The 108,804-nt window shown below is 50.3% G+C and overlaps 2 protein-coding genes across 3 annotated transcripts; one reads left to right on the top strand and one right to left on the bottom strand.

Annotated features, from left to right (window-relative positions):
* Nucleotides 1–1,736: 1,736 nt before the first annotated feature.
* LOC116952220 (cathepsin D-like) lies at nt 1,737–22,396 on the bottom strand. The gene is made up of 9 exons (XM_032971377.2): nt 22,253–22,396; nt 19,969–20,101; nt 16,679–16,802; nt 14,990–15,108; nt 9,734–9,933; nt 8,524–8,646; nt 3,691–3,835; nt 3,019–3,117; nt 1,737–2,621 (listed from the first exon to the last, which is right to left on the bottom strand). The coding sequence occupies exons 1-9, from the start codon at nt 22,315–22,317 to the stop codon at nt 2,460–2,462; spliced, it is 1,170 nt and encodes a 389-aa protein (XP_032827268.2). The 5' UTR covers nt 22,318–22,396; the 3' UTR covers nt 1,737–2,459.
* A 6,945-nt stretch (nt 22,397–29,341) lies between these two features.
* LOC116952204 (nucleosome assembly protein 1-like 1) lies at nt 29,342–105,213 on the top strand. 2 transcript variants are annotated; one of them, XM_032971352.2, is made up of 14 exons: nt 29,342–29,682; nt 39,969–40,002; nt 41,899–41,987; nt 42,494–42,605; nt 67,492–67,633; nt 72,592–72,666; nt 76,711–76,860; nt 80,638–80,709; nt 92,680–92,819; nt 97,623–97,768; nt 98,072–98,238; nt 98,618–98,653; nt 101,888–101,935; nt 102,606–105,213. In XM_032971352.2, exons 2-14 carry the CDS (start codon nt 39,986–39,988, stop codon nt 102,612–102,614), a joined length of 1,203 nt encoding a protein of 400 aa, XP_032827243.1. In that variant the 5' UTR covers nt 29,342–29,682; nt 39,969–39,985; the 3' UTR covers nt 102,615–105,213. The 2 variants fall into 2 exon arrangements, with proteins under 2 accessions (XP_032827243.1, XP_075929039.1); XM_076072924.1 differs by lacking the exons at nt 29,342–29,682; nt 39,969–40,002; nt 41,899–41,987; nt 42,494–42,605 and adding an exon at nt 66,004–66,295.
* The last annotated feature ends 3,591 nt before the right edge of the window (nt 105,214–108,804 follow it).

Here is a 108,804-nt window from a genome sequence, read left to right as displayed (position 1 = left end):
ACTGGATCCACTGATGCATTGTATTTAGATTTAAAGCTTTCGTGAATGCAGGGATTCATATTCTTGGTTCTTTCGGTAAAGTCACGTAGAAGGGAAATAATAAAATAATAAAATAAAAACACAGCAAGAAAGTTTTGCTGCGGTTTTTCACACCTGATGATGATTGCTTGTGTTACAATCGAAACATCGTGAGAATTTGGTTTTATTATTTCATTATTATTTCCTTTCTACGTGACTTTACCTAAAGCACCAAGAATACAATGGATTGTATTGAACGGTTACGTTTCATTCCTAACGCTGCGCCATTGTAGCATAGCAGTCGATTAATCGCAAGCATTTCTCAATTGATTGCAGAATTTTAATATACTGTTGTACGTCGATTTATCGATTAACGTCTGGATCGGTGCAGCACACGTAACCGATGAATGAAATACCGTATGAATCAATAACGTCTCATTGCTTAAGTTGTGCTCAGTGCACCACTCCACGGATTCATAGAGTAGGTTAATGATCGATTGCATTTGACAGGATTATCCGTGACCCACATTATCTGTGGATCCCAATATCTGTGGATATGTTGCAGATAAGAAATTATCGCAAATTCACGCGGGTTAGGATTTTTTATATATATATAAAAGCACCGGAGATAGAGTTTCCGTTAAGATGTACACAACTCGAGGGGTTACGAATTGCATCGACAGACGAAACAATGGTGAGAGAACACAAGGTTAATGGCATCATTCAAATTAAGTAAAGTGGGCCTTTGCCAGATCCGCCCATATCTCCGCAAGGAATTATGACCAAGGATTATAAAGGACTGGTCGCCTAGGAATGTAACACGTTTGAGACAATTCCCGCAGTGGAGATGGAGCGATGGAATCCGTTCCTTGTGCGAGGTGGATTACTAACGTCTCAGGATCATGAGAGTTGGCAGTGGTTTGAAGGATTCATCAAGCAGTGGATCGTTATCCATGGTTGAGTCTGGTGGGGAGGGGATACTTCTACTTGCAATTCACTTCCATGATATGCTCGGGAGAGATCACCAAAATCTCAAGCACTACGCATAGTATTCTCAAGCTTTATTATAATCGTGTACGTTTCGTCTGGGGATGTTTTTTTTCTTCCTGAAAACAAGCCCCATTGAGTTAAAGTTACCCCATCAAAAATGGAGGTAAAAAAACTATTTCATGGTGACCTAAGACAATCACAATAGTTCAGGAACTGTTCATAGTCTTTGCATGATGCAAAACAGAACGGGTTTCCAGCCTGTACCGTTTTCTCCTCCCCACCCCCCCCCCCCCCCCCCCCCCCGTTAGGATGGGTTTACCTTGTCAAACATGTTTGATGGGGTGGCCGACTCGGTAAATTGAAGTTGTCAATAGGGCCGTTGCAATCACAAATATGTTAAAATGGTGACCGTTTGTCATACTTTCTCAGTCCAGTATTTTAAATGTCTCAGCCCTCCCATTGCTGAAGGCCTCGGGGATGGCACGTCAGTCAGTCGTTTTGTCAACCATTCTAGTGCGGCACCAACCCTCTTTCCAGGGCCTTATTTCCATTGTAATCCGGTCTTCTTCATTGGTATCTCGTGCAAAACAACCGAAAGCTGCAACCATTTAATTTCGTTTTCTTTGGGTCTTTCGGTAAAGTCATGTAGATAGAACACTATCTACGCGACTTTACCGAAAAAGCCAAAGAATATGAATTCCTGCAGTCACGAAAGCTTTAAGTCATCATTTCATTGAGTAAAGTTTTATTGTCAGTCAAAATACAATCGAAAACATAACCACGACATTAACCTTACTGTGCATAATTTACACGATGTGCTCGCAGATTAAACAAAATCACATTACTTTAAATAACATACATAAATACACATTTACACGTGTGTGTTGAGAATTTGAATGCCGAGGACATATTGGTTATAGGCAAGATGGAAGGCAGCAGGCCAATCGCCTCAATTCACAACCATCATTCTCAACAAGGGGGACATGGAGCCCTTATAATACAAGCACACCTGCTACCAAGGGGTGTGCGTATCCAGCGTCTACTCTACCACCCCCCACCTTCACCCTCATTGCAGTCTCAAAAAAAAAATCACGAAGCAGAATGGCAACCGCCGCCAAATCACCTTCCTCAGACTCCACCATTGCTACCAACCCATCAGCTTAGCTTCAACCATAAGACAAATGGGAAAAACAAATCTCAAGCAATGTTAACAATTGCGTTTTTTGGAGTTTTGTTCATTGTGTGTCTGTGCCACTGCCAACACCGCCCTAAAAAAATAATTCAACATCGCAGAAGCCGGAACGGAGCGGTCAGCTCAGGGCAGGATGCATGCCATCTCGCCACCTCCACAACACCGATACTGAACAAAATCGGCCACTCATTTTCTACAAACATTGTCAGGAGCTGCGACCAGCCATGTACCAAGGGGAGAGAGAGCACGGACCTCTCCTTCACACCGCATGGGCAAACCCCACGCGGTCGTGATCACGGTCGAACTCGGTGTAGAACTTTCCAATGAACACGTCGCCTAGGATCCAGAGCGGTCCTTCGGAGCTGGGCACGTCCATCACCATGAATCCTAGCAGGCAGAGGGTGCCCTGCACCGTCTCGTCCTGTCGGGCAAGAACGGGGAGGAGGGGGGCAGGGAAAGAGGGAGTCATTGGCTTCAGAGTTGCAGTGGTGACAAACAGTTGTGACCCAGCGCAAGTTCGAACCCGTGCGATCTTCGTTTTCATTAACAAGCACTATAAACATTAGGATTTCAGCCACAGCAAACATCGGTGGATAGTGATCAGAACAGGCCCCTTTTCTTCCAACTTCACCAACTCACCAGACCAGCACAGCTAAGAATAGTATTGCAGAGGCCTAACTCCATGAGTGGGCCGAGACTGGCTGGAATACATTTAAAATCCCATGACTATGGATACAATTTTTTTTTATTGGATTTGAAGACTAAAGAACGTTTCATTGTCATAGCGTCATAGATCATTCGTCGAGCGAGCCACCTACCACGATCACGTATTGCTTCCCAGAGAGGTGGAACGGCTTCCCTCCCAGTGTCAGCACGATGTCGGGGAGCGTGGGAATCGCCCGGCAGTCAATAGTATACTGAAGATCACAAACACACATCGTGCTCTTCGCAAAGACTGAAAAGCTCAATTACATTTTTGAGAACACCTTTGTTGAGAGGCCACCAAGGTTTGTGGTGGCCAAGATGAAGCCACGAGTGGAGATGACTCGGTGCAACATCCAAAAAACAGCTCTTGTAAAAAACCACACAAGCTATAGTAGCACATCGGCTGTGCGCTTTAGGAAAACTGCATAATGCCAGCAGAAAGATGCCGTTTATGGGGCAAGAGTGAATGTGGCCGATACGAGGGGGTTGCTTCCAGCTTACGCTCGTGTCACTGTTGAGCCTCAAAAAATATGGTGGCGGTGGCGAGATGTTAACTCCCTCTCGCGGTATGCAGGAGGTTGTTGATTTTTCCGCCCCGTCCTTCGGTCTCCCCCCCTCCACATTTAGAATCAAGATGCGTTTAGAGTATGTGCCTGCTATAAATTCACACACGACGAGTCAATTTGTTGAGCTATCATTTGCGGCGAGGTCGCTTCTGAAAGAGCGCTATATAAAAGTGGGCCTTACCTGGTAAAAAGAGTTTTGTCTGTTTCAAGGTCACTCACCTGTCCCCAGGGCAAGGCTGTGGCCCCTAGGGCCACCTGCAGGATCCGCAGGGGGCCAGAGGGCCCCGCGATGACGGACGTGCCCGTGTCGACGATGGCCGGACACCCACTGATGCACAGAGACGGTCCGCCCACCACGGATATGCTCCACCACCACCACACAAGACAAATTACGAACCTTTAAAAAACACTTGGGACAAATGCTGTTAGATAGCACCTATTAAAAAAAGGTTGTCATGGCAAAGGATTGAGGTTGAGAGTACCGTGGCCAAAACCCCCCCCTCAACCCACCGAGGGGCAACTGCTGCGCCGCTACATTCCACTAGTAACTGTAGCAACAACAACAAAAAAACCCACCACGATTTACACTATAGGAGTACTCACAACCAAGATAATACACCCCAAAGCCATAACTCCATCGCCAGGCATCAAGCAGGCCCCAAACTGCAATCTCCATCAGCAGCCATGACCAATGAAGGCCTCCTCAAGGCACGAGACATCTACCAAGCACCTGCACACGAAACCAATTTCACCTCTCCCATCCCGTTTGTGAAAGTCCTCCCTCCCCGCCTCCTTGGGCAGGTTCTCCCCTTTAGCCGACGATGCCACATTGGTCTCGGCTGCATGCCATCCTTTTTTACATTAAAAAAGTGACGCAGCTTGCACAAGCACACTTAAAACTGAACTATAAAACCCCCCCACAAGTCCAACTCGAGCTTTATTAACCACACAAGGTCTAAAATCGTAAAATTTTATTTCGGACAGAATAGTGCAAGGCAAAGAATACAATGTCTGTTTTTGGCTAGAGTCACGTCAACTCGAGCCACTGGTGGCGAGAACAAAAACACTCGACAGTACTGTATTTACAGTATTGATTTTGCACTAACTTTTTTTATTTAGAGTGCAACGGGACGTCAATTAGCCGCTGATAGAGAGTTTGCACAACCAGAGAACTGCGCCTTTTATTTGTGAAGACAATTATAGCATCTCGTCCTGGGTCAAAATAGTTTTAGGAGGAAAATTAAATTTTACATCTGAAAATATAGGTCTAAGGAAAGCCATTGTGGGCGTCCATACTTTTAGGAGATTCATGTACAAGCACTTAAAATGCATGGCCCTTAGATAATGGCCTCCCAAATACACTCAGGTCATGGGCGTTTAGTGACCATACTTCACCATGCTGGTAAATGCAGAATGTTGAAGGTGGGGGGGGGGGGGGAGCCCAATCAGTATTAATTCCGGCAAAGCTTCAACCATCTGATGTTAGCAGTTGCTGGAACTCCTCGGATAACTGGGTTCACAGCCCGGTTAACATGTACAAAGTGTAGCGACACTGTGGTGCTTGCTAACCATTGTGACACTCCGCTCCCCCCCCCCCCCCCCCGTGTGCTTTGCGATCAATGCATGCAAGTATTTGGTGCATAGCCATTACAACATAGCGGAGACACTACGGCATTGAATGGAGAGATACACGGGACACCAAACTTGGGATTCCCACCTCGCCCCACCTAAGGAACACAGTCAGCTTGGGTTTGACAAAGGTCACCACTACTTTGCTCACGAATCTTTATTTAGGCGAGAGCCCCCGTTGAGGCCTAATTTTTTTGAGACGGATCTGAGTTTGGACAAAAATGGATAAAATAGTGTAACTGCAACAAGGAAACAGAGTGCCGTCGCCGAACTCTGCCCGGCTGCAGCTCCTCTCAGGATGCAGGGGTGGGTGGGCTGCAGAAGCTCTTCTATGGGGTTTGGGGGGGTGGTGTCACCCATTACTATTCACCACCACGGACAATGAACCTGTGTGGGTGGAACGGCCAACAAAAAAAGGGACATTTGGTGGTGCAGGGCCCACATCCCAGCATCACCCCATCTCAGACCTACGTAGGGAGGGAAGTTAGATGGGGGGAGGTCATTTCTTGCACTAGGGTCCATGCCAAACCAGTGCTCGCCAATAAATGAACCACAATCTTGGCAATCTCGTCAAGGAGTATAGCACCATTATGCAAACGCCGGACATCCCCATAGCAGTTTTTGGCCAACCATCGCACAAAGATGGTCAATGCATCATGCACGCTTCTGTGGCTGTTTAGAACGCTCTTCCTTCCGATTAGGAAGCTACTGAGGGGCCGATGCACTTGTAAATCTAAATTAAAAAAAACGTATTCTTGGTTCTTTCGGTAAAGTCACGTAGAAGGGAAACAAAATAATAATATAAAACAAAATTCTCACGACGTTTCGACTGCAGCATAAGCAATCATCATCAGGTGCGAAAACCACAGCAAGAAAATTTGAAAAAAGTGGCGGTTATTTTTAACGTTAGCACCACGGAGAACGATTTGACAGTTTGTTCAGATGGACGAGTCCATCTATATTCGGAAAAGAGGAGGGGGGAGACGAAAATAATGGATGCGGTCTGAAAGCTACCGTAAGTGTGAACAATCAATTAAGACCCGAAATGGTTTATCAAATCCTTCCAATGATTGCCAAGCCAGAATCCATCTTCTCGGTTGAAATTGTCTGTGTGTATGTGGATAGCCTCATGGAAATCGCTCTCCGTGGTGCTAACGGTAAAATATCCGCCACTTTTTTCAAATTTTCTGGCTGTGGTTTTCACACCCGATGATGATTTCTTGTTTTGCAGTCGAAACATCGTGAGAATTTAATGTTTTTATATTTTTATTATTTTATTGTTTCCCTTCTACGTGACTTACCGAAAGAACCAAGAATATGAATCCCTGCAGTCACGAAAGCTTTAAATCAAAAATTAAAAACTTAGTTTAGAACTTATGTTTGTGCTTAGTTTGTCAGCCTTGCCCCACACCTCCGATTAGCACGATTGACTACGTAAAGTCCACTTTCCTGGACGTGAAGAGATGAAACGACAAATAAGTTTAAGGTATGCTGCAAAGGAATTGAGCAAAGTGGACAAATTGCAAAAGCAGAAGCATAACAAAATAGCGTACAAATGTACAACGTGCAATACAACATACCGCAAAATTTCAAAACACAAATTTAACAATTAAGAAATAAGAATAGCAGTCAGCCAATTACAGGGATTTTAAACATTGCTATCCACCACTGGATGAAGGTCTCCATAATCCGTGTCGGTCATGGGGGCTCTTAAAAACACACGTCAGCACACTGGTCAGCGCAGGTTGGTGAAGGAGTGGGAGGGCCACCAAACCGATTTAAATCACTCGCCACTGATGTTAGCCGTGGCTGGCATCGAACTCCAGGGTCGCCTGGTTAATAGCACAGCATACCAAGCACTCTGCAGTGTCAATACCTTAATGTAAATGTTACACCTTTTACAAGTAGTTGCTGCGAAAAGTTGTGCAGCGAGCAGCTTTAAATGTTTATTTACATTCAGCCATTAGGCAATTCGCTCTAAATTAAAGTTTCTCGGGGTGGAGGATTATACGACACATTAACTGGACTGGAAAACCCCACAATGTTATTGCGCAACGGGTGTCGTGGCTGCCTGCAGTGTGGTTCACACGGAGCAATCAAATTACCAGCGTGTGGGGGACATTAAATGCGCCGAGCTGGTACCTAGGTGCCAATGAATGCAGATGCCTGTAGTTCAAATGGATTTAAATAGAAGAGTGTTCAAATCCACTATTTGCCGCACAAAAACCACTACTACATTAAAAAAAATTTGGTTCTGCAATTTAATTTGGAAAACACATTTTTACTCCGATTCTTACATATTGGTTTGACAGTCATGTGATAAACATGACTCCCACCTGGCTCCCCATCTCCAGCAGGGTTAACTTTAAAAAGATGGCCTTGCCTTGCCCCACCCATCCATCTACTTTGGGGTCGTCCATTGCATCCTCCTTCCTCACCCAGGTCACCCTGCACTAGTTCGTGGCAAAACTCTCCACAGCAGCGCAACTCGCAACCTCATCTATCTCTATACCAAGGGCCAAGACCACCACAGCGGGGGCATCGTTACTCCATAGCAGTTCGCCATCTCGCGCGTAGGTCAAGGTCATGTCCGTGAAATATCGTGCGCATTATACCATTGGCATCGTCATTATTACTGCCGTAATGCCAGTGGAAAAAGATGGGAACGTGCTGCCCCCTGCCGTACTAAGGTGGTCCCTTGAAGGAAATTCAGGAGAGGTTCCTGGGGCTTTCATTACAACACGAAGGGTTTGCACAGCCATCCGTTCCACACCCAAATGGATACTTGGTGTCTCATGACACCAAAAGAGAAATTGGGAAACATGTTTTTCTTATTATTTTAAAAGGCGATATACGAGGGCATGGGTCAAAGACTAATTTTAGTCATTACTCGTGGACATGGCAGAGTAACACATGTAGCTCGGGTTAACAGGGCTCATCCGCTCAGCGAGCGAGGGGATGAGCCCACCACTCGCAGAGCACGTGGTAGACCGACGGATGAAATTGATGAACCAGTGCCCCTGAGACATCGGTTCACCACGTGGTGAAGTTATGCTAGTGGCGACCCTTGCGCTCTTTCGTGGACATGTATTTTATTTTAAAAAAGCATACAATTATTCTTTGGTTCTTACAATTATTACCAAGTAATTCTATTTTATGAACATTGTCCTCCAAAAAAATGTCTTTACAGCACCCTAAATAAATCCACTTGCCCGATTGCCTCGAATGCGGAACGCAGCTTTTGCCACACGCACAAAGACAAAAACAAAGATGCCCCGTTGTAGCCTTAGACTGTTGGCGCAAGTGCTGTTAGCGAGACACATTTGACGGCCAGAAGGGAACACGAGGAGGTGGGGCGGCCAGCGCCACGCGGCCTTCGTCTCTCTAGGCGGCGATGTTTACGCACGCACATACGCGACTCACCCATCCATCGTGATCTGCCAGTAGTGCTTTACGGTGAGGGGCAGGTAGTGGAACTCGCCGGTGTAGTAACGAGGGTCGCTTCCTCCGAGCAAGAGCTCCCCACCCGGTTGCGAGTCCTGGTCCCTGCAGAACAGACGTTGGATGCTACCGTTGCAGTCTACGAGCCCAGACGAGAGTCAACTTCACTCGGGTCGGCCGGTATCACCCCGAGGTGGCTTAACCGGTTAACTACGATCTCGTCAAGGAACAAATCAGCACGTGAACGCCGGTCACCCTCACACAGCAGCAGCATTTGGTTAACCGTTGAACAAAGACGGTCACTTCAGATGTGTTTCTAGAGGCCGTCTGGAACGATCTTCCTTCCGATATTCGGAAGCCACTGGAGCTATGCATTTTTAAGTCTAGATTGCAAACGAATTTCTTTACAACTGCTTATGCGTTTAGTTTGTCCTTTCCCCGTGCCTCCGATTGGCATGGTTGCCTGCGTGCAGTGCAAAAGTGCTATACATATACACATCCAACGATTTATATTTGTTCATTGTGGACAATACAGCAGACTTCATGCCTTGCAATAGGTTTAGATTTTGAACATTAATATCAGGTTTAAGTGATCTTTCTCCACGTACGGTTTTTCCCTTCACATTTGAGAAAGATGTGGTTACAGTATTTGGCTGCTATAAATGTCCACATAAGCCACTTTGTTTGACCATTACGTGACCAGGTCGCTTCTGAAAAAAATAGCTATGTCTCGGTGGGCCTTACCCTGGTAAAAAAAGTAAATGGTCAATTGCCAGAAAAGGATAAACCAGATTCCTATTTTTCATCAACAGTGAAGATTAGACTGGGAGAAAGTGTATACACACAGGGTGCTTTAAATGTTTAACACTTATCAAATGGGACAATCCTTTTTAAAATGGAAAAATAAAAAAAACGAATAACACACTAACATAAACAAAAATGTATGTCAACAGCTTAAAAAAGTGAAAGCGTATCAACTTGCTCATCAGTCAAAAACATGCCTGGAATCTTATCCAGGTGGTCACCAGAGCCCCCGGGGGAGGCCACATTTCTCGTGGCATTGTTAACAAACAAAAAAAATCTCTGAAGTGTTAACATTTTTTGAAGCACGGACTATATATATAGAGACGTGGGGGCTGGAACAGACTAAACAAGCGGGGGGGGAGGGGGGTGGTGGTGTTAGACGCGATACCGGTTGAGGTAGAAGGAGAAGGCGTTGCGCGGGAGACGCTTCTGCTGCATGATGGAGTCGAAGAGCGGCGTCGCCCCCGTGACGGCGAGGTTGGGGTAGCCGAGTCCCACGATACCGTCGAACTTCGCCAGGAGGAACGTGAGGCCCGGTTCCAGGACGGCCTCACCAAACACCTGGCCCGGTACGCTCAGCTCTCCCACCTGGAGCGGAGGGAGCGCAATCGTCGTTAGCAGTGATTTATCCACTGCTGGATGAAGGTCTCGACAAAACCTCACGGGGCCTGCAGCGGTTACACCACGGGACTAATGACTTTAAGCAAAGGTGAAGTTTTAATTTGAGGGGGGGGGGGGGGGGCGCAGGGAGGGGTTCGCGTTTTCCCCTCATTAAAATTATGCACCCGCGATTGCTAATGTTAATGGTAAACTACTGAAAATAAATTTAAACGTGTGCAGTTTGGGGGTTCATTGCACCACCCCCCCACAAACTGCGGCCATGCCTTCAAGTCCGGTGCCACCATTACATCATATCCCGGGTATTTAGAAGGCGTATTGGACAGGGGGTGGGTGGGGGAGGTATATATTTATGTGGACGATATTCAAATCGGCCACCAGATGGCGACCCACAGACACCGCCACCATCGTCAACATCAAGTTGGGGTCGACACGCAGGCGGTGGGGGGAGACAAAGCGAGGCCAACAGACGTCAGCCTCGCTTTGTAAAGACAACCGCGTTCAGTTGTGGATTAAGGAGAACCTCTCGAGCAGACACGTTCCACAATATTGATTCTTTAGATAAAGTCACGTAGATAGAAAATATGTTTTGATTTTATTATTTGTATTTTCTATCGACGCGTCTTTACCGAAAGAACCAAGAATATGAAGTCCTGCAGTCACAAAGGTTTTAAATCAAAATTTACGACGATGTTAGCTTAGAGACACACCTTGCGCGTTCACAAATAGGCTACATATAAAGTTGCAGGTTGTTAAATTGAACGTCTTCGTGTTATGAAAAGACATGAAACAAACGTAAGATGAATATGCCCCACGTAGCATTAACAGATGATTTGGGGCAAATGCTGAGTGAGCAGCGTCTATGAAGGCCGGCATGACACACGAGGGGGGGGGGGCCCACACGACGCCCGGCCGCCTTTGTCTTCCTTCCAAGTGCTGATGTTTACAAAGGCAGAGTCAATTTAGGAGAGTCCGAGTTCAGACATTCGTCACAGTTATTTGGTTGTGGGCGTAGCGCAGTGCGCCAACCACTGAACCACCGCTCCCCACTACAGATACGAATTGGTCCAGTCGTGTGCAAACTCATCCACTTTCCGCTCACTTCTGGAACTCGTCCCGGCAAGTAATCGTTTCCAAGGCAAAAACGGGGGTCCAGAACCGGTTCAGACATCACTCGCCACTGATGATCGTGAGACCTGGAACGTCTAAACTCTGGTAGCCGGGGTTCAGAGCAGTACACGAACCACTGCACCACTAATGACTACCCCCCCACGTGAGTACCACAATATCATCTGCACCAAGGGCGAATAAAACTAAAAACGTCAATGGAACTCATCCCATCGATGTATATAAACATCACGAACGTGGAACTTCAGTCACTTGCTCAAGGGCTGACCAGAGTCGAAGGCTGTCCAAATTGCTCGTGGGAACAGCAGGAAGACCCGCCTGGCTCCGAGCCACAAGTCCGCATTTGCATGAACTTCTTTTGCACCATACGTAGCCAACCGTGCTAAATCGGGAGGTGCGAAGGATCAAATTTAAAACCACGCAGAGCAGTGCTAAAGAAATTAGTTGTCAATCTAGATTGAAGCACGTAGCGACAGTGGCTTCTTAATATCGGAAGGAAGAGCGCGTTCCAGACGGCCCCAGAAGCGCACCCGAAAACGCGCGATGCAGCGACCCGTCTGTTTATGACGGAGAGCCAAAAGCCAGCAGCAGCCTCCCAGGAGGAGGATTCCATGGCAAAACTCCCGTGCTCGTTTACACATGGCCCGTCGCAGGAAGGGAGTGGGTGGGGGAACACCCTTAATGCGTGGTCGCTTGACATTTGGGGGTGACAAAATTCTGAGGTCACGACGAGTGCTTCAGGATAAACGTGGGGGGCTGTGGGGGGGCGGGGGGGTACGTCACGTGTCGAGCATCTGGAGTCTTTGGAGGCCCTCGCCCAAGGTTCGTGCCCCAAAACAACTGCTCTATTGGAGGGTGTAATCGCTAAAGATGGAAGAGGCTTCGAGATTCGTTCGAGCAAGGTTGTTATTATAATTATTGATGTTTTTCGTCTGTTTGCTACTGCTGTGCTCACGCAATACCACGGATCAGTGTAAAAAATCGCCAGGCAGCCAGTTAAACGAGATCGAAACAAATCAAGTAAACTGAAAATGCACAAGAACTTAGCAGGCCCCTCCTGTCGAAGAGTTGAGACTCCCAGGCCTCTCTTGGCTTAGCAGAATAAAGGAAAACATTCCAAGAACGTGCAAAGATAAAAACGTTGCTCATCGTGAGAGCAGGTGCATCCTAGGCGATTTGTTCTTGGGAAAAAAACCCACCTTTGCTGTACTGCAATTATTAAAATAGGCTCAACTAGCACACCATATACCCACCCCCGCTTCCTTACGTGGCAATTTTGCGTACCCATTGCGGTCATCGCCAACCTACTTTCTCTACAGTCCCCGATAGGACACTAATTTCACTGCATACACACAAAACACGCAATCCCAGGGTGATCCGCCAACCCCCTTTCTCCAGCGATTGTGTGCACCACCGCCGCCACACGAGGGATTGCGCAACCATCCAAACTCGTTTAACCACAACCGATCAATTAAGTCTTTATTTATATAGCACCATTCCGAGGGCGAGTATAAAGTATGTAGCAATTATATTATTGGTGCCCACCCCTGCAAATGGGAGATTTAAAGTAGTACCCCCCCCCCCACCCCGCCTATTGGAGACACGCCAAGCGAGGGCGATCATCGTGCGAGAGGAGCTCCGTGCGTCGAAGCGAGCCGGCGTGGGAGGCACTACAGGGCCAAGAGGGACGGGGCAAGAGGCGTGGCGAGACCTTCGTCAAGCAGCGAGATGGGCCATTGCGGGTAATCGGGGATTCCGTTTTAGGCAGGGCTGTCTCGTCAGTGACGTGAAAAAATACGCTTGCGCATCCGGCAGCCCCAACATCCAGTATGGCCCTCTCGCTGCGACGCACACTACAGTAGGCCAGCAAAATCAGAAAATTGCAGGGGAAACCCAAATATGCCCCCGTTGACGATTAGCAGGCATGTTTGCCAGTTGATCAGCTTTCAAAAAAATAATGTGGCAAACCAGCAAGAGCTCAAAGCCAAAGTGGTATAGTTCCGTGCTTTTTAAATTTCGCCGAACATTCCAACTGTGCCGTGGGCATCACGTGATGAAAATGTTTGCACTTTTCAGTTCAAACACTTGCAAGTGAGCAGTGCGCACCAGTGTGTCAAGTTAACTCAGAGGGTGACCTCACCAGAACCACTTTTAAAAAACGACCACTTAATGTATGTTGAACTTCTTTCGTACCGTACGTAGCTAACCGTGATAAATCAGAGGTACGGGGGTGGGGGGCAAAAACTAAAAACATAAGTAGGTCGAAATGAATTAGATTTTCAATGTAGATTTAAGAATGCACATGCCTCGTGGCGTCCTAATAATTTGAAACTGCGGCTGTCCCTCACGTTCTAGCTTGCAAAACAAGTGCATCGTGCGCTGCGCTCGTTGTGTGTATGGCACGTGCAATCAGCGGCGATAGTCATTACATCGGTTAAACGCGACAACCTGGTTTAATCATGCGTGTCTTGGGTGGGGGGTGGGGGGTAGATCGGAGGTGCGGGGCACACCTTTCATCTGCCCTGCAAAGAATTTTTCATTACAGGTCAGTCGAACCAAAATAGAATATAACCAAACCAAGGGACGTGAAATTCGAGGCGTCCCACGCAGTGACTGGCGACACAGATGACCCCCATCAACTTGCTACACAGAAGCCTGCCGGGTTTAATTACGGGTGGCCCGAAACGCGACTCAAAACCTAAGGCCTCAGCAGTGCTGGCTCAGCGTACTTGATATCGTCAGCAAGCAGCCAGCAGGGCCACCTCCTCCAGTGCACACTTCATCTCCACTAACGAGTCTACAAACACGTGTTCGAGCTTCTATTGTTATTGGACGCGAGAGAATAGCCGACAGTCGCATTCTCATTTGGAGCCAGAACATCCCCAACCATTGGAATGTGCAAAGGACAAATCACATCTCTTTTGGTCACGCTTAAACCTTTAAGGAAGTGAAGTGTCAATGCTCTCCCACACACACACACAAACGCTTGCAAGCACACAACCTTCCAATTGTCAGTCGAACTAGAACAAAATGGCACTGCCTGGCTGACGTTTATGCACTGTTATAAATTAAGTACAGAAAAAAATATGTTCTCAAATGTGGTGGCGGTTGCTTCTTTTCTCCACTGCTGCACCTGCGTCGCCCCCCCCCCCACACACTGACAATCTGGGACTTCCGTTTCCAAGCCATCCATGCTGTCGAATCCCTGCTTCTAGTCGAAGTCCACGGTGGACGCCACTGTTTACTGTCGTTACCATTTTCCCCTCTGTAAAATAACTAAATATACCTCATCTCCCACCGTTTTGAACGGTCACGAGACGCTGTTGCATTAAAATGCTGCATGCACATTGATTTTTTTTTTTTTTTAAACACAGGGGGGGTGTGGGCGAAACAAATCTTACAATTTGGCACAAACATAAAATCACGTTGATGTTTGGAACCAGAAAAGAAAGTCCTGGGTGCATACGTGCTCAATTACACACCAAAAGTTCGCGCATGCACAGACACGCACCCACACACCAAAAGCCCGAATACAAAAAACACGCACAGACATGCATTCACTCAAGGAGCCACCCAATGAAACTCGCCACCCAATACTACAAGGGCAAATATCACCCGTATAGCCTTACAAGCGTGTTGGGGCAAGTGCTGTTAGCGAGCATCTCTCTACGAAGGCCAGCACGTCACACGAGGGAGTGGGCGACCAGCACGACGCCCGGCCGCCTTCGTCTCCCCAAGGTGGCGATGTTCACACCATCTCACACAGGTACTAATTTGAGGCCGAGTCGACCTAGGGGAGGCCCAGGACCGGTTCAGATAATCGCCACTTGGTGTGAGGAGGGGGGAAAACATTGACCAAACCCGCAGAGAAGCACAATTCGCACGCACACACGTTTACCGTGATGGTGTCGCTGCTGAGGAAGCCGCTGAGGCTGCCCGTGCCGTACTGCAGATGGAAGAGTGTGCCGTTCGGAGCGTAGCTGCTCGAGCGAGAAGCGTCGTACCGCCTGTGGTTCACTTGGAGGGTGGGGGGGGGGGGGAATCGGAGCAGCGGTGGACGGGAAGGCAAGTGAAACATACGAGTGGACTTGCCGATGGACTGGTACCCAGCGGTGACAAGATTGGCCTCTGTGGAGGAGGCTCGTGAAGGACGCTACCGTGCAGTTGTAGGCAGTCGCCTTCCAACAACACGAGGGCCGAGGAGCGACGCTCACAATGAGCGGAGAGCCGGGCGGCTAAAACGCAGCAAAAGTTGGCACAGGTGGTGCATCGGCCAGTCATCTCAGTCGACCCGTGGCACCTGGGTCTGCCCCGTGACCTACCAGCGGGCGTTCGACACACATCGTGGCCTAAACGTGCACATAGCCTGGTACAAGCATCGTGGTGACGTCACCACTACTTAGTGGTGAATGACGGTTGTTGTTGGTGGCACATGTGCTTTGCAATAGTGTTGCTGGTTTTGGTGCTGGCGATTGTACCGACGGCCGTGGTGATGGTGCCCAATTGTGTGGTGCTGCTGCCGGTGGAGGAATTGCAATTGCAATGGCCGTGGGACAACCACCAAAAAGGAATGTGCCACAACGTGGTCCTCATCTTACCGATTGTAGAAGGAGATTCCAGTGGGGGCGGGGGGCGTTGGGGCCGCTGGCATTTTATTTTGCGGCCTTTACAAAAAAAAATCCAGCAATTTGCGACCGCACCATTGACATAGTTTTAAATACCATGGCCCGATTAAAGTACTGTGCCCACTTCTCAAGTCTCCCCAGAAACTTCTGTGGAATTTCTGGACATTACGCCTTCAAAAAAGAATGTTGGCACACTTTCACTCGGCAGAACTAGTGGCTCTATTCTGCACTGACAAACGGCCAATCATCACATAGGAGGGGGACATTTTACCACCGGTCCCATGTCACAATGATAGCCCTGCCCGCCTGGCGACCAATCGGGTTCTTATGCACTCAAAATACAGGATGTGTGGCTCGAAACACAGCAGGTTCAAAATCATGACAGCCAAGAGCTATGCATGCATTTATCTGCAGTTAATTGCCTCATCCATAATTCTATGAAAATAATTTAATCTGCTCAAGCAAGAAACTCCGTGATCATTTTTGTTCCTCACGATTAATGCTACCCACGAACTCTTAAATTATCCACCAACGCGATAAACCTGCAAATAATTTTATGCGGGAATGGAAAAATAAAAACTTGACCCATGAATCCAAATCGCTATGAACTCTGTTATCCATCTGGAACCCCCTTTTAAGCACGTAAGCTTTTTATTAAAGTAATTTCACCTACAAATCCCCGAATCGACAACAATTTTCATTCTCAAATCCTCTCAATTGTTAAAAGCCCCTTTAAGGCAAACCCCCCACCTCTCTCCGTGCATCTAACAATGTCATAGCTACATGTCTGGGGAGCTGCGAGGACCGAACGAGCACACAACAATTATCAAAAGCATTAACGACACCAGAAGCAAACACATGAATGAAGCAACTAATTGGGAGGTGCAAGCCAACAAGTCATCCGCCGTGGTGGTGGTGGAGTTAGGGTGTAGGCGGACGGGGGGGAGGGGGGGGTAACTCACAGCAGGCGTGGTTGGTAGAGGAGCATCGCGCCGAGGGGACCCACGTGTTGGACGAGCCGGTGTCGAACACCACGCCGAACGGTTGCGGCGGCGTCCCAATCCCAACCGTGCCGTAGTACTGAGCCTACGGGCAGACACGCACCCGCAAGGGTTTCCCCTCGCTCTCTCAACGTCTCTTCTCCCTTCCACCTCTCCACCGACTACACAAGCGGATCCCCGCTCCGAGAGGCCGTGCCAAAACCAGCTCGGGGCTTCAAATGGAGGCCAACCACCAATGTTGCTTTTGCACCGTAGAACCAGAGCCGAACTTGCGACGTCGGGCCTCCAACGCATGAGGTGTGACGATGACTCAGCAGGTGCCCGTCCACGATGTCGCACGATGAACATGAGCAATCGTTGCGCGCCCTCTTCCCCCCTCCCTACCTGCAACCCACCGCACCTCCTGGCCCTCACAGTCAGTAGGATAATTTTGGAGAGCAAAGGACGCATTGTGGTCTCGTGGCTCGGTAAAACGACCGTTGGGAAAACCCAGCAGGCACCACGAGGGGCTTCTCACAAAACCTCGGACTGCCACAATTCTGATAATTAACTTTACAAACGCGGTTTTTTTTTTTAAAGCCGCACGCACGTCTTCAGCGACATTAAATACAATTTGATAGTGCCATATAACCACCGTCACAACCTCTGAAAAGCGATTCTAGGCAAAGTAATTTAATTTATGGCAGCCGTGGAGACAACGTTAAACTGGAGTGTTTAATACATTATAGATTTTTGTTTCTCCAAAACAATAAATAACCGACGACAATCACGATCTTGTGCGGGAACAGATCACGCGCCGTATTGCAGATGTGTACGATAGTATCGACATTGGCAACCACTTGTATCAAACGGTTAGAAATGAGAAACAAACACTCCCATCTCCATGAACACGCGGAGAGCACAAGAGGAACTCTGCTTTTCTTAAAATAGAAAACAGCTACATCAACCTCGTAAATTAACCGCTTCACATTGCTCAACCACGACGCTCTATACTTGAGCGACTCGCTCGAATTAGACCCAAATCAACGTGCGCCGTTCAGCGCCCCCCCCCCCCCATAACGCTTTTGGGGAGCGATTACAGCTTCCATTGTTCCTAGTTACAAAAAAAAACTCCGTTTCATCAAAACGCCTTTGTGTTTATCTAATTCGGCCAGGATATAGCCACACCAGAGCCGTAAAACTGCTCGCGTGGATTACAAACTTTTGACTGTAAATATAAATTATTATTTCCGTGCCAGCATTTACGTCTGGCTTTGTGTGCCGGCAGAGACCCCAGGATTGAAGCCGCTTTTTGCTCGGAGAGATCAACAGAGATAACCATCGCGGAGATTAAGTCCCGATAAACGCAGCCGCTGTGCTTTTGGAGCACTGATTGTCTTTCACTCCGCCTGCGTATGAAGTCACGATTACATCACTGGCTGCATTCCCAAAATGCATTTCCCTGCTGTATGCACTTTTGAAATACGGGATGTCTGCCCCTGGACGCTCATATTTGCCTACCTGTGTACACCCCCCCCCCCCCACACCACCGCCCAGGCACGTCATTTAACATCATTTCATCATAAATTTTGATTTTACGCTTTCGTGACTGCAGAGATTCATATTCTTGGTTCTTCGGTAAAGTCACGAAGGAGGGAAACAAGAAAATAATAAAATAGATATAAAACAATAAAATTTATCACGTTTCGACTGCAACACAAGCAATCATCATCAGGTGTGACCGTGTTGCAGTCGAAACGTCGTGAGAATTTTCTTGCTGTGGTTTTCACACCTGATGATGAATGCTTGTGTTGCAGTCGAAACGTCGTGAGAATTTTATTGCTTTATATTTTTTATATTTTATCGTTTCCCCTTCTACGTGACTTTGCCGAAAGAACCAAGAATATCAATTCATCATGTTTGGTAAATGTTGATTAATCAAATTGCATGATGCAGCCATTGCTGCCTGGTTTGCTACGTAATCCCACAATCCCGACAGGGACCTTCCAAAGAAATCCCAGCCTCAACATTATTTTTATTTACCGCTGAATTTTTATTTTTTCCCCCAATTACAAACGCCTTGCTGTTTGGTTCTGCCACGTCTCGATCCACACCAGCTGCGGCACCCCCACGACCCCCCCTCCCGTCTCCAAGCACACGAGTTTGGTTACGCAAGGCGTCAAGCGCAGTGTGCAGCAGATTTGAGCTCGGGAGGTGGCACGTTCATATTGCACTCGACATTGCATTGAATCACCGTCAGGTAATTTCCCACCGAGCTATAAAGCCATTTTTTCAGAAGCGGTCATCACAGGGGGCCCTCTGCCGCCATGCGGGTCCTGCAGATGGCCCCAGGGGCTACAGCCTTGGCCTTGGGAGAGAGAGGTGTGATACAAAAACATTTTACCAGGTAAAGCTTAAAAGAAGTGGTCCGATTATGTGGCAATGTATAGCAGCCCAAATACTCGAAATGCGGAGGGAAACCCAATCTTATCTGGCAGGTAAAAAAAAACAATACTGTACGCGACTATGGCATGCGGGACCTTACATCCAGCAGTGGCTAGCATGATCATTTTACTCCGATATTATTTTCTACATGGACCGGAAATTAGAATTGACACACGATCACAGTGCAGCTTGCAAGCAGCCACAACCCCCATTGCATAATAAAGTACAAAGCTACACGATCCAATTTGTCATCAAGTAATGCATCGCAGTTGGCAGTAGGCAACAGAGAAACGCTAAATTGAATCGAGAATGTTAAAAGGCAGAACAAATGGCTGGGCAAATTATTTAAAAATAAACCACTGTTGATCGGATCAAGCGTCGTATTGGAAGTACATTTCAAATTTCCGTTCCATTATTACCCACCACACGTACCTCGATAGGTATCCATCCTTAATGACTGCGGGGTGGGGTGGGGGGGGTGTCCTTATGGAAGGCACATTGAGACCAGCACGGCGTGGTCAAAACTGAAAAATGCACAATCTATGAAGGCCAGCAAATGTACACGAGGGGGTGGGTGGCCAGCACCATGCCCGGTCGCCTTTTGTCTTCCCAGTTCTGATGTTCACACACCGCAACAGGCACTCGTTTGAGCAAAAATTCGACCTCGAGAAGGCCCGAGACCGAGACCGGTTCAGATATTCATTACCGATGTTGGCCGTGAGCAGCAATCGAACTTAGGTCGCCGGGTTTGTAGCACAGCGTATTCCAACCGCTGCACTACCGCTTCCCAACTCCATAAAGAAAGAACCTGCAACCCCACAACCTACATCGAAGTAGTTCTTGAGAGACTCCACGTAGGTGCCATTCCACGTGTCACGCCCCGCGAGGTCGGAGATCCACTCCAGGTTCTGCACCTCGGCGAGGAGGCGGCGGAGCGGACGCACGCGAGTCAGCGGGATCCTGGCGGGTACGGGGGACACGAGGAGGGCGAGCGGACGTGGCAGGATCATGATAATAATAACAACAACAACACTTTACGAGGTTCGGTATTGGTGTCGTTCTTATAGCGCAGGGCCATCATGAAGGAGGGCGCTGCTTCGTTTCACGGCGATGTTGCCGTGTAATCCCAACAGGAGTATAATTTGTTGCGGGACATTTTTATAATGGCAAAATTTGGTTAACTACGCCGGCAACATCTGCGGCTCAATCGCTTCTAAACGACGTCAGTAGATCACTTTAAAAACCGTCCACTGTTAAGCAGACTGGTTACGAAAAAAAACACCCGCAGTAATAACCAAGGTGGCCCACCGGAATCCAACCTTCGCGCGAACAAGCGGCGGACGCACCACCACCGCTGGCCAACAACACCGCGATCCGGTCAGCGCAGATACAAATCGACGGGTTACCCTCCCAAAGCTGGGGTTAACTTCACCCGAGATAAGGGGGGGGGGGGGGGGGGGGAGGTGGTCGGCAACCTTAAAAATGAGCCATTCTTTTTATAATTCGGTACAAAAATAAATAATAAACCCACCTCTATATTTCAAGAGCTGCAATGCATGCGAAGACATGCATTGACGACGTCCCGAAGCAGCCCCCCGTCGTAAAGGAGCCGCCACATCAGACTTCGGAGCCGCAGGTTTCCACAACCCCTTGCCCTAGAGAAGTCTCCCGAGTCGCTCGTCGACTGGAGCGAGGCACGAGACTCGCATCGTCCACAAGGGGTGATAACCTCTACGGCGAAACGCTCCCTGGGCGGAGGCAAATTACTGCTTTCCGCGATGCTCCCCGTTTGGAACGGCGACTAATGCAATTATTTTCAGTCTTGCACAGACGCAATTATTCCTGTGCCGTGAAATAATAAAAAAAATAGCACCAGCCTTATTTCATTGTATCCCCCCCCCCCCCATTCATGACAAATAAAAAGCAAGCCGCGTCAATATTTGCTCTGGTCCGGAGTAGGCTATAATACTTTTAATAATTGGTTTAATTTAAATGAAACAGATTCCTAAGCGTTGGTTTGATTCCATGTGCACGGGTCCCTTCGTGAATTCACTGTTGAACGATGGCCTCTCCATTACCGTGTCGGTCATGGGGGAAGATGTTCGACCATACTTCACCACGCTGGTCATCGGTGTGGGTTGGAGGGGGGGGGAAGGTGGCGGTGAGATTATAAAGTTGACTGGTTCAAATATCATTCGCCATTGGCGGGAGTCAAACTCGTATGGCCGGGTTCTGAGCGCAGTGTGCCAACCGTTGTGCCACCTTTCCAGAGTATGGCGTGCTTATTTTCGGTAGATTATTAAAATGTTATTTATTACATTAAAAATTAATTCCGCTCATGATTCATGCGTTTAAATCACGCGGATGGAAAAAAACAATTAAGTACGTTTATTTAAAAGCCATGCAAATCAAAACCGATTTAGATTGGAACATTGCATTTAGGTCAGCGATGTGCAAACCTTTAGGAGTTGTACAAAACGAGTCGGAACAAAGCGGCACAAGCAATACCAGAGATAACAAAAACGGAGTCCACAGACGATAATCGATTATTGAAAAGTGCGAGCAAACTTCGAGGTTGCAACAATGTCATCGACATCGGGTTGCAACGCGCATCCTCCAGATTATAAAGACCAACATTTCTCCCCGTGTATTTGCAAGCGCGTGTGTGTGTGTGGGGGGGGGGGGGGGGTGCGTCTTATAATCGGGTAGGCGAGACCATATTTAAAATTTTACACAAGGGGGGGGGGGGGGGGGGAAGAAGTATCCAAGTCTTCAGGGGATATTGCGAGCCCGGGTTTTTGTCAGTTGCGTAATTAGCGCACGGATCCACTTTACACATTGCGTACAGTATTCAGGTTATAAAGACGCTACGGAAAATAAGACGAATTCGCATTACTCGTTGCCCCGTTGCCGATAACGCTTTAACAAATCTGGGCACACGCAAAAGCGGATTACAAGACGCTCCTTCCCCACCCCCCACCCCCCCCGGTTCACTGCACTTTTACGAGGTCGCTCCTCTGCGTGGGCTCCGGCCGTGGCGTCTGTGCGTCGTCCCCGACCTTTGAAATAGGCGCTCTCTCGCTCGGACACACCCGTCCCTGCGGCGCGTACCTGAAGAGCGTGTCCCCACGTGGCAATAGCAGCGCGAGCAGAAAGGCGAACCGCGCGACACTCATGGCAGCGGACCGCGTGCTCCTCGCGACAACGGAACAGCCTCACGCACAATCGATTTCCATTGACACCTCGCCTTTTAATTGCTCGCCACTTTCCGCCGCCGCCGTCACCATCATCACCACCGCCATCGCCGTAATCGCCGTTATTAGCAGCATCGTTAATCATCATCAGTCATCATCGATGGGCCATCTGGCACCCTCGCATCGCTTTCCCGGCGAGGAAAAGTGGCACCCGTTCCGAATTGGGTCGGAACGACGTCACTTCACGAGTGGGTGGGTTGTTTGCGCAGAGGGGGTGTGTTCGTGCGCGTGTTGGGAGAAAGGAACTGTTCTTGGTTTGCTTTGATTTGGGTAGAGGTAGCACCCATTTGGGGCAATAATCGCTCATATTCGGTACAGCAAAAAATGTATATAAATAAATCGATCCAGAAACAAATGTACACAGTCAAGTTCCAAATGGCACGGTCGTGCATCAACACGGTAGGGCCAGCACGACCACTGACAAGGTGGATGGTTTGAGAGGGAGGTGTGTTGGGATGAGAGGGAGGTGTGTTGGGATGAGAGGGAGGGAGACAAGGAGGCACGGGTGTGCATGGTGATGGTGGGCGATTTTGGAGGAGGTGACAGGGAGCTTTGATGGTGGAGGATGGGGGTGAGGAGATGAGGGGGATGATGGATGGTGGTGGTGATGGTGGATGGTGATGGGAGGGGCGGGGAGAGGCGTGGTGAGCAGTACAGTGGCGTGAGCGAGTGATGCAGGATGGTAATGATGGATGGGTCGAGAGGAATATGACTGGCGACGATGATAATGGGTGGATTCGTGGGAGCGGATGCTGATTGTGTGTGTTTGGCTTGGTGGGAGACTGTGGGGGTGATGGGGGTGTGATTAGTGAAGAGAGAGAGAGCGAGCGAGCGGATGGGAGGGTGATGATGATGATTGGTTGTTTGGTGGGAGAGGGGGTTGGTGGGGGACGAGGCTGGAAGGGGTGGGGGTGAGTGTGGAGGAGGGGGGGCTCTGTCTAATTAATGCCCGTGCACTCTGGCAATTATGAACGCGCGCGTATAATCGCGCGAGCGTCGCAGATGCGTGAGCTCATCCCGCTCTTAGCGCAACACGTGCGCGCTTCCTCCGCACGCCCACCACATCTACAATCGGCATGCGTTTAGACTACTTTAGAGTTTTTGGCTGCTGTAGGTGATAAGCCGCTTCGTTGAGCTATCATTTGTGGCCGGATCGCTTCTGAAAAAGGAAGCTAATAGCTCAGCTGTCTTTACCTGGTAAAATAAACATTTATCCTTTTCGTGATTAGTTTACTTTCCGATGCTTTGCACTCCTAGCGTGTTTTTTTTATTGTACTTGTTGGAACATTCTGGCCCGCCCCTACTGGACATCTGTGGCTGAAAAAAGAGCTGAATAGCTGATCGAATTCCTCCAGTAAAAAAAGATTTCGATTCTGACAGTGTGGACAGCCAACACACAACACCGCCCCGCAGCCTCGTCTGATAACCACGCAGCAAACAATGGTCCCACTCGGTTGCGGAAAACCGACACGGAGCGTGCCTGATCGCGTGAAACAGAATAGTAATTCTAATTTCAAGCGAAACCTTTGCCCCATCCGATGCCGCAGAGATTAAATCTGACGCAACGTTTCTGTCCGGTGAGAGACGCAGATTTGTTTTTCCTTGTCGTCCAGCTCTGCGGATGAAAGCGAAGGGTTTTCATTTCAGTCGGTGGTTGTCCCGGGGCTGAGCTCCGGAAAAAAAAAACATTTCCCCAGGGGTTGCGGCGAGTTAGTCGTGACGTGACAGTGCGCCGAGTGGGTGTGTGATTACACCTGTGCGGATCATCGAGTGTCACCTAGGCGCGTAACTCCAGTTTACTCTCAAACGCAATACGGCTCCTTGCATGCAACTGACCAATTATTCCAGTTGCAGGATCCTCCTGAAACGTAATCTTGAGACTCGGGTGAGGTTTTCCTGGACAAAATTAAGGCGATGTACTGCATGCATACAATTGCCCTGTTTGGTAGATTCAAACAGGAACATTGTCCCATGTAAGATATAAGAATTGTCCCATCTGACATAACCCTCAATGTCTCATCTAATACAGTACCCTCAATGTCTCATCGATTACAGAACCCTTGTCTCATCTGACACAACACTTGTCTCATCTGATACCGAAACTCGCACGTCATCTGACACTGACCATTTAACAAGATACATCGTCCTATCGGGCAGAGCGATCTCGTCTAAACCAGTAAAGATATTGTCCGTCATTATTCCATTCAATAAACCAATAAAATCCGGACTCAAGCCACGCATGAATCAACCAGGTTGTCGTGTTAACCGAGGGAATGACGATCGCCACTTATTGCACGTACTGTACACACTACGATCGCATCACACCGTACGATGATCCACTTTGTTGCCAGTTAGAATGTGAGGGAAGCCTCAGTTGCAACCTATTAGGAAGCCAACAGAGCCACATGCACTTTGACACCGACATTGAAAACCTCATTTGTGTCCTTACCCCGCACCTCCGATTAGCACGGTTGGCTACGTACGGTGTGAAAGAAGTTCAACGTACATACACTGTCTCGAGGAGGAGGTGGGGAAGGGGGGCACTTTAGATAGAGTTTAATGAGCGCAGTCGACTAATGGCTAAGAGAGACGTAATAACGCTCTTGCAGACGTAGTTCAACTACGTCTGCGGGAGTCATTCCCTGATAAGTAGAAACCCATACGACCCCAACCAAAAAGACCTCAACGACTTGATCAGAGATCTTGGTGTCACCAAGTCCAATGCCGAGATTTTGACGTCTCGGCTCAAGCAGTGGAACTTGTTGCATGAAAGTGTGCAAGTCGCAGATCAGAGGAAGCGTCACCAACCTTTTTGCAGCTTCTTCACCCGTCAAGATGGACTCTACTTCTGCTACAATGTGACCAGTCTGTTCGAGGCAATCGGAGTCGCCTGTAACCAGAATGAGTGCCGCCTCTTCATTGACAGCTCATCCAGGAGCCTCAAAGCCGTGCTGCTCCATAATGGTAACAAGTATACGTCTCTTCCCCTGGCTCACTCGGTGCACCTCAAAGGGGATTTACAACAGCATCAAGACCTTGCTGGACGCCTTGAAGTATGACGAGTACGGCTTGGAGGTCATCGGAGACTTCACAATGGTGGCATTCCTGATGGGTCTCCAAGGCGGTTTTACCAAGTTTATCTGCTATCTTTGCCTTTGGGACAGCAGGGACACCAAGGCGCACTACCACAGGCGGGACTGGCCACAGCGGACCGAGTTCTCTGTGGGGAGGAACAACGTCAAGTGGGAGCGACTGGTGGACCCCCGGAAGGTGCTGATGCTATCACTGCACATAAAATTGGGCCTCATGAAACAATTTGTCAGAGCTGTAGATAAGGAGTCGGCAGCCTTCAAGTACCTTCAAGACTTCTTCCCGAAGCCAGTGACTTCGTCGGACCACAGATACAGAAGATCCTGGAGTGCAATGAATTCCCCAAGAGCTTACTAGTAAGGAAAACAACGGCTTGGGACAGCTTTGTCGCAGTGGTTCGTGGCTTCCTGGGTAATCACAAGGTCGAAAACTATGTGGAGCTGGTTAAAACTCTGGTGAAGTACTACGGCACAATGGGCTGTAGGATGTCCCTCAAAGTCCATATCCTTGTTGCTAATCTTGATAAATTCAAGGAGAACATGGGAGCGTACTCGGAGAAGCAAGGCGAGCGCTTCCACCAGGATATACTGGGCTTTGAACGGCGCTACCAAGGACAGTATAACGAGAACATGATGGGAGACTACATTTGGGGGCTGATTCGTGAAAGTGATTTACAGTATAATCGTAAATCTAGAAAAACTACTCACTTATAAATCTTTTGTAGTCATTTTTGTATTACTTTAGTATAAATACATGTTAATTTTGATTCATGTGTTGTTTTTTTCTGACTTTATGTGAACAAAAAGACACAAATTCGCCAGTTTTCTCATTGAAAATAGGTACATTTCAAAATATCACTTTCCTGGTCACAAAAGCAAGGTTTGTGGGGAATAATAGCCTTTTTCTAAACTTTTTAGGCATAAGAAATTATGAAATAACATTTACTACCCAGGAACAAAAATCGTGTTACGTAGTGTGATCACTACTTCGGAGGATACGTGATGACGACATGGCGGGGGGTGGTGGGTGGGGGGGGATTTGGGGAGGGGGGGATTGGGGAGGGAGGGAATTTAGGGAGGGGGGCAATTTGGGGAGGGGGGATTTGGGGAGGGGGGAATTTGGGGAGGGGGGGAATTTGGGGAGGGGGGAATTTGGGGGGGATTTGGGGAGGGGGGATTGAGAGGGGGCGATATGAGAGAGGCGGTGGAGTGGAGGCAAAGCTCCTACAGATGTTGGGTACGAATACATCACAGAGGGTGTTTGTGTGGACGCGCTTTAGCACGATGTGATAAGGAACACGGTGGATTTGTATCATTCTTTATTTCGGTTGTTCATCAAAGAAAGCTACACTGAGTCTCGTGACTCCTTTGTAGGAGGGTCCTGCCAGGTTATGGCAGTCGCGGGCGCATGATTGCCACGCGTATGCATGCACATTGAACTTCTTTCGCACCGTGCGTAGCCAACCGTGCTAATCGCAGGCGCTGTGCAATCCCAATTGAGTAACTTCAGCTTACAGCGTCTCTCGACTGATCGACGCTGCCTTGCCATGTGATTACAGATGTTACTTTAACAGTAAATATATATTGAGCTGACTTACACCACTCACCAGACACTCACCGCTCACACTCACCAGACACCCACGGACTCACCTCTCGCCTAACGGCATTCATCAGATACTCAACAATCACCCGGTGGGCTCGAAACTCACAGGACATATATGTACGGTGAACTTTTTTCGCACCGTACGTAGCCAACCGTGCTAATCGGAGGTGTGGGGAAAAGACATTCATCACTCACCTGACACTCACCACTCCTCATAGACACGTATCACCCATGAAGTTTCCATTTCGCACGTATTGCTGTATATCTGTTTAATATTCATGTAACTGAATTTGAATTGCACCCTTGATCGGTCCAAACATAATCTGCACGAGCCGTCTTGCGCTACGGGTTATTTATTATTTAATATCGATTTATGTTTGTGCAGTGTATTTCCGATGTGCCGTGTGACACGGCTGTTGTTTTCGCGCTGATTTCTCTTCGCTTCCTCGCTTCCGTGATCGCGGTGACCCGGGTCACCCTCTCACGAATGCGACTCGCCCGTGGTCTCTCGAGATCTCTCCTGGGGCGCCACAGTGGCGAGATGTTAACTACCTCGCCTAATATGCAGGAGGTCATGGCTTCGATCCCCGCCCCTGCATATTTGGAGTTTGCGTGTCTCTCTCCCGTGGTTGTGTGGATTTTTGGTTTCGTTTATCCAGGTTCAAGAGCCGAATGGCTCACAGGGCTATACCAAATAAATGAAACTGAAACAACTGAAAGGTCCTCCGTGTGTTTCCCCCCACATTCAGAATCGACGCGCGTTCAGAGTATTTGGCCGCGATGAGTGTCCACATGATAAGCCACTTCGTTGGGCTATCATTTGTGCCAAGTTCGCTGCTGAAAGAGAACTGTGTAGCTCGGTGGGCCTTACCTGGTCAATATAAACATTCGTTTCATCAACTTGCCTTGTCCGATGCCCTCCACACGCAATAGCGCGGTTTATCCAGCAGGCGGCGCGCCACTAAATGCGGTCACGCGTTGTGAACGTCAAAGGCGCAGCCCTCGTTCGCGCCACTGCCAGCAGAAGGGCCTCCAGCAACGAGAGCTCTAGAGAGTATTTTTTGGCCCACTATTTCACCGCGCGGGCGAGATGTTCACTACCTCAACTTTGGTGTGCAGGAGGTCGTGGGTGCGATCGCGACCCTGTCGCCGGCTGTATCATTTGGAGTTTGCGTGCCTCTCTCTCCCCGTGGTCGCGTGGATTTGCCTCCCGGATCTTCCAGTGTTTCCCCTACGCCTTTACAAACAACGCGCGTTTCGAGTATTTGGCTGCTACGTGGATACGCCACTTTGATGAGCGATCAATTGTGGCCAAGTCGCTGCGGAAAAAGCGAAGTGCAGAGACGATGACAATACGTACCGGTAACAGTGATGTACAACCGTTTGTCGTTGCAACGTTTATCCTATGGGCAGGCTTTGCCCCTTCCATACTGATGTGGAATTTTTTTTCGGTTTTGTTCCACCACCGTCTAAGGACTGCCGACGGATACGGGCAATCAGCCAAGATGGATCGAGCGGGAAAGAGAACGCTGTCGGATGTTGTATTTATACTTTTTTAAATATCGATTTCAGTTTATCGCCTCCAAATTATTCACGAATGCCAAAGAAAGCGCAGCCCCGCCAAACCTGCCGCCCTCGCCCAACACTGTCACCTCTCCTTCCTCAACTCCCACTCCGTCCTCCCAGTGGAGTAACCATCGAGTCGTGTGCAGGCGGTGCAACTGCACCAGGGGTTCCAAACAATTCCCATCGACTCCACCCTGGACGGAGGGGGCACATACCAAGCACGTTACGTCACTGCCCACAGCGCCCCCCCCCCCCTCTTTAACCCCCACCCCAAGTATGTAACCTGTTGTGCGAGGAGTCAATTGGGAATGGGGCAGAATGACCAAAGAGACTCGGGGAGAGCCAAGGGAAAGAGAGCCAATACATCAATGGAAAGTGGGCAGGACAGTCGAGAGACAGAGGGACAGAGAGAGAGGGAGACAAGGCGGAAAGAGTCAAGAGCGATCGTTTAGAAAGGCAATTGAGGACGTGGGAAGAGTCAAGAGGAGGCACGTGGGAGAGTCAAATGAGATTTGGGGGAGACGGCAATCCACCCACTCCACAATCACCCTTAATCCACCCCCCCCCCCCAACATCATCCCCCTCCCCACATCCCCCCCCCCCCACCCCCCCCCCGGCAAAAGAAAAAAACATTTACCCCGGTGCGCCGGAGACAAAATGCTGTCTCATTGGCCGGGCCAGGCATTAAAGGCAGGGCTTTCCACAACCGCCTCCCTCTAACCACGCATCCCCGGCCACCTTTAACCGCCGACGCCCGCCCACTCATTCCCACTGCACTTACTCGCCGCCGAGAGCAGCAGTAGCAGCAGCATCAGCAGCTGCAGCCGGCCGGCCAGCCAGCCTCCTTTGCACAGCGCGCCCGTGCCGTGCCGCCCACGCGCACCGGCGGTGGGGGGGGGGGTGAGGAGCAGTCGGATCCAGGAGGAGCAAGCAAGGAGGTCGAGTCGGGAAGGAGGGAGAAGGAGCGGCCAGCAGCAACGGTTGTTTGTTCCCCTTGACTGTCAATCTGCGCCATACAGGAACTCGAAGGTGCGACTGAGTGCGCGCGTGTGCGTGTGAAAAGTGTGAGTGTCACTGTGCATCGAAGCGTAGGCGTGCGCCGTGCCGGCCTTCGTCAGTGCTCGCTAGCAGCACTTGCCCCAAAAAGTATGTTGAGACTAAACGGGGGAGCTTTGCGTTTGTCTTTGCCGCTGCCGCTACTTGCACAGACATATACGTGTGTGCGCACACACGTGCACATGCGTGCATACGCATGCGCACGTGCGCGTGCATCTTCCGTAGACTCTTGGGGCAATGCGGGAGCGCCTGTTGAAAGCGTTACGCGAGGGTGTGTTATTTTTTACCACCACGCTTGCCCGCCTTTGTCTCCCCGCGGAGCTGATGTCTGAACAAACGAGCCAGGGACTGGGTGTTATTTACGGCTGAGTCGATCTATATGCGACGGCGAATGTCACTGATGTTAGCTGTGGCCGGGGTATCGAACTCATGTCGCCGGGCTCGTAGAGCGCAGTGCGCTCATCATTGCGGCACTGCTGTGAACAACGCCTTCACACGCTCACACACACATACACACCAAAGACAAAGATCCACCGTATAGACCTTTAACAGAACTGTTGGGGCATGTTCTGTGAGCGAGCAGCTATGAAGGGAGGCTCGGAATACGAATGGGTGGGTGGCCAACACGTCGCTCAGCCGCCTTTGTCTCCCCAGTACTGAGGTTTACTCACCCGCATCAGGCACTCATTTGAGGCCGAATCGACCAGGAGGAGGCTCAGGAGAAGTTCACATATCGCCACTGTTATTGGTCGTGAACGTATATATACGCGCACGCATGCAAACACACATACATACATACACGCACACACACGTGTAAGCATACCTACATATACCTACACATATACCTACACGTGCACACACACACACCATTGGTGGAGCGCTCAGCTCTCACAATGCAAGGTCTGCGCGCGGATATCCTGTTGTAGGAATTGTGTTTGAATTTTCTAGGAATTTTGCAGCGGTTGTCCTATGGATAGACTTGCCCCGGCATATCAATGTGGAATGTCCCTCGCGGGCTTCGAGCCGTGAATAGAGGTGAGCGCATCCTATTCTACCGCATATCTGTGAAAAACTACTGGACATCCATGAAAAAGAGCTTACAGCTCGTCGGATACCTCCGGTATGAAAAACATATTCTCATTCTGATTGAGCAGGGGATGCCTTGCCGAGCACACATGCGGTGACAAGAGGCATCCCGTGCAGCTCTCAGGACTAGCGGAGCGAGTCTTGAGAGCTGCAGAAAGCGAGCACCTATCGTGGCCTCAACGGGCGCGCGCACGTGGTGGGGGTGGTGTGGTCAGGGCAACGGCGGGAGTCGCCTTTGTCTCGCGAATGCCGATGCTGAAACACTGCAACGGATTGCTCGTGTGAGGTTGAGTTGACATTCACGAGTGGCCGTCGCCAGAACCCGCATCAGGTATGACGAGCCGCCGATGTTGCCCCGTGTCGAGAGTTTGAACCCAGCTCGCAGCGTTTGAAGCGCAGTGCGCTCATCTCAGCGCCACCTCTACCCACATGAAGACAACGAAAATGATTCCACCCCGTATACCCTGAACAGTGCTGCTGGGGCAAGTGCTGTTAGCGAGTAGAAATCGCCTATGAACGTCGGTACGACACTCGAGGTGGTGGTGGTGTGGCCAGATTCTACGCCCGGCCGCCTTTGTCTCCCCGGTGGCGATGTTTGCGCACCGATGTTTGCACACCGCCACCGGGTACTCACTTGAGGCTGAGTCGACCTAATGGGAGGCCAACGACCAGTTCAGATATCCGCCACTGATATTGGTCGTGAGCGGGAATCTAACTCAATTCGCCGGTTTCATAGCTCCTCGCGTTAATCAGCTGCGCCACCGCTCCCCACGCACGCGCACGGAAACGTGTCAATGCAGTACACATCCACTGACACGTAGCATACGCGTATGTAAATACACGGACAATACTTAGACCTATGCAACACGCACAAGAATTGACAAACTGTTGGGGGAAATTGGTGTGAGCGAGCACCTCATTTTTTTTCGGCCGGTACGGTGATGTTATGGCACCAGGCCCCCGTCCGCCTTTGTCTCCCCAGGGCTGACTTAACGCAGCGCACACCAGGCACTAAATGTAAGGTTGATCTGACCCAGGGATAGACGGCAGAGAAAATTCAAATATGAATTGTCAGTGATTAATTGTTTGACGCACACACACACGATTATATCGCAACGTGTGTGTGTGTGCAGCGGTTATTGCAACTGCGCTACGAATCCGGAGACCCGCGTTCGATAGCCGCTCACGGCCAACACCGGTGACGATTATCTGAACCGGTTCCGGGCCTCCCCTAGGTCGACTCAGGCTAATATGAGCACCTGGTGCGGTGTGTAAACAAACATCACCACTGGGGAGACGAAGGCGGTCGGGCGTGGTGGTTGGCCTCCTACCCCCTCGTGCGCCGTGCCGGCCTTCATAGGTGCTCGCCAACAGCACTTGCCCCAACAGTCTGTTAAAGGCTATGCGGGAGATCTTTGTCTTTGGTATTTTAAGTTGTGAAATGCTCATGTATGAATGTTGCGCTGATTTCTCCTAGTTTCCACATCATTTATTTGCCTATTACGCGTTAAGTAATAATATTCGTGGCAATAGCATCTGCCACTGTCACCCATACAGCGTGTAACTGTCTGGAATAGAAACGCATTGTGTGTGTGTATGTGCGAGTGTTGGTCATTTATAGCATTTATTAGTGGTTAGCGCGCTGCACTCCGAACCCGGCTAACCCGAGTTCGATTCCCGATCACGGCCCACACCAGTGACAGATTATTATCTGAACCAATCCTGTGCCTCCTCTAGATCGACTCAGCCTCAAATTAGTACCTGGTGCCGATTTTAAACAAGACAAAGGCGTTGTTGCTGGCCACCCACCCCCTCGTGTGCCGCGCCGGTCGTCATAGGTGCTCGCGAACAGCACTTGCCCCAATAGTCTGTTACAGGCTATAGGGGTGGTCTTTGTTAGTCATAATGCGTGATAAGATGTCTACGTGTGTGAGTGTATGTGTTTCCGTGTTTCACTTTGCCCAAAACTCGGTTAAGGCTATACCGGGGAACTTTGCCTTTTTGTCTTTGCGTCTGGGTGTTGGGGTGTGTGTGCGCGCGCGTGTGTTAGTGTGCATGCGCATGTATCACTGTGTCTGTGTGCCAGTATTTGTGTGTAAGCGTGCGTGCGCGTGTGTAATATATGAGTTCACATTTGTCAGACATGGAATCGGTGGCGGTTAGCAGTGCAATGCTACGAACCCCCCCCCCCCCCCCCCCAACTTATTTCGATTCTCGGGTCACAGCTAAGATAATGATCAGTAGCGAACGATATCAGGATCTTCGTCGTCTTTGCTAGAGTTTCAAAGGTCAAGATGTCGTATTCAAAGCTGTTCATGCCACCGTGGTTTACGCCAACGGTGGCGATATGTTAGCAACCTCGCCTGTCTATTTGGAGTTTGGCACTTGGTACAACTATTGTTTGTGGCAAGGTCGCTTCTGAAATAGAGCTTTACAGTGGGCCTTACCTGGTAAGATAAAACATAAACAAACATACGGGACCCGTTTCCAGCCAAGCATCCGTTACGATAATTCACAACAACGCATGCTGGGGAGGGCTTTTTGTTTTTTCCTCCGCGCATCAGTCGCATTTCGACTTCAATGCGGGCATTACCCCGTCGAGTATCCAACGATAGCCACCCCCCAACCGCAACATTTTAAAGACATCACACGGAGTTTCAACCACTCCAATCTCCCCTTGTACGCCCAGGGTTGGGGCTGGGGTTGGGGGTGGCTGCTCTCTCAAAGCCCCACGTCAAACGCTCATTGGGTAAATGTTTGGTCACGTTTCGGAGGTAATTGATTTTCTTTTGTCGTGTTGAAACTCGCGGCCATGGAGAAAAAAAAAAAGCTTCACTGTAATGTGACAAGAGGGAAATTCTCTGCGCGCGCGTGCCTCTGTGCGTGTCATCGTGCGTGCTCGCTAACAGCACTTGCCCCAAGAGTCTGTTGAGGCTTTATCTTTGTGATTGTGTAATTGGGTCGAGCGGTAGTGCAGGGGTTAGCGCTACACTGCGCCGCGAAACCCGGCCACCCGAGTTTGATTCCCGCTAACGGTCAACACCGGTGACGATTATCTGAACCGGTCCTGGGCCTCCCCTAGGTCGACTCAGCCTCAAATGAGTGCCTGGTGCGATGTGTACATGTCGCCACTGAGGAGACAAAGGCGGCCGCGCGTGGTTTCTCGGCCACCCATCCCCTCTTGTACTGTGTCAGCCTTCATAGGTGCTCCTCGCTAACAGCACTTGCCCCAACAATCTGTTAAGGCTACACGAGGGATATTTGTCTTTGAATATCACTTCTAATTGTGATAGATGTCTTTGACAGTGACTGGCTGGAATGGTAATATTGAATAATAAATAAGCAAGCGTTGTGTATCACCACCAGTAAATAAACTAAAAACATTAGTCCGTCAATCCTATGGGTATTCTTGGAGTGGCTCTTGTTCAGACACACAGACTCGTCAATAACCAGGGTGGCCTTGCAATGGAAATTATATAATAGGCGACGTTTCGGGCAATGGTCCTTCTTCATAGCACGGATATAATTTCTTCTTGTGCTGAGTTCGAATCCCGACCGTGAAAAACATCAGCAGCGAGTGATATGTGAACCACTCTCTTCACAAACCGGCTATGAACCGGCGTGGTGAAGTATGGTCAAATAACCCTCATGAACAAAAGGCGTGGGGAAGGCCTCATCATCCAGCAGTGGATTGACATGTCCGTGAGTGATAGTTCTCTATGAAAGAATTTGCCTGTCAAATAGTTCTGTAGAACCCTAAGAGAGTTGATGGCTTTCACTTTAATTATGGATTTCTATGGAAGTGAATGGCTGTCTTTTTAATAATACATGCCTGTGAAAGTGAAAGCCTCTTTTGAATAATATATATCTATTAGAGTGAACGTCTAGTTTTAATGTTTGTCACGTTAATATGTAATGGAATTCCGCAAATATTCTTCGGGCGAGGTTCATTGTTGTTGGACTATAGTAATTTTAGATGGCTTTTTTGTCAGATTGTAGGGATTTTCAGTTCGCTCAAGGTGACACAACAACAATAACAACAACAACCCGATTCGTACAAGAAAAACCCCCGCGGAGCAATCATCCCAACACCTTAAACGTGGATTACAACGGTGTGACGATGCGATACAGCGCCACCAAGCCCGAGTAGAAGAGCCGTAGGCGGATACCGGTAAAGTCGCACGGCACTGTGGGACAAGTGATTTCAAAGTATCGGAGTGACGACGACGCTTGTTGTGCCTGATTGGTCAGGCTACTTTACCCAGACAGCCACTGGGGTGGGCTGCGGTGATCTCACCGTGGAAGTCTCCTTCACCCGGGATAGGATAATACCCATTTAATACAACAATGCGCTGCTCCATTTCATATTGTCATTGGCGTGCAGATGAGAGTGGAGAACGAGTGGGCAGGCACTGAGCCAGAGACCGTGGTGGGGGCGTGGGGGGAGGGAAGGGGTTGGATGTGGGGAAGGGGAGTGGACAAGGGGCATGAACACGCTAGGTGGTACCAGGGCAGCGGAGGAAGGTGGGAGCATTAAAATAACAATCAAGGTCGTAGGGTCACTTATCCTGGGACTTGCCCAGCAGGGCTTCGTCTTTCATCGAACATCCTCTGGGTGGCTGGAAGACCTGGGATTGGGCACGCGGCTCGTAGACAACAGCCATCACGAGGGCTGTACTGGATATGGTGTGCCGGGTGCGGAGATGTATGTACGTACGTACGCTGAACTTCATTCGCGCCGTACGTAGCCAACCGTGCAAATCGGAGGTGCGGTTAGAACGGAATATTAGACATATACATTCCGGGTGGCCGACCTGGCTGGAATTAAGAGCTGGTGCCGGGAGGTTCCGACTTCGCAATGCATGGCTACGGTCTAATTGAGCATCTGAATTGCTTTGTCGGCCGCGATTCGAATGTTGTGCTCAAAGTTCCGGACGGATGGGTCCATGGGCCCACTTGGTCCGACTCGGTTGGCCACCTCTTACGGTTATCCCAGGGAAGTTATCTCTCTTTTTGGGACATCTGTAAGTCTTTCCGAGGACATTAAAAGTCCCAGTGTTTGTCACTGAGGCCGTCCATAAATGACGTCACGCACCTAGGGGAGAGGGGGGGTGGTCAGACATTTGTGACGATGTGTGACGAGGGGGGGGGGGTGTTTGAGAAATGTGACGTCACATCAAAATGCGCAACTTTAAATAAATATAGACAACACGTTCTACTTAATTAAATTGACTTTTTAAATAAATGTTTTCTCCTACAACATCGGAGTGCAGCGCCACATTAAATACGCACTACAATGACAATAGTTTAAAGCGATTTGAAGCATGTTTTTTTATGGGGGGAGGGGGCAGGGCTTTGTGACGTCATATTTGAGGTCTGACATATTGTGACGCCGTGTGACGAGTGGGGGGGGGGGGTAAAAAATCATCCAAAATCGCGTGACGTCATTTATGGACGGCCCCACTTCCGTGATAGACACCACCGAAGACAACGCATCCACTTGGAGTCATTCCCCTCTTCTGGTACTGAGATATGTATTGCTCTTCCCCTGATGTGCCCCGGCGTTCTGTACCACAGCCCGAGGTTGAGCGAGTGGTGGCGGTGGCGTGTGTCTGTGGGGCGGTGGTGTAGCGGTTAGCGCTGTGCTACGAACCCCGGCGACCCGGGTTTGATTCCGGCTCACGGCCAACACCAGTGACATATTATCTGAACCGGTCCTGGGCCTCTCCTAGGTCGACTCAACCTCGAATGCGTATCTGGTGCGGTCTGTAAAGTCATCGCCACTGGGGAAACAAAGGCGGACGGGCGTGGTGCTGGTCACCCACGCCCTCGTGTGCCGTTCCGGCCTTCATAGGTGCTGCTCGCTAACAGCACTTGCCCCTGCAGTCTGTTATGGCTATACTGGGGGATCTTTGTCTTTGTTTGGTGCTCATAGCCAATAAGTTGGCTGTCTCGCGGATGCACAATGTGTCGAAATTATTCGTCAAACTTTAAACGTAACACTGATTGCATTTCACCCCCCCCCCCAAAAAAATCTCTTTTACCCAACATCATCCCAACATTGGCGAGTCAACGACTCACGGGCACCAAGAATGTTCTCATGGAGCGCTGCCCACGGTCACCACGGCTCATCAGCGAGCCGTGCCCAGCCACTGATTGCCAAGGAGATAAAGAGGCCGCTATTAGGGCGAGTAGCCTCTGCGTAAACAGCGGGTCCCTTGAAAGAGCAGCGACGCGTAAATCATTCATAAACATATCGAGGTCAAGGTGTCTCGCTGCCCTTAACGAGCTTGGGACTCCATTCGCCTTCTACCCCGTGGTGGGGGGAGGGAGGGGGCAGCAAACTCCGACGCGTTTTGTCTTCGGGGACCGTCGCGACGTTGTTCGGCGCGATGTCCGACGTTTCGCTCCACGTGCCGGGCACCCCTTCAGGAACTTTAGTGGCGCCACGGTGGCGAGACGTTAACTACCTCGCCTCGCATGCAGGAGTTCCGTGGGTTCGATCCCGACCCTTATGCCTGCTGTATATTTGGAGTTTGCATGCCTCTCTCCCCGTGGTCGCGTGGATTTTCCCATCGGGCCCTCCGGTTTTTCCCTCCACAATTAGAATCATCATCACGCGTGTGGCGTGTTTGGCTGCTGCGATACGTTTCCACGCGATAAGCCACCTTCGTTGAGCTGCCATTTGTGGCCAGGTCCGCTTCTGACAAAAGAGCCGTAACAGCTCGGCGGGCCTTACCTGGTAAAATAAAAAGAGTCAAGGAAATAAAATGGCATTTGAATTTCCCTGCAGCAAATGTCCCGACTAGAGCGCCCCTTGCACGTAGGGCGTGACGGTGGAAGCCCTGAAAACGCATCGACAAATGGACATCTCCATTAGTGGCACCTGGGTCGGCGGTGGGCAGTCCACATTAACTGTGGCAGAGGTCAGTCCCTCCATGGGAAAAGTATATGCACACGTTGTACTGTCATATTTGGCAATCCACTGCTGGATGAGGACCTCCCTTTGCCGCGTGGATCACGGGGGTTATTTGACCACACTTGAGCATGCTGGTCAGTGTGGCTTGGAAGAAAGCTGGGACCATCGAAGTTGGAGCATAGAAGTACTGTACAATAGAACGATCCAGTCCAGAAGAGAGCCACACATACAGAGCGTCACCCTACATCAGGGGTGGGGAACCTTTTTTCTGCCAAGGGTCATTTAGATATATATAACACCATTCGCGGGCCATACACAATTATCAACTTAAAAATTAGCCTGTTATATTTGGTCAAACATTTAATTAACTCACCCCTAATGTGATGATGGCTGAAACTGCTTCTCTTTGGCGAGGCGTTTGATGATGTTAGCTGGTATTGACGATGTTGTTACTCGCAACTGCTTTTCCAGGTTTGCTCCTAGATTTATTGAATTTCGAGTCCAGCCTGCGGTTGCCTTGGCAGGGCCAGAGACCAAATGATTTCACGGGCCTCATACGGCCCGCGGGCCGGACGTTCCCCACCCATATAAATGTGTGTGTGAGTAAATGCATACGCAAAAAGGAAGCCAGAACCATACCGACACCTCTAATCAGCGACTACATCTGCTCTGTCTATAGCAAACGCTGTGGGTCGAGGATTGGACTTTACAGTCACACAAAGTCCCACAAATACAGGCGGAGGAAGGTCATCATCGGATACGATGGACAACCCCGAAGAAGTGTGTGTAAATGCATATGCATATAAGAATGCTCAACCGGCACATACACACAAAACCTCAATTAAATAATATATTAAAGTCGGTTGTTCATCACCGCTGGGGGAATTCATCCTTGTCTGGGTCACACGACCCCAGAGTCACCGCCACTGTCGAGCACGCGGAGTCGGCAGAGTGCCCGTGCGTGGTTGATCGCTCCCCCTCCGTTATCGATGTTTTCCCCCGATACGCTTCGTGGGAGCGAGGACCCCTTTCAGAGACCGCCGCCGCTGGGCTGCTAACGCCGTGTTCAGGCCTCTGAGTTATGGGGAGATCACCAAAGTGGCTTTGTGCTCGGTTTGCCACCAACCCCCAAGCGGTGGATCTAACGATGTGACTTATTATTCGGCGCGGTAGTCGCGTTGGCTAACGTTCCGTCCCTCTGTGCAATGTATTTATATATTTCGTAAAAGCCCGGCGTTCCGTTTGTTCATTTGTCCGTCAACTAATTTATAAGAGCCTTTCAGAAGGCCCGAATAAAAAAGTTAAATAAAGTTGACCCCCCCCCCCCACTCCCCAAATGTGGGGGTAAAATTTTGAAAGTTGATCCAAGAGCTTTCCAAAAATTATCAACCCCCCCCCCCCTATAATAATTATTTGTAGGCATACATGCCTACATCCACAACATAGAACAGTGCCAGTAGTATCTGCACACGTGGGGGGAGGGAGGGGCATCAGTGGGGGCGACCGGTGAAGCCCTCCAAAGGAGCTAGAGTAAGGCGGCCGTAGGCTCCCACCAATCACGTAAGGTCGTCTAATTTGCAATTGCGTCCACGTGCTTTACAACACTCTGCAAACACGCATGCGCCATCGTCTCCCCGCAGTTGGGTCATCGTTAGTAAAGCTTTCAAACGTCCTCAAATGAATTTTTTTTATCAGCTAAGGCCCACTTGAGCCATTTAGCTCTTTTCACAGAAGATAGCAGGCAGGAAATGATAGCTCAACGAAGTGGCTTATCACGTGGACATATTATAGCAGCCAAATATTCTAAACCAGTCTTCTTCATTGCGAGGCCCGCGGGCCACTGACGGCCCGTGACGTGCGGCCCCCGACAATACACAACACGTGAAGAGGAACAAAAACACCCCCATCGTACTGCTGCTGTCCAACCCCAATGGTCTCAAATGTGTGGCGGCCCTCAACACTGATGATGTCTTATCGGCGATAGTGGCCCCAATTCTGAAAATTAGTGAAGAACACTCCTCTAAACGCGTGTCGGTTCTAAATGTGGTGGGGGGGAGGGGGAAACCAGAGCATCCGGAGAAAAATCCACGCGACCACGGGGAGAGAGAGAGAGAGGTGAGACACGCAAACTCCAAATATACAGCAGGCGTCGGGGTCGTGTTCCAGCGAGCCCGCTCCCCGAACGCTTTCCTGCAAAGGTGTTGTCACCGGATGGTGTGACTCGCGTGTAATGACGTGCGCCTCTGTTTTGCAGGAAACACCGCGCAGAGAATGGCAGACGTCAGCGTGTGAGTACCGGGTGACATCAGCTGCTCGCGCGAGTGCATCCCATTGCTGTGGTGTGTGTGTGCGCGCGCTCGTGTCTGTGTGTATGTGTGTCATGTGGGGCATAGTAGGGGGCACAAGTGGTGCATCGGCCAGTCGTCTCAATCATTCAACCCATGTCACCTGGGTCTGTCCCGTGACCTTGCTGCCAGCGGGTGTTCGACACTTCGTGTGGCCTTAAAGTGCACATGGCCTGGCACAAGCGCCGTGGTGATGTCACCGCCACTTAGTGGCGAGCGGCGGTTGTTGTTGGAGCGGTAGCGCCGCGGTTAGCGCGCTGCGCTACGAACCCGGCCACCCGAGTTCGATTCCCGCTCACGGCCACCAACATAGAGGACGATTATATTAACTAGTCCTGGGGCCTCCCCTAGGTTGACTCAGCCTCAAATGAGTACCTGGTGGTGCGGTGTGTAAACATCGCCACGAGGGAAAAAAATGCGGGCGGCCGTGGTTCTGGCCACCCACCCCTTCGTGTGCTATGCTGGCATTAATAGGTGCTCGCTAACAGCACTTGTCCCTCAAAATCTGTTAAGGCTATACCGGGTGTCTTTGTTTTGTGTTTGTGTGTCATTATCATCATCACCATAATCATCACTCTGCAGTAATCTATATATGGTATATTTCTTCATCAGCATCGTCATTTTAAGGACAAACGTATAACCTGTGTTGCATCATCATAATTATAATCACCATTGTTATGATCATAATCTATAATATAGTACGTAGGCTGTCATTCTTCATCATGGACTATATACGAGTCCAAGCTTTGTTGGAGCAATGCGTTCAACTCAAAATATTTTTTGACAAAACCTAACCCTTATCAAGGCTTGGGAGAAATGTTGCAGCAAAACGTGAATGGTAATGAGCCGAATGTAGGTGGCGCAAGAAAAGTTCCTAATCAAATCTTACACATTGAATTAAAAGTAATTGGAAATAAGTTAAATGAAGATAAGTGGCAACATCTCAAAGTAATTGGAAATAAGTTAAATGAAGATAAGTGGCAACATCTCAAAAGAGATACCGTGAACGTGTCGCTCTGATCTAAGGACCCTTAACAAGCAGCAGCAGTTTCCGTGTGATCGGCAAGGTTCCGATTCCTCGAGGGGCACCCAACTAAACGCGTGGCACCGTGCCATTCCCAAGGATTCATACTCACCATCAGCCACGATCTATCCACCGCTCGATGAAAGCCTCTCCAAGCCGTGCCCATCTCTCAGGGTTCTGCAGTGTGACCAGCCCACCTGGTGCCTGTCCACGATTCTGATTTTGTTTTCCGAGCCCTTGCGATTTCCTTCGCTCAGTCGGCGTTCGCGCGACGGATTTCTCGTTTCATTCTTGTTGCGCTATGGCGAGCCATCGAACAACAGACGGGTCGACCGCATCGCGCCGCGCTTTCGAACGCGCTTCGGCAGTCGTCTGGAATGCTCTTTCTTCTGATATTCGGAAGGCTATTGCTGGAGCTATGCACTTTTTAATTCGTCAAAATTGAAAACGCATTTCTTTATAATTGCTTTTTGTGTATAGAATGTTGTCCTTCCCCCGCACCTCCGATTAGCACGGTTGGCTACTTACAGTGCGAAAGAAGTTCAACACCCATACATACATGCATACTCTACATACGTAGCCGATCCTTTTCTGCCATAATGTGCACCGATGACTACGTTATTGAGGGCGATTATTGCCACGTATAAGGAAGACCGATTGATGGATGATTCAATTGCCCCATCTCGTCGGTGGGCATTCTCTCGGTAGTGTTCCATCCCTTGACTGCCGTAACCACCATCACCACCACCACCACCATCGACACTCGGAGCCTCGTTCGACCCGTGATCGCGGCCGCTCGCGTGCGCACGTTGCAGGAAAGGCGAGGATGGAGGAGACTGCTTTGACGATGGTGACTATGAGGAGGTGGACGAGGAAGAGGATGAAGGCCCCGGAGACAAGAAAGGTGAGGCCACAGCCTCCCGGCACTGGCGACCTTGACGCACCATCACCGCCGTTGGCTCTTCGCGATGCGTCGGAACGCGAGCGCGCGCGCGTTGCATTTGGAAGTATGCGTACATGTGTGCGCGTGACTGAGCGTGCCCTGTGTTCGTCATTGCGTTTGGAGCGGTGTTGTAGAGGTGTCACAGAACTTGCCCCTGCAGTCTAATACTGCGTGTGCGTCTTTGTCGGGGCGGTAGCGTAGTGGTTATCGCACTGCCCTACGACCCGAGTTACTTTCCCGGTCACGGCCAACACGAGTGGCATGAGCCTCCCCTAGGCTGACTCAGCCGTAAATGAGTACCTGGTGCATCGTGCAGCCACTGCTCGACCTACACCCTAGCCTCGCGCGACGCGCTGGAATTCATAGGCCGCTCGCTCACAGTGCTCGCCCCAATAATGCGCGTAGGCTAACGCGGGGGCGGGAGGGGAGGAGGAGGATCTTTATCCTCGTGGTGTTTGTCGTTTCAGCGGGTCAGCCCCTGGTGGTGTCCCAGGAGGTGCTGCAGGACCCTGACATGCTCGCCTCGCTCAAGCAGCGCCTCGACAGCGCGACCACCAACCCCTCCGACCACTACCACAGGTGAGATTTGGGAGCCCGTTTGGCAGAAGGAAGGAAGTGATAGCCGCGTGGCGACATGAGCGACATAATCCGTGGTGACCTCGCGATCCGGAGTGTTTTGCTCGCAATTCATCTTGCAGGGTTTGCTCCTTGCTGATTAAATGAATGACACAGAGATTAATCTCTTTTGAAAGCCGTAATGAATATCAATAGCCCTTCACCTAATTAAATGAGGGGTATTGCAGAGTATTAGCGATTATGATTGTCACTTAACTCTTTGTAAACAGAAATAATCTCACCTGCTTTAATCGAAGCCAGACTTCAACGTATCTCCATATTCAGAGGAGCATTGAGACAGTAATGGAAATTCCACGTTTCTATGGTGGAGACGAGTATGTCCGCAGGACGACCCGGTTGGTGACTTTTCACAGCATGGTACAAATTTTATCAACCCACAGAGAGGATGATGGGCTGGATCAGCGAACGACAGGTATTTCAGATGACTGAACCAATCATCCTTATCTGGTTGCTGAATCGAGTACCACATTGTGAAAAGCCAACAGTGGTTGGTATGGCGATACTGCTCTTTGCCATAAAAAAGTAACAACTCAATAATAATAATAATCATACCATCTGAACAACGTACAGCCCCTTTAGTCAACGTGCTCCTGGGCGAAGGCCTCCCCCGCACCATGTCAAATGATGGGAGGTGGGGGGGGGGGAGTTGTTTGACCATACGTCACGGTGCTGCGCGTCCACTGCTCCGTCGTGTCCCAATCCGACGTCCGTGTGGTTTTTTGTTGCGGTGGAAATTTCTGCATCCAGAGGGTCCCAGTGCGTGCCGTCAGACGCTCCTCAAGGGCCCCCTTCGGCCGCGCTTCAGCGCTGTCGTTATCCCGCGGGCGGCGGTAATTGTAACCACTGAGAGTGGCGGATATATGAACCGGTCCCGGGCCGCCCCTAGGTCGACTCAGCCTCAAATGAGTACCTGGTGCGGTGTGTAAACATCGCCACTGGGGAGACAAAGGCGGTCGGGCGTGGGCCTGGCCAGCCACCCCCTCGTTGACTGTACCAGCCTTCAACGGTGCTCGCCAACAGCGCTTGCCCCAACGGTATGTTAAGGATATATACGGCTGGGCGTATATGTGGGTGTGTGTGGGTTTTGTGAAGGTTTGTGGAGCATAGGTTGGTGTCGGAGATTTGGATGCAAACTAGCGTTTGTGTCAAAGTGGATTTATTTGTGTCACCGGTGCGGGCCATGGGTTAGTCTGGGTTGGGGTGGGATACGACCATTGGTGACTTGCCTCGACTGCTGAGTCCTAATTAGGATGAAAGCAGCCTACAGTCTGTCTCTGCTGCTGCTGCTGATCTCAGTTGCTCACATTTGACGGTGGCCTAAGACGAGACGACTGCAATGCACTTCTTCAGGAAGCGCTGACGGTTATTTGCATAATTTATCAAAGGCTGGGTGGCTTTTCTTACACGATTTTGCGTGTTTGTTGAAACTCATGGGGCAAGGGTTGGTTATCATTTGTGAATTTGCGTGGTATAAGGCATAAATAGGTATGCGAATGGTTACGTGAATGTGTATGTGAATGGGTACGTGAATGGATTCGTGAATGGGTATGTGAATAGATACGTGAACGTGAACGGGTATGTGAATGGGTATAATAAAGGGGTTTTTTTTTGTATTCTTGGGTGAGATCGCGTAAATATACATATATGGATAATATTGGGTCACAAAAGCCGCCGTGTCAAACGCAATGGGTCAGTGAATGGGCATGGGTTTGCATGGGCTATGGGATAATTATCAGTGGAGAGCGTTCTAAGAGAACGATTGACCCCCGCCGAGAATGCGCAGTCATCACCCCGTGTAACAATAGCCCCACGATCTGCACTAAACCCCGTGGCGCTTGCACAAAATCGTGCACCCCCCCCCCCCCCTGCAATTAATTGGACAGCGTCGATGCGTCGTCACTGTTTCTGCTTCAGCGTGCGTACCACGAGGCGCCATTTGGATCGCCGTAAGCCACCTTTTTATGCTGAAGCTCATACTGCCACAGTCAGCCAGTCACTAATCCAGCCAGAGAGGCATCTGTCCAGACCGTGAGACAGTCGCCCACGCAACCAGCTGCCTACCCACCCAGCTAGTTACCCACCCAGTAGATTGTCTACCCACCCAGCCAGTCACCTACCTATCCAGCCAATTGCTTGCCAACCCAACTAGCCACTCACACCCAGCCATATATAGCTACTTAGCTAGCAACCAACTCGAATAACCATCCAGTCACACAGCCAGCGACTTATCTACCCATCAGGCCAGCTTGACGCCTAGCCAGCCAGCTAGCCAGCCGGTCAGTCAGCCAGCCATCTGGCTATCCAGCCACCCGGTTAGCCAGCCATCTGGAAACCAGTCAGCCAACCAGCCAGCCAACCGATCAGCCAGGTGGCTAGCCAGCTAACCGGTCAGCTAGCCACTGGAGCTATGGACTTTTAAATATGAATTGAAAACTAATTTCTTTATCACTGCTCTTTTCATGTTTAGTTTGTTGTCCGTCTCCCGTACCTCCGATTTAGCACGGTTGGCTACGTACGGTGTGAAATAATTACAACATTCGTACATATGCACTTAAAGCCATCTCGCTGGATAGCCAGCAAACAGCCAGTCGGCCCACCAGCATTCCAGGCATCCACTGAGCCACCCACCCAGCAAGCGCGCGAGTTTGGTCGGGCGTGAAAGGTCACCTTCCCTTTGCCACTGTGGACAGTAACAAAAAATATATATTCCAAACTCATTCACGATTCGGTGGAGACTCTGACTGGCCGGTCCAGCGAATGATGGTGAACTTGAGGATTATGAAGATGATGAGAGAGGGTTTTTGACATCCACATAACAGCGGAAAGTTTGTCATTGTTGATTCTATGTAAAACCGATTCCAACACTCTGATAATTGTGACTTTGCAGATGTTATAGGACAGAGGCCGTGATCGAACGGTGAATTGTGGCACAGCTGAGCCGCCCTCAACGCTGGACTGTACCCATAGCCGCCCACGCACTCACACAAACAAAAACAAAGATCCCCCGAATAGCCTCTAACAAACTGTAGGGGAAAGTGCTGTTAGTGAGCGCCTATTAAGGCCGACACGGCACATGAGGGGGTGGGTGGCCAGCACCACGCCGACCGCCTTCATCTCTCCAGTGGAAATGTTTACACACCGCACCAGGTACTCCTATGAGGCTGAGTCGACCTAGGGGAGGCCCAGAACCGGTTCAGATGATCGTCACCGGCGTTGGGCCGTGAGCGGGAATCAAACTCGGGCCTCCGGTTTTGTAGCGCAGCGTAGCGCTAACCGCTACGCTACCGCTCCCCACACACAACTATGCACACACTCCCACCCACACACAACCACGCACACACACGTGCGTGACAAAACCGCGCCACCGCTCGATGGGACGGAATGGATTCCCCGCTCCACCGTAACGGATCGCTGTGCACGTGGGGGGGGGGGGGGGGGGTCACCGTCCGGGACACGGCGAGACGGATCGAAGCTCCCTCCTTGGTGCGGCGAGGTCGAGACGACCGCTTGACCGCTTCACGGGTGGTGAGCAGAGCCACGGGCAGAGGAAGACGACGAGGAGGTCTGGGCGGACGTGGCGTTGGGAGGTCATCGTCAGCGTGGGTAGGGAGTGCATTGGGAGGTCATCGTCAGCGTGGGTAGGGAGTGCATGGGGAGGTCATCATAGTAAGACTGGTCCTTCTAGGATGTGTAGGAAGCCTGCATGCACAAGTACAGCCCTTTGTCATTCCGCTGCTAGATGAAGGCCGTCCCATGCCACGTGCATAGTAGCGGTTATTTACCATACACCACCACGCCGGTCAGTGCGGGTTGGTGAAGGCGGAGAGCATCAATGTGGCAGCACAGCTAGTGCAGTGCAAATATGCATATTGCCACACTTGCCCTGTGCTGCCCACAAGCCCGCAGCCTGTAACACCTTTGTTTGACGCGCAGTGGCAGCCCATCCGAGCGCTCGCCTGCCTCAGGCCATGCCGTGAGCTGGGCAGCAAAGGGTGAATCTAAATCTGAAGTGGCTGCGGGTGCACATTTAACCTGCTGAGACCTCAAGAGAGCGGTGAGGACTCTCGTGTGCCAATGAGCCAGATGGCGGCGGTGGTGGCGACTGTGATGACGATGGCGACGACGATGATGATGATGATAAGACGGTGAGGGCGGTCCTCTGACGTCGGGTGTCGACCGTGCAACGAGCGGGGGATTTTGCGAGAGACAGGAGGCGATGGTCAGAGTGTTGTCTGTATCCCCAAGCGCTGATTGCGAAAGACCAGAGGCTGTGGTGGACGCGATTATACGAAGACAACCACAAAATAATCAACACATTCGTCAATAACACTGCGTGACCGGAAAATAATATGTACAAGAGGCGACGTTTTGAGTTATGGTTTTCCTTCGATTATGTGCTATTAAGAAGGGTTATTAAATGGGGGCTCTTTATTGCGAGAAAGGGTAAATTCCATTCTTACTTTTGTCATACTTTGATACTGGCACAAATGTCCCATTTTGTATCTGCTCACCCCGAGCTATCAATGCTCTGATGGTGCATTGCCCTCGTATTGTTCGATTTGTGGCGTTGTTCTCTGGTCTGACACTGGTGGTGAGACTAGGCCCTAAAGAAGGCTGTCTCTGGTGTCGGCCAATTAGTTTCAAAGACAATGCACATACTGTCAGAGCATGCTTTTGTTTGCATGTTCACCACAAGTACTTTGTGTGTTTAATGCAGTAATTTGATTCCCTGCAAAAGGTTTATATTTGGTGTTTGAACATCGTAACGCCACCTGTTTTATTGCCAGAAAGGGTAAAACCTATTCTCAATTTTTCATAAGAAGGGTTATTACCCGAAACGTCGCCTATTGTATATATGTTTTCTTTCAAGGCCACAGTGTTGTTATTGACGAACGTGTTGTGGTTGTTGAGTTGTTGTTATTGTTTTTTCGTACAATCACCGCCAACGCAGCAGAAGCAGCAGGCGTCAGATGATTTGTTTAAACGTACGACTATTGAGCATGCAAATAATTTACAAGAAAGTGTAACAGTCCTTTAACCAGGTGGGGAAACAAGGAGATTCGTTATCTCTAAAAATAGAAAAATAAACATGCGTAACATAGCTCAACCTATTATGCAGTCCCTTGGATACCATCGATTTAGATTCGTTCAGACTTTAGGAAACATTGCAGTGCCCTTCATCAGGAAATAGTTTAATGAGATCTGCTGTTTCTACCGCAAAGAAGAAATCTCAAGGTCACCACTGCTGGCGACCTTGAGCCTGGCGGTCATAAAGGCGCAGCCCTGCAATTGCCTGCTCACGCCACTGCCTGACAGAAGAGGTCCTCCCCTGGAGGGAGCCGTGGAGAAACCCCCCCACCCCGCCCCTCTAGATAATATTTGCTCCACTCTTTCAAGCTGTGTGGTTGAACGTCTCGGAAGAGGTGGGAGTTACCTACACTTTATCCCACCACACACTGTCGGCCAATCGGCGTGCCTATTTGGGTGGACAGAGGCGCGTGGATGTGGGGTTTGCAAAAAAAAACTGCTCTGTTTCGGCTGCCGCGCCAGGAGATGGAATCTAGGCACTATTTACGATTTTTATTTTACCAGGTAGGGCTCACTGAGCTGCACATAGTAGCTCTTTTTTCAGAAGCCACCTGGCGATCACAAATGATAGCTCAGCGACGGAAGTGGCTTATCACGTGGACATTTATAGCAGCCAAATCCTATAAACGCGTGGTGACGTTGATTCAAAATTTGCAGGGAAAAAAACGGAGGACCCGAAGAAAAATCCACGCCACCACGGGGAGAGAGAGACGCGCAAACTTCAAATATACCGGGGTTCTGCACTCATTTGCAGAGAGGGCCACTTTCAGAGTCACGATCATGAGAATAATTTGCCACCTTACCAGTGAATGAGCTGAAACAATAACCATTTGTGCCTTAAACGCAATTTCATTTGTCTTGGCTGTGTCGGGTGGTCGAGGGTCTTCGTGACACAGAGTCAGCCGGATCATTACGTGGATGGCCTAACCCAAAAGAATTCGTAATGAATTCTTAACATTGACTGCGGGGAAAAAAAAACGCGTGTTAAATATTGATCGCGGATGTTTAATTTCATTACAGGAACCACTATTTATTTAGACTATTTTAGAACTTAACCACATGGTGCAATGTTTTCCCTTGATTAAACAAGCGAATTGGGAGGCCTCTTTAATCGAGCGCGTGTGCGTGTTGGACAGGAAAACTGGAAACAGGGAGGCGAGGAACAAATGTAGCGCCGATCTCGAATGACCGCGAGAGGTGGAGACAGGCGATTGCCAAAGCGCTCCCTGGTGCCCCATGACCTCCACGGTTAAGGGACTGATGGTGATGCTCCTGCTGACGATGATGATGATGATAATGATGATAATGCGGAGAGAAAAAAAAATCAACGCCTTGAGAAGACTCGCCCACACAGGGGGGCTAAACACTCACACGCCTCGCGGTCGGCGGCAGCGGCGGCGCTGTGAGGAAGCACATCAAGTAAAAGCCTCGGGCACCCAAGTAGCTCAAGGGACATGGGATTCGTCATCATGTGCAAATCCTAATTAACGTATCTAAACTCATGAACATTGCGAGCCAATGCATTCCTCTTCTCTGTTTTGCTTTCATCTCCGTCTTCTCTCATCTCACGACATCTCTAGTTTTGTCGACACGTATTCTTATGTCACTTCATCGATAGCTCTTGTCTCTACGCCTCTTCTGTCGTCTGGGATTTTGTAAACTGGGGGGGGGGGGAGGTCGGGGACTTAGTGGGGTGGGTGGCGACTAAAAGATTTCTGCTCAGAGCACCCCAATGTATCGGCACCTTCACTACGGAGGTCACGAATCTCATTATCTTGGCAACCATAACGATAATAAATCAGATTATCTGCTTTTTGAATGTGAAATAATAATAAATTCGCAGTGATGGAAAAATTCAAGGAATATAGAAAATCCCATTCCTCTAAAACAATACAATCGACGGGGCCACTTGTTAAATATTTATTGGGCCAGGGCACTACACTCTACCATGATAAATTATATAAATGAAACGCTATTTATAGCCAAGATAAGCATCTTGTTTCAAGATAGATTGTAGCATCAATATGAATGACCGTCAAAGGGTTGGCAAAGGCAAATCCCCAGAGCCTCTTCTCTCCCACCACCCCGAGCTTTACCTGGCCTCGAATATCTCGGGCTATCCCAATTATCCTTACCAATTATCTTGGGCTATGCCAATTAGCCTTAACAAATATCTCGGGCTATCCCAATTATCCTTACCAATTATCTTGGGCTATGCCAATTAGCCTTAACAAATATCTCGGGCTATCCCAATTATTTCTCGATTTGAAGCCATCCAGATATACAAACATAGACACAACTTCAACCGAGAGGATGGTTTTAAATTAAGCAACCACTGGAAACATGTCATAAACCACGTCAAAACTTCGGCTACCTTATAAGCGCACAGCCTTTTTTTGCCATTTTTTCATTGCCCCTGTGCAGTGAACCACCGCTTCCCCCGAACCCTCAACATAACAAAAGACGGATTAACTTGGCCTCGTCGTCGTCCCCTGCTTGGCTCCTCCCCCCTACCTTAACCTTAGCCCCACACTCCGTCGTCGCTCCTTGCTTAGCTCCTCCCCCCCACCTTAACCTTAGCCCCGCACGCCGTCGTGGCTCCCTGCTTGGCTCCTCCCCCCCACCTTAACTTGTATATAAGCTAGAGGGTCTCAGAGCTCACCACGTGATGCAGCTATCTTGCTGTGACTGTTCCACCTGAAGACGGAAGCTTGTGTTGCCTCCGAAACGTCGTGATTTGATTTAGTTGTTTTATTTTCTTTTAATTTTGTTTTACCTACGTGACTTTAATGAAAAAAAAAACAGTAACCCAATTATCCTTACCAATTATCTTGGGCAATGCCAATTAGCCTTACCAAACAGTCGTACTGTTATATATCAGGGTATTGAAAATTTGATGAAAATAATAAAATTTAAATTAAATTTGGAAAAATGCGTAATTATCCGAAATTATGTAATTGATGTAATTATGTGCATAACTTATGCTAATTCGAGGGATAATCATATTAACTCATGTGAGTGTATTCGATTATGTCAATGCGAGCCGTTATGATAATTAGGCCCTGCCTTGCTGACGAGGGTCGTATCATCAATCGGATAAGACAATTAATCGTAGGAAGTTATGCAGGTGTGCTGTAAGTACGCCAGGTTAAACTTGGCTTCGTTGCCTAGGTTCGTATTATCGATTGGTATAGTACAATTATTCTCGCTTTAACATTTACTGATTATATATTAGTGTGTTTATGTCAGGTCTCCAAATTGAAATCTCAACGCAGGATACAGTTCTTATAAATAAGATTATTACGCATGAACTCAGGAAAGAAACACTCAAGCACTTCTGTGTTAAGCAATTTTAATTTCTAAACAAAACCTTAACACTTCTAATATGCGAATTATTATGCTTGGAATTACCAACACAGTACTCCAGGGGAAGTTCCCTTCATTGATCCATACATTTAACCCACAATGGTCACGTTGTTAATTGGGTAACAGAACAATTGAATATTTCCTCAGTGTAACACGAGCATATACGGCGACAGGAACCAAAAGTTCTTAAAAATTCATGCAACAATTTTCATACGAAGGCAATAAGGCAAAGTATATGGTAATTAATTCATGAGCAAGATTACGTAATTGCGAAATGTCTTGGAGCAAGGGTATGTGTCAGTACGCCTACTTCAGCAGATACCCATCGATTACTAAGGCTTCATGGATTCATACATTTAACCTTCAATGATCACCTTCGTTAATTGGGTAACAGAACAAACGATTACTTCAGAGTAACACGAGCATATACGGCAAATAGGAATAAAAAGTCCTTAAAAATTCATCCGACGATATTCACGAAAAGGCGATAAAAACAATAGTTATACCCCAAAGGCACAAATATACGTCAATAGATTCATCGGCAAGATTTAATTAACGAGGTGTCTTGGAATAAGGGTGTGTGACAGTACGTGCTCTCCCACGGGAGATCCTTATCTTTGGCTAAGATTTTAATTAATTCGTGGACAAGATTGTATGATAAAGAAACCGGTTTAACACGATATTCTCCCTGTGAGCGTATAGCTTCGTGATGAAAGTTTCAAAAGTTTAATTGGTATCGATGAATCTATTGGTAATTATGCGGTTGGAAGTAAAATAAAATAAAAAATTATGTACTTATAAACGACGTATTCTTATCACTCGGTGAGTCGCGATGCCTTCACGGCCAGCTGATGGTTCATGTGCTTGATAATTAGGCTTCTTATTAATGATTCGTGTATGTGTTGAGTGGTATGAATTGGGTTGAGTGGGAATGTGTTCTGGATCAATTAATTGCGTCAAGAAGATGCCAGGTGATGCGTTGGCAGTGTGAGTATCATACGGATAGCTGGATTTTCCTTCTTTCACACGGGCGGCCGGAGTTCGGCCCACAGCTGGTTGGACGAGTTGGCACAGCGCGATGATCCGTCGTCAGATAGCGCCCGCAGCTCGTCCGCTGGCAGTTGACACCCTTGCTCACGGGCGGCTGGGAGGCTCTTTCCCCTGCTGGATGAGCCGAGTCGGCACAACACTTGGCCGCTGGTAGCTGGCACCCTTGTTTGGTTGCGCTGGTTGCGCGCTCTCTCCTGCTGGACGATTGCTTTCGCAGCTCGTCCGCTGCGGCTGGTCCTCTGCGATGCTCGCTTGGTCGATGCTTGGCGCTTTCCGCCCTTTCTCGAGGTGGATCGCTTGACGCTGAGAATACTTTCAGCGATACTCTGTCTGCCCAGGCCGAACTCAGCACAGAGCATCACCTCGCCCCTCTTCTCTGCGATGCACCACACGCATTGTTGATCTCGATGCCATGCCCCGGGGCTGGCTTGCTGTCCTCTTCCAAGCTGATGGTCGCCGTCTTCTGCCGCTGGTCGCTGTGATGATTCAATGCTCGCGGGTCTCTCTTTTTATGCCAAATTTCCTCCCTCTGGCTCCACCTTCTCACAAAGGACCGGATCTCTCTTTGATCTCGCTCTGTGTGGTGGGGGATGGATTGTCGTGTGTCCGTGTGTGTGTGTCATTTATTGAGGTAATATTAGTTTCATCAAGGCATGGTCCCCTGTCGCCTTCCTCTGCCATCCCGCCATCAAAAGGAAACAGATGCTCCGAGTGTGTCCTTCTGTCCCACCCTCTGCACTAATTACTGGAAGGAGGTGGTTGCCCCTTCCGGTCGAGTCCTCTGCCCCCTCCTCTTCCTTTGGTGTGACATTTTTCGACTCGCACAATGGGTGTGTTGAGGCTTTGAAGTTTAAACATTTATTTTACCTCATAGTTTTAAACCGTACCACTTGCAGTTATGATTCTGTATGTGACTCAAGGTATGTTGTAGTAGTGTTTCCATCTTGGTGTTTGATTTTTAAGAGGAGATGTTCTCTGCCTGCGTATGCAAATTCTTATCACGTGCAGTGGGAAGACAAAGACGGCCAGGAGGCTCCCTTTCTCTCTGGCTGGCCCTCGGTTTAATACTGCACAAATATCATTTGGTCCATGTTTCCTAAGACCTGCGATTCATTGTCATCACGACGCACTTCCTAGGGTTTATTAATTTTCGTCCCCCCGTCTGTATCCGGGGATCGGTGCTGTTACGCTTGAGTTATTATTTATTTTATTTTATTTTTGGATGTCCTGAGTTTAAGAGGTAAGTTTCTTGACTGGTGGAATTCATATTCCTTGGTTTTTGTAAGGTCATGTAACGTCAAGATGTAATATAATTTAAGGTGGATAACGTTAGCATTAATGTTATGTGTGACCCGCTATGTGGATTGTCGTCTGGTTTTTTGTACTTCTGTTAACTAAAACTTGTCTGCCCGGTTTTCGCTCTTTGGGAAGCTGCGAGGCTTTGAGGAATTCCACCCCCCCCCCCTTTCCTCTTTGGTTCTCCTTCTCACAACGGACCGGATCTCTCTTTGATCTCGCTCTGTGTGGTGGGGAATGGATTGTCGTGCGTCCGTGTGTGTGTGTGTCATTTATTAAGTCACCGCACATCCGTGGGCACAGATGGCCCCTGAGATCAAGAGTAATTTCCCTCGCTCTGGCGTTAAATTCTTTTTCTCTCCCGTGCTGTGGGAAGACAAAGGCGGCCGGGAGGCTCTCTTTCTCTCTGGGACACATTTATCTTGGTCACGTGATTGACCTATCTCGTCTCATCTCTTCCGGCTGGCTCTCGGTTTAACACTGCACAAATATTATTTGGTTTATGTTTCCCAAGATTTGTGATTTAACACCGTCATCACCACGCACTTCCTAGGGTTTATTAATTTTCGTCCCCCAGTCTGTATCCGGGTATCGGTGCTGTTATGCTTGAGTTATTCTTTACTTAAATTTTATTTTTGATGTCCTGAGTTTAAGAGGTAAGTTTCTTGACTGTTGGAATTCATATTCCTTGGTTTTGTAAGGTCATGTAACGGCAAGATGTAATGTAATTTAAGGTGAATAACGTTCGTGTTAATATTATGTATGTGAAGTAACAACCCGCTATGTAGATTGCAGTTTGTTTTTTCTTAGTGAGTGTGTGGATTCTTTATGATGTCGACTCATTTGTTGCTAAGCTCTGAACTTTAACCGTTGCATTAATAGCAACGAAGGGGAATTTTTTTTAGAACTCGCCTGTGCGTGGCGTCTGATTGTCTGGGAGTTCCAAGATGGAGTCTTTGAAGCCTGGCATTCCCCTCGAGCTTCGTTAGTAATTTCCCCCTCACCCCTTTTTTCTCTTTGATTTGGTTTATTACTTTTTATTGTTTATCTCCTGGCGGCCTGTTGTGTGTGAGGGGAGGGGGGGGGTCTGTATCCCCCCTTTTGCCCCGGAGTTTATTATTTATGGCATTTTACGACCTCCAGCTGCTTGGCTTCTGGGTGTTGGTTCTTGTCGGTTTGAGGGTGTTTATTTATTTATCGATTATTATTAGAAAATATCGGCAAATATTATTATTAACATCAATTTTGGAAAAAGGCCTATATATACAACAGTACAACCTGTATAAGGGCAATAGTCCCACCACCAGGTACTCGTTTGAGGCTGAGTCGATATAGGGGAGGCCCCAGGACCGGTTCAGATCATCATCACTGGTGTTGGTGGCCGTGAGCAGGAATCCAATTCGTGTCGCCGGGTTCGTACGCAGCGCGCTAACCGCTACACTACCGCTCCCCACTGCACACACACAAATACACCGCTGCGCTCTCGGTTCTCCACGATGTTGTTCTGTGATCACATCGCGCGACGCACACGGGATACATGCCAAAGCCGACAGCGGCGGGGCGGCGCGCGTGAGCCTCACGTCCCAAAGTCACTCGGCTAACGAGGGGGGCTGAGAATCCCCCCTCCCCTCCACCACCTCTCTCTTCCCTCCCTCCCTCCCACCACCGCCTCCCTCCTCGCCCATTCGCTACCGCCCCCAGCCCAGGCGCGGCATCGCAATGGACGGCGACAGGCGCCCTTCGCGGCGCGCATTCTCCCGGACTCACAAGTGGCTGCCCACCACCCCCCTCCCCCGTTAATGATGACGGACAAACAAAGCCGCCTGCGTTTAACGGAACGCGGGCTCCTCCTCCTACTCTTCCTCCTCCTCTTACTCTTCCTCCTCCTCTTCCTCCTCATCCTCCTCCTCTTCCTCATCCTACTCCTCTTCCTCATCCTCCTCTTCTTCCTCATCCTCCTCTTCTTCCTCATCCTCCTCTTCTTCCTCATCCTCCTCCTCCCATGCATCGTCCGAAAAGTATCAGCGGCAGTTCCCGATGGGTGTTTTTGCACGATGCACAGAGGCCGAGTGTGACCTTGGGTTTGTTGTTTTTTAGAATGAGAAGATTTATTTATAATGGTGGAATCCTCTTCTTTGGTTCTTTCGGTAAAGTCACGTAGAATGAGAATAAAATAATAAATTGATAAAATAAAATAACATAACACAATAATATTCTCACGACGTTTCGGCCACAACACAAGCGGCCTTCATCAGGTGAAGGGACGAGACTGTCTGGAGGACAGCGCTGGAGTCTCGTCCCTTCACCTGATGAAGGCCGCTTGTGTTGTGGCCGAAACGTCGTGAGAATATTATTGTGTTATTTTATTTTATCAATTTATTATTTTATTCTCATTCTACGTGACTTTACCGAAAGAACCAAAGAAGATGAATCATTGCAGTCACGAAAGCTTTAAATCAAAATGGTGGAATCCGATGAGCTATAAAGCTCCTTTTCACAGATGTCCATTCGGAGCAGGGGCGTCAGAACGTTACAACAACAAACAGTACAAAAAACACTATAGGAATGTAAAGTATAGGAAAGGTAAGCAAATCATAAAAAACAAATCTATTTTAATTTTACTATATAAAGCCCACGGAGCTATTTCCTTTCTTTTCTGAACAGCGACCTGGCCACAAATGATAGCTCAACGAAGTGCAAAACACAAATTAAAAGTGTTTCTTACGCACACCATCAGCCTGTACAGCCTTCTGGGAGAGCGCAATTTGATCATCTTCGGTTGAATGCAAGCAACGCTCTGGACAGGCTTTGACGGCTGATATTTGTACCGCGTGTCAGTGTGTGTGTGTGTTGTGTTGCCTGTCGGTCTTTGTCTTTACGTCAGTGTGTTGCAATTGGGATCTGAACCTGTCCCCGGGTCTCCTCTATGTAGACTCAGCCTGAAATAGGTACCTGCAGGAGCGAGCGTGTAGAAATTAAATTTGTACCGGGGAAGGGACGCCTACAGTGGTGGGTTCCAACAACTGAAATCAGCATAATCTATAGGGTCCAATATGAAGACAGCACAAGGCTGTCTTGATACTGAATCCATGTAGTCTATGGATTTAGGAAAGCCGCATAAGGTTCAGAGGCAATCCAACGCATGCAGAAGATAAATCAGGCGCGGCGCTGCAGCCACGCCAGCCCCACCGTGCGTCTCGAAGCTTTAATGGGAGCACTTGTCTCCGTGGTCAATGATGCCAGACGGGGGGATCTTTGTACGTTGTGTGTGTGTCTGTGTGTATGTTGAACTTCTTTCGGGCTGAACGTAGATCAACCGTGCTAAAGGTCGAGATGCAGCCCGCAGTTGGAAGGGGTGGCCGCAACCCGCACTTTACGCTACAGTGCCTGCCGGTCGACCAAATTGTTCCCTTTAAAATTAAACATGTTTTTTATCTTGGTGATGCTGCTGCTACGTTGGCTATGGTGTACACGCACACGTAAACAGCAACAACGACGCGAACCAAACGTGAACACGTTCGTCAATGACAATACACTGCGGCCTTAAACGAGAAACAAATACATACGTTTCGGAGCACATGCTCACTCACCTGCTATGAAGAATGACAATTTGCCCCGTATGTCGCCGATTCTATTTTTTTTCTTTTAAGGAGGTCAGGGTGGTATTGAGTTTTTGTTGTTGTTGCTGCTGCTGTGTCTTCCTTAATACAGATGGGTGGGCGGAAACGAGGCAGGGGTGAGAGGGGGGCGAACGTGGGGGGGGTGATTTAAGAGACTTGCCCATTGCAATGTGCCGCGTCGGCCGGACTATCAATTGAATTAAACAAGCGATCCCTGGACTCATTGCCCAGTGTACCAACCCGTTCCATCACGGCCCACAGCAGCTATCGGTGCGTTGTCTCAACACTTTTATTAAAAAAAAAACTGCCCTCTCAGTGTTCTTCACTGCAAGGCCCGCGGGCCACTGGCGCCCCCTGGTGAGCACCACAGTGGCTAGGTCGCTTCTGAAAAAGAGCTACATAGCTCAGTGGGCCTTACGTGGGTTTAGAATATATATAGTTTTGAACCATTGTTGAAGTGCGGCGCCTGACGCTCCTCCATCATGATGTCAAACCCCAATGGTTTCAAATGTGTAGCGACCCTCACACTGATGATGTCTTATCGGCGACAGTGCCCCCCTTTGAAAATTAGTGAAGAACACTCCCCTATGTATTGCGCTAAATCGAGCTGCGCGTAGTCTCCTTTTAAAAGTGGAATAGGTAATTATTTCATATCCCGAGATCCAAAAATTAAGCGAGTAGACATCTGACAGCAACGCGGCCGCAAGGATTATAACAATATACCGTGTTCTTCATATATATCTACGCCAAGAGAATTAAACGCTTGGATCACGCTGGCTAATGACGCACAACCGCAAGTAATGAATGAGACCAAGCACTGTGTATGGGAGTGGTGTAGCGGGGCGGTGAGCGCTACGCTGCGCTGCAACCCGGCCAACACCCAGTAACGATTATCTGAACCGGTCCTGGGCCTCCCCTAGGTCGACTCAGCCTCAAATGAGTACCTGGTGCGGTGTGAAATAAACATCGCCACTAGGGAGACAAAGGCGGCCGGGCGTGGTGTTGACCACCCACCCCCTCACAATGGCGGCCGAGGGGGGGGGGCTGGCCACATCACCCCCTCGTGTGCCGTTCCGACCTACAACTCGCTAACAGCACTTGCCCCCAACAGGCTGCTAAGGCTATGCGGGGGACCTTTATCCGCATTGTGCAGTCTACGTTGGCATGGTGACGGCGTCCTCGCAGAGTCGTCGAGCGTCCGCCGCTCTGTTTGCAGAGATTCACGGTTCTAATCCAGGCGGCCGCCCTGGTTATTGGACATCCATTTGGACGTCTGTGAAATAGAGCTTCGTGGCTCATCGGATTCCTTCAGTATAAGTTCTGACTCTGTTAAGCAACCGCACGGCATTCAGCAGAGCACGGGAACGTGCCGTAAGTGAGAGGAATATATCAACGGCGTCGTCGGGGAGAGTGTGAGTAGCGAGACGCTGGAGCGTATGCTGGAATTCCCGAGACGATGTAACGCGCAAACACAAAACGTTCAACTCCCACGCACAACGTCAGTGTCAACCCATCCAATGTCTCTCTACCTCTCTGGCCTCTGCGAAGAAGGGCCATTGCCCGAAACGTTTGATAGTACTGTAAAAAAAACATTTTCCGTTTTTGACGAATTTAGCAGCGTTTTCGTCAATTTTACTTTAAAAATCTGTCCATGATTCATCTGTAAAAGCGGAGAGTCCAAATTTTGTGGTGGTGGTGTTGTTGTTGAGCTTTAGCAAAATGAAAGTAAACAAACTTGACTGTGCGTGCGTATGATGCCAGGAAGAAAACTCGTGCACACCCCCAATGGAATTCTGCGACGCTTTTCGACGTACGTCTGTCCTCGGAAACATTTAATAAGCGAGGCAGGCGCCACGGGAAGCGACTAGAGCGCCTGTAAACAGCGACGATACCTCTGTGGGTTCAGATGTGTTCAGGACAAATCGCCGATAGCAGCACAACGTCACGCAACAAAAACAAAATCCACGTGCATCGTCGGATCGTCTTGATGAGAGATACCGTGCGAACAGGTAAGACAGACCAGAGGTAAATGTATTAACCGTTTAAAACTATTTTTGTTGGTTTACCAGGTAAAGCCCACTAAAGCTATATAGTTCTCTCTTTTTCAGAATCCACCTGGCCACAGACGATAGCTCAACGAAGTGGCTTATCGCGTGGAAATTTATAGCAGCCAAAAATGCTCTGAACGCCACGTTGTCGATTATAAATGCGGAGGGGAAACCCGAAGGAGTCGGGTGAAGATACACACGACCCTTGGGAGAGAGAGAGACACGCAAACTCCAAATATTCAGTACAGGCGTCAGGCTTGGTGTCAAACTCACGACCTCATGTATACCAAGCGAGGTAGTTAACATCTCACCAGCGCGGCGCCCTAACCATGACAACGTTTTCAAGCTTGGCTGGGAGACGTCGTCAAAAGGGCAACGCCGTGATCACCTCATGAAAGCGCAAACAACACCAAGAACAACAACAACAACAAAACGTGCATTTAAATCGCATCGCATGCATCGCCACGGGCTTCTAATGCAGCACTGTACGTGGGGCGAGTTGGCTTGGTCGGAGACGAGGGAGGAGGAGGGAGAGGAGGAGAGGAGGAGGAGGAGAGGGAGGATGAGAACCATCACCATGGCAACGAGAGTTTTCTGACAGAACATCGCATGGCAGTACATCATCATTATCTTCACCAGCTTTGACAGGAGCTCCAAAACTAGCCGTGACGCTGCCGTTGACAGAGCCCCCCCCCCCATGGCACGATGTCTGCCCGGCACGATCACTATCACGATCCATCGGACATCTACCTGACCCTCTCACCACTGGCACGAGCATCTGACACCAGCCCTGCACCAGCTCCAGCCCCCCACCACCCACCCCAGCAAATACCCCCCCCACCACCCATCCCCTCCCCATCTCCGGGCAGTAGTATCGACAGCGGCATTGCTACAGAGCACGAGGGCAGGCAGATTGAACAGATCGGTCAACTTGTCGGGGTTTGTGTTGGGGAAAAAGCAGGAGCGCCAGCCCGACAATTAGCCGAGGCATCGGCGGTAGTGCTAGCCTTGTTATTAGTCTCGCCCCCTAGCACGGGCACGATCGTTTGAAATATATATTTTTGGGGGGGGGAGGGGGCGGAGAATGAAACATTACTTGATCCTCGACTCAAAAAAAATCGCTTAGACTCTCTTTGCTTTTTGCTTCCTAGCATTGCCTTATCCCTCGGAGCCGTCACAAGTGACGTACTGGTGTTGACTCTCAAAGGACTTCCCACTCGGATATATGCATAGTCTCTCGGGCATGACCTCAGAAGGGTCTGTGGTCAGCCGTTCGCGATTCATTCCCTCGCAAGCGGAGGCGAGTCACGTCTTGTCCCTCGTCGTGATGCAAGGTTCTCGGACATTTGGCAAATGGTACCGCTTCTGCGGCCGTCTGGAACGTTCCTCCCTCCCGATCTTGGGGAGCCACCGGAGCTATTGACTTCTTAATCGTATGCAGTGAAAACTTTTTTTGTTTTAGAACTGCTTATTGCTTTTTAGTTTCTGCTGTCCTTCCCCTGCACCTCCGATTAGCACGGTTGGCTACGTACGGTGCGAAAGAAGTTCAACATACACACATACAAGACTCACGTCTCCTCCCTAACGAGGTGGATGGTTGGCGTTTCCCCCCCCCCCCCTCCCACCACTGCTGTACCCACAGACGCAGCGATTTATTTCTCGTCGGAGATTCCCTGATTCGCTTGGAAAATGCAGAACACTCGTGACCAGTAGCCGCAGTCGTGACACGAGAGGTATACTGGATGTAGCGTGCCGGCTGCAGAAATATGTTCTGCGCCACCGGGTGAAATTAAGCCATGGACATAGGTTGGATTTTATTTTTTGACTTAAAACTTTCGTGACTGCAGGAATTCATATTCTTGGCTGTTTCGGTAAAGTCACTCTCTGTTTGTTAGGAGTTGCGTGCGCGTGTGATAGATTATGTGGGGAGCGGTAGCGGAGCGGTTCGCACGCTGCTCTACGATTCCGGCGTCCCGAGTTCGATTCCCGCTCACGGCCAACACCGGAGACGATTATTATCTGAATCGGTCATGGGCCTCCTCCCCTAGGTCGACTCGGCCTCAGACGAGTACCCGGTGCGGTGTGGAAAAACCTCGCCACAAGGGATGCAAAGGCGGCCCGGGGCGTGGTGCCGGCACACCCACCCCCACGTGTGCCGTGCCGGCCTTCAAAGGTGCTCGCAAACAGCACTTGCTCCTACAGCCTGTTACGGCTAGACGAGGGGGTCTTTGTGTCATGGATGAGTCGTAAGTCGTGCGCGTGCGATACGTTTCCGTGAGCCCCGTGCTTACACATTAGACGTGTCAGCTCTCGCATTGGCACGGTGGAGAAATTCCCGGTACATTCAAAGATCATGCTTCCCAAACAGCCCCCGGTATAGATGCGGGAGTGCTGAAATTATCCTCGGCCGCACAGCGTTGTGCATTCATCCTTTAAACAATTTTTGAAAAAAACACCCCCCCCCCCCCCAGTCTATCATCTGCACTCTGCTGCCTTTTTATCCCAGCAAAAATAAGATTTGCTACGAAGAAGGGCCATTGCCTAAAACGTCGCCTTTTACATTATCCTTTGAGGCGTGCGTTGTTCACCGCTGCCAACGCAGCAGCAGCAGAAGGATCGGCATCACCGCCCAACGATGTGTTGTATTCCAAAGATTAGCGCCATTATTCAACCAAATGATAGATTGATCACCAACCCCCAACACCACGAATCATTTGACTCCATTCCTCGCTGACACCTCAGGTGAGCGCTCTTCCTCTATTCTCGGCGGGGAGCTCTTGGCGAGCACAATGTACACGTGTTGAACTTCTTTCGCACCGTACGTAACTAACTGGAGGCGCGGGGGAAGGCCCGCAAACTGAACACGAAAATCAGCTCTAAAGAAATTAGATTTCAAACGAGATTGAAAAGTGCCATAGCTTCAGCGGCTTCTTAATATCGGAAGGAAGAGAGCGTTCCAGACGGTCGCAGAATGTGCATCTGAAAGCGCCGAGCGATGCCGGTGACTGCCGTCTTTGTTCGATGGCCACCAGCCAAAAAGCCGTCGATGCTGCTGCTGCCTGCTGCGAGGATGACCGCCGGACTTCGCGTGGCGGCCGATGCTCCCTGACGAACATATTCGTGGTTCACTTGCGTGTAACGAGGAGGTTCTGTTGTCGACGCCGGCGGGGGTCTCTGTGCGTAGCTGCTGGCACGCCGCACGAGGAGGTGGCGTGGCCGCTCGTTGGCGACACTGAACGAGCGGTGGAAATTCCACGTTACTCTGACAGCAGTGAGTGGCACGCATTTTATTAACCCATTGTGACCATCACCATGTTATCTTCATCATCAGCATTGTCACGCATCGTCATCTTTGACACAGGACTTTGACAGGAGCCACTGTCGGCATCACGCGTGCCCACTGCAGTCCCCCTTCTCCTCGGCGAGGTGGGAGGTATGGCCGGGAATTGACGCGGCACGAAAGCTGACATCTCAGCCTTAGTTTTTGGCCAGCGTTAATTCAGTGTTGTATATATATACGGTTAAATATTTGTATATATTTGTCGAAGCCTTAGGCTAGGCGTCAACTTTTAGAATTGTATTATGGATCTTGTCTCCGTCTGCTCGTTGACTAACTACCCCAAGCACTGAGTTAGTCCTTGATTCTAGAACGTTGGTGTGAGCACACGTACGATGCGCTGTCACAGCACGGCTGAATCAGATATGTGCACTTTGCTCTTACGTGCATGTACAGTACGCGTGTGTACACATTTCAAGCCTATATTCATCTGTGTGTGTGTGTGTGAGAGAGTACGTGTGGACCATACATACATGGGGAACGGTAGCGTAGCGGTCAGCGCTGCGCTACAAACCGGGCGAACTGAGTTCGATTCCCGCTCACGGCCAACACCCAGTGACGGCTATCTGAACCGACCCTGAGCTTCCCCTAGGTCAACTCTGCTTAAAATAAGTACTTGGTGCGGCGTGTGAAAAAAAAACATCGCCACTGGGGAGACAAAGGCTGCCGGCCGTACTGATGACTACCCACCCCCTCGCGTGCCGTTCCGGCCTTCAAAGGTGCTCGCTAACAACACTTGGCCCAACAGTCTGTTGAGGCTATTGGGGGGATCTTTGTCTTATATGTGTGCATCCGCCCATCCCAAGCTCCACACCCCCCCCCCCCCCACGTCTCCCAATTCACGCGGTGGAACGCGGATGAGAAATCGCACCGTAATAGCAGTAGACGGGGCCGCCTCTGCGCACCACGTGCATTAGAATTGAGCCTTCACGGCTCGCCGAGCTGCTTCGGCTCTAAACAAATAACCCCACGTGCAGCAGGGAATGGGATGGCGAGAGTCAAGGATGGATTTGTAGTCGGGGGAAGGGGGGTGTGGGAGGGAGGAAGGGAGGGGGCGGACGCGCGCGCGATGCGGCGGTTTTAACAATTCATTCAAATGTGCCTCGTTTCCCCCATTTTACATGCAAACACTGCCGCCGGTGTCACGCCGTGAGAAATTTCCACTTAAAACCGACACATTCCCATTGTGCGCGTCTCTCTCTTTTGGAGCTCTCGCGTCCAGCAGCGTGTAACATCGCCGCATCTCAGAGAGCAGAGTCCGGAACACGACAACGCAGAACTACTTCTGAGGCGCCACTCAAATTCCGAATCTATTTACTTATTTATAGTGGAGGAATCCGATGAGCTACAACAATTTGTTTTTAACACGTGTCCAGTGAGGTGATGGCGGTGGCAGTGATGGTGGCGGTGATGTACCTTATCACGTGTCCTGCTACTGAGACGCATTTGTTGCGTGGCAATCAGACCAACAATGTCATCATCATCTTCACTCTTCGAGAGAGTGAATACTGCCATCACAGTATTGGCAACGCACCACTGCCAATGCAGTCTCACAGGAATTTTTTTTTTAAAAGTTAGCAATTTGCATCAGCTGAGTAACGTAACGTGGCATCGTTTCTCTTTGAACAGCTACCGCTGGCTGCCGTGTGATGTGATTTACACCGTGTTTTATACTGTAATAGGTTATCCCTGATTATAACCGTCTGCGATTGGCTGGAATCCATCCTGTGTCGCTCATTCTGATTGAAAACGTATTCGCTGTGTGCATTCATTTGAATGAATGGATGTATGATGTTGAACTTCTTTCGCACCCGACGTAGCCAACCGTACCGTGTACGTCTTATCCGAACCGTGAATATGATGACACTGCATTTTCTTTCGAGGATGTATGCATTTGTTTATAGCTCGAATTTTTTTCTTATACGAATAAAAAAACCACAGTCATCAGAAACATGGTAACTGTACCTAACGTTGATTACCCACAATCCATCAGCTAATAACCCATACCCATCGTCCCTCTGCGGTCAATGAAATCAGAGCCACTTTCTGAGAATTCATCAATGGTTCGTTTCCCTATGGAATGAGCAAAAAATAAATGTCCGGACATGGCACCGTGTCATTTCTACCGCTGAGACATAACCCAACCACCGACGGAGCTGAACACAATCCCAGGGCATGTGCCCCTTTGAGCATCGAGACATTTTGATCTCCCCTCGTAACATAAATAAATTGCGGTGTCTCTAAAAGGAATGCCACTGACTGCGCCGACGGCTTGCAGATCAAGATCTTCCCCGCTCACCTGTGAAACTCTCCGTAAATATTTGACGTGTGAAGTGATTCAACCGCCTCCTTTATTTATACACCGTGGTTTTTTTTGTCCCCTTTCCAATTACATATTCACTCGACAATTAACCCCGGCTTATTTCATGGCTCGGTTCGTTAAGCCTCTCTGGACAGGTATTCCTTCTAACCTTCTCACCCCCCCCCACCCCACACACACACAATCTACAACCCCCCTGTTCTAAACTAAACTATTTTTTTTATTTTATCAAGTAAGGCTCGCTGACCTATAACGCTTTTCTTCAGAAGCGACCTGGCCACAAATGACAGCCACATTAAGTGGCTTATCAAGTGGAAAATGTAAAGCGGCCAAATCCTTTAAAAGCATGTTGATTCCAAATGTGGAGGGGTGAAAAACGGAGGACCCGGAAAACATTTCACACGACCGAGGGGAGAGAGACACGAAAACACCAAATACACAGGCGTCAAGGTCGGGATTGAAGCCACACGACCTCCTGGTTTCCTAGGCGAGGGAGTTAACATCTCGCCACCGCGCTGCCCAAACTCTAAGCCTCCCCTACCCCCCATCAAGACCACCAGCATCCCTCCACCCCTCGTCTCCAGTCAGCTCTTAACTCTCCCACAACGGGAAATGTAAGCCGTTACCAGATCTACGAGGCATGTGCTGTTAGCGAGCACCTATTACGTTCCGGCACGCCGCACGAGGAGGTGGCGTGACCGCTCATTGGTGACACTGAACGAGCGGTGGAAATTCCACGTTACTCTGACAGCAGTGGTTGTTCTCCCTCGTGAGTGGCACGCATTGTATCAACCCATTGTGACCATCGCTATGTCATCATCATCAGCATCATTGTCACGCATCGTCAGCTTTGAAACAAGTCTTCAGATTAGGATGTGTGGCATGCGACAATATTTTATTGCATACAATATTTCAGAAACCCGGGTAAAATATACCCTCGCAGATAGAGGCATCTAAAGTAGTGAAGCAGCAATAAAATATATATTTTTTTTTGCCAACATAAGCATGAATATATTCTTGGTTAAAAATTTGACCTAAAACTTTCGTGACTGCAGGAATTCATATTCTTGGTTCTTTCGGTAAAGTCACGTAGATAGAAAATAAAATGAAATTAATAAAATACATTTAAAATTAAAATATAAATAAAAGCAAAAAACCCACGACGTTTAGATCGCAACACAAGCGGCCTTCATCAGGCGGAGATAATTTAGCTCTTTTCTCTCCGCCTTTTTTGCTTTTATTATTTTTAATTAATTATTTTTGTTTTATTTTTTATCTACGTGACTTTACCGAAAGAACCAAGAATATGAATTCCTGCAGTCACGAAAGTTTTAAGACAAAATACAAGCGTAAACAATGTCGTCATCATCAGCAGCAGCAGATACAACAGCAGCCGCAACAGAGACAGTTTCTGCCTTCGCACTTGGGAGTCTTGATCTATTATTCAGCAACCTCAGGGCGTCTGCACTTGTCACATCGAAGCTTAAGGGAGGAAAGTCGCTGCGAAAGTAGGTCTCCGTACATGTGCATCCGCGCGTACACGTGAGAGTGCTGTGAGTCGGTGTCCTTGCGCGTGCTCGCAAACAGCACTTGCCCCAAAAAGTCTGTTGAGGCTAAACGAGGGGGCTCTTTGTCTTTTTTTTGTCGTGGGAACGGCGGTGCAAAACTCGCGGTTGGTTTGCACATCGCGCTCTGAAACCCGCCCGCCTGGGTTCGATTCCCGCCCGTGGTTAACACCTCTCGGCGAGTGATATCTAATCGGGTCCTGTGCCTGCGTTTTAGGTCGACTGGGCTTTAAATGAGTACCTCGCTTGGTGTAAACATCGGTGCTGCGGAGACAAAGGCGGCCGGGTGTGGTGCTATCCATGCCGTCCTGCTGTTATGCCCTCTGAAATACCTTAATAGGTGCTCGCTGAAAGCACTTGCTGCAACCTCCTGTTCAAGGCGAAAAAAATATAATTTTGTCTTTTAATATATAATATATATGTTTATGGAAACGTATACAAAAACGAACAGTAGGCATCGGTTTTCATTGCGAAGGTAAAACGAGATTGTTTTTTTCGATCATCTTTTCAATTATATTTTAACCGTGCTGCAGTGACGGGTTATGAGATACGCGGCAGTCTGTGGATTCCTTCCGTCGAGCGTCTCAACGTCGCTTCGTGTCAGCGATCATCGCTGGAGAATTACTTCAGAACTACTTCCGAGGTCACTTCAACGGTTCTCTCCTCCACCAAAGATCTCCCGTATAGCCTTAACAGACATGTTGGGGCGAGTGCTGCTAGCGAGCAGCGTCTGTGAAGGCCGGCACGGCACGCGAGGGCATGGGTGGCCAGCGCCACGCCCGACCGCATTTGTCTCCTGAGTGGCGACGCCTTAGACACCGCAGTCGGTACTCATTTTAGGGCTGAGTCGACCTAGGGGAAGCCCAGGACCGGTTCAGACAATCGTCACTGGTGTTGCCCGTGAGCGAGAATCGAACCCCGGTGTCGCCGGTTTCGTAGCTCACCGCGCTAACCGCTGTGCCACCGCTCCCAGCGAAGTGGACACACACAACAACAACAGCAACCCCCGTACACCACTAAGCGGCGGTGACGTCACCGCAGCGCTCGTGCCAGGCTAGGTGCGCCGCACGCAGCGCGTGCTCCGTCGACCCCGTGTGAAGGCGACGCGGACCCCTTGTCGATGTGCCCCCCACCCCCAGTCTGCCCGGCACGGTGAAGCGGCGGGTGAACGCTCTCAGGAATCTGCAGCTGCGCTACGTGCAGCTCGAGTCGCGCTTCTACCAGGAGGTGCACGGCTTGGAGCGCAAGTACGCATCTCTCTACCAGCCCCACCTGCAGCGGGTACGAACCGGTGTGTTGATTTGTTGAAGACTTGTATGGAACATTCCCTGCCACCCCACCCCCCCCCTATTATTTAAATGGGGTGTCTATAAATGGATCGCCGTTTTTTATTTCATTTCTTTCGACATAACACTGCTCCCACCCACCATGGGAATGCGGAATTCCCATTACTGGCGACGAGCGGAGGATGAGCGCGGCATCACGGTGGCTTTGACTTGTTCAGCTCTTGTTTATTCCCACTGTAACCCGACGGCTATGCGCGCGACGCATCCCTCTTACGCGCTGTCCTCAACCGTCGCCACACTTCAGTTTCGTCTCCGACACGTTTACCGTGACCGACAAAAGCGACCAAACTGGGGACAGGAGGAGCGCCGGTGCCAGGCAGCGGAAATGCCACTGGAATTGGGAGAGCCGAATGGAGCGGCTAAGCATAAAAAGAGCCGGCATAATCGGCCTCCTTGACAACAACAACAACAAAAACAAAAAAACTCTGACATCGCATTGCGTCATTCCTGCAAAAACCCGGACACGACGATCAATTCCTGGGCTATCCGGGTCACACCGGGGCATTGGGCGACAAGGCGATTCCCCCAAGCACGACCCCCCACCCCCCCCACGCAACGCCTCTGGGTAGATTCCCACCCAGCGACGGCCGGCTGCTGCTTCCCCCTCCTACGAGCGGTCATTCAGCTTTAGCGGGGTGGGCATGGGGATTGGGGTCCCATGACGATAATCATCGTGGTTTAATTTCTCCTCTCGATATCTTTTCCGGAACGCTCCTCGACTGGCTTGGAGCAAGGATCGCCGGCATGAGGCACCACCGTAGAGTACAATATACGCATTAGCCACAATAATCCTAGTGTGAAAAATAAGAATAAGTGTTACCCTTTCTGGCAATAAAACAGGTGTTAAGATTTTGATTTAAAGCTTTCGTGACTGCAGTAATTCATATTCTTAGTTTTTTCGGTAAAGTCACGTTGAAGAGAAACAACAAAATAACAAAATATATATAAAACAATAAAAAATTCTCACGACGTTTCGACCATAACTCAAACGGTCATCATCAGGTGTGTCGGTTTGCATAAATTTATTTTGAAAACGGCATATTTATTTATATATATAAAAATAACGTTTGCGTCACGCGCAACGATGGCAGTTTGCCAGGACTAGTCCATCTATTTTTTGAAAAGAGGAGGGGGGAGACGAAATTTGTTTTTATGTATGCTGTCTGAAAGGCACTGTAAGCGTGAACAATCAATCAAGAACTGAAATGATTTATCAAATCTTTCCAATGATTGCTAAGATAGAATCCATCTTCTCGGTTGAAATTGTCTCTGTGTTTGTATATGTGGATAGCCTCATGAACGAATCTCTCATGGAAGCCAGATGGCTTACAAAGAACCTCCGTCTTGGAAAAGTCAATGGCATGTGAGCCTACTGAATTAGAACAATGATCTGCTACGGCCGAGGTGTTGGTCCTACCGTGTTTAAGGTCTGCTTTATGTTCACGAATGCGGTCCGAGATATGGCGTTTGGTTTCTCCAATGTAACTACTACCACAGAGGCAACTTAGTTTGTAGACACCAGGGTATTGTATGTCCGGAATCACATCTTTTACAGACGGAACCAGATCACGGATTTTATGTAATGTGTTGAAACGGACCTGGATCTTGTGTTTATTCAAGATTTTGGAGATCTTTTTTGTGATCCCAGCAATGTAGGGTAAAGTGATGGTTTTGAAAGGCTCCTCAAGAGGGTTCTTCTTCATGGTTTGAGTGATAGCTTTGCGGATTGTATAGTCGGAGTAACCATTAGCCCTAAGAGCTTGGTGTACGTGCTTGAGTTCACTGCTTATGTGTTCCTGGTCGGATATGCATTGGGCTCTATGATACAGAGTCTTGATGAGAGAATTCTTCTGTGATGGATGGTGGTGGGAATCCGGTTTCAGATAAGCATCCGTATGGGTAGCTTTCCTGTAGACAGAGTGGCTCATTGAACCATCAGGTCTCTTTTTAATTAATTAAAAAGAGACCTGATGGTTCAATGAGCCACTCTGTCTACAGGAAAGCTACCCATACGGATGCTTATCTGAAACCGGATTCCCACCACCATCCATCACAGAAGAATTCTCTCATCAAGACTCTGTATCATAGAGCCCAATGCATATCCGACCAGGAACACATAAGCAGTGAACTCAAGCACGTACACCAAGCTCTTAGGGCTAATGGTTACTCCGACTATACAATCCGCAAAGCTATCACTCAAACCATGAAGAAGAACCCTCTTGAGGAGCCTTTCAAAACCATCACTTTACCCTACATTGCTGGGATCACAAAAAAGATCTCCAAAATCTTGAATAAACACAAGATCCAGGTCCGTTTCAACACATTACATAAAATCCGTGATCTGGTTCCGTCTGTAAAAGATGTGATTCCGGACATACAATACCCTGGTGTCTACAAACTAAGTTGCCTCTGTGGTAGTAGTTACATTGGAGAAACCAAACGCCATATCTCGGACCGCATTCGTGAACATAAAGCAGACCTTAAACACGGTAGGACCAACACCTCGGCCGTAGCAGATCATTGTTCTAATTCAGTAGGCTCACATGCCATTGACTTTTCCAAGACGGAGGTTCTTTGTAAGCCATCTGGCTTCCATGAGAGATTCGTTCATGAGGCTATCCACATATACAAACACAGAGACAATTTCAACCGAGAAGATGGATTCTATCTTAGCAATCATTGGAAAGATTTGATAAATCATTTCAGTTCTTGATTGATTGTTCACGCTTACAGTGCCTTTCAGACAGCATACATAAAAACAAATTTCGTCTCCCCCCTCCTCTTTTCAAAAAATAGATGGACTAGTCCTGGCAAACTGCCATCGTTGCGCGTGACGCAAACGTTATTTTTATATATATAAATAAATATGCCGTTTTCAAAATAAATTTATGCAAACCGACACACCTGATGATGACCGTTTGAGTTATGGTCGAAACGTCGTGAGAATTTTTTATTGTTTTATATATATTTTGTTATTTTGTTGTTTCTCTTCAACGTGACTTTACCGAAAAAACTAAGAATATGAATAGGTGTTAAGATGTTCAAACATTAAAGAGAAGCTTTTTGCAACACCTCTTTTATTGCCAGAAAGGATAAAAACCTGTTCTTATTTTTCATACTTTGATGCTGAGAAAAAAGGTCCCATGACATAATTATCCTATATATTGTGCCCTATATTCCTACGAGAACATGAACAAGCTTAGGACAAAACAATGTGAGTTAGATGTGGCTAGGTGCCAAAATAATTCCAAGAAGAGCAGAAATAAATCACTGCTCATCGTCGTCATCGTCGATCGTGCGGTGCAAGTCGAGGCGACAGAACCAAGGGGGCATTCGAGGCGCCCTGAGAACGATTTTTTAAGGGCGCTTTGTAAATTTAAATTATTATTATTACTACTACCATGATCGATGAGCGTGGGAGGGAAGGGATCGCAGACCAAACGCAGCTTGCGGGGTGAAGGGGGTCGGAGTGGGAGCGGGCGGAGGGGGTGGAGGTGCGGGATGGGACGATGACCACGCATTTGACGGGGGAAGCCAACTGCACGTGTTGAACTTCTTTAGCTCCGTACGTAGCCATCCGTGCAAATCGGAGGTGCTGGGTGAAGGACAATAAACCAAGCACAAAAAGCAATTTGCCCACCTCGGGCCAGCACGGCTGAGGGCCACTCATGAACAGATGGTCAATGTGTTGGTGCGATGCTTGATCACCATTGCCCCCTTACTTTGGCATTCGCAGCATTCGCAATTAGGGGAATGGGCAGCGCGTGGAAGGGTTGTCGACCGCGTGCGGCGCGAGATTAACGAGGGGTGGCGTGAGATCATCCGCGGCGGAGCGAGGGGGTGGGGGTTGGTGGGCACGGTAGGATGGGAAGTTGCTCGAGCACCGGGTGGATCTGCGGCGGCGTGATGCCAACGGGAAGGGGACATTCGCGTTGCATCATTCGTCCGATTTGGGGAGTCGAACTCAGACCACCGGCTTCGTTGGCGCGGTGTTCTGACCACCGCACCGACGGTCGAACCCTTGATATGACATGTTAATAATAAGCACTGCGTAATACGTTGAAATGTGCATGGGATTATTCGTTTTCTGGACAGATTGTTTGGTGACGCTGCTTTGGCAGTGGTGGTGCAAAAATAGCAGGAATCTCGACACATTCGTCAATAACACTGTGGCCTTTCAAGGAAAATATATAACGGACGACGTTTCGGGCAATGGCCCTCATTCGTAGCACGTGCTATGACGCAGGGAGGCGACATCCATCTCACGTGCTACGATGAAGGGCTATTGCCTGAAACGTCACCTATTATTCTCTTCTTTTTTTTATTCTGCAGTGCTATCGACTAACCTGTTGCGGTTCTCTTTATTTATTAATACAAATGCTGCATGGCGCTCGCCCGGGAACGCCGGAACGTTCCGCCACTTCGACCGCGAGGTCTCGAGACGGCGGGCGAGTACAGCAACTTAATTACAAATCGCCGCTCGCAGTCATTCACTTTTTCCTACGGCTCAATTCTCTCCACAATCGCGGCGCCTCGCGCCCGGGCGTGGGCGTGCGACCGGCGTCGGTGTGCCGGCCACGAGCGATTTCAGCCCCATATAAAATTCCATCGATTCGGAAAGTTTTTTTTCTTTGTCCAATGCATTTTGGCGGAAACCGCCTCCACCCCCCACCCCCTGCTGGAGCATATCGGAATCTTTATGCAGACTGCAGGAGGAATCCGAAGAGCTGTGAAGCTCTTTGTCACACGTGTCCAGTCGGAGCGGGTCAGCGAGTTACGTAAAGCAGGCTGCTGTTGTTGTCGTCGGCGGCGTCGTCGTCATCGTCGGTCGCTTGTCTTGATCTCGGGAGTCAAACGTCTCGGCCATTGTTGATTCATTGCGTTTCCCGACAGAGGCGAGATATTGTGAGCGGGACGCTGGAGCCCTCAGAGGTGGAAACCGAATGGACTCTCAACGACGAAGAACACGTGAGCGACAAGACGCGTCAAGTTCGATCGCCCGTCTCCCTCGCCCTCTCGACCGCCGTGCCCCCTACCCCTCACCCCATCTCTCCCCCCCCCCCCCCCCCCCGCTGGCTGCCTCTCAGACGGTTCGTGGAGTGCTTGCAATCGGGAGGGGGGGGGGGAGGTTAGGAGTTGGATTCCATGGTCGGGAGTCGACTGAACCCGTCATCCCTCTGGGGTTGATAAATTGGTGCGGGATCTCCAGGGTGGTTTGTCTTATGCGGGAGCGTCCCCCTCCACCATGTCCGCACAGCCCTCTTATCTCTCCACGGCTGGGTGAAGGCCTCGGGCCATGCGGTGCGGGCCATGCGGTGCGGGTCATGCGGTGCGGGTCATGCGAGTTCGGTCAGTTGCCCGGTTGGTGATGCTGGGGAGCGTAAACGTGAGAGTAGAGAAGTATGGCTGAACGCTGGATTTGTCTGCACTGTTCCCTCTGCTGCCCACCACCTTACGTTAGCTCCGCAGGAGCCGATAGTCACCTGTGTTGTAATGCATGGTGGCCACCCGTCCGGGCATTATCCAGGGCCAGTTCTGTGTAACCTTCTGAGATACGACGACACTGCCATGCTAATACACACGGGGGGGGTGAATTGGTCACACGCCTCCCGATCTTAATGTGCGTTGTTCTTTGGGTCTTTCGGGAAAGTCACGTAGATAGGTTCAAATGAATGAAAAATAAAATGGAAAAAAAACCACGACGTTTCGATCACAACACAAGCGACCGTCATAATTTGAACCTCTCTACGTGACTTTACCGAAAGACCCAAATAATATGAATTCCTGCAGTCACGAAAGCTTTCAGTCAATAATTAATGTGCACTCTTTATTTTACTCGCCTCCTCTCCCTCTCGCATTCGTCATCCTCTTCTCATCACTCCCGGCCTCTCTCCGTCTCTCTCTCTCTCATTCCCGTTATCTCCATTTTACTTCGTCTTTTAAAATGTCCTTCCCTCTCTTCCCCCTCCCTCCTCCTCCTCCTCTCTCCACCGCCCTCCCTCATTTTCTCGGAATCTCCCTCTCACGCCTCACACCCTCCCTGCAGCCCCTCTCCTTCTCAAACTCTCATTACCTCTCGTCATCCCTCATTCCCTCCTTATCACCCCACACTACCCCTCTTCATTCTTTATGTCTCATTCCCTCTCGCCATCCCTCATTCCCTCCTTATCACCCCACACTACCCCTCTTCATTCTTTATGTCTCATTCCCTCTCGCCATGCCCCATTCCCTCCTTATCACCCCACACTACCCCTCTTCATTCTTTATGTCTCATTCCCTCTCGCCATCCCTCATTCCCTCCTTATCACCCCACACTTCTCCTCCTCATTCCACTGTCTCATTCCCTCTCGCCATGCCTCATTCCCTCCTTATCTCCCTCCCTCCCTCCTCCTCCCTCTCCTCCGTCCCTGTTGTCCCAATGACATTCCCATCAATACCGCCCGCTCTTGGCCGCTGTGAATGTTAATTGGCGATCTCCACCCGCAGCCCCCCCCCGCTCGCCCCCATCCTTTGAGCCCAGGCCGGCGGCGATGCCACCCCCCCCACCCCCCTCCCTCGGCCCACGTCCAGGTTGAACGGAGACCGACGATCGTTACCCACGGGACGTCGGCAGGAACACTCGTTCTAGGCGAGAGTCGGCGGGGGCAGCTAATTGTAATTGCGTAATCACTCATGCGCCTAACTGTGTTGCTGGCCTCGCGATTACAACAACAACAACAACTAAAAGGGGGGAACGTCCATAGAGCGAGAAGACTGCGCGCGCACGGGCCGCATTCGACAAATACAGGCGGAGATTCCTGCACACAGATGTGGTTTTATTTCTGCCCTCTTTCCCATGTCCTATAACATGATTGGTTGGTCAGGAGTCGCGTTGCCTCGTCTACAGGGCCCGATTAAAAATATATTTGCCGCATGGGTAGCAGAGCAGGGAAACCCCCAGCCGCCCCATCTCCACCTGCCTCTGACAAAGATAAGCACGCAGACGCATTCACACATATATACGTACTGACACACAAAGACAAAGATCCCACGTATAGCCTCAACAGACTGTTGGTGCAAGTGCTGTTAGCGAGCACGTATAAAGGCTGGCACGGCACACCAGCGGGTGGGTGGCCAGCACCACGCCCGGTCGCCTTTGTCTCCCCAGTGGCGATGTTTATGCACCGCACCAGGTACTCATTTGAGGCTGAGCCTATCTAATGGAGGCCCAGGACCGGTTCAAATATTCGCTACTGTTATTGGTCATCAGCGGGAATCGAACTCGGGTCGCCGGGTTCGTAGTGTAACGCGCTAACCGCTACACAAGACACACACACAGTCACATACACACAGACATACACACATGCAGGCACACACACACAATCCCCACCCCCTCGTGTGCTGCACGAGTGCGATATGGCAGGGTTAATCTGTGTCGGATGGGGAAATTGGAGGGGGAAATTAGAACGCCCTCATACAACAGTAATGCATAAAAGTAGCAGTGCTTATGTGTTTTGACCCAGTTTATGTAATAACATGTGTGACGGGGGCGGAGGGGACTATCCCCGTGGGGACCTCTGGAGTTTTGACGCCGGACAAAATGTCCCATTTGCCCTCCACTACTGTGAAACTCCCTCCCCGTGCCTGCCCTCCACAAAACGAGCCTCATCCATCACCGAGCTCCACCCACCACTTAGCCCCACCCACCACTTAGCCCCCACCCACCACTTAGCCTCCACCCACCAACCCCACGCACTACTTAGCCCCCACCCACCATTTAGCCCCACCCACTACTTATCCCCACCCACCATCTTGATTTAAAGCTTTCGTGACTGCAGGAAGTCATACTCTTGGGTCTTTTGGTCAAGTGACGTGAATAAACAATGATAATAGATCACGACGTTTCGATGGCAACACGAGCAATCGTCTTCAGGTGAGAGAGCCCACCCACCACTTAGCCTAACCCATCCCTTGGCCCTCACCCATCAATTATCCCCCACACAACACTTAGCTCCACCCACCACTTAGCCCCACCCACCACTTAGCCCAACCCATCACTTGGCCCCTACCCACTAATTTACCCCCACCCACCACTTATCCCCACCCACCACTTAGCCCCACCCACCACTTAACCCCCACCCATCACTTAGCTCCCCCCACCACTTATCCCCACTCACCACTTAACCCCCACCCACCATTTAACTCCATCCACCACTTAACTGCACCCAGCACTTAGCCCCACCCGCAACTTAGCCCCGCCCACCACTTAGCCCCACCCACTATTTAGCCCCACCCACGATTTAGCCCCACCCACCACTTAGCCTCGCCCACCACTTAGCCCCACCCACCACTTATCGCCACTCAACTTAGTCCTAGAAGATCACGTTAGCCAGCGAATGTTGAGGTATCTCGATGGACCCCTCGTGATGCGGCCCGAATCGTACAACATTTGTTTATCGTGCAGTCGTCGGTTAACTGAAGGCCATCGGTACGCTGAGCTTGAGAGCCCGGAGTAGTCACGCGTCGCTGCTCTGGAGTCTCAAATCCCGGTTCTCAGTGGTTGGCGGTGCCGTTCTCTGACTCCTGAGCCTCCTTCCTCACTCTGACCCAGTTCAACTCTCCACCGTGCTGTCCCTCATCTCGATCTGTGCTCCTCTGCCTCGTTCAGTTCATTGGCCTACGGCTCAAAACGTGTGTATAGTTATAACGAATTGTAAATAGATTGAATCTTACCCACATGACTCTGTGTAGAGATAATAATAGATTTTAATGAACGAATTAATGATTTGTCTATGTTGCTATATGCGTATAAATGCATGTAATCGATGACCGCATTAATTGCATGCATGTGTAAATACCTCCAGTGTTTACGCACGAACACACACAAAATTGTGTGCACGTGCCGTGATCATGCGAATCAATTTTAATTCACGAGTCGATGAATGTGTGCGTGCCTTAATAAGCGCGCGTCTAACAATCACCACCACAACCGACCACCACTAAACCTCCGCCACCGCTCCCGCACCCCAACAGGAGGCTACCCAGGGAGGGGAGGGGGAGGAGGAGGAGGAGAAGGAGGCCAACAAGGAGAGCCATGAAGAGCAGAGGGAAGACGTCTTGGGAATCCCCGACTTCTGGCTCACGATCCTGAGAAACTCGGACCTTCTCGCGTACGCAGTTCAGGTAACAGCCGCAACAACCTCAGGATATCCACAGTTGTTGTTGTTTTCTTCCTCCCAGCTCGTCACGCAATTCCGGGGGTCCAAAAATCGCGAGAACCCGTCCCGACGTCACTGGGCCGTATATGGGGGGAGGGGCCTAAAAGGTGGAGAGAGGGGCCCGCTGGAATGATACGGTGATGCCTTCCTGAGCAAACAAGCATCGTCGTGATCATAAGTAAATATTGTAATAATGGTAGACATTTCGCTGCACATGCTGGGAGTTTCCTCAGCTGAAGATTAAGAAGCACGTGGAGCGAAACGTCGGACATCGTGCCGAACAACGCGCGGGTACAGCCCGAAAACCAATTCCAGATCGAACTGGTCCCTGTCATGGGAACGTGGAATTTTCCACCAATAACAGAGGCGAATGGCCTGTAATCTCTCTCCTCCTCCCTCTCTCCCCCACATTAATTAACTTGAGCAAAATCGTAGCGAACTGTAACCAGCGAGTAACAACAGGGGGCACACATTTTTAAATAGAGCATTTAATTGGCAAGGATAACAGACGCGGGTAAATAAAGAAGGGGAATTAATTAGCGTGTGGAACGTGCGAAAAATCAAACGCGGGGAGGACGGTGGGGGGGTGTTGGGTGGGGGGGTGTTGAGTGGGAGGGGGGGGGCGTTCTTGAAATGTCGGTGCATTGGAGAAGAGTCGGTGAGAAATCGCCCTTTTAAGTCAAAACAATGAAAACTCCGACTCCTGCTCGGGAGAGGAAAGCGCGAGGGTCAGTGTTCACTTTGCGAGGGTGTTTTGTACTCCCGTCACATTCCAGCTCGAGTCAACGCCTCGTGCGATATATTCGTCAAATCTTACCTGGTCTGTGGAGATTCATTTCATTGTCGTCTCTTCGAGTCGAGGTGACTAAAGCGGTCAAACGCAAAGTCTGACTTTCCGCGTTATAAAATGTTGGTTTGAGGGGCGTGCAATTGCCTCGACGCCCCCCCCTTCTCCCCCCAAACCTCCAATATGACCAAGCACAATCGGTGAACACGGTCTCGTTAATGCACGCGGTGGATTTGAACACGAGCCGTCAATTCTCGCGTGTGTTGTCAACCTTCTCGCTGCGCCGTCCGTCTCCGATTGCGCTATCAAATTACCCTGGGCCCGCGTCTCCATTGAGTCACCTCGTTAGGCTCAACCTCGTTAGGCTCGACCTCGTCCCAGCCCGCTCACGCTTTGGCCTCTGATGGGCCAGCGGCCGTTGGTCAGCGATGATGATTTGTCGCCCATGAACGTACGCCACCGTCGACGACATTTAACGCAGACTCGCGCACAGAAAGCTCCTTCGACGAATACATTGGCGGCACCGAATTTGTCAACGGCACGAACGCTGGCCCCGCGCTGGGTGGCCACCCATCCCTCGATGCCGGTGACCCTGAGGGCAGGTGATGGAGAGATCCCTCCTGTGAGCTCCTGTAAAAAGCAAGAGCGATCCGGGCCGCCAAAGTTTCGGGGTGTTATTTATTTTAGATCATCAACACATGGCAGCACCACGCTTGGGAAGTGGCACCCTCGCGACAGTCTCCGCGTGATCCACCAACTCTATCCCTCCAAAGCAACCCCGGGCAAAAATTTAAAACGAGCGGTGGGGGGGGGGGGGGGTTCGCTTTGGGCCCCGCTCCTGCGTGTGTGCGTCGCTCGCGGTGCGAACTCCACCGAGTTCGTAGGGCCGAGGCGGTTACTGAGATTGCGGCGGGGCTCATTCGATTAACTTAATGGAGAAAATCAAGACTTTACGATGTTTTTAATTGACCGTGGGTTTTTTTTTCTCCTCCTAAGCCTGCCCCATTGTGTGTGTGTGTGTACGTGCGTGCTCGTGCATGTGTTGATGTCTGTGTTTCATTTCATTGTCTTTGTGTGTGTGTGTGTGTTGAGTGTGTGCGTGTTCGGGTTATGGGGAGCGGTCGTGTAGCGGTTAGCGCGCTGCGCTACGAATCCGGTCACCCGGCTTCAATTGCCGCTCACGGGCAACAACAGTGACGATTATCTGAACCGGTGCTGGGGCTCCCCTGGGTCGACTCAGCCTCAAATGAGTACCTGGTGTGGTGTGTAAAGCTCGCCACTCGGGAGACAAGGGCGGTCGGGCGTGACGCTGGCCACCCACCTCGTTGTGTGCCGTGCCGGCCTTCATAGGTGCTTGCTAACAGCACTTGCCCCAACAGTCTGTGTGCGCTATACCGTGGATCTTTGTCTGTGTTCACTCAATTCAACAATCCCATTTTCACACCTCCCAGCGAATTTCCTCGGCGTTACCCTCAGAGCATCACTTTCATCCCATTGTACGTTTGCTTCAGATTTACATCGTTTCATCTACACGTCCATAATTACATATGCTCACACACACACACGTGGCCTCCTCGTGCATTATACATGAGCTCGGTTAACTTTGAAGATTAATCTCCACGAACAGGATATAGATGAAGAAAAAACCCTGAACATTTCCCACATCAATAGCGGCAGCAACAGGGCTTAGGGAAGGGAGGGAGGTGGAGGAATGTCATTCCATTGTTATTATTTCCTGATAACTGTTTTAAGTTGTTTTTCTTCAAAAGGGCAAGAGAGAGAGACGCTGTGTGCCAGATTTCACAGTGCGAGCTCCCGTCAAGCAAACATTTAAACATTTAAACGGCACGAACAAAGGGTAGCAAAAGATCCCCCGCCTCGTCGCGAGACAGCATGCAAGCACGCACGCACGCTTTATCGATCGCGCAATTTCCTTTGTGGAGCTCACGTCTCTCTCTCTCTCGTCTCACCCATCGAGATTGTTCCCTTGGGCGCTCGGGTCCTTTGCCTTAGCAACATTAGCAGTCCCAACAGCAGTAGCAGCAACAACAGCAGCAATAGCCACAGCGGCAGCCTGCCTCTGCGATAGCCGGTAACCCCACGGGCTGTACCCGCTGCCTGTATCTGGCGAAGGCTGCGGTGTAACTGTGCTCTTTTGAGTTGTATATTTTGTAGCCGTAGTCTTGTTAGAGTGTTGGCGATAGGGGGGGGGGGGGGCGTGGAGTTTTAGTCGAGTCTTGGTCTGCTGATTTCGCTCCGCTGCCTTGCTCAGTCTGCTCGATTTAAAGCGGTCAAGTTTTCAGTCGACTGCTGTTGACAACGCCGTGGTCTTAAATAGAACAACAGCAACAACAACAAAAGTTTTCTATTGGGCGACGTCCCACGGGCCATAGTCCTTCGTCGCAGCACGTGGGGAGGCCAGGGAGGTAGCCTCTCTCTCTCTGCGCTGTGAAGAATGGCGATTGTCCAAAATGTATCCGATTTATATACGTTTTATTTCTAAGACCGCAGTGTTACTGACGAATGCGTTGAGTGTCGTTGTTGTTGTTATTTGTGCAGCAGCATCACCAACATAATTTGTTCCATAATACAGGCTCTTTGGGGTTAGATCGCGTAAAAATATAAATGTGTCGTTAAAACCGCCACCACCCGACACAGCCAATTAGTAAGGTTTGTCACGTAAACAGAACGTGCCAATGCGTTACTAGTACAGCACACCGGTGTGTTGGAGAGCAAATCCGCAGCATTTCCAATCTCGAGTACGACGTTTCGCCAGTAATTCCAACCTATGTGTTTTAAACTCACAATCTGTTCCCACTACCATCAGCTCAGGGCCCGTCAAGTGAGCACACGTGTCCTTCCACGGTGCACTCACGGCCTCGAGCAACGGGCACTGCGTTGACTCGCGCGAGGTGGTGACTCCCTGCTTCACCTCCCCCCCCCCCCATTCCACAGGAGCACGACGAGCCCATCCTCAAGCACCTCCTCGACATCACCGTCTCGCTGTCCGAGGACGAGGTCCCTCCCGTGAGGCTCGCACGGCAACAGTCGGAGCCGGAGCGCGTGACAGTCCGGTGCACGCGCGCATCACGCACATCACGGCACGCACAGCAACAACAACAAACAACAACACAGGCCGCCATTCGCCACCTGAGTGGCGGTGGTGTCACCGCGGCGTCTGTGCCGGGTCAGGTGCAGTTCGAGGCCACGTGAAGTGTCGAAGGCTCGCTGCTGGCAGGAGGTCACTGGACAGATACCCAGGTGCCATGGGTTGACCGACTGAGATGACTGGCAGACGCGGCAGTTGTGCCCGCTATTGTGCTAACTATGCTGCACAATTAGCCGCCTGGTGCTCCGCTCGTTGTTGTGAGCGTCGCTCCTCTGCCCCCCGTTGTTGCCGGAGGGCGGCTACCTCCCAACTGCCCAGTAGCAGCGTCCTTCACGAACCTCCTCCAGCACGCACAACTCGTATATCTGTCGATAACACATTCCTGCGGAGGGAGCAGGTAGGAACGTTGGGTTGCTCGGTCAATGGCCAGGACCAATGGCGGCACCACGTGGTGTATTCCGCAAATATCCCCGACCGTGAGGGCGGGCACAAGCCGGCATGAGTAGGTTAAACGTTGAGTTTTATAAGGGCACCACGGGGTGACCAGCCCCTCCCCACCCAGCCCCTCCCCACCCTCCCCACCTAGCCCCTCCCCACCCAGCCCCACCCTCCCCACCAAGCCCCACCCTCCCCTCCCCACCCTCCCCTCTCCACCCTCTCCACCCAGCCCCACCCCTCCCATTTTTGGATGCACGACGGACGGACACAATAATCCGCTGTGGGCTGGTGGTGTAACCAGGAGGTACCTACCAGTACAACTTAGCCTGCTCGTGTGACTGACAGCGCGACGCCACTGCCACTCGCGTTACCGGTAACGATGACAGTCGGGGCAGCGACCAAATCGCCCGCAATGCGGCCCCGATCTCGCTGCCCATCTCGGAAGCTAAGCAGGGGTTCGAGGCCTGGCTAGTGCCTGGACGCATCGATCGCGTACGCACGAACAGGCTTGCCGTAGGCTGCTCCGGCGCTGTGCATGGCGGGGCAGCGGAGAGCAGTGAAGCAGCACCAACGGCTGTGCTGCTCGGCTATGCTCCTTTGCCGTCATCGACCCGTACCGATCAGAGTGGTGAAGTATGGTCATAAGGACATCTACAGCATGGGGGGGGGGAGGCCTTCATCCGGTATACACGCATCTACGCCGTGTGCCCTCGTTTTAGTGATGGGGCAAATGCCTCCCCCCCCCCCACCACCCTCTCCGTTTATATTGATTATGCAATCACACTGGAATATTGTTTGAAGCTAAATTGTCATGAACTCCAGTGGGAAAGAGAGAGACAAAGAACTAAACGATCAGATTAAACGATGTTGTGCAGCCTGCATGGTGACGATATTGGAGCTGGCGACGGGGCTTAATCAGATGGAGGAGCTATTCCTATACACAGACAAAGATCCCCCGTGTAGCCTTAGCAGACTGTCGGGGCAAGTTTTCTTAGCGAGTAGCACCTATGAAGGACGGAACCGCACACGAGGGGGTGGGTGGCCAGCACCGCGCCCGACCGCCTTTGTCTCCCCCAGTGGCGATGTTTACAAACCGCATGACGGGTCCAGATCATCCATCACTGGTGATGGCCGTGAGCGGAATTCGAACTCGGATTTCCCCAGCGCGCTAACCGCCACGCGACCGCTCCCCGCTCAAACACCTACACACACACTCACGTAGCGCACGCACATGCACAAGCGCAACATAACATAATAGCTTACATCCCATTTCCAATCTGCTGCTCGATGAAGGCCCTCCCCAAGCTGCGTCAGTCCTGGGGCTTGTTGAGCATCCTTCGCCGCTCGGGTCATTGCGTGTTGGTGCAGGGCGGTGACCCAGGACAGCTTCGGGTGTCACTCGCCGCCGTGGCCGGGAATCGATCTGACTCGGGCCACCAGGCACATGGCACGTTGTGCCAATCGCACCCACCCACCCACTCACCCACCACCACCACCAATACGTGGTCACGGGAGAGGTTACTCCAAAAGTCACGCCGCCCGAACGTTATCCCCGGAGGCGACAGCGTGTCCAGGGAGGTGCAAAGGTTTGGGGACGCGAGTCCGCAACGTTCCATCTCGACTTGGCCACCCGGTTCCACCGATGATGCTCTTCCGCCACCCGTGAACAAGGTTAGCAAAACATATATATACATTTTTACAGAGTCTTGGAAGAAAAGAAAAAAAACTCTTGCGGCCGTTTCTGCCACCAGGCTAACAAGGCCGCGCGCCTTCGTTCCGCGATGATGTCCGACGTTTCGTACACACGCGCCGGGAGCTTCTTTCCTCGAGCCGGGGGCCGAACGCATTCTCCCACGCCCATCGAATTCCCCCTCCCCCCCCCCCGAAGAAGCAGCTCCACGGTAGCGGCACGAGGGTCCGAAACGTCGGACGTCGTTTTCGAGGAGACCAAACACGGGTCGGGTGGAGCCCGCATGCAGCGCGGCCGCGGAAAGTCCTCGCAGCAAACACCGCCGACCCACCACGCCGACGAATCGCGATCACACGGGGGGGGGGGGGCACGTGCCCCCCCGCGGCTCATTCCTCGGTCCAAAGAGAAGGAAGACGTCGAGGGGCGACGGGCGCTGGAAGGCGGAGTGGGGGGTGGGTGGCGGGGGATGAGATGGGGGGACCAGCGCGTGACGGATGTGGCGGTGTTGTCGATCCCAGCTGTGCAATCGTCGCAGGCGCGGAGTGTTTGTGTGTGTGGGGGGGGGGGGGGGGCGACTGATTGTTGCGAGCTGCTCGTCAGCACTTGTCCCCGTGTCGTTGCTCGCGAGCTGCGTAGCGAGCGCCACACGGCGCTCGTCGGCAGCGTGAGAGATGGCTACAAGTGGGGGGGGGGGGGGCTTAATCCAGCAGCGGATAAATCATGGCTGATGATGACGACGACGACGATCGGCGGCGCGCGTCTGTAACCCGGCGGCACTGTGGAGGCGGGGTTTGGTGGATCAACACGTGGTTTTTCTTTGTTTCTTCCGAGGTGCCCATACACCATTGGCTCGCCAGGCGAAGGGGAAAGGGGTGGTACGGCAAAGTGTGGACTCGTATCATCGGTACCTCCCGTATGGGATAGAGTATTGCCCCCTCGCACGCCCGAGTTCTCTCCGACTGCTCCAGTTTTCCTCCGACCTGTGTATATATACTTGCATTAATTGGTTGAAAACATTATTCATGTCGAGGACTGCAGAGCTTGGGCAATTGTTGCTCATGCCAGCTCACCCGTCTGGCTGCTGTTGCCTTCCACCTCGTGGCTGCAGATCCACGGCGATTGTGTGATGCGGTTTTGCACGAACACGACGCTATGTAAAACTAAACATTATTATTATTATTAGTGGTATTATCATGCATATACTTTATATATGCAAACACATGCACACCGTTAGCTCGTGTGGCAGGTGTTGGCTGGATTGTTCTTTCGCAGGGTGGGTGAGAGGTGGCAGTGGCTTGAGGGGGGGGGGAGGTGTGGGTTGTCGTCATCCAGCAGTGGATAGGGCACGCACACACACTGGCGTGCGCGTGCCATATCACAAATCCGGAAATCCGGGAGCCCATCTGTTGGCACGTCAGAGGTTCGGACGCTCCTGCAGGGTCATTGCAGTCCGTTGACAATTAATTTCACGCACGGCTAACTGATCCCATGTAGATCACATTTCATTAAATAGACCTCAGCGTCGCTGGCATCCGTCCAGGGTACAGTGGCCCACTTTTGCGTGTGGTGTGGTGCATACATATCCACATTGTATTGTGTGTTCGCGCGCTGTGCTACGACCCGGGTTCGATTCCCGCTCACGGTCAACACCGGTGACGATTATCTAAACCGGTCCTGGGCCTCCCCTAGGTCGACTCGGCCTCAATTGAGTACCTGGTGCGGTGTGTAAACATCGCCACTGGGGAGACAAAGGCGCGCGGGCGTGGCGCCGGCCTTCATAGGTGCTCGCTAACAGCACTTCCACCAACAGTCTGAAGGCTGTAAGGGGGATCTCTGTCCTTTGTATTTGACCATACTTCACCATGCTTGTGAGTGCGTGTTGGTGTGCCCACTACGACGCACGGGTCCACGCGGCGTTGGAATTTCCCCAAGTCGGCAGGGCATTATCCAAATGGTGCTGTGCACGTTGCGCGCGTGTGTGTGTGTGCGCGCGCGGGGAGACAAAGGCACCCGGGAATTATTCTAGCCACACCAGGGTCGCGTGCCACGTCGGTCTTGCTAGGTGCTCGCAAACAGTGCGTGACCCCAACAGTCTATAGGTGTACGCGGGGGCGTTGACGTGCGTGGGCAGCGGTGGCGTAGTGGTTAGCGCACTGCGCTACGGATCCGCGACCCGAGTTCAATTCCCGCTCAGTTTCCTGCCATAGATTAAACAATAATCGTCGTAATAATCCATACAATGTAACCGGTATTGGCCAAACATCCTGATGCTGAAAACAATTTTAGCGAATTACTCAATTGGGATTGCACACCGGCATCGACATCACCACCCCAACCCCCCCCCCCCCCGCAACTGCCAACATTTTTGGCAGGCACCTGGGTAAACACGCGTCATAATAGATAATTAAAAAGAAACAATTACAGTCGACTTTCGATAATCTGGGATAACGTTTTGGGGGAGGGGAAGGGAAGGGGTGACCCAGATGAAACGAGAACAGCGGATAACTAACGCACCGCCTGTAAATTATACGGTCACCACCACCGACCCGACGACCCTCGACAAGTGAGGAGCGGCCGAACAATAAAAACTTCCCGCTTCGGGCGTGTAAAAACAGCAGCACAAACATTATCTCAACTTAGTTTTTTTTCGCGGACCGGGTAAATCACCCAACGCATTACCGATTATTGAACTGTTACAATCAGATGTTGTTATTATTTATACTGGAGGAATCCCATGAGCTATAAAGCTCTTTTTTTTCCACAGATGGAGCGGTGGGCATTGTTGCTCTCTTCGCCAGGGTTAGGGAGCAGATTTCGCACCACCCACCCTTCACCGCCTCCCTCCCACCAGGGTGGCAATTGAGAGAGATTTCAGTGGGCGGCTAGCGTCTAAGGCATATCAAGCACGGGGCAGCGATGGCGACAGATGCTGCGGATTGGGTCCCACGATGCTGGAGCGGCAGCGCGAGGCATCGGTGGGGCGGGGTTGCGTGGGCGGCAGGAGGAGACAACGTGGGGCACAACGCACACCCTTCGGACGACAAAAAAAGCCTGCCCGTGTTCAACGTGGGTTTAATTACCCAGAGCTACCGGGCACGTTACTTAACGTTGCGCATTGATTGCAGAACAGTGCCCTTCGTTCACGGGCGGCGGAGAGCCGTGAGTTGCGGAGTGGGCTGGCCGTATCGCCGTCATTGTCAAGCGCGTTCGTTAGAAGTGAACTCGGTTTTCGCAACGCGGCTATGGGCCCCCACGCAGACTTAAGACCCGCGTTCACCTTCGTAGACGTCCGTCAGAGCGAATGCCGTTCGCGTACAGCAGGGGTGGGGAAACTTTTTTTCTGCCAAGGGCCATTTGGATATTTATAACATCATTCGCGGGCCATACAAAATTATAAATTTTAAAAATTAGCCTGTTATATTTGGTCAAACATTTTAATTAACTCACCCCTAATGTGATGATGGCTGGAACTGCTTCTCTTTGGCGAGACGTGTGATGATGTGAGCTGGTATTGACGATGTTGTTGCTACTCGCAACTGCTTTTCCAGGTTTGCTCCTAGATTTATTGAATTTCGAGTCCCGCCTGCGGTTTCCTTGGCAGGGCCAGAAAGCAAATGATTTCGCGGTGCCTTATACGGCCCGCGGGCCGGACGTTCCCCACTCCTGGCGTACATGGAAGCGTTTACAGTCTTCCTATTGACAGAGATATAGATACGGACGCGGTACTTATTGATTGATGTCAACTACCTCGCCTAGTACGCAGGAGGGCGTGGGTTCGATTCGGAGCCTGATTCCTGCTGTGCATTTGGAGTTTTCATGTTTCTCTCTCTCTCCCCGTGGTCGTATGGATTTTTCTCCAGGTCCTCCAGGTTTTCCCTCCACACTTAGAAACATGCATTTTGATTGTTTGGCTGCTATACATTTCCCATGTGATTAAGCCACTTCGTTGAGCCATCAATTGAGGGCGAGGTCGTTTCAGAAAAAGAGCGGCATAGCTCGGTGGGCCTTAGCTGGTAAAATAAATTTTTTAAAAAATGTTTAGTTTATAGTTCAGATTTCAACAGAAATCTACCCGTGTGGAATGAGGTTCCACGCTGGTGGAATGAAGCCCGATGGGAAATGTGGCCTGGAAAAATATAGCGTGGGTCATGGAATGCCACGGCGATATCGACGTGCAAAGATCAGAGAAGTGAATGTACATAGAGATGAAAGGACAGTTGTGCCAATTGAGCGCATGTGGGTTACTGGGCAAAGAGAAAAAAAAATTACAAACTTGCTGTAAACACCTGGAGGGGTAGAACGCACCCGAGAAAAAAATAATTCGTGGCCGCGCGTAAAGAGGTCACATTTTGCGAATACCTGCAGACATTTTTTTAAAATATAACAATTGGTTTTACTCTTTCTGGCAATAAAACAGGAGGTGTTAAGGTGTTCAAACACCAAATAGAAACCTTTTTGCTGGGAATCATGTCTGCATTAACCACACGCGGTACTTGTTGTGAACATGCAAACAAAAATTATCTGATAATTTTAACTGGTGGGCCTACACCAGAGACAGCCTTCTTTAGGGCCTGGTCTCACCAGTGTCACTGGTGAGACTAGTGAGCCTAATCTAGTCTCGCTAGTCTCACCAGTGTCACGAGTGAGGCTGGTGAGACTCACCAGTGACACTTTTTTTCATATCTGCATAAAAAAGATATCAGGTGCTCCGTGCACCAACACAATGCAGGGAGTGCGCATGGCGGTTTATTGGTCGGCGCGGGCGGATATGTGACGGTCGGACACGTGACTCGGTCCTGCCCTGCGCCGTTGGCCACATACAGTGCGAAAAACACAAGTTCAACATACATAACAATAATTCATTGCCCGTTAATGGGTGCTGACTTTCCGCACGCACGCAAACAAGGTCGTCGCTGGCAAAACACGGCAGAACGGTGGCCAAAGAAATGCCTGATGGATTGAGCCCGATAATGAACACAACCCAATTTGTTTCATATATATAATGTAGCTGATTGATATTATAGCTGTCCCTTTGCTATACATAACGGAACTAACCGCTGCCTCTGGCACTGCATTCGATGGAAGTCGATCGATTCAGAAGATGACAAACTGGAATTTCAATTCGCCGTCCCTGGAAAGATCACGGCCGATGCTGATGATGGTCACCGAGTGGCATGAGCCATGATTCGCGCGATGGAAAACGGCGTGGCTACAGCATTGGAAACATCCCATTCGAAAAATCGCGTCTCGCTCCGTGACTCCCTGCGTTTAAAAGTCCGGTTCATGTTCCAGGGTGTCCGATGGGAGAGGCTTTGGGGCTTCTGTTTGTTCTCTCATCCACCAATAACGAAGGGACAAATGATTGCCTATTATCGTGATGTCTCAAGAGTTTTTAAGGGACTTCAGTTGATGTTTTTCTTAAGGTCGAAACTTTGTTGCGCAAGCCACTGTTGACCGAATGGATTGTTTATCAGTCTGGACACACTTGGAATTACAATCCAGTTTTTATACTATTATGTGGTGTCCGTCCTTCTGAAATTGTGGAGGTCACGTGGCAGACAGCAGCGGGAAAGGCAACAACATCCAAGGTTGTGCCGTACTTCTATATCCCCGTGCCTGGCCAGCTGATTGAAGTAATGCTCAACGTAGCCCCCATGACCGAATTCCAGCGTGCATGTGTACGTGTACTCTGGAATTGAACACGCAACTCAAATCTCTCAAATTTGGGAATGCAATAAAAATAATCGAGGCAACCCTCGCCGTGCTTAACATCGGTGGTCGTAGCTGGCGTGTGTACGGGTGGTGCAACCGCACCGGGGCCAAATAGCCATTAGGGCCCAGGCACTGGGTTACAAAGATAGAGGGGCGAGGTGTACATGGGAAAGGCGGGGTAGGGGTGCATTTAATTTCTTGCACCGGGGTCCCATGCTAGCCACACGACACCCTCGGGTTGCCAACTGTCCTGCTTTTCCCAGGATCATTCTCAGTCTTCCCGGGACACTCTCGCATTCCCCACCCCCCACCCCCCACCAGCTGTGTTTGTCACGTGCAGCTCTGCCTTCTCTTGACGCTGCGAGATACTCCTCTTGCTCCCACGGCACGCCCTCGGTGACTTGGTGGGATTGGCAGCCCCTAGCGTCGTCTGACTTCTTAACGTCCGTCGTCCGGTAGAGAGCCAACGACCTCGCGGGGTTGAGTCGTTGTCGTCGTCGTCGTCGTCGTCGCAGCGCCGCGAGCAGCAAGCCGTGGGGGGGCTCCGGGGCACTGCGCTGTAGCGAGGTGGTTAAAGGCGGCCGACCCCCCCCCCCCTCCTCCCCCCCCGTAAGGAGGCCAACGCCAAGGCGGGGGAGTGCAAGCGAGAGGGGCGTGATGCTGGGACTCACGGGGCGCGCGAGACGTAACCTTGAGACGGCGGAGACGCCAGCGGTGGTTCGGGGCGTGGACACTGATGATGATGATGATCGGTGCGCGGGAGAGAGGTGGTGGTGGTGGTGGTGGTGGCGGCGGTGGCGGTGAAGATAAGCAAGGTTAAGATGAGGTCGACGATGATCGTGATCAATTAATTTGACAAATATGATTATGCTGATGTTGAGGATTATGCGGTATCAGTGATGTGATTGATGGCGATGATGACAGTGGTGACGCTACTAATGATAATGATAAGAGTGGTCATTATGATGATGATGATGATCAAATCAAACATGGCAATTATATTGATGCTACTGGTGAGGATTGTACTGATTGTGATAACAATGGTGATGCTACTGATGATGATGGTCATTTACAGGTAGTCACCATGATGGCGTTGATGACGATGATGCCATTCATGGTGATGCGATTGATGGCTATGATGATGATGACGACGAATGATGAGTGTTCTCATGAGCCCATCGTGAAGCCCTGATTTGCTGCAAATATCCGGGGTATTTAATGGGATTTTTTCATGGGATTACATTCTCTATTTTTATCCCGATCATCCGTCTCTCTAGCACTATCCTTTCCATTACATTATATATATCCCGCTCCTTGAAATCTCACAAACCATCTCTCTTAAACCGATTTGCAGAGCAACAGAGAAATAGCCTGTCTCGCTCAATCCCACTCTCTCCAACTCTCTCATTCCATCACCATATGTTCGCTCTCGATCTCCTCTCCCCTCTCTTCCTCTCTCTCTCATCTCCACTTGCCCCTCTCGCTCCATTTATTTCCACTCTGTTTCACTGCTCCATCTCCCTCTCTCTATTTCCCTCTCTCTCTCTCAACCTCCTGGTATCTCCGCTCGCTCGCACACTCTCTCTCCATCTCTTAACCCTATGACAGTTCTCTCGCTCAGTCTCTCTATCTCCGCCTCCATCTCCCCTTCCATCTCCTTTCTCTCTCCGTCCTCTCTCCGTCTCCCTCCGTCCCTGACAAGTTTCATTTCATAGATTGAATCACTTATTGGCATTCGTGAGGGTAATTGTTTGGAATTTCACAACGCAGGCAATTACAGCAACTAACCCCGGTTATTGTTCGAGGTAGCCGGTGGCTGAGTAGACGACAATTATACATCGCTCCGAGCGTGTGCATTGCACGCTGCTAACCGTGTGCGCCCGGCGACCCGAGTTCAGTCCCCAGCCACGCCTGAGTCGTCCGTAGCGAGCGGTGTCAGAAACCCGTCCTTCACCAAACCCGCACTGAGCGGCGTGGTGAAGTATGGACGAACAGAAAGCCACGACCGGCACGGGGGCGGGGGAGGAGGGGAGGCCCCTTCGTCCCGGCAGTAAAATCGACAACGAGGCTCTACGCGTGTTGTTCCTGCGGCGCGCAATGTGCGTTGTGCACGTGTTGTGTGAGCTACACACACGCGCGCGCGTTGTGCACGTGTTGTGTGAGCTACACACACGCGCGTGTCACAGTGGAGCAGTGAACCATTGCGATGTATCGACGGCGACGACTTACGACGGAACAATATATAATCAGCTGACATTTCAGACAATGGCCCTTCTTCAGATGGGAGAGGAGGGGGGGGGTAACTGATTTGTAGTCGGATATTGTACTTTGCACTCCGGGTCCCCGAGCACACAAGGACGTTTTGGAGACAGTTCACGGTGGCGGGGGGGGGCGATATTCATCAGTGGGATAATAGGCGGAGGTGCTTTTTTCCGAGCGCTGACTGCTCAACCCCGTGTTGATGACCGCTCAACCTCGTGTTGATGACCGCTCAACCCCGTGTTGATGACCGCTCAACCTCGTGTTGATGACCGCTCAACCCCGTGTTGATGACCGCTCAACCCCGTGTTGATGACCGCTCAACCCCGTAGTGATGACCGCTCAACCTCGTGTTGATGATCGCTCAACCCCGTAGTGATGACCGCTCAACCCCGTGTTGATGACCGCTCAACCCCGTGTTGATGACCGCTCAACCCCGTGTTGATGACCGCTCAACCCCGTGTTGATGACCGCTCAACCCCATTGCGCTAACCGCTCTACCCCGTTGCACTGACCGCTCTACCCCGTAGTGATGACCGCTCAACCCCTTGTTGATGACCGCTCAACCCCATTGCGCTAACCGCTCTACCCCGTTGCACTGACCGCTCTACCTCGTGGTGATGACCGCTCAACCTCGTGTTGATGACCGCTCAACCCCGTGGTGATGACCGCTCAACCCCGTGGTGATGACCGCTCAACCCCGTGGTGATGACCGCTCAACCCCGTGTTGATGACCGCTCAACCCCGTAGTGATGACCGCTCAACCCCGTGTTGATGACCGCTCAACCTCGTGTTGATGACCGCTCAACCCCGTGGTGATGACCGCTCAACCCCGTAGTGATGACCGCTCAACCCCGTGGTGATGACCGCTCAACCTCGTGTTGATGACCGCTCAACCCCATGTTGATGACCGCTCAACCCCGTGTTGATGACCGCTCAACCCCGTGTTGATGACCTCTCAACCCCGTGGTGATGACCGCTCAACCCCGTGTTGATGACCGCTCAACCTCGTGTTGATGACCGCTCAACCCCGTGTTGATGACCGCTCAACCCCGTGGTGATGACCGCTCAACCCCGTGTTGATGACCGCTCAACCTCGTGTTGATGACCGCTCAACCCCGTGTTGATGACCGCTCAACCCCGTGTTGATGACCTCTCAACCCCGTGTTGATGACCGCTCAACCCCGTAGTGATGACCGCTCAACCTCGTGTTGATGACCGCTCAACCCCGTGTTGATGACCGCTCAACCCCGTGTTGATGACCGCTCAACCTCGTGTTGATGACCACTCACGACGCGCAGGTATTCTGGTCCGAATTCGGCATGGCTTCCCCTTTGACGGCGGACAAAAAAATAAATCCGCGTGCGTTTTCAATGTAGCACCGCGGGCTCTTGGCGCCCCACGTCGTTCACGCATCCCCGAGTTTTAGAGGTGGCTGCGCACGAACCGTGGACGCGAGTCGAGTTCGGCGGACGGGCGACGCAGCTTTTTCTCATCCACGCAGGCCATGTTGGGCACTGTGGACAGAGGAGAGTGGAAAAGAAACATGACGCAATGTGCAGTGGACACTTACTGGCCATCTGCCCCATGGATCGCGATGATGTGACGACGACGATGATGAACGCGTTTATTTTTATTTTCAATTAACGCGGCACTTTTCAGGAACGCATCTGACTTCCCGTAACGGGTCCAGGGAACATTCCTCTTATCTGCGTTCTTTTCTTTCCCAATCGCTCTCCCCCTCCCCCCTCTCGCCTCACTCTCCTCCCGCTCTCTCCCACGACGCCAGTCGTTCACCCTCGAGTTCCACTTCTCAGGTAACGAGTTCTTCTCCAACGCGACGCTCAGGAAGACGTACGAACTGCAGGCGACGCCCGGCGACACGCAGCCCCTCGCCTACGACGGCCCCGAGATCGTGGCGTGCCAAGGGTGAGTGCAGCGCCCAGCGCTCGCCTCCACGCTCACCTCCACACTCGCTCCACGCTCACCCCACACTCACCCCATGCTCACCCCACGCTCACCCCACACTCACCCCATGCTCACCCCATGATCACCCTTCGCTCACCCCTCGCTCACTCCTCGCTCACCCCACGCTCACCCCTCGCTCACCCCACGCCCACCCTACGCTCACCCCACACTCACCCCATGCTCGCTCCACATTTACCCCACACTCACCCTACGCTCACCCCATGCTCACCCCACGCTCGCTCCACGCTCACCCCCCATGCTAACTCCACTCTGAGATGATGGTGATGATGGTACTTTTAGCTTTTTTTATAAGTGTCAAACCATTGCCTTTCTCCACAAAATAACCCATATTTTCCTTTCAAACGACACCCCCTCCCGTGTGTATAATTAAAATTACTTAGAAATTCTGACCGAGGTCCCCTAATGTGCGGAGGTGCCCCTGCAGTGGATTGTCTCGGACGTCTGCTGCTGTCGATCCTTTAAGGTCAAGCCAGAAGGAACGGCGCCCAAAGCCTTTCTCAATTTTAGATTTTATGATATGTTTCTTCGAAGAAAAATAAAACACCTCCCCGGAGCAGCGCACAAGTGAGAGCGGTGTTCGTCGCTCATTTTCAGAGGGGGGAGGGGGAGCACTTTCACCGATAAGACATCGTCAGTGCGAGGTGCCTCACACACATTTTAAACCATTTGGGGAGGGGGGGGGGGGAGTTTGACAGCAGCACGATGATGATGGAAGAGGGGGGGGCGGGGTATTCACTCTTTGTACATTGCCGGGGGGCCAGACTACAGGGGCCTCGCTGAAGGCCACCAGGGAGGCCGTCATGGGGCCCACGGGGCCTTGCAATGAGGTGCGCCGGGTCCGCGAGACGTGCACGGGCATGTAGGCAGACACAAACGGAGAGGGGCCAGTCAGACGGAACGCTAAGGGGGGGGGGCATGAGGTTATAGGCAGACAGAACAGGCGGGCGGATAGACAAGCAGACACACTGGAAGAAATCTGGGCAGGCAGTCGGGAATGACAGGCAGGTCGGTGGTCGATAATGCACGTATGTTTGTTGGACTTCTTTCGCACCGTACGTAGCCAACCGTGCTAATCGGAGGTGGTGGGGTGGGGGGGGGGAGCGGTGGGAAGGACAACAAGCAACTAGGCAAGAAGTGGACAAGGGGAGAGTACATGGACAGCCGGACAACCGTGTAGGGGATGGAGGAATAGAGTGAGAGCAAGGGAGAGAATGTCTCCTCCCCCCCCACAAAAAAAACCAACGATGAATCATCCCTCCCCCGGTCAATAAAACACGCGCTGCGGCACACTCCAAGTAATGCGGTGAGAATACGGACAACGCCGGACGCAGCTATGACCGCCTTGTTGCTCAGAAAGCTTCGCGAGGACTGTGCCAGCGTTTCCGAGCTCTTAGCGGAATGAATTTTTCAAATTGCAGACTCCCGCGATGGCGGCGCGTGCGTTACCTGGAGGAGTTGGGGGGGGGGGCGGGGGAGTGGGGATATTTCTGCGCCACGTCACAACATCGCACTGACCCGCCTGCGGGGTGATTCCTGTCTGCCCCCATGTGCCGCACAAGCGGTTTTTGAAGTCTCAGCTCGGTTTGGGCATTCCCCGGAGAAGAGGACACACAGGGGTAGGGCAGCAGAGCTTCCGACCGCGTGATCGTCGGTCCAAGGTGGTCATCCATCAATCATCCATTATCATCATCTATCAATCGTCATCAATAATTATCAGTGCCACAGTCATACGTGATCAATAATCATCAAAATTATATTCCATTTGTGCTATCGGTGGGGATGCCGTGGAGATGAATCCGTCCCATTTAGGAGCTCTCGCAGCGAGCAGAGCGTGACATGACATCACGTCTCCGATAATGACGGCATAATAATTCCCTCTGAAGTTGCCTTCAATGGGTCTCTTCACCCGCGTGATCAGACGGTGCGCCCCTATGTGCCGGGCAAAGAGCGTTTGTTGCGTGACAATCCGGCCTACTTATTTCATCTCAGAGCTTGGAATATCCTGAATTATGCACCGAGCACAAAAAAGAACCCGGGAAAAACTGGTGACCAGGCTGAAGCCGTCAATTCACCGCACCGGAAAATTACAGATCAATCACGGGTCCCTAAATCTATACACAGGGTGTTTGAAAAAGATAGACCCAATTTCAAAGCAGTATATTTCACGATGGCAACATGTTACAATTACACGAAAAGTTACAAACGGTTTAATGAGTTATCAAGTTTTACTAACCATTTTATAAATGCTCGATGTGCCCTCCACCTGCTGTACGGACAGCATCGAGAGACGATAGTTGAACTTGTCCCAAACGCCTCTCTCTCTTCTCACGTTTCCCTCTGAGGTGCGTGGTCGCCCTGTGCTCTTCCCCTTACATCAACAGCAGTCTGTTTCCTCAAATCGTCGGTATCAACGACGAACGCTCTTTGACATTGGCGGATCAATGCCAAAACGCCGTTGAACTGCACGCTGCACCGCAATTACGGATTCAGTCTTGCTGAACTGCAGAACGCAAAAGGCCCCTTGTGTTGCGGGGTCACCGTCTTGCGAATGACTGAGGCTAGGGGCTGTTTGTGCGCTGTGAGAGGCATCTAGCGGTAATCATTTTAAACTATGCCCCGCCCTTTCAAGTGGTAAGAGTTTCATTCGTGGGCGGTTCTAACTTTCTGCTGCACTTCCCATCATTTTCATGCAGGGGGCGCGTAAGTTTGAACGACAGAGGCGCACGGACAGACGTTCGATCACGTTGGAATCGATCGATTCCCAGAATCGACTTGGCCCCCACCGACACGACCTTGCCATTTGTTTTGCGGCGATGACAATTTCCCATTGTCCCCGCATATGCTATCACAATCAACAAGTCGCAGGGACAGACGTTCGATTACGTTGGAATCGATCTGCAGGCGGCGGTCTTCTCGCACGGCCAGCAGCTCTGTGTCGCCTTATCTCGATCCCGCAATCCCAAACAGGTGAAAGTCCGCATCGAACCGAACCCCCAGCAAGGCCATCTACTTAACGACGAGAGAAAATTCACACGAAATGTCCTTTTCAATGAAGTCTTCCAGATGTAAAATTATATAAGCTTTTAATGAAGAAATAAAATTCTCTACTTCAAAACATAACATTCAGAGATGTTTCATTTTAAAACTTCAAAACGGAGCATCGGGTGCTTGCGTGAATACGTCGTTCGTGTGCAAATGTTGTGACTTTCTTGGCCGAAGGCCACAAATGGTTTTGTGAACAAAACCATTAAATATGAACCCAGGATCTCCGTGGCGGTTCCAGTTAAGTCCATCGACATGGCCATTATGAGCCATGCCTTGCCCGCACATACACTGTACAGTTTTTCCTCACTTTATGCGGTAGTAGATGCGTTTAAAAAATGGGGCACACGAAACGGCCGCCTGCTAAGTGGTGCGTACGGTGGCGAGATGTTAACTACCTCGCTTGGTATACAGGAGGTGGTGGGTTTGATACCGACCCTGTCTCTCTGTCCGTGGTCGTGTGGATTTTCCTCCCGAGTCCTCCAGGTTTTTCCCTCCACACTTAGAATCACCATCACGTGTTCAGAGTATTTGTCTACCGCTATGAATTGCCACGTGATGGCGACGATAAGCCACTTTGTTGAGCTATCATTTGTGATCACCCGGTCGCTTCTAAAAAAAGCTACATATAGCTCGGTGGCCATTTCCTGGTAAAATGAAAAACAGTATTAGATTTATAGGTTAATTATCTGCGTGTGATATTATCGAGATCTATGCGTTTTAGTGTATTGTAAGTATACTCGCGTTCGTCGCCGGAGTTAGGTGGTGCAAAGAAAAAAGAGCTATATTTAGCTGAGCGTGCCTTACCTGGGAAAATAAAAAATGGTTTCATAAATAGAGGGACTCCTCCACTTACGAATGAGTTAGGTTCCAGAGGTCAAAAGTTGTATAATCTCCCGTAGATGTAGATGCCACTGGTTCTTCGCGTTCTGCAGATGTAGATGCCACTGGTTCTTCGCGTTCTGCAGATGTAGATGCCACTGGTTCTTCACGTTCTGCAGATGTAGATGCCACTGGTTCTTCGCGTTCTGCAGATGTAGATGCCACTGGTTCTTCACGTTCTGCAGATGTAGATGCCACTGGTTCTTTGCGTTCTGCAGATGTAGATGCCACTGGTTCTTCGCGTTCTGCAGATGTAGATACCACTGGTTCTTCGCGTTCTGCAGATGTAGATGCCACTGGTTCTTCGCGTTCTGCAGATGTAGATGCCACTGGTTCTTCGCGTTCTGCAGATGTAGATGCCACTGGTTCTTCGCGTTCTGCAGATGTAGATGCCACTGGTTCTTCGCGTTCTGCAGATGTAGATGCCACTGGTTCTTCGCGTTCTGCAGATGTAGATGCCACTGGTTCTTCGCGTTCTGCAGATGTAGATGCCACCACCGCCATCTATTGCGCGGCGGTTGAACTTACGACTCTCGGTCCGAACAGGCAACTGGATGTACGGACCGGGTTTGTTCGTATCTCTGAAAGTTCGTAAGTCGATTGTTCGTAAGTGGAGGAGTCCCTGTAGCTTAGTTTACTTACCCCAACAGTATGTTAAGGCTTCGGGGGGGGGAGGGGGGTGGCGGTGGAGGGGAGCTGGTGTCAGAAAACGACCGGGGGGGGATGATCCGTGCGTGTGCATGACCGTCGCTCTTCCCTCCTTCCCCCTCGCCACTGGCCGTCGCCCGTCGCCCGTCGCCGCTGTTGGCGCCCGCGCAGCTGCGAGATCTCGTGGCTGGAGGGCCGCGACGTGACTCAGCGCGTCGTGCGCAAGCGCCAGAAGCACAAGAGCACGGGCAGCGTGCGCGTCGTCACCAGGACGGAGCGCGCAGAGTCCTTCTTCCACTTCTTCAGCCCGCCACGAGGTAACGGGTGACTGATCTCACCCCCCTGCTAGCACTGCCCATCATGAGGTAACAGAGTAACTACCCTGTAAACGTGGAACGTTGGGGTGACGTTGGTCCAGCGGTTCCTTGCCCCATACCGTACGTCGCCAACCGCGCCAATCGGAGGTGCCGGATTTGAATCGCACCGGGATTGTGTAACAACCGCACTGCGCTCGAGTAGTAAATCACTCTGGGCCGCGTACAGATGCACCTACACGCTGTCTGCGCTGGCGTCCGTTACCCCCGGCGTGTTTCCTTTGCTATCCCCCCCCCCCCTCCCAGTGTCGGACACCGAGTGCGACAAGGAGGACTTCTTGATCCAGGCGATGCTCGCCACGGACTTTGAGGTCGGCCACTTCATCCGCGACCGCCTCGTCCCGCGAGCCGTGCTCTACTTCACGGGCGAGGCCCTCGACGACGACGACGATGATGACGACGACGACGACGACGTGAGTGGAGGATGCGGCTCGCGTCGAGATCCCCCTCCACCGGTGCCTTCTCTCTCTCTGTCGGCTGCTCCGCATCGACGGCAGCTCCTCGGCTGCCACCTTGCTCCATCCCCCGGTCCCCAAACGACGCCTTCCCTCGGCTCCCCCTCGCAACGTCCCCGTCCCCGGCCTCCCTCCTCGTGCCCGTCCCTCTCGCTCCGCGAGCTCACCGACCGAGGCCTGCGACGTGCCGGATCTCAGACTGGCGCCGCCACTCGAGCCGCTTGGTAGCGGCGACTCCCCCTGCCTCGCCCATCTCCCCCCCCCCGTCTTCCCACGTCTCCCCGCGTCTCCGCCGTCTCCCCGCGCAGCTAAATTCCATCGTCTCTCTTTGTTGCAGTACGAGGACGACGATGAAGAGGGAGAAGAGAATGAGGTGAGCTCCGTTTTCCCATTCTCCTGTGCCCACTGTTAATGCAGAATTAGTGACCTAGGCCCAGACGCTACCCCCCCCCCCCCCCCCCGCTGGAGGAAGAACCTCCACCAGCCAGAGAGCCAGAGGAGAGCCCCCCCCCCCCCCACCGACCCCCCCAAAGGGGATGCTGCCACTGGACTTGGAATCGCCGGAATCTCCGGTCACGGCAGTTGAAACAATTGTGAAATGTTCAACCCCGCAGTACAAATGGGCATACGACCATCACGTACGCTGGGGTGGAGCGTGGGTGCTCCCACCTCGTCCAAAACGCCTGGCCGTTGTGGAAGAGTAGGCCAAATACCGTATTGATGTGTTTCTGTAGGCCCATCCACCAGTAGTGGCAAGTACAAGCAGTGCATACACAAATGAACCTTATGGCGGGACCCCGGGGTCCCATAAACCCCCGGCTCTCGCATAAACTGCGTTGCGACGTCATTTTATGTCTGTCGAAGGCGAACGACACGGCGATCTATTCCTCTCGACGAGCTCTACGCGATGCGCTAATCAAAGTTTCAAAGTTGTGTTTCTTCTGAGCATTCATCCTTGGTGCGCTTGGATGACAACAGAATGATCCGCGCCAGGTGGGTCGCGGCGTTTATGTGCGCGGTGGGACGGAGTCGCCAAAAACGAATTAAATAATTGCGATTTTTACTCCCGTTTTGTTTGGGACCCCGGGGTCCCGCCATAAGGTTCATTTGTTAAACTTATTTTGCGCTGCACGTAGCCAACCGCGCTCATTGGAGGTGCGGAGGAAGGAAAACAAACTAAACACGAAAGGCAATTCTAAAGGAATGCGTTTTCAATCTAGGTGATTTAAAATGTGCGCAGACCCCAGTGGCTTCCTAACATCAGAAGGAAGAGCGTTCCAGACGGCCGCAGAAGCGCAACTGCAAATGCGAGCGACCACAATTTATTCTTTCGTGTCTCTCAACACAGACAGCAGGTGGCGCTCTCGTACATCTCGAGGGAGGTCTTGCAAACTTAGCCATGAGCTAACGCGTGCTCGGTTTTCGCGAGCAATTATATTCGTAAGAGGGGGGTTTGGTTTAGATCGCGTAAATATTTAAATGTGTCGTTGAACCCGCCACCACCCGACACAGCCAACTAGTGAGGTTTGTCACGTAAACAAAACGTGCCAATTAGTTACTAGTTGAGCACTAACCGGTTGTGTGCTGGAGAGTAAACCCACAACACCTACAATTCGAGTACGACGTATCGGCGGTAATTGCAAACAGCCCTCATTAGGCGACAGCCAGAATTGTGGAGAATTCCTCCTGTTTCTGAGCCATGAGATCATTATTTAAGAAAATCAAAACGTCTATTTGGGTGATGCTCAGTGCCTTATTAGCCGTGGAGCATATTCCACTCGACTGCGGAGTCTGAGGTCAGCCGCTGATGCCCTATCCGGAGTCTAGTCTCCGTCACAGCTGCGTGGCGCCCGTTCAACCAACTTTGGGGTGGCCAGAAGTTTCATTTCAGCAGGAGATTCTCCACTTGCTGATCTCCAGGAACCATTTACGCCTTCAACCCAGAAGTTACGGAAGCAAGTAACTTCAGGGCTTCCCCCTTTACCTTGACTTTTAGCCAATGATCAGGCTGAGACCATCACTTCACTGAGCGACAACCTGGTTTAACCACCTCGTCTGGTATGCAGTAGGTCGTGGGTTCGATCTGGACCCCTGACCCATGTATATTTGGAGTTTGCATGTCTCTCTCCAAATGGCTTATCGCGTGGATTTTTCTCCGGGTCCTCCAGTTTTTCCCTCCAGGTTTTAGAGTATCTGGCTGCTATAAATTACCACGCGATAAGCCATTTGGTTAAGCTGTCATTTGTGGCCAGGTTGCTTCTGAAAAAGAGCTACAAAGCAGCTTACCTGGTAAAATAAAATAAAAACGACTGTTTCATCGTTATGGTTTTTAATCGCGAGTGGCTGGAACCTGGATTTGGAATCCATAGGCTTACACAGTGGTGCTGGCTGAATGTTCTGACACGGCCATTATAATCCCACTGAGCTGGACAACCATCCCCCTTGCTGTTTTTAATTTCAGTTTTAATAATTTTTGACTGATTTCCCCCCCCCCTCCACCGCCCCCACCATGGTAATTATAAATGATCGCCACCAGCTCAGACACGGCTGCATATAGAGATGAGCACAGGCCCCAATCAGTGCCGGATGAAGGTATGTTATAAAGGGGCCCTAAATTAAAAAAAAACACAAATATTAAAACACTATTTTTTTACTTGCATAGTAAAGTAATTGTATTTTTTTATTTGCTATACAGCCAGATAATACGACAAATCGCTAACCTTAAACACCCAGTCGTTCGTAAACGTTGAAGGCAGTGTAGTACTATGGTAATAGAGCAAGTGCAGAATCACTGAACCTGAATTGATAGCTTGAAAGCATTTAACGTGGGGCCCTTTAAAGTGCGGGGCCCATAGCTACATATCTAGCTACTTTTGCTACTACGATAATCCCGCACTGGCTCCAATGTCCTTTCAATATGGGTCCCCGATTACGCAAGATGATCTATTTCGTGGATAACCCCCCCCCCCCAGCACTCAATTGATAGGGAGAAATAATAGGGGTTTTCAAATTGTATTGCAAAGCCTATAATTGTCTCCCTCGCCCATATTGATACACTTATTACATCGTATTAGCATGCTCTCAATACACCCTGTCCAACATGGCCGGTTTGATTTGCTTTCAGCATAAGCCGAGGATCGTTAGGAATCGGCGGAGTATCCATCAATGAATAACTCTGTATGATGTTGTCTTTATGGACGTGTCTGTGTATGTGTGTGCTCGCTAACAGCACTTGTCCCAACAGTCTGTTCAGGCTATACGGCAGATCTTTGTACTTAATGGAGCGGAGTGGAAGCGTAGCAGTCGGCGCGCAGCGCTACGAACCCAGCAGCCGCCTGAGTTCGATCCCTACTCACGGCCATCGACAGAGACGATTATCTGAACCGGTCCTGGGCCGCTCCTAGGTCGACTCAGTCTCAAATGAGAACCTGGTGCCATGTGTAAAACATCGCCACTAGGGAGACAAAGGAGGCCGGGCGTTGGTGCTGGCCACCCATCCCTTCGTGTGCCGTGCCGGCCTTCATAAGGTGCTACTCGCTAACAGCACTTGCCCCAACAGTCTGTTATGTCTATATGGGGGGGTTGTTTGTCTTTGTATTTCACACAGGAACTCGATGGGAAGAGATGCAATGAGAATGAGGACACCAAGCCCCAGGTAATAAGAGGGTTTCTCACTTGCACAACATCATCAGTCATGATCCACTGTTGGATGAAGGCCTTCCCAAAGTCATTGCCCTCTTCCACCGTCTTCTGATGCAAAACAGGCTCATTTAAATACCACTCGTTCTCGCTCCCAAATTATTTTTACTGTTTGGGATTTTTTTTAATCTATTTTAACAAAATTCTATGTATATTGTGCCATTGTCGACACACGGTAAGGTGAACAAATTTCCATTTGAAACTCGTGCAAATTTGCATTGCCCCGTGTTAGAGAATGGCCTTGGGAAGATAACATTAGAGCCACGTTAAGCAATTCAACAAATAGTAAATATAGGTATAGAATGGCAGTACACATTGCACGAGTATAGACATTTTCACAGATTCGTCGAGGTAATATGTAAGCTGGTAGCAGGGGCAAAAAAACGACAACAGCAACAACAACAACAACCCCAAGAGCACACCGAGACAATACAGTCTTTCGATTACATTACACTTTACAATCGAACTCATTGAAACTCCCACGGTGGCAAAAGGTTGACGCTTACAAAGCCACGGTTGCAATTGCGGCCGCCCGTACATCTGGCACCGAAATCGTTCAAGCTCGCGGTTCGCGTCGCTCACGGGAAGGTTTTTAACCCGGGTTCCGTTCTCTCTTTTCGCACCAGGTGGGGTGAATGAAAACGTTTGCCACTCGCAGCAAGAGGAGGAGAGCGGATCTGGGGGGGGGGGGGGGGGGGGGTGAGGGATGACGGCCCACGAGGCTTCGGGAGTTTCTCTGGACCCCCCCACACCCCCACGCTCGACTCTAGCCAAGACACCGCAACGGCGGCGAGGACGCCGACGATGTTTTTGTACACTCTGCCTAAACGAATAATTCACAAAGACAGCAGCTGTAACACTACTACTACCACTAACGGTATTTAAATATACTATTTTAATTTAGTCGTGCGTGTGTGCGTGCGTGCGTGCACACGTGCCAAAACGGTCAAAATGTTTTGAGAACGGAACGGAATTCATATTTGAACCAATTTAATGTTTTATTCTGGTCGGGTGCAGTGAATGCTCAACATCAACAGCGAACAAGCGGTGAAAAAAGCCTTATTGAACAACGGGAGAGTAAAGGGAAACTGTTGGGGATCGTACAAAGTAGCCAAGCAGACACGAGACCTACCACTAGTCTTAACCACAAGTAGCCAACCAGACGCCAACTCTAGCGTAACCGTAACCAAACTTCCCAAACAGACACAACAAGCCCGCCCCTGCCCTTTATACCAGCAAGCTAGCCAACCAGCACCTAACACTTGCCCAAGGGGTGTTGGTCACTAAAATAACACAGAGCAGTCATTTTCTTCGAATTCGTTAGTAAAAAAAAAAATAACCTTGGTATTTCCAGAGCCACAATGCACGTGAATAATGTCACGAAGCGGTCGTTGAAGAGCCGCGTGCGGCACAGCGGGCACAGGTTGCAGACCCCTGCACTAGCCCTACTCCTGACCACAACCCCTACAGCCTGATCCCCACCTCCTGCACGTCTGTCGGGACGCATTTTCACTTTTTCACGTTGGCGTTTCGCTATTTTGATTTTGACGACACGTGGGCTCCGAGTAATTTTCTTTTTGCCAGCCACGCCGGGTTGGCGATGTCGGTAACCCTGTTGACAATCTGCACGCAGTCGAGTTACACGAGCCCGTTGCTCGCGACTTAGGGAGGCCGCTGGACTGGAGCCGTGTTTGCTGAACGTTTACCTCGACTTGAAGAGCACTAAACACGCAGGGAGTTGACCTGCTCGAATCAAGTCGGTCAATCAGGCTCGAGTTTTTTAGTTTTCGCAAAATATATTTCTCCCCAACCTAATGCCGATTGTGCGATCGACGTCACGTCATGAGCATCCCGTTCGGAAGACTCGAGCATCGGAGTGAAACCCTTTGTGTTTAAGAGAACGAAGCACAAAAGCGGATATCACAGAGCTACCTCTGAGATCCCCCCCCCCCCCCTCCAAATGACGTCCACACAGCACGTCGTAAGTTTCGCCGCTGAGAGGCGGCGCAGACGAGAGACGGCGCGAGCGGGACAGAATATACGCGACAAGACAATACAAATGGGACAGGGCAGGTAAGGAGGCGATAAACGTTGAAGCTAATCGTGACCTCGCATCGTGAGAGGTGGTCGAAATATCCGGCGGTGGGTTTTTTTCTGCAGGGGGTGGGGGGGGATGTTAGGAGAGGGTGGCGATCCACTACTCACCGACCACTAAAAGGTGCAAGTGCCAAGCATTGATCCAAGCTTATGTGCAGTGACGTTTTTATTTTTTTTATTAAAACGTTATTGCGTCCCATGGAAAAAGCGATCATCGATCATCTCGTTTCGTCGTACTCAGGCAGTGGGGTGGAAATTCCACGCTTTTTGCACCGTGCGGGATGAGCCCATCCTTACCCACCATTGACGTACCGTGAATACCATCCGGTATGTCTTTTAGCGACCCCAGAGGCGTGAGGTTGTTCTTTACGATGATGTTGATGATGATCGTTCGTTCGTTAATGCGTTGGGACTGGGGTTACCCTGGCATGGGGATTTCAATTTGTGTCCCCGCATTTTTTACTTCCGCCATTCTTGACAACTGAGCTGCTGCAACCCATTACGGAGGAGCAGACGTTGCCTTCTCATTCACACATTTTTCCCTCCATCTCAGCAGCACCGGTTCAACACAAGCAATCTTTGGACCGGTTTCGACACACAGTATCTCTTCAGAGAGTCGGGTCCGTTTGAACCGACGTTGCTGAACTGCCATTTATTCATAGGCGACGGCCCCTCTCTGTCAGATGTGTCTCCTATAGTTCAAGCGTCATGGAGACTATAAATAACAATGAGCAGACAATATATGTCCACATAACCTCATTCACGAATAATTGTTATTGCAATGGCTAGCTACTACTACTATCACGATCAGCCTCGATCGATCCACTGCTAGAAGAAGCCCTCCCCAAGCTGTCGCCATCCTGCACGACTTGGGCGACTATCGAAGAGAAATGTCCTCCATTCATATTTATTTACTCAACATATCCCATTCTCAAAACGTTTTGACCGCACCATGCGCATATATATACTGTAATAGGGTCAACATGTGTGCTTTGGAAAATGCCTATACCAGTCGAAGTGCATTATAAATGGAGACGTGTGCGCTATGTAGTTACAGTCGCTCGGAAAATGACAAATCACATTGTACTCATTGGGCATTGCTGCTGAACACAATAAACAAGTGTGCACTTACAGGTGCTTCGTGCGTGCGCGTGTGTTTCTGTATGCACATGCCCGGTCAAAATGGCGCGTTGGACCAATGAGAGCCCAATGTTGGTTCAACGTTGGTCCAACGTTGGGCCGTCGTTGGTCCAACAGGTTTGATGGTCCCAACCTCCGATGAACACGGTTGGCTACGCACGGGGGCGAAAGGCGTTCAACAACACATGCGTATGCATGTCAACGTTGGCCTCAACATTTGCATGTTTCACAGGGTATATACGGCACAGGGGTGGGAAACCTACGGTCATCGTTTTGTATGACCGAACAGTCACTTGAGGCCTACCACTTCAATACAGCGAGCAAATTATATTTATCCATCACTCCAAGCCATCTTAGTAGCACTAGTCAGGCACTAGAGGGGGGCATTTTGGACCCAGCAACAAAATTGTGTTACTAATTTTATGCTCGGGTCACTTCTGCCAGTTTCTGCCACCATCTTGGATTTAAAAAAATGGCTGACTTGGATTTCAAAATGGCTGCAATTGGCAACCAACGTACCTAAAAATCTGCACTTCTGACACAGGGAAGTTTAATTTGGCATACACCCACTTTTTTTGCGGCTCATGATTTGTTTACCGTGCCTTAATATGGTATAACGCAACAAGAAGACATTGCATATAATGCTTTGCCTCTTGTAGCATTTACAAGATCGCCAGCACGAAGCTCGAGGGAGTAAACGAGTCTCTTGTAAGTCCAGAACACACTTTGGGCACGTGGGTACCCATGCGATGAGTCCAAACTATGTGAAGGAAGTTGCGTGCATCAGTTACGTCGTCGACAAAATAAAAAAACCAATCATTTTGTTTTGCCGGAAAATTTATTGGAGGACTGGTCACTCCCACGCATATATATCTTACATTCCGTCAAGCCTACAGCGTTCCTCTGCCCTTCAGACTGGATCCGATTTGATTGAGTTGGGTGGAGCGAGATTTGTATCCCTAGGACTGCACTTTAAGTTGTCATCCCCAGGGAGGCTAAATATATCACGCCGCAAACCCCTCCCGCTGGATGATAGATTTGGAGTTTACAATGCCAGGGTTAAGCCTGGTTAGTGCTTGAAGCAGGTGTGCTGTGTTTGGGGCTGGCTAGAGGTTTCAGCACAGCAATGGATTCTGGCACAGCTTTTATGGGGTTTTTTTTGTGTTTAAACCCCGGGTTCTCTCGTTTCCTCTTACAAGAAGATAAACACTCATGTTTATTGCAATTGACTAAACATGCCACTTTCACACTACCAATGGGATCTTGGAAACCGTATATGCGGAGTCCCCACCTCAATGCTATGGCTATATGGGCCCCATAAGTGTGAAAATTGAGGACTCTGCAGTTGCGGCTTTCAGAAGCAAACCTTGGCAGCAGTGACCATTGGTGGCTATGCTTTGCTGATGAGTCCTAATTTATAATAATGATAACCAAACGGTCCACGTTTTGCATATCACTGCATCACCGCTGTTTGTCAGTTGGTTGCATTCGCTCAAATTTATGATGATGGTGACCTCAGACAAGCGGAACCGCAATGTACTTCTTGGGAAATGCTGGTGGGGTTTTTGTGTAATGCCGAGAGGGCCGCGTGTGTGTGCTTTCTACACATCTGAGTGCGTTGTTTGAAACTTACACCCAGCAGAGGAATGCAGTGGATTACTGTGGGCCTACCCTGCTGGAAACTCACACACTTACTCCAATCTATATAGAGCACGGTTGGAGATGTTTGTTTCGTGATGTGATTGTCCTTCTACCATATGGTGAGATGTTAACAACCTCGCCTGGTCGTGGGTTCGATCCCGACCCTGACGCCTGTATAATTGCAGTTTGCATATTCTCCCCGTGGAGGTGTGGATTTTTCTCCGGGTCTTCCAGGTTTTCTCTCCACATTTTGAAATGTACGTTTAGAGTATTTGGCTGCTATAAATTTCCACATGATAAGCCACTTCGTTGAGCAATCATTTGTGGCCAGGTCACTTCGGCAAAAAAGCTACATAGCTCAGTAGGCCTTACCTGGTAACAAAAAAAATAGTTTAGTTTTTCTACTGGCATATACTTATTGCTTAAAAGTTTTAGCCACCCACCACTCTTGTATGTACTGAGATTTATCAGATTTACATCGCATAATCACCGACTAAAATAAAATGAACACGTATTATATTAGCTTGGCTAAGGAAGATGTTATACATGATTAAGTTGGATTTGGTTGATATTGGTTATTATTGTATGGCTTTCTTGAATAAATGGCAGCCATCTTGAAATACAAACCTGGCTGATTGAGTGGTGTCATCAAAACACCTTGGTATGTTGGTTTGCATGTTCACCACAAGTCCGTGTATTTAATGCAGACTTAATTCCTTGCAAAACATGTATATATTTGGTGTTTAAACATCTTAACACCTCCTGTTTAATTGCCAGAATGGGTAAAAGCTATTCTTATTTTGTATACTTTGATACTAGCAAAAGGGGTTCCATAATATGGCCACTGAAGTTTTCCTCTGTGGCTGAGAATTGGCTACCATGATTGGCTTATTTCATCTCGGCACCCACCCTCCCTCCCTGAAAGTTCGGTAGTGATTGATCTAAGCAGCCCTGTCAAACGCTCTGCCTTGATCACAAAGTGCACTCTTGCTTAATATTACATCGTCTAGCTTGCCCCCACTCGTTCCAAGGCGTGGTGTCCGTGGGTATGTAATCGAGTTGTTATGGCAATTATCATCTTCGGTGGAATGTGTAAAAAATAAAAAAAATAAACATAGACAGGAAACCAAAGTTCCCCCCCAACAAACACCTTTACTGCCAGAATAGACATGTTTCCAGGAAAGGTAATAATACACGACATCGCCACACTGAGACCGACACCTACGCAGACATCTGTAAAGGGCTCTCTCTTCTTTCCATCCGTTCGCTCTCACACCCTCCTCTCCTCTACCTTGTACCCTCTCTTTTCCGCGCTCGATTCTCTCTTCTTCACTCTCTTGTCATCTCCTCTGGCTATATTCCTACTCATATGCCCCCCCCCCTCTCTGCTTCCATCTCCTCCTACTCCTGTTATCCCCTGGTGTCGCCTTCATCCCCCACATCCTTCTCTCCGCTCTCAATGCCCCGTTTTATTTCCTCCACTTCCTCTTCCCTCGGGCCGTCTCTCTTCTCAAATCTCCCTCCTCTCATCTCATCTCCCTCCCTCCCCTCTGCTTCCTCCTCACCACGGTGGCGAAATGTTAACTGCCTCGCTTGGTATACAGGAGGTCGTGGGTTCGATCACGACCCTGGCGCCTGTTGTATATGAGGAGTTTGCACGTTCTCCACGTGGTCGCGTGGATTTTTCTCCGGGTCCACCGCTTCCCCCCCCCCCTCCACATTTAGAATCAACATCACGCGTTTATAGTATTTGGCTCCCGCTATATATTTCCGCACGACGGCGATGATGACAAGCCCACTTCGTTGAGCTTCCATTTATAAGAGCCAAGCCGCTTCTGAAAAATAGAGCTATCTGGTATAGCTCAAGTGGGGCCTTACCTGGTAAAGTAAAATAAAAAATAGATTAATAATTCGGCTTACTTTCCTCCCTAAATTCTTCTCCTCCCC

Source organism: Petromyzon marinus, chromosome 3 (genome assembly GCF_048934315.1).
Source record: "Petromyzon marinus isolate PM22_M1 ecotype Great Lakes invasive population chromosome 3, UKy_Petmar_22M1.pri1.0, whole genome shotgun sequence".
Lineage (NCBI taxonomy): Eukaryota > Metazoa > Chordata > Hyperoartia > Petromyzontiformes > Petromyzontidae > Petromyzon > Petromyzon marinus.
The sequence above is the reverse complement of the archived record's forward strand: the minus strand, read 5'-3'. Positions and strand labels throughout refer to the sequence as shown.

Excerpts from the sequence above, each read along its gene's own strand:
- LOC116952220 (XM_032971377.2), bottom strand. The coding sequence starts at position 22,317 with ATGAGTGTCGCGCGGTTCGCCTTTCTGCTCGCGCTGCTATTGCCACGT. Across the intron at positions 20,102-22,252 it reads CGTGGGGACACGCTCTTCAG|GATCCCGCTGACTCGCGTGC; the intron begins GTACGCGCCGCA and ends CGTACCCGCCAG. Across the intron at positions 16,803-19,968 it reads CTCTCAAGAACTACTTCGAT|GCTCAGTACTACGGCACGGT; the intron begins GTAGGTTGTGGG and ends GTCTGCCCGTAG.
- LOC116952204 (XM_032971352.2), top strand. Across the intron at positions 41,988-42,493 it reads AGGCCCCGGAGACAAGAAAG|CGGGTCAGCCCCTGGTGGTG; the intron begins GTGAGGCCACAG and ends TTGTCGTTTCAG. Across the intron at positions 97,769-98,071 it reads CTTCTTCAGCCCGCCACGAG|TGTCGGACACCGAGTGCGAC; the intron begins GTAACGGGTGAC and ends CCCCCCTCCCAG.